This window comes from Ochotona princeps, chromosome 11 (genome assembly GCF_030435755.1).
Source record: "Ochotona princeps isolate mOchPri1 chromosome 11, mOchPri1.hap1, whole genome shotgun sequence".
In the NCBI taxonomy this organism is placed as follows: Eukaryota; Metazoa; Chordata; class Mammalia; order Lagomorpha; family Ochotonidae; genus Ochotona; species Ochotona princeps.
Genome location: NC_080842.1, coordinates 53,522,013 through 53,666,191, shown reverse-complemented (window position 1 = coordinate 53,666,191; position 144,179 = coordinate 53,522,013).

Genomic DNA, 144,179 nt, shown 5'->3' with positions numbered 1-144,179 from the left:
ACCGATCTGAAGCCAAAAGCCTCCTCCGGATCCCCCACCCAGATGCAGCATCCCAAGGCTCTGGAACACCCTCTGCTGCTTTCTCAGGCCCAAAGCAGGAAGGAAGCTAGAGAGGAAGTGGAGCAGCCAGACTTGAACCAGCATTCATATGGGATCTTGGCTCTTGTAACACAAAGATTTAGCCAGTAAGCCATAGTGCCAGGCACCCTAAAAAGCATTCTTGCTTTCATATTCTCTACAATCACTCAGCACACGTCTTTGGTTTTGTACACTGAATCCTGAAAAAGGAAAATACGTCTGCCGCTTCTTCTAAAGTGCACTGAAGTGGCATCATATTTTTTATGGAACTTATTAGAGATGAGGTTAAACAGAGACAGAAAGAGGACAGTCAGTTTCTTCAATCTGTGTCAATTTTCATTACTTTAACAGCTGTCTTTTTCAAGTTTTGAGTATCATGCTTTGGCCTGTCAGGGGCCTTTCAGAAATCTAAACCCTGTAGTTCATGGCATGAGACTTCACTCAAATCTGCAAGTGGAGAGGGCAACCTAAGGGTAGGCTCTGATGAAGGATATAAAGCAAAATTGATCTCTTGGAAGACACACACAGTTCTGCACAACATGCACATCAGCAAAGAAGCAATCTAGCACCCTGCCAAGATGTCTGGATTTCCCTGCATAATGTGTGTCACCATCTCCTAGCATACACACATACAGATTATACAGTGCTGCTAATGTTGCAACTCCTAGTGCATTCATTTTACATGTGAGAGTAAACTAGTTTTGCATTTAGTCCCAGGATTAATGTCTAAAAAATCGTAGTTGCTAAATGACTTTGTCAAATAAAGTCAAGTTTAAAATCATCTACATAAAGAGATAGAATCCAAAATTAAATTGTTAAAAAGAGTCTTCTTTAACCTTAGTTACAAAATTTTCCCTATAGTGAGGCATTTTACTGTGACAAGTCTTCTAATCAGGGAGTTAGAAGACTTGGAAAACGCTCTAATGGAAGCTTTGGGATTAGCATTTCATTAGCTATTGCATTTTAGCCAAAGCCAAAAATTGGCTGGCTTTGTCTTTAGGGCAATTTGCAACAAATTATTGAGGTTTTCTGAAAATAATCCCTTTTTAATCTAAGAGAAAGCAAAAAAAAAATTGATAAAATGAGCAATATTTTAGAGAATTTGCATTATACTTTCTTGCAATAAAATTTAGTTGCTTGGTACAGTAACCTGGCAAATGGAGTCCTCGCCTTGCAGACTCTGAGATCCCATATATGGATGTTGGTTCTAATCCCAGAGGCTCCACTTCCCATCCAGCTCCCTGCTTGTGAAGGAAAGCAGTCAAGCACGGCTCAAAGCCTTGAGAACCTGCACTCATGCAGGAGATGCAGAGGAAGCGCCTGGCTCCTGGCTTTATATTACTTTAGCTACAGCCATTGTGGTGTGAATCATCAGACAGAGGATGTTCCTCTCTGTCTCTCCTCCTCTCTGTATGTCTGAGTTTCCAATAAAAATAAATGAATTAAAAAAAGAAATTTTAGAATCTTGCCTTCAATGTAGGAGTTAAAATACTTATGTTTCAAGTTGAGATAGCAGGATTCAATACTCATTGGGGCTCCATGCTCCCAGGAGACAGTAGTCACACTTTCGTCTGATCCCTGTCACTTGGCAGGGGGATCTAGATTAAATTTCTGCTTATAGATTTCGGCCTCATCTTGAAACTCTTACAAGTTCTTGGCAAATAAATATCAAAAAGATAGAGAAAACTCCCTACCTTTCCCTTTGTTTTATGTGAAAGCAAAGTTTAAAAATTCAGAAACTAGAGCCCACCGTGCTAGCTTACTGGATGAAGTCCTTGCATAGTGGTTAAATTCCTTGCCTTGGACACTCTGGGATCCCATATGGGCACCAGTTCTTGTCCCAGTGACCCTGCTCCAAATCCACCTCTCTGCTTGTGGCATGGGAAAACTGTTGAGGATGGAACAAAGCCTTGGGACTCTGCACCCATGTGGGAGACGCAGAGGAGTCTCCTGACTCCTGGTTTTGGATCAGCTCAGCTCTAGCCATTGCAGCCAGTTGGGGATTGAATCAACAGATGGATAGAGTACCTCCCTCTTTGTCTCTTCTCTTTTCTGAATACCCGACTTTCCAATAAAATAAAATAATTTCTTTTTTTAATTCAGAAAATAATTTCAAAAAACTCATGCATTATTTCCTTGTAGTACACATTTTCCATTATTTCCCTGACATGGATGCTGGGAAATCAATCATTTGAACCATTATTGCTGCCTCCCGTGGCCTTTGTTTGGAGAGCTGTGGTCAGAAGCTGGAGGTGTGGTCTGGTGCACTGGCTCAACTAGCTAACCCTCCATCTGAAAGCACCAGGATCTCAAGTGGGCACCAGCTTGTAACCCAGTTGCTCCATTTCCAACCATGCTTCTTGCTTATGGCCTGAGAAAACAGCAGAAGATCAGTCAATGCCTTGGGTACCTGCACCCACATGAAAAAGCTATAAAAAGCTTCTGGCTCCTGGCTTCACATTGCTCAGCTTTGGATGGCGTGACCCTTTAGAGAGTGAAATAGATGATGAAATATATTTTTTATTTGTTTCTTGTTCTCTCCGTAAAATCTGCCCTTGCAATAAAAATAAATATTTAAAAAGTAAAAGGTAAAAAAATGGAAGGAAGGAAGGAAGGAAGGAAGGAAGGAAGGAAGGAAGGAAGGAAGGAAGGAAGGAAAAGAAAAAGAAAAAGAAAAAAAGAAAAAGAAAAGAAAAGAAAAGAAAAGGAAAGGAAAGAAAAGGAAACTACCTGGAGGTGAGTGTAAAAACCATAAAATGTCAAAAAAAAAAAAAAAGATGTCATAACTCTTAGGCTAAATATCTGCTTCTCTAATAATCCCATCCTTAAGGTAGCTACCAAAGCTTTTGTGTTTTGCCATCCAATAAACTTTCACTTCCATTTTGTTTCCTTCCTGTCTCTTTCTTTTCCTGGCAGATTTTTAGTAAATTAAATCATATTTCATTATCTTCTTGTTAAAAGATATTCAGGGCCTTTTTTCCCCATTTGGAATACAATGAAGAATATTTTCAAGACTAAAATACTTACATCTCTGGGGGGCCCTGACAAGCATGCTCTCATGACCACCAAGGGATGAGACGATGGTGTGCCTCAGCAAGAACAACTGGACATGGTCTGGTTAGACATGTCCATTTATTGAAAAAGAAACAGAATCTTATATAGACCAAGACAAGGGGAAAGTACAAGGATGTCTCCCCATAATTCCCCCAACCAACAATGGCACTTCAATTAGCTAGAAGGCAGCTCTGTTTCTTCAGGTCCCATGTATCACCTATACCTGGTGGGTATGCTACAGGTCATATACAACAAGAATGGCTGCCAGGTAACATGAACTACACTGACTTCTCAGAGCTCATTCTCAAGAAAGTCCCAGCACAACTCATCCAAGGACAGAGAAGGAAGATGTGCTGCAGCCCACTGCTCTAGACTGTATGGCCAGTGATCAAGTCAGGTTGAGGTCTTGGTGTACCAAGGGGCTCCCTTGGTGACAGAGTGCCGTGTCGTCAAACCCTCCCACATGTCAGGTAGTCAGAGATCCTGGATTGATCTCCCACATTCATAATCTTTCCATTTATTTGAAGGGTCTTATGCTTTGCCACTTGTGCTTTTAAGATAGCTCCTTTGAAATTATCTCAGGTGGGGAACTAGCCAGTTGAACCATTGTACTGGACACACAATCAGAGGATTTTTGTTTTGTTTTGTTTTGTAACAATCCCATTGTATCATATCATTTGACTAGTAAATATAGAATGTTGTTATAATTTTTACAATTATCTCAATTTTTAGTATATTTGTTTTACAATATCTGTTTTCTCTCTTTTAATTTAGGGCGTAGTAGCCTAGTGGCTTAAGACCTTAATCTGCATCACTGGGATTCCATAAAGGTGCCAGTTCATGTCAAGACTTCTCCATTTTCCATCCAGCTCCCTGTTTGTGGCCTGGAAATCAGTCCAGGATGGTTCAAAGCCTTGGGACCCCCCACCCACTTGGGTGACTCAGAAAAAACTTCTGGGTCCTGACCCCTGGCTTCAGATCAGCTCAACACCAGCCATTGTAGCCACTTGTGGAGTGGATGGAAATTTTTTCTCTCTGTCTCTCCTTCTCTGTGTAAATTTGCCTTTCCAATAAAATAAATAAATCTTAAAAATGTGTATTTAGTTATATTATTTGAAAGGTGAAGTAATGGTGATGATGAGAGCTAGGGGAAGTTTCTGCATCCAGTGTTCACTTTCCAAGAGGTTACAACAGTCAAAGCTTGGCCAGACTAAATGGAGGATCCTTGAGTTCCTTCTAGGTCTCCTGTATTGATGACATGGCCCAATAAATGCCATCTTCTGTTGCATTACAGAGCATCAGCGAACTGGATGTGAGTAGCCAGGACTGTAATGAGATGGCTTACTCCTTATTATGCCTGTGAGAGCCACACCATCCTATTTTAGTCATGTCATACCACATTGGATATAACATAAAAATCAGACACTACTGCATTTCAAATTATTTTTGTATGGCTTTTGTATTATTTCCAAAGCAAATGCTTTAACACAAAGGAGAATATATCCAGATAAAATCTGCATCTCCACCATAAAAGGAGCTGGATGTGGTAATTAAAATATATGCATTAAAGCAATTTTTTGAAACTATGGTAAGAAATATTTTGTTTTGAAATAGTTTAATAAATATTTCTATTGTTTAAAAGTTTAAAGGCAGTTATGTGTTTAATAAAAAATCAATAAGCTTGTGCTACCGTTCTTGTTGCAATGTATAACTATAGTGACCTACATTCAGTTATGTGGCAAATGCCATGAATGCTCTACTGCAGATCTAATGAGTCAGTTCTTCCTGCTTTGAATTCTCACATCCACACCCACACCTCATAGACAACTGTTGATACAGTCTTCTTCCTCTTCTTCTTTTATTAGGGCATCTCCAGCCAACATCCTTTCTTTCACATTTTCCCCAGACTTCTCTTTCATAATGTGAACCCTACAACTGAGTTGACACTTTAAGAACTCTTTCAGTTCTCAAAGTTGTCTAAAAGTAAGAGATCTTGTTTTATATTTTAGTTACTGATGGAATTTTAAAATGTCAATGATTATTAAATATTTCATTGTCTATTAAGAAATCTTATCTAATTTTTAAAATATCCTAGAAAGGAGTATTTTTTACCTGCTCTGTGTAATATAATGTGTTGTGTGAGGTATTAAGATTTTCTACCCCTCTTTTTTTTCTGTCTGCTTAGTGAAAAAATCATTGGATACAACAATATGTTTTTGTTTGTTTTAAGTATGTTTTTCAAGCCTAGAAGAAAAGTTACCATATTATTTTTTAAAAAGTCCTTTGAGGTTCTTTAAAGTGACCCTGTCAGCACCCCTCAGTGTTTTAGTACTTAAAGTTGTTTCTTGGTGTGTTGCCACAAGGAGCACCACAGGGATTTATACTGGGAACTTCTTTAAATATATATATATTAAAATATATATTAAAATATATTAAAATATATATTTAATATGTATTATATATATATACAGAACATTAAAAACATATAGTGTGCCTGGAAGCAGTTCAAGTAACTGAATCTCTTGAAATGGGAAGGGTACATGCTGTTAAATCATCATATTTATTTTTAGAGCTAATAATGGTAGACTGACAATCAACTGACTAGTTAGCTTCCATAAGTATTTCCATCGACATCACAGCCAGACAGATGTATGTCAACACAGTTTTCACTCAGTGAATGCGGATACTCACACACAGATGACTGACCCATATTAAAGTTAGAGATGAACAAAATATGTAGCAAGAAACACAGTGAGAGAAAATTCACATTTTCTCTTGCAGTGTTCCCATAAAGATTATTTTTTTGCAATTCTCTATTTTAGAAATAGACTTTTACAAAACAATATGTATACATATTCATAACTCACGTATGTTTCATAAAACAATTACTTTGTTATTTTATATGATTCATGGAGGTTAGATTCATCAGTTAAGCATCCATATAAAGATATATAGAGACATATTTCAGATGAAGCCAAAGTCCAAATCAGAAAATTCAGGAATTTGGAATCATTTTTATATGCTCAGTACTTGGTATTACATTATCTTAACAAGTTTGAAGTACATCTATGGCTTTGCCAACTGAAATGCTGTCATTTCTACTTGAGAATAATATTTTTCATCATCCAGATAATTTCTGTGAGAATGAATGTGCCAAATGGAATTTAATCTAAGGCAAAATGCAAATTTGTACTCTGGTAAACATTTTATTCTGAAAAATACATTATGAATTAAAGAGTGATTGACCTGACTTATTAGTGAGATTGGAATGTGCTAGCATGCTGTGATCAGAAATTAAACATCAGCGAGGACGAGGCAGCCAAGGTCATAGCTCTCATGAATTCCACCTCTTGGTGATATAGGCCGTTATTTATAAGTCTTGCAACTGTATTAGAAATGCATTCAAAATGTACAAGTCATTAATACAGGTTTAACTTTATAGAGAATTTGAGAATAGATCTACTTGACCCAAAAAAAAGAGCAAAGAGCAGTATTTTTCTGGCATAAGTAAAAAAAAAAATTCAGATAGGAAACGCAAATCTGGTTATATTTACTGAATATTAATTGATCAGTGGCATCATACTCCAATGGTATCATCAGTTACTCAGGGAACTGGTAAAGAGAAAACCTGACCCGATCTAGCTTGTTTTGGAGCACATGATGTTTTTGTGAGTAATTTTCTTTTTATATGAAATATGTCTTAATAATATGTTTCTGAAACACAGCTTCTAAATATCAAAGATCTCAAAGGAGTTAGTCAGCAAAAACAAACAAACATTCCCTACCCAGGTGATTTTTCTTCTGGGGTGTTTTTTTTTTTCCTATTGCTGAAGTAAATTTTAATCTGTGAAAATGATCATATGCAGTTGATTCGCATAGTCTTTTTAAATGTATATGAATCGTTCTAGTTCCTCGAACTCTGTGATTGTTTTTAGTAGTACAGAAAGACCAAATATATTATTTTCATTGCTGTGGAGCACTACCCACACCTTAAAGATGTTAAATTTCACATTTATAGGCAAAATATTTCATTTTTAATGCCTTTCCATTTCATGCTTTATAATTCATTCCATTTTTGAGATATGCACATTTGCATGAGTTAATATTTTGATATTTTCCTGAACAAGCCCCATGTCTGACTGTATTCTCCATCTTTCACTGTGATGATTACATCAGCAGTATCTTGGCTTTGTCCTTTCCTTGACTTCGAAATTTAAGCAAAATGCATTGGCATGGATGCTACTTGAAGAGATGTACATTTCTGAACTTTTCCTAATCCATTAGATGAGATTGACAATGTTGCTCACAATGAGAATTTATGAATCATCAATTAATATTTCCAGTTTCGAATTAGTTCTTAAATATACCAATTTTTTCTTTTATAATTATTATAACAAAAATAATTATAAAATTATGTATAACTTGTGGCCTGGGAAAGCAGTTGAGGACGGCCCAATGCATTGGGACCCTGCACCCATGTGGGAGACCCGGAAGAGGTTCCTGGTTCCCGGCTTCGGATCGGTGCGCACCGGCCGTTGCGGCTCACTTGGGGAGTGAATCATAGGACGGAAGATCTTCCTCTCTCTCTCTCCTCCTCTCTGTATATCTGACTTTGTAATAAAATAAACAAATCTTTAAAAAAAAATTTCTAATATAACATTATAACATACTAATTAATAAATAAGATCTCATAACTATATGTATATTACATTATAACATATCCACATGTAGTTGTATGTTGTAAATAGTATATGTGCACACATTTTCTATGTATATATACACATCTATTAAATGCATATGCATGCACATATATAATATACATATACATTTATTGTATATTATATGCACATTTCTATATTTCTATTTATGCTTTATATATTATTACTATATGTAACAAATAGCATTATATATTATGGAAATTATTGTAACATTATTATAAAATATTAACCTTAAATTCCCATCTATCTATAGCATATGCCTTGTGCACTATATGTGAATTCTTAGTGATTTGCCTCTTTCTTGCATTTTAGTGCAAGGCCTGCCACCAGGAACTACCCTCTTAGAGTATGGAGAAGATAATTTCTCCTCCTTTTTATTTTTTCCCTGGGGCTACAGTTTGTGTTGTGCTTACACACAGAAAGCATCTCAGAGAATTCAAGTACAACTATTTAGGTCCAGGCAGGTTGGCATAGCTGGTGCAGAAGATAAGAGCAGCCTGTTTGGGAAAAGGACGCAGTTATAGGTAGTTCAGGCCACTGGGGAAGCTGCACAAGACAGCAGTGACAGCAAAATCTGGAAAGCAATGATAAAAAATATCTAGTCATTTACATCGGATGCTATAACAAACAAATAAGATGACATTTCAGGCTGAAAGTCAGAAACCCACCATCTTGGGTTGCAGGGAATCCACAGTCCTTTCACCTCTGAATTATCCCAAAACTGCCCGTGTAGCAAGGGCAAGTCTGTGTCCTGGCTATGATCTGTGAATTTTCAGGCTGGCAGGGGGAATTTGAAATGCCAGCAGGGACTGATGCGTAGGGAACAAACGAGCATCCTGGATGTGATATGGAGTTCAAGACAGGAGTATCGGAGGAGGAAGCTAGCAGAGCGACAATCAGTTGCTCTGTGAGATGTGAAAGCAGCACTCAATTTGTAAGTTGTGGAGTCAGAGCAGGTGAGGAATGCCCCTTGGGCAAATGAGGGAGAAGTCTGGGACAGAAAACTGATGGAGCTTGCTTGTGCTTGGGAGGGGGACTGAGGTTTTGCAATGGGAGGGATAAAGGAAAGAAGGTGGGGTGGAGAAGGAGAACGGGACAAGAGGAAGGAATACTAGGAAGCATTTAACTTCATGGCATTATAACTTTCTATTTTTCTATTTTTCTTTCTATTGTTGATTTTGTATTATGACTTTTCATTTGAGGCGATGTACAGTAGCTGTGAAATGGAGACTAACATCCAGATGTGAGGATACAATGTAGTATGCATTTCTACTCCCAAAGATGGACTTACAATGAAACTGTTCACTCTGTCTTGACAATAGGGTGCTGGACTCTCTGCCATTGTCCAAGCCCGCAATGATGGACATATGACTGTGTATGAAGAAGTATATGTTAGTAATGATATAGAGGAACTAGGTGGAGGGAGGAAATTGGGGAGGGGATAAGGGAAATGCCAGGAATCTATGGAATTGTATCATTAAATGATAATAATAATAATAATAATAAATGTAAAAAAAAATTTAAAAAAAGATCCTGGAGAACAGTGGAGCTGTTTGACATGTGAACATGGAGACAGATTTCTTGCCATTTTTTTTGAAAGACACTTCCAGTTATTCAACTGGCCACATCGGTATCCAGGGCAATGCCCAGGCCTGCTCCCTTTTTTATCTCACACAGCCAAGCCCAAGTATCACTGTTAATGCATGATGACATGCACATCTTTGACACACAAAGACCTCTTCCACAAGGGACCTGATCCTCGTGTTAGGAAAAGCTTGTGCAATAGAGCAAAGAGAAGAAATGAAGATGCAGTACCAGTCCCTGTTGCGATATGATAGATTCTTGCCGCTCAGTAACAAGGGATATATGAAAGGATTAGACTGAGGAATGACTGGACAGCAGGGATTGAGAAAACAGTCCATGTCCTGGTCCTTCGCACTTACATTTGCAAAGCTGTGTTACAGCTGTGTCAGTAAATGAATATGAAGAAATCAGAAGAGAGGTTGTGGCAACTTTAGCAGTGAGAACACAAGACTTTCAAAGAAGAAACGGCTGTTGGCAGGCTGTGGATGACAAGGCAGTGTCCCAGCTAGATCTTGGGACATGGGATGGAGCAAATGATATAAAGCACAAAGTGATATAGGGCACTGAGCAGCAGCAAGGTCCCTCTTATGCTCCTGGACAAACCTCACGGAGCAAATTAACAGCAGCGTTCTCGTTGGGTCGCTCACCTCTGGTTCCCTGGATCACCTTGGCTTGTGTCCTAACTCAGTTTAAGAAGGAAGTACTGTTCCAAAGCTGGGGGGATGACTACTCACTTCTGCGTGCCTAGGGAGTGGGTTTGGATTGTGGGACTTCATTAAGTTCTTATATTTTAAAAAAATGTTATCCATATAAGAAGAAACACATTGACTAGATAAAATATTCTTGAGCCATATGATTTTTCCCCACTGTGATCTTGACAAAGGATTATTCCATCATATTCTCTATTCTGTCACTAAATTATTCTCTAAGAAAGGCATACAAAGTGTTTCCTTTTCAGGAGCTCTTACTTTGCATTCTCCAAAGAAGATGTAATGGCATACTCTCATTAAATTTTGAAATAATAAAAATCATTCTCGGGTATGCATTATTCCACGTTATTAGTTTTGAATTTGTATTAAATAACCTTTGGTTTGTTAAATTCTTTGCACTATACAATTATACATTTTGAAATATTATGCTTGTGTTAATGCACATTGCATTTCTATGCATTTGCCATCAATCAACAGCCCAATATCATGGATTATCAGTGTTACACTTTTAGAAAAGAGGAAATGTATGACACCATTCACAAGACAATAAAACATTAGAGTGTATCTAACACAAAACTGTGCTAAAGAGTTTTTAAAAGGAAAAAATGCAATATGCTGACTCTAATGTATTTTGTGTTTGACCTGAAAGAATCAAAATCAAAGATAATTTGAAAGAATATTTTGACAGCTTACTTAGTGATAACTATTTGTTGTGATGATGTAAAAGGCAAAATAAAGAGCGAACAAATATATTATCAGCAATTAAAACAGGCAACAGAGGAATACTTTAATGCAGAACTAGCAACAGTGTTTAATATTTAGCATAAAATATTTCTCAATAAATCTTAGATTTATACATATATACATGCAAAAATATAAAAAAATTATATTAAAGTTAAAAGCAAAGTTACTGTAATTATATCTGAAAATGTAATGCGTATAAAATGGTAGATAGGTGGAAGATAACCATTTTAGATAGCAAAATTGTGGCTATTTAAACTTGATAGTGCATGGCCTAAACAATTGTGGGGGGACTTCTATTGAGTATCCGGGACATGAACTGGTGGCCATATGGAATGTGGGTGCTTGGTGGTAGAGAATTTGCCAGTTGAGTTATGCCTGGCTTGATATCTTACTTTTTATAGACATTTATTATATCAGAAATATAGAGCTAATATGTTTAAAAATGCATAGAGATTATTTCTTGATTTATTTAAGTATCAACATTCTTAAAAAAGAATGAAACATATGCACTTGGACTGCATGGGCGACAGCGAGTTAAAAGTTTGGTTTATTTATTTGAATACCAGATTAACGGAGTGGGAGGGCAAAGACAATGAAGTCTGCCATTTGCTGGTTCACTCCCGGGATGGTTTCTACATCTCATAGTTGGGCGAAGCTGAAGCCAGAATTCATGAGCCAAGAGCAGTCTTCAGATCTCTAACATGGATAGCAGGGGCCCAAACACTTGGATAATTTCTTCTGCTTCACCCATGTCATTAGCAGGGAGCTGATTTGGAAGTGTAAGATCTAAGACAAAAATTGGTGCCCAAATAGGTACTGTCATTGATGGCAGCTTTACTTACTATACCACAACATCAGTTCCAGCATTATGTAATTCTTTTGTTTTTAAGATTTATTTATTTTTATTGCAAAGTCAGATATACAGAGAAGAGGAGAGATAGAGAGGAAGATCTTCTGTCCAATGTGAGTGCAATGGTTTGTGCTGTGCCGATCTGAAGCCAGGAGCCAGGAACCTCCTCCAGGTCTCCCACATGGGCGCAGGATCCCAAAGCATTGGGCCGTCCTCGACTGCTTTCCCAGGCCACAAGCAGGGAGCTGGATGGGAAGTGGAGCCACTGGGATTAGAACTGGTGCCCATATGGGATCCTGGTGCGTTCAAGGTGAGGACTTTGGCCATTAGACCATGCTGCCGGGCCCCTACATTATGCAATTCTTAAATTTCATTTTTGTTCAGATATATTTTTGTTGAAATGAAGGAACATCAGAAAGAAAGACATGGAAAAACATGAAAACAGTGATTGTCCATTTACTGGTCCACTCCCCAAATGTCCCTAATATGAGGGCTGAGCCAGGCTTAAGTCTGGAGCCTAGAACTACATATGAGTTTCCAACAGGGCAGGAAGGGACAATGCTTCGACTACCCTTCTGTTGCTTTGCCAGCAGCAGTAGGAAGAAGCTGGAACAGAAATGGAGCTGCTATGACTCAAACAAGTGTGTAATGCCGTGGTCACAGGCAGCTGCTTTATTATTGCCTTCAAGAATGACAGAGCAAATAGGAAATAATGAGTTTCCAAGTTTTGCCTTGAAATAAATTGCATCGGATACTTAGGCAAGTGATTTCTAATGAAGCTACAAGAGCCTCACCTGTGACATGAGAATGACAGTTCCTCATGATGTCACCATACAGATAAAACTAATTAAGCCTGAATGAAGCTTACAACAGAATTTAGCCTCCAGTAAGGTCCCATAGTTTATCAGTGATTGAGAGTATTGTTGCCATGCAGAAGTACTTCAATAATCACCTAAAACCCCAAAAATGACTGCCAGCCCCAAGAAAATTTCTTGATATAGTTAAAAAATATTTCTACAGCTAAAATGAAGACAAACCGATTTGGTTGCGTGCTATGGTGAGGCTGTTGTTTATACTGATGATTATAAAGCTTTGAGATTACTTGTGAGAGGCAGAGCAGTGTGAGCCTTGAACTGTGAATCAAAGCAAAAAGACAGCCTGCTTATTCAGTCTTTTGTCTCAATGCTGTGAGAGGATTAATCAGGTTGAGGAATGATTAAAGCTGAGTTTCTTTCTGTAAATGTACCTAGAGGCAAAATCAATGAGCATCCCCAGATAATAATAAGAAGTGATACATGAATAATATCCATATTTTTAGAAGAGGTCTTGTAAGTCAGCTTACAGGTAGCTATTATTCAGGTATTGATAAATTGACTCTTGCAATTGAGATTTTTAACGCATATTTTTCAATGCTCAATATGTAATTCAACCTGTTTCATATAAATTTGGATTATAAAATAATTGTGTTTGTTAACATTATTGCTGTTAAAAAAAAAAAGTCCTAAGCAAGGAACCCAGGGCAAGGAACCCAGACCTTACAGACTTTAGCAAACAAGATGGTCTGAAATATTACCATGCAGAAACCTTCCTTATCATGGCAACCGTGTGCAGAGATGAATTGTGCTAAGGCCTGTTCCCACTGCCAAAGGACTCTTCTCTGAAGTGTACATCAATGTGTATATACGCCTCTGCACATTTTTAAGCAGCAAAAACATGCAATTCTGCTGTGCAGAAAAACAGGGCACAGTGTGGGACAAGAGTAGCAGTAGGTGGTCAATGTCTTTCAGCATTTTTTTTTTTTCTCATATCCATATTCACCAACTAAAGGGAGGTATTTAGCCTAGTGGGAAAGACACATCCTGCCTGCCAATGAAAGAGTCTGGGATTGATTTCTCAGCTCCAGCCCCTGACCTGAGTTTTCTGTTAGTGCAGACCCTGAAAAAAAACAAAGAGGCTCCCCATGCCTGGGATCCTGACACCCAAATAGGAGTTCTGTATGGGTTCCTGATTCCTGACATGATTAGTTCACTACATGTAGATTACTATGCACATACATATTAAGAATTGAACCATAATGCTATTAGTATTTTTACATTAAACAATCAATTGTATTCCGAGAGTGAACCAGTTGGTGGAAGTTTCAGTTTATGTATCTCTCCACCTCCCATATAAGTAATTTTTCAAATTAAAACATTAATGTACTTTCTGTTTATTTTCCTCATGTATAATGAGTTATATTTACTCACATATATATGCATATGTATAACATCCCACATGTTGCATGTGAAATATAATTAATTAAATTACTGAACTTAAGCCATATTCCAAGAGAATTAATTGAGATCTTGATTTCATTAACAACTTCAAATTGAACTAATATTAACACACATCTACTTTTGGGTTTCAATCAGTAGAGGATTCTACTGACACTATCCAAAGCCTCATGATTCTAAACAATAGTTGTATAGTATAAATTTCATTGATTTACGTGTAACAGGATTCTGTGGATGTCAGTAATGTAGCAAAAATAAATAGGAAATCTCTACTTCAGGAAATTTACTGCATGTTAGTAATGGCATGGAATAATACTGGAAACTAATTGATGCTGGAAGAAAAGAAGTTTTTGGCATCTGAAAATTTCTTTTTTTTTAATTTGTTTTTATTAGGCAGATTTTATTGAGAGGAGAGACAGAGAAAAAGGTCTTCCATGAACTGGTTTTCTTCCCAAATGGGTGCATATGCCAAAGTTGATCTGATCCGAAGCCAGCAGCCAGGAGTCAGGCGTTTCTTCTGGTTATCCCATACAGGTGTAGGGTCCCAACCTTGGGCCAAGGCCACAAGCAGGAGCTCAATGGGAAGTGGAGCAACTGGAACACAAACTGGTGCCCATTTGGGCTCTTGGTGTATTTAAGATGAAGACTTCAGTTACCAAGCTATTGCCCCGGGGCCCTGAACATTTCTAACAGTCTTATTGGTAATGGATGAGAGTAAAACTTAAATAATATATAATTTGCCATTAGAAATTATGATAAGATTTTATTTAACAGAGTTTTTCTGATTTATTGTAAATATTTCTAAAGGAAAATTATACTTAACAAATAAGACTACAAAAACATGTGTATACAATTTTAAAACGCTTAACCTGATAGTCATCCATTCAATAAGAAGTAACTGGTCAAGATTTTAAACTGTGCCTGTGTAGTACGTCATTGAGGTGAAAAAAAAATTTGCATTGAGAAATTTATGCCCATGGACATTAACCTTAACTATAGATATAAATGTTACATGACCCCAGAAAATAAGGAAACAGAAAATGAAGGTACTAAGAGAATCATATAGTATCCAGAAAGGGTAAAGAAGAATATGAAGTGTGCTACTTTGAAAATACAAATAGATGATAGCATTACTCCTATAGAAAGAAACCAAAGATAAAAATAAAAGACTTTTAATTCTGAGTTGGGGAATGAAATGTATGTAACAAGAAATGGATGTATGGCATTTAGTAGTACAGATATAGAAGCAGGATGGACTGAGGATAAACATTGGACTTGACAGTGAAGTGATTGTGATTTAGGCAGACAGGTGGTATCACAGAAGTTGATTAAATGAGGACTGACTGATGAAAATGGAAGCCTTACCTAACACTTCTTTCAGGGCGCTTAGTGAAGAGAAGGGAGCAGGATGGAAGGTGTATTCAAGAAGAAAGAAGACTCAATCATGCTTTTAGAACCTTTGAAAATGTAGACTGAAAGATGTCAAACAATAAGCTTTCCAGGCATGGAAGGAATCAACAGATTAGCAATGTGAGGTCTGGCAAGAGGGAGGACAGAGAAGGAACAGAGCTTAAAGCGATGCCTGGCTTCCACACAAGAATCAGTACGTGGAACAAAAGAGCAACTAAGGGACAATGTTTATTTGGTAATTATTTTAAAGATACTTCCATTGGATACTTAATTCCAAGTTCAATTAAATACATATTTACTTTATTATTCTGTTGGAATTTCAAAAATGCATTTGAAAGTAAGGGAAGATGTCACGGAATTGAGTAGTTAGTGGGCAATGAAAGATTTGGACAGGTAGGTCAAATGTTGCATAATTATAGTGACAGAGGAGGAATAAATGTCAAGAGGTGCCTATATGGAAAGGTCACTATAGCTGTATGCTCTCACCACAAAAATGAAAATTCTTCACAGTAATGCTTTTGCTATTTGTTCCAGTATCACCATGCCATAAAACACTTGGTTTTTTTTATAATACACTGTACATGCAACACTTTGAAATATTGTAAGCAAAAATATCGTGGAATAATTACCATACCAACACAATTCACTGACATTGCATGAATATCAATGTGTGGCCTTTAATCATATGACTATCTCAAAGTTAGAAGCCACATCTTATAAAAGTTGATGAAATAAAGTATATAAGCATATTGACATAGTTTTCTAAGGAAAGTTATTTGAAATTCCAAAGTGCATCAGTGGCTGAAATGGTGGAACGGAGTTCATGATCCTGAGGCACCTTGATGTTTTTCTCAATATCCACTGAGAAGCAATCATTGCATTCCAGAAAGATTTACCTCTTTCTGGGGCTAGAGGAAGATTCAACCACATTCACAAAGGCAAACTTATGCAACTTAAGGCATACTGGGTACATGCCAATCAATGAACTAGTAATTTATTGAGTCCTGTTAACCTTGAACCACTAGATGTAGTGTTTCTTACCCCCAGGAAACATCTCATTTGTTGCTAAAAAGGAGACCTAGCCCAGGAATAAAGTCAACAACAATGTGGATGGTAGCTAGCATAAGGGTGAAGACAAATCAGGTTTTGATGATGAAGTTGTGGGACTTTCCTGGTAACATGAATCAGATAATCCCCTTGATATTGAAATTAGAGCAACTCCCAGTTTCTCTAAATTCCTCTCAAAGATAATTTTACCTTGTGTGCTTTCTTCACCGAGTTGATACTTACGGACTAAGAAATTGATCAATAAAGATAACAAAATAATGATAATAAAGGTAACATTTAAAAAATAATAAAGGTAGTAAAAATGCTGAGTAAAAAATATATATATAACATACCATACACTTAATAACTTAAAATACAGTATACATTGATTTAAAAAATAGGAAATACAGGTGCCTGGAGTTTTAGCATAGTGCCTAAAGTCCTTGTCTTGCTTGTGCCTTAATCCCATTTTGGCAGGTGCCAGTTCATGTCCAAGTTGCTCTAATTCCCTTCCAGCTCCCTACTTGTGACCTGGGAAAGCAGTCAAGGAAAGCCCAAAGTGTTGGGACCCTGCACCCATGTGGGAGACCCAAAAAAGGCTCCTGGATCCTGGCTTTAGACTGGTTCAGCTCCAGCCATCATGGCCTTTTGAGAAGCGAACCAGAAGGCTCAAATTTTTTCTCTGTCTCCTTCTCGCTGTAAAACTGCCTTTCCACATATTTGGTAACTATTTAAATAAAATTAGTAAATTTACATGTATAGGATACTTTAATTATAATAATTAAATGCACATCCTAATTTAAACTATGCTTTATGGATGTGTCTATTTGAAATGCAATAAGTCTTTAAAGTCAATGTTTGCTTCTCTCTATATTTGAAATTGATTAAGTTCAGTTGTGACTATGAAGTAGGTTCATTAATTATTTCCATTGTTTTTAGGGACCATGAGCCTCATCTGTATCTTCCCAATGTGTGACAGGGGTCAGAATACTTGTGTCATTTTCCACTACTTTTCCTTTTATATCATTTGATATTGGCTTTCTATGTATCATAACAAGTTTTTAGAAAAAAGATCATCTACCTAGATAATGCCATACCCCTTTAATTTTCTCACTTGACACATGTTAACTAGTTGAATCTTGCAAATTCAGATTTATGAAGACTGTTCCATTTTTATTTTCTTTAGATTTCCCAATTGCAGCAATTGAACATCAAATGTCATTGAATGATTTTTAATTCTGTGTTCTATGTGTAACAATGCTTGTCTACTCCACTGCCACCTGCCTGTATATCTAACATGATTTGTTTTTATTTTTGGATATTTTACTATGTGCACCATTATATTTATGCATATCTATGCATCATCATTGTGGCTCTATATTGCAAAGAAAATTATTAAATTAATTGCAAATATATATATATCTTATACTTGCTTATGCAATGATGCCAATTTCCTAAATATGCTGTACATTCACATACAACCATACATAGCCTATATATTCTACTATTATAATCAATTTGGAAACTAGTAAATGAGGTCATTATAGAGATAATTATAATCTAATTAAATTTATTTAAACTTATTTTACAATAATGAAAATAACCCTTAAATTTGCATTATCATTTCTGGTTATAGAAATTTTTTTTAAATAATGAGAATTTCAGCAAAATTAAAAGAGATAATTAAAAATGTGAATATAGGGCCCGGCGGCGTGGCCTAGTGGCTAAAGTCCTCGCCTTGAAAGCCCCGGGATCCCATATGGGCGCCGGTTCTAGTCCCGGCAGCTCCACTTCCCATCCAGCTCCCTGCTTGTGGCCTGGGAAAGCAGTCGAGGATGGCCCAAAGCTTTGGGACCCTGCACCTGCGTGGGAGACCCGGAAGAGGTTCCTGGTTGCAGCTCACTTGGGGAGTGAAACATCGGATGGAAGATCTTCCTCTCTGTCTCTCCTCCTCTCTGTATATCTGGCTTTCCAATAATAATAAAATCTTTTAAAAAATGTGAATATAGTTGACTGAAGACTTATTTTTAGCAAGCAAATAAGGTTGTAAGGATGTCTCTTTAGGATTTTTTGAAATTGATATATTTGCAAGGCAGGATTTGGGAGAAAGCGAGTAAGAGACAGTGGGAGAGCTCTTCCAACTGCTGGTCCCAGTAGAGAGATGGATTAGAACTTGAGCAGCCAAGGCTCCAATCAGTGTTCTAGTGCTGACCCATAACTTTAGTTTTTTAATTAACTAATTAATTAATTTGAAAGGCAACGTTACAGAGAGGGACAAAGAGAAGGATTTCTTAGATAAGGAGATGGGAACTCTGCACAAATCAAGAGAAAGAACTTGTAATTTATACTATGCCTCAGTGTGGATATTTGTGGCCTGGAAAGACTCATTGTGGATTTGTACACCAGTTTCTTGTGTTATTGTCATTGATTTTGTTAAACAGATACAAAATGATGATCTATTTCAAACTCCTATGCCACAAATATAATATTTTGTAGGAAGCTCAATTAGTCATGTGTGAGATTCTTAGCTTGCCTAAAATGACAAATTAATTTTCCCAGAGGATAAGCATCTTCTGAATACATGGGATTTTAATATAAATACAGAAATTAAGAAGTAACTCAAACCCATGCAATATTATTTATTAAATTTATGTGTGTATATTTATTAATGAAAATTATCTCAATATTTAAGAAAACATGACATTAGCTAATTAAATAAGTTGACATTAGAATTTAATTTAAATGTTCATTAGGTATCATTAGTGGTGAAAGGAAGTTAGTCTTATTAAAGTAGTTTTATATATGGTAACTATTAGTTTCAGACTGAAAACCGAATTGATCTCACTGAAGAAAAAATAAAAGTAAGAAAAATAAAGGAGATTTGATTCTTTTCTTTTTAAGATTTATCTTTTGAAAGATAGTGTTACTTAGAGAAGGAGAGCAAGAGACATATTCCATCCATCGGTTCTTTATCAAAATGGTCGCAAAAGACAAGTCGAAGGCAGTCCACAGTCGGCGGTTAGAAACTTGCACTATTTTTGGTTGATTCATTAATACATTAGCAGGAAGGTCAACAGCATAGCAGCTGGATCTTGAAACAGCAGTGTAGAACAGGTTCAGCCATTTCAAGTGATGGCTCACAGCGTGCCTGGGAAAGCAGCAGAGGGTACCAATATCTGGGTGCACGTCTGTGTTGTTATTTTAAGGTTTGGGAGACATTTTAGTGCTTAGAAAAAAAATTAAGAATTTCAAAGATATAGAAAACTCACTTTACAAATTTTACAAGTGCAAGTAATGACTGAAATACTTGACTTGATGTAACTATGATCAGAGTCTCATTAGAAAACATTGTATTTTGGAAAATTAAAATTATTAGATTCGTAAATTAAAAGATTTGAGCAAACTCAAAAATCTAAGTATAGATAATTTTTATTCTCTTAACAAACATTATTTTTAATTTCTACTGTTTGAAAAGTGTGACAACCAGACCCTGATCTTCAATTATCTATGCGTTAATAAGTCTGGGGCCTTGGTTTATGGGAGTGGGGACATTGGCATTAGTTGGCCATTAGGCCTGCAAGCTCACGCAGTTTGCTAGCCAAGCAATAAAGCAGGAGTTATAAAGGCGAAAAAAATTGCAGTTAGCAATGAGCCATGTTTACTCCATTTTGATTTCAACTCTACAATGGACAAGTGGGTGGTTCCAAAGATAATTCTGCAAATTGTGTCACCTTAAGGCAGGGTATTATCTAGTCTAACATTGCAGCCAGGAATTCCTTAGTAGACAACACATATTAATCAATAACACATTTCTACTACAATTCTCATTCTAAAACTTATCAGTTAGAGAAGAAAATATATCACAGAGGGGAAAAGATAAAAATCAAAAATAAAAAAAAAAAAACTACAAGCATAAATTCCCACTACAACTACTTACTCAATAACCCTAAGTTAGTTTGAAAGCCTGTATTATGATGTTAGGACAGACATTGTTGAGCTCTTCCAGCCAAAGGGCTATAAGAGCAACTGAGACAGCATACATTGTTAAAGGCCCTTCACCAAGACGTTGTCAGCAACATTAACTCCCAAGCTCACATTGGTTGTAAAAACCATCTCGCAGGGGCAAACAGCAATGCCTCAATAGATTGCAGAATTCTTGCCGGGGTCGATGGGTGTCCTTGCAAAGGGAGGTGGAACTGTGTTCAGGTGGTTGCAGAAACATCTGCAGGGCCCTGCTGTGCAGCGGGAAGCTCCCCCGGGCCCTGTCAAACAGGGAAACTGTTCTCTTCACATCTTCGTGTCATCCACATCTACTGCAGGACCCCAGCAGAAAAGTAAAAGCATACAAGAGAGTTTTGGGTGCGTTCAGGTCATTGTACTTCAATTCACAATAGCCAAGTTATGGAATCAAACCAGGTGTCCAACAATGGACTATTAGATAAAGAAAATCACACACACACACACACACACACACACACACACACCTGACTACTATTCAGGCATTAAAAAGAAATGAAATACTGTATTTTGCAGTGAAATGAATGCCCCTGAAAATCAACATGCTTATCACAGTAAGCCAGTCTCAAAACAACAACCGTCTTATGTTTTCTCTGATTTTTTTTTTGTTTTTTGCAGCTAACATAGAAGAGACTAAAACGTGCAAGAATAAAATGTTCACTTTGGGAGACCACTGTTTACAGCCCATGCTTATAATGCATTGGAAATATTTTCTTATTTATTGAATATCATGATCAATGGAAAATTAAGCCAGGGACTTTAGAGTGAATTAATATTACGTGTGTAAATACTGGTGAAAAGAGATCAGAGAGAGCCAGTGATGGGTGACGTGTGATTGTCCTCTTGGAAATCATGCCTATGATATGCATAATATCTGTTCTTTACAGTAGTAAGAAGAAAAATAAAAATGAGTTATATTGCAAGACGTTCGAGAAGAGAATGGAACAATCTGAAACAGATCATTTAAAATATGAGTAGGAACACAGCAAGAACTGCAGGAGTATGCTCCAATAGTGTAAACAGTACATCTTCTGTGTAAAAACAAGAACCATACTTTGACCCAACAACCTAAGTCCCTTCAGGGAGCTTAATCTTGCTTTGATCTAAAGTTTGTTACCGTAATTTTGACACATTCTTTGTTTGATCATACTTAACAATTAAAGACAGGATACCCTGACCTTGAATTCTTAAGGAAGTTCTATAAAGAGACACTTGTGTTTGTTTTGGTTGAAGGAAAAATTTATCTTGATTGCTGATTTGCCTTTTATATCATTTGATGTTTTAGAAACTTGACATATCTGTGAATTCAAGTCAAAGAAATGTGCTGATGTGGAGAAATACGTAAATACAAGGAGTTTTTTTAAGTTTCATTCTACATGCAAGAAAAGAAAGGACAAAAGTTTTGAGGAATAAGCTTACACCCTTCAGCTGTGCACATTGAAAAAAAAGAGTTAATATTGTATTGGAACTATTTCTAACTAATTCTGAGAAGACATTGATTGATACATTTTTTTAATCTGAAAAACAAATAACAAAAAAGATAACTTTATACGTTCAGGAACTGAAATTTTTATCTCTTTAAGAAACTAAAATCTGTCATTTACCCATTTATACACATATCTAATTAATTTTTAGTGTTTGTAGGGATAGAGGAACATTGAAAGGAAGAGAACTCAGGAATCCAGTTCACTCTATCTTGCCTATTTTCACAACTTACATTATTAAAGTGCTCAAGTTCATGTGCAAATATTAATACATTATTATTAATTAAAAACCAAAACGAGTTTACTCCAGTTAATTTATTATTTATCTTTTCTCTTTTAGAACTCATTTAGGATACCATATTACTTTTAATTGTGAGGTTCACTTAGACTACTTTTGACTCTGACAAATTCTCAGACTGCTCCTTCTGCATTGTTTTTATCAGTACTTTTCAAACGTGTAAAGATGGGAGTGATGATTCATAAGCTCTTCATTTGTCCAAACTGAGAAAGGATGCCTACAGAAGATTTGTGATCTATCACTGGCTCTTGCCTTCTGTGTCACGTTTCCTTATACTCTTGGAAAAGCAAATCGTGACTAAGAATATTTTCTTAGCCTCAATATTTAGGTTAAATTTTTTCCCAAAGTTTCACAATTCCCATGGAATTTCAGAACATTTGCAATCAGTTGAAAGCATTCTCACACTTTAAATATGATACTAACAAAAATGAGATGTTTGTGTAATATGTATATATGTGGACATGTTCTACATTTGTTATTGTATTGACTGCTCAGGAATACATTGAAAACTAACTTTGGGGCTTCTCTGGTTCCTGGCATTTACTATAATCCTAATGATAAAGAAATAGCAATTAGCCACCAATAATAAAAATTTCAACTTACGGACCCGCCATAATGGCTCAGTGATTAAAATTCTCGCCTTGCATATGCTGAACCCAATATTGGTACTAGTTCATGTCCCAGCTTCTCCACTTCCCATTAAGCTCCCTGCTTGTGTCCTGGAGAAGCAGTCGAAGGTAGCCTCAAATCTTAGGCCCTTGAACCCACATGGACACCTGCGGGAACCTCCAGGTATCTGGATTCAGATTGGCTCAACTCTAGACATTGGGGCCACTTGGGCAGTGAACCAGGAGATGTAAAATATTTCTCTTTGTCTCTCGTTTCTGTAAATCTGTCTTTCCAATAAAAGTAAAATAAATATTTAAAGAAGTCCAGCTCATTCAGAAAAATATCAATTACCTAAAGTTAACAGTAAACTCCTAATGAAGCAACCTTTATTTTCTTTCTTGAAGTAAATGAGAACTGTTTTATCTGAGACGAAACATCACGAATGGAAATATTTACTTCTTACATTAAAATAAATTGAAAAGAAGTAACTGCAAGTTGGAAAAGCAGAATAAAAATACTTGAAATCTTAAATGATCTCAGGAAAATGACTGCTATAAAAAAACTGATCTAAGTTATGAGCATTTTCTCCAAATGAAACACAATTAAAATCATAAAAGAATGATGTCCAGTTCATGCCAAAATATTGGTGACATTTATTATTCAATTCATTCATTACCAGATATTAATTAACCACTGATTATATAGTCAATACAACTACAGAATAAACAAAGAATGTTTGGAGTCTCCTTCCTAGGAAGGCAATGATCAATGTGAAGTACAGCAGCTTCTGCTGGGGATGAATTGATGCAACAATGCAACAGTCACACTTAGAGAACAAGAAACAAGAGAGATTTATGTGACGTCCATTTAATTCTACAAATCGAATGTCAGATCTATGCAAATGCTTTTTATGAAAAGTATCACCAAAACTATAATACAAAGAATAAAGTAGTTTATATCAATAAAATATATCATTAAATCAGATTTATAAAAATGCATCACTTCAAATAACACAAAGATCACTTGGTGTTTATTTTTATTTTTATTTTTTTCCATGATGGCACTTTTGTTATAAATCATATAATATCATTGTAATAACAATTTCATAATTTCTTTTATCCTCATCACACTGAATGTTACTTATTGAATGACTTAATTTTTTAAAAATATAGCATAAGTGATAATTCACCATTTCTTTTTTTTTTTAGATTTATTTATTTTTGTTGGAAAGTCAGATATACAGAGAGGAGGAGAGACAGAAAGGAAGATCTTCCATCTGATGATTCACTTCCCAAGTGACTGCAATGGCCAGAGCTGAGCCAATCTGAAGTCAAGAGCCAGGAGCTTCTTCTGGGTCTCCCACACGGATGCTGTGTCCAAAGGCTTTGGGCCGTCCTCGATTGCTTTCCCAGGCCATAAGCAGGGAGCTGGATGGCAAGCAGGCTGCCAGGATTAGAACCAGTGGACATATGGGATCCTGATGCTAGCAGAGCGAGGACTTTAGCCGCTAGGCCACCGTGCTAGGACCATACCTTAATTTTTATAAAGCACTTTATATATACATACATACATGTGTATATAGTGTATGTGCATAAATATGTATATATGTTGGAAAAATAAAAATTGCAGTGTGGCTATCCATTTCATCAGTAATATCTAAGTTGTTGTGTCAAAAAGCTATGTAATCCAAATAACATCATTTTTGTATTGTTATTTTTTTCCGTGATGCCGTTTGTAGGTATAGGGATTCCCCCCTCCAAATTTATTTCCTCCCTCCCCATTAGCCCTTCTACCATTTCCCCTCATTTTATTACAATGGTATAGTCCTTCAGAAATAATCGCAGGTCCATCATTCTGCTATCTAAGTGTAACATGGCATTGCAGATAGTACAGATAAATGTAGAAAACCTAGGAACACAATAGTGAACTGTATTTAACAGTTTCACTAGGAGATCTCCTTTTCTTTGGGAGTAGCAACTCATGCTGCAATGTGTATTCACTTCTCATTACTAATCTCCATTGTACAGTTCATTTTGTGAGAACATATGCACATATATCTTTACTTATATATCTAATTGATTTGTAGTTTGCATGAATATTGCCTTATAATACAGGAAACATGTGATATTGCTCTTTGGGTATTGTTTTATTTCACTGAGCATAATGATCCACAGTTGATACCATTTTGTTGCAAACTGTAGAATTTCACTCTTGTAATGGCTGAGAAATATTCCATAGAATAGAAGCACCAGTTTTTTTTTAATCCATTTCTGTTAATGAGCATCTTTGTTGTTTCCATGTCTTCATTATTATGAATTGGATTTCTCTAAATATAGTGTTGCAAGTCACTTTCTTATATGCAGATTCATTTGGGTGTATTCCCAGAAGAACAGCTGGATCATACAAAGTTCATTTTTAGAACAAATTCAAATGGCTACTAGACATAGAAAAAAATGCTTGTGCTCCCTAGTAATTAGAGAAACACAAATAAAATCCACACTGAGACTCTACCTAATCCCAGGGATATTGGCCTACACTTGGAAATCTAGAAAGAACAGCTGCTGGAGTGGATGTGTGGAAAAGAGTACCCTACTCCACTGTTGGTGGGAGTGTAGGCTAGTACAAGTACTATGGAAGTCAATGTACAGAACGCTGAGACAAAGATCATTTTGAAAAGTAAATTGAAATCACCATCTCAGTGTGTGAAGTGCTACTCTCCAAGCTACCAAAATCAAGACACTTGCCAAGTTTCAAATATATTAAGATGATCTACCTGTATAAAGAAAACCATTGATTTGTTACATAACCTACCACCACTAAAAAATATTCTGGTATCTGTTTATATAGTTTTTGCTTTGCACACAGCTCCTATCAAAATATTTCACATTGTTGCAAAAATTTTGGATCAGTATCTCATACCTGTCCTGCATGCTTCTGTCCAAATAAGCACTAGTAACACTTATCAAATATTTAGCAAACAATATGCTAAAAAATGGCACCGTTAGTGATCATCTGTTTCAAATAATATGGTCCCAAAATAGCAGTTAGAAAACATGTATAATTTTGCTACAAGTGTGTTGGCAGCCATACTAAAGGCAACATTTGGTGATAAAAACATTCCTGGCAGTATGTCATATTTTTTCTTGTCTTGTCTTTTTTTTTTTTGCTAAATAAATGTATTTGTTACCTTCACATTAGTATTTGAAGAAATTTGCATACACAACACACACATACCTGAACACATACATATCAGTACAGAAAATGTGCAGAACAATTTGTGCAAGTTACCTGTTTGTGCGACACCCTATAATGCCCATGCTGACACAATCAGTCCTGTTGACATTGGCTAGGTCTGATGAAATTTCTTCTTTTCATCAGTTACTTTAGGCAAATGCAATAGAACATGCCTTCCATGATTAGTCTCCGAATGACCAGCACATGTCTGTGCACGCTGCCCTGTGTCACTGATGAGACGGTCACTTGCTTCCTCAGAAACTTCCATCTTATAAATTACTCTAGGTAAAGGCTCATGAACCTAGGAACCGAGAGGAACCTCAAGTTAACAGTTTGTAAAGAATTGGAGCTCTCATTTGGAGAGAATGAGAGAAGCTAATCCTTCCAATAACTGAATGATAGTTAGGGTTTGATCTAACTACAGTGGACTGACAGGCACATATATGTTTTTAATCTACAGAAAGTGTGAGCTATTGTATGTTATATTATGCTTAAAATTTTGGAATAATCCATTTCACAAAAATAAATAATGAATCCATTGTTCAAATCAAAAACACGTACCATTAATCAGGCATATTCATCGTAATGTGCAATGATGTTGCTCTTCTCTTTCCTTATGTGTTGCCACTGGGCAACTTGCCTTGCCCTATGTCACGTGTTGGGGAGAAGGAAAGTGATGATGTGTAAAAAGAAAAACAGAGTTCACAAACACCTTGCTACCATGGGATATTTCCATTTAAAAAGAGGTGACTGTTGGGAAAAACATTTGAAGTTCAATAAATATCACTGCAATTATATCAAATTGTAAGTCATTCTTTTTAAGAATCCTGATTATGAGCACAAACATACCCTAAACTTTTACTTGGAACTGAAGTGATTGTTAGCAAATGGCGTAAAGTTTCCCTTCATGGTAACAATGGACATCTGCAGATTAGTTCAAGGTTCTAAATTCTCATCTCAGTGGAAAATTAATTATAAGAATATCTCAGCATTTAATAGATTTTAAATGATCTAAAATCTTGCCTGTATTTTAATGTACAATTCTTCTGCATTAGTAGCAGACCAGATATGAGAAATAAGCTTTATGAAGCATACAGAACATCAATAACTCTCCATGTATTTGAAGTTCTTATGCTTATGTTTTTTTAATGTATTCTCTACATAATATAAATTTTTCATAAGGAGCACTTGCAATGTAGCTGAACATACTTAATAGAAATTTGCATTATTTCTTTAGAATTAATTCTGACTAATTGTCTCTTTTTTGCTTGTTTAGCAGAACCCTTTTTCAAAATTGTTGAATCATTTTCATAACTGTAACATTTTTAAACATATGAAAATACTTTGTGTTTTGATATAAGTGGCAACATTAATCTTATTAGAATAGCATTATATTCAAAAGTTCTAAATAAGTTGTGGAAGCTAAGGAAACAATGCAGAGTGGTTTAAACAGTCTGCATTTAGGAAGAAATAAACAGTTTACATTAGATGTTGAAAATTCTATTTACCAAAATTAAAGGTTTTATCAAAAATTATATCAATGTATCTCTAAAAGAACTGCTCAGCTATATGATTAACATTGCTATTTCATCCTCAATTTTCCTACCTATAACAATATTAAAATGGTCTTGAAAATTTTCTTTATAATAATGTTTAAAGAACGTGTTATTCTCATTTTGGATTTGCATTCCAGTGAATAAACGGAGAAGAGAAATAAGTAAATATTTGTGCAGTGTGTCAGATGCTAGTAAATGTTAGCTTATGTCGGAAGGCAGTCTGCACAAGGAAGGGGTCAGCACTAAGAGAGACAGGAAAGACGCAGCAGTTCCATACATGGTTGGGGTGAAAGGCCTTTGGAAGGAGCAACATGATGGACAAAGGGACCAAAGCAACGTCCTTGGAAGAACTCTTATACTGTATTTCAAAATACCAGTTTAACCTATCCCCACCCCAGTCTCTGCATTTCCTTATGCCCAGGGAACTAGACCCATCAAGGTTGAAATGCCCAAGGAAAGCTGGCTTTGCTGCCCACCCACTCCATCTTCTTGGAATTTCCCTATACCTAGACACCAAGGTGATAACTATAAAAATCACAGCCTGCTGAAAGACTTAGTCCCAACTCCATCCATATTGGTAGTCAATCATCCTTTTTGCACTTTTTAAAAAATTTTTTGATAATAAACTGCATTGAGTATGAATTTCAATCCCAGCACTAATTGTGTCCACTCTGTGTCTGTTTCCTGACAATAATGGATCGCTTCTTGAGTAGCTCAGTTCTAGCTATCGCCCAACGCAGCCCACAGGGAAATAAACCAACATGGAAAATCTCACTCTCTTCTCTTTCTCTCTCTCTCCTCTTTCTCTCTCTCCCTGTAGCTCCAACTTTCAAGAAAATCAATCTCAAAACAAAACAATTCGTGCTGTGGTCAGTATGAACTATTGGCACAAAACCTTTATCAGAAGCATAGTGTGTCACACATTTTCTAACATTGTGATGAAGAAAACATCAGTGAATATGGTTTTGCAATTTCTGAATTGCAGTAACTACGTTTTTAACAATAATTCTTTTGAAAATAATTTTTTTCAATTAAGATGTGCTAATATAAAGCATATGTGTCTCTTTTTATTCTAAGTACATATTTTTATTCTATGCACAGGATAGTTTTTTACATGAATGTACAAAATTGAATATCAACAGAGTCCCAGAAATAATTCCAGATTTATTATAGCCAGAAATCCTGATTTTTAGATCAACTCTGTACCACTTAGCAGCTGTGTAACCTTGGGAAAGTAGATACAGATGTTTCAATTTATTTCCTTATTCATAATGAACTGCTATTGTAGTTTAATTAAACAGATAAATCACTTAAAAGCATTAAAAACTATTACTCCATCATCAATAGATATTCCACTATGAGCTTTTGTTGAGCAATTCTTAAATAATTATCTGTGGGCTTTGTATAGTGTTTTACTATTACTTTTCTCCCTTTTTCTCAAATAAAACCCTTCTGTTTTTTTCTCTTGTTTCATAATCTGAAAAATATTTGTATATTCCAATTTCCGAGAATAAGTGCCAGTCATGACAGCAAAGCTGAGAATCCAGAGAAAACATGTTGGCAAATTTTTGCCCCAAGAAATAATCAAGCTTTCTGAGTAAGTGACAATTTTCTCGTTGAGTGACATCAATGGGCACCATGTATCATGTTGGCTTGTTTATCACTGGATTTTCCCTGGTAGACAAAATTTCCTTAAGGGCATGGTGGTTGTGACATCAGCAATGACAGTGTAAATATTTGGTGTCAAGATACAAGGATGAAATATTTCTTAATTCCCAAGATGATCATCGAAAAATTCATCCAGGCTACTGAAGCCAATTGGGGTACTTGTGATCCTAAAACAAGAGTAGAAATGTATTTGTATTCATTTATTTAATGGGTCTTTTCTCTGTGACATGAGCAGGCCACATTAACATCAAGCTCGGCGTCTTTCTTTCCTTCTCTTTTCCCCTCCTTCTCACCAGTTTCTAAGAAAGAGAACATAACACCCTTGCTGATGTATTACCAACAGGATGTGTTCTTTTCTTTTCTTGCATGCTATGTGTTGTTAAAGGCTTCTGTAATATTCATCTGAATAATGGGAGTATCACTTCAAAACCATGAATTGCCCAAATTATCCAAGTAAAACCAATGCCATGTTCTATTGAAAAGACTCTTGGTGGATTCCAGGATGAGACAGTGATGGGCTGGATATTATGCTGATCCTACATGGACAATCGTTTCATTAATGATTCCTATGCAGGAAAACTAAGAGGATAGGTTTGAAAAAATTTCTAGAAGTCTGAAAAATTAGAGTTTTCTGAAGGGAGCACTCCTACCAGAATTACCTTTTTAACATCTATTAGGATGATTGAAAAAAAAAAAGTAATGTGTTTTGAGATTTTAAACTACTATAGCAAATTAATTCAATCTTAAGAGAAGCAATCAAGAGAATCCTTACTTTATATCTGGTTAAAATTTAAAACCTACCTTTTTAATTGTCTATGAGGTGAGAACTAGACTTGTAACAACTACTTCTCATTTTTTGGTATTTTTTGAGGTTTCTAGGAAAATCATGTAAGAATTGACTTAATTGAGTGCCCTCGGAGTCCAAGAACTCTGAGGTCATCCACTCCCACTTGAATCTACCACATGGGCTGGAAGAAGTACAAATCCTCCCTCACAGGATCAAAGAGCATCAGAACAACAGCCAAGAGCCCTGAGAAGTCCACAGAAACAGAAGAACAGTAAACTTCCTTCGGGACTAGGGAGGGGAGCTCTCTCTGGGTCTCGCTTGTTTCCAACTTTGGGGCCACATCCTCTCTGGCAATGACCACCAGGATCACTCCGGAAACCCCTCAAAACAAACAACAAACAAACAAACAAACAAAATCGAAAATAGATAGAGAACAACAAGGAAAGCCTAGAATAAGACAGGAGGTGGTCAGCGTGGACTCAGTTATATCTTACTAGGTGGGACACAAAGATTAGTTGCTCATCACTAGGGCATTGAAGATTTCTCTGCACACCTCTCCATAAAACTGTTCTGCACCTAAACTGTTGACATATGTCTTGCTAATTATAAGCCAGTCTAGACTTCCCCCCCAAAAAAAAACCAGGTTCAGCAAAATTATGCTTCAACACTATAAAAAGCTAAATACTACACTGAAAATAGACACGAGACAACTGAATAGTAATCTATAGCCATTTTAAGGTGTATAGAACTCAGTTGTATATAAACTAAAATCAAAATGTCAATGAAGAAATCACAGGATGTGGTTAAGAACTTGGATTTTTTTTTAACATATTGGTTACTCAATACTATGTCCACTAATTCCATAACATTATAAATCATTGCTGACGTTCTGTTGGGGCTTTTAATTGATCGGGATGATACTCTGCTGGCTCTACCTTCATACCAGAGATGATCCCCCCAAGAAGCCGTTGAACTTCTCTGGACAATAAGATACTGGACTCTATGCTTGGTGTATACTTGCAATGCAAGAATCTCAACTGAACTAGAACTGTGGCAATGCACCAAGGTGGAGGAATCCACCATGGGGGGAGGGTTTGAGGAGGGGTGGGGGAGAATCCCAGTACCTATAAAACTGTGTCACATAATACAATGTAATAAAAAAAATTGAGTTAATTTATGGAGCATTGAGTTGGTATCTACCAAACAATTGAGGCTCATAGGCATAAATTCCCACACATTTCGTTCTCTTGATACGGCATGAAATGTTTGAATTTGTATGGATCAAGAACTGGTAAAAACTGGGGCTGGCACAGTGTCACCATTGGCTAATCTTCCACCCTGTGGCAACAGCATTCCATACAGGTGCCAAGCAGTGTCCTGGAGACTCCACTGCCAATCCAGTTCCCTGCTTATGGTCAGGAAAAGTGGTGGAGGATGACCCAGCAACCTGGGAGATGGGGAGCAAACTGTTTAATTCCTGAATATGAATCAACTGTCTCCAGTTTTTGTGGACATTTAGAGAGATAAGCAGGACATGGAACTCTCCTCTCTCTCTTTCTCTCTCTCTCTCTTTCTCTCTTTCTCACCATAACTCTGTCTTTAAAATTAAAAAAAAAAATTAAGAATTGAAAAAGGTTACAGGGTAATCATTAAAGAACTATTCTGGGGTTGTGGGTATCCATCATAAGTAACAGACTACCATGAATGGGGGTGTTCCTTTTTTATTTCTATTCTTTTTTCTTTAAAGATGCATTTCTTTTTATTGCAAAGTCAGATGTATATAGAGACAAGGAGAAACAGAGAGGAAAATCTGCCATTCAATGTTTCCCTCTCTATGTGACCACAACAGCCAGAGCTGCAGCATTCTGAAACCAGGAGTCAGGAGTTCTTCCTGGTCTCCCATGCGGGTACAGGATCCCAAGGCTTTCCCAGCCCACAAGCAGGAAGCTGGGTGGAAAGTGGGGCTGCCAGGATTAGGACCAGTGCACATATGGGATCCTGATGCATTGAAGGTGAGGACTGTAGCCTCTAGGCCACCATGCAGGGTCCTTATTTCTATTCTTGCTTTTCTGTAACACAAGGCAGAATTTGCCTGTAGTCAGGGGGTGAGGTTGATGAAGTTCGCAACCCCAATAATCTATTCATTCTAATGCAGTAGAGGCCAGTAAGTGCATTTTTGCCATGAACTTATGTCCTGTCTTCAATCTAGTTTTAATCAATACTAGCAGTTTAATCTTCATTAATCCAATTACTTATTCAATTGCTTATACATTGAGAGACAAGTTTTATACATTAATCACATAAATCTAACTAAGATAGGAAAAAAAATGACAAAGGTAGTTCATGGAGAAGGGTGGGTACCAGATAGTGTCATGTGGAAGACACAAGAATTGTGTATGTGTATGTGTGTTTTCCTTCTGATAGGAAAACACTCAAGACATTGACATTGTTGCCAATTAATGAAAGATATTTGGATTCTATGGGCATAACATTTGTGTTGAGTTTTCAACATCAAAGGTGACATAGGGCTTAATTGGCACCCAAATAGGCCAACATGTTAAGACACAACTCTTTAGAGATCCAAAGGACAAGGTACATGAAGAAAACCAGAGATGAGAGTCCAGGTTACCATCATAGTTCCAAGAGTGAAATTGAATTAGTGAGCATGCCATGAAATAGCTTTCATTAGTATTTTTGATGTTTGATTATCCTTGGCTCTCAACACTCAAGCGATCACTAACGAGTAATTAAAAATATGTCGTTTGAGGTGAGCAGAGGAGTTTGTGATTTGAGGCACATATTGAAACAAGTGTATTTCAGGGAAAAAAAGCAGCCAACATCTATAAAGATGTACACATGTTAGCACGATAGAGTCAAGTTTTCACAAACATGTCTTACATTTAGTACTTCTGAAAAACTCCAAAGGAGTAGATGGAGGAAAATACATTGGAATTACATAATTAATGTAAAACAGCATCACAACAACTTGTCTTTAAAAAAATCAATGGTATTTTGGAATTTATTTCTTATTATTTGGATATTTTACTATGGGCAAAATAATTTGGAAATAGTTGTTTTGGAGTAATTCAAGGACATAGTGGAATTTAGACAAGGTATAAAGTTAGCAGGATTGTATGATATTCAAGCTTCAGTATTCAGATAATGGTATTGACATTCTCTGATACTTTGGCCCAGAAACTCTGGCTAATTTTCTCTGGAATATGGTACAGTTACTAACATTGAAATAATCTCTGTGCAGTTCAAAGCTGGTTTTAGGATACATACTAATGATGCTGCAAGAGTCTAAGCTAGAACTGATAAGGACTTGAGAATTTAGGAAGCATATGGAAACACAAAGAAGGAGAGTGAGAGAGAGACAGAAAGAGAAAGAGATATTTGGGGTATTTTATTTCTGAAGTTAAAAAAATTATATAAACTAAATGTGCTTACTGGATGCAAGACGCCTTGGGCATAGTTGCAACAATTCAAGTTTCTGTGATGATATTGGGGGAATTTCAAACCTGGATGCTACATTTCAGAATATAGAGACAGATTGTGTTACAAGACAACCTAGAATTTGAAAGGATGAAAGTCAAATGGAGATATCTTCCAAGTACTTGATTTAGGATAAGGGACAATAAAGGAAGTAGCAATTGAGATTACATAATCAGCTGTTCATAGATCTTTGAGTCTGTAAGTGTGAAGAAATGGCATGCCAAGGCCTGAATGCATAATTAGAAGTAGGGAGATGTAGAGATAAGCATTAAGCAAATGTTTCTGTTGAGACTGATGGAATTATAAATTGTTATGAAGGACTATACTATTGTAACAAAATGGGGAAAATCAGTGAGGGGGTGGGAATTTGGGCCATGGGGGAGATTCCAGACCATATATAATTGTCATACAATTCAAAATTTAAAGAAAAATACAGTTAGTACATAGATATCATTTAATGTGGAAAAGAAAGAAACAACAGCGGTGCAGAGCCAAGAGCTGGGTGGAGAAAACAAATGCTTGGGTAGCAACGTGAAGGATTTGGAAGCCACCAGAGTTTATAAAAACAACGAATGGTGGATGTTTACAGAACAGAGGACTAAACGCATGCCACGAGATGTTTTCATAATTTCAGGTTAGTTGTAAAAGTGCCATTTGAGTTAACCTGCCATTACTTTCTAAAATGTATCCTACAAACAAGTAAATGTCGTATTATTTGTTTATATTTGCTAAGTGCCAATCCTAAATCCATGCTCATCCATTGTTTTATAATTGCATATATATAATTCCATATATTACATCTAATATATGTGTAACATATATATAAGTTCTTATACATAGCATATATAAGTTATATATAAAGATATAAATGTTAAACATACGTTATATATATGCACATACATATAAAAAGACTTTTCAATTTTGTTTTCATAGTAGAACTATCTAGGGGTAGGGATGAAAAAAAAACTGTCTATAAAGATTTATAAAAACATTAGGATCTTATCCTTTTGCTCAGAGGTTCAAAAATTAAGCACTAAGGCTATTTAAGAGTATTTCCAGAAACGTATCATGTCACTGAAACAGAGAACCATTGTCACCAAATGCCTTAGTTTAATCAACTAGAAAATAGCCTGAGATCAATAAGTGTCTAAAAATTGAGGATGTTGTGTAAAAAGATGTTGTTTGAAAGCACTGACCATAGACAAACCATATACTAATAATAACCATAGTCATTCTACCCATTCTGCGGATTATGTTCAGCACTATTCTATCAAAATCACCCACAAGAAGAGCTTTTGGGCTTAAGATGCTAGCAACTAATGATTCTTTTCCTTTGACCATTGTTGAAGGCCTTTGTTTCCATTGTGAAATGTTCTTGATGTCCTCCTATAGATGGACTCAAATGTGTTTTTTCTCATTTGTGGCACTCAAAAATTATTGTTCTTACTCATTTCTTCTTAAATACATATTCTTTTTCTCTCCACCCTTCTACTCCTCAATCAGTAGCCCTTTCTAATTTTCACAGAATTCTAGATAAAACAAGGGGCATCCTCTGCCTGCAGAACATCCTATATGGGCACTGGTTTCCCCAGCTGCTCCAATGCCTATCCAGCTCCTTGCTTACGCCTGAGAAAAGCAATGGAGGAAGGCTCAAGTCCTTGGGCCTCTGAACCCAAGTCGGGGGTCCTGGCTTCTAGCTTTGAATCAAGTGTTGGTTTGTTGTGGTAACTTGGGTAGTGAACCAATAGATGGAAGGCTTCTTTCTCCACTTCTCCTTCTCCCTCTGCAAACCTGCCTTTCAAATAAAAATGAATATTTGTAAAGATATAACAAACCAAAAGGGAAGGAAGGAAGGAAGGAAGGAAGGAAGGAAGGAAGGAAGGAAGGAAGGAAGGAAGGAAGGAAAGAAGGAAGGAAGGGAGAGAGAGAGAGAGAGAGAGAGAGAGAGAGAAGAAAGAAATGGAGGGAGGGAGGGAGAGAAGGAAGGGAAGGGAAGGGAAGGGAAGGAAGGGGAAGGAAGGGGAAGGAAGGAAGAAAAAAGGCAAACACTAACAGCATTAAGAATCAACTATTCTTTATTTGGCTCTAAATGTAAACATATTTGCCAACTTAAAACACAGAAAAACATAAATCAGTCATTGTCTCCCTTTAAAACAAAAAATTATTTGTGCAATGCAGAAAAAATTTCGAGCCAATTTTTTTTAAAGATTTATTTTATTTTTATTGTAAAGTCAGATATATAGAGAGGAAGATCTTCTATCAATTGATTCACTCCCCAAGCAGCTGCAATAGCTGAAGCTGCACCGATCCAAAGCCAGGAGACAGGAGGCTTTTCCGGGTCTCCCACATGTGTGCAGGGTCCCAAGGCTTTGGGTTGTCCTCGACTACTTTCCCAGGCCACAAGCAGCAAGCCGGATGGGAAGCAGGGTGGACAGGATTAGAACTTGTGCCCATATGGGATCCCAGGGCATGCAATGACAGGATTTAGCCACTGGGTTGTTGCACTGAGCCCTCAAGTTGAAATTTTAATTGATGCCACTAATTTTATATGAGTCTCCATATATAAGAAACAACTTTTAACTTGGTGAGCTGAGCAAAATGTGCATGATGGCAGGCTGCATCTTCCTGCCTAATTGCCTTTGCTGTATCACTTTCAAGGGTTTATAGAACTCAAGTCACTTGGTTTTTTCATTACTACTTGTTATCGAGAATGATTCATCATCCCCTCAATATTGGATAACTATGTTTTGTGTTACTTTAAGCTTCCTCAAATGGTCCCCACTTGAATCATATGTGTCTCCTGACAATTTTTAAAAAATCAGATTCATGTTTCTAGGTTGGCCTGGAGTTAATGGAAATGTTCCGCATAGAAGCAGAATTTAAAAGAGCACAAAAGACTTACATACACTCTGTTATTCCATTATAGAAACGTCTTGCTTTTTTCTTTAGCAATGTTGACACACGTCTTCTCAAATGAATGGACCATAGCAGCATGACACAAGTGAAATTGACCATATGCTGACCAGAGTTTTGCTTTGGTTCCACACCATTTTTACTCACCTCAGCCACAAGAATATGCTAAATTATGTTCTTTTTGGCATCATTCCTAGCCACCAACTGGCACAGATAGTCACTGATTTGTCATAGGAAAGCTAAGTTAAAAGCAAAATTTTAATCATTGGATTTCCTTAGTTAAAGAAGGATAAAAGACCCTTGCTGTAGAATCCTATATAGGATAGGTCAGAAATCCTAGCAGCAGCAGTTTTCAATTCATCAACATATAAACACTAACACTTCAATAAAGTTACAGAAATTTTTTTTTAAATGTAATGATTGTTTTTCCACTCTACCTGGCCAGGGCAAAACATGCTGCAGTTTTCCAATAACGTCTCCTAACAGGAGCAGCTGAGGAATTCACTTGTAGCTCCCAAATCTGGCTGTGGCAGCCATTTGGGGAGTGAGTTACTGGACGAAAAACACCTCTCTGTTTTTTCTCTTTTTTTCATTCTACATTTCACATTAATTAATGGCTTCAAAATATTACTTGGGCTCAGTGTAAGCTAATAGAAAATAATCAACATGCAACAAATAGTTTGAATACTTATCTTTTAGCTTTATGTCAAATTAAGGAACAATACACAAATTAAACATAGTTATTTTCATTTTTTAAAGATTAATTTATTTTTATTGGAGAAGCAGATCTACACACAGAAGGAGAGACAGAGAGAAACAAGAAGATCTTCCATTAGCTGGTTCACTTCCCAAATGGCCACAATGGCCGGAGCTGAGCTGATCTGAAGTCAGGAGCAAGGAGGTTCTTCTGGATCTCCCATATAAGTGGTCCCATCTGCTGATCCACTCCCCAAATCACTTGTCCAGGGGCCCAAGGACTTGAATCGTCCCATGCTGCTTTTGCAGGTCATAAGCAGTGAGGTGTATCAAAAATGGAACAGCAGGTCCCAAACTGGTACCATATGGGATTCCAGTGCTGCAGACATAAGATTAGGATGCTGTGCCACTGCGTGTTCTCCCATTCCCCCCAAAACTTTCTCTAGGCACTTTGTTCATGACAAAATATACTTCCCCCAACTGTCATCATTATATTATCAACATTTATAAATGTTAATAACTTCCCAAACTCAACATGTCAAACTTTTGTTCTAGCCTTTTTCTCATGCTTTGAAGCAAAAGCTAAAACAAGCGTTCACTGTTATTTCTGGGACAGTACTACATCCAGAAATAAGAACACAGAGTTCCAGAATGGTGAAGATGACAGAGATGGTGGAATTGATTTTATCTAAAACTTAAAACTTGTCAGACTTCAAATTGGCCCACATGTAAGTTTTGCTCCAGTCACACTTTGCTCAAATCAACCAGAATTAAAATGTGAATCTCCAGGTAGGTACCTACGTCATTGTTTGCAGCCATCCATGACCTTACCAATAATCCTGAAATTGAATGGCCATTTTACTTGTCCTTTGTATTTCTATATTAGTTTAGATATCTGATCAATGTAAGTAAGTTATAACACTCTTTAAATATTGAAGTTTGATTTTTTTTAACTTGAGAAGTTAAGTAGAAGGATGAATTCAGCTTCGTAGACATATAGCCTTCACAATTAATTTGGCACAATTGCTCCAGTAGTTCTATTGTTTTTAACAAAGCTGAAAACACAACTAGTTTTTTTCAATCAATTGGTATTTAATTATTGCCACTTGATATATCAATCTAATTGGCCAAAAGAGCTCAGATGCAGGTAAAGTACACTCAACTACTTGGATTAAGACCATTCTGCCACAAAACAGGAAAGTAAATTTAAAATTACTCTCCACTGAAGCTAATTCAGTACTGTGCAAGATTGTTTTTTCTTATTCATCGAAACACATTCACCTAACAATATTTTTGTCCCCTTAATGTGAAATTGATTTTTATTCTTTTTCCCTGTGGTTACCAAATTACATTTGAGAAAGCAAACATTCTCACCATACAAAACTGAAAATTGCTAATTTCTCACTTTCATGGATATTGTAGAATATATGTTACGTTTTTCTTCTTTCTGGGAGCAATAGCATTGTAAATTGAGCTGTTAAACTGATTCATGCTTAGACCAGCAAAAAAGGGCAGTAAATGGCACTGAATCTTTCATAAATGCTGCAGGAAAGATTTTAGCCTGTGCTTGCCCCCTACCCCTGCTATTCTGTGTCATAATGCATCATTACATACTGATGTTTGCTCTTGTGCAAGTCAGCAAAAAAGGGATTACATAGTGTGTGTTGGCCCCTTTCCTCAAATTAACTATGTCACTTTTGATTTGTTATGTTATTGGACCACACTTCAGGACTCTTAACACTGGCAGCTGTGGCACAAATATACACTCATCCCCAGAGGTTTCCTATTTTACCATCTGCACCCTGAACATAGCAAGCATATTTATTCAGACAAGATCATTTTTAAATGATAGAATCTTATACTCAAAAAGGAAAGAAATAAATGGTGTGCAATCTCCTGAGTGTGTTTTATGTATTCACTTTACTCTCAGATATTATGATAGAGTGCAAGGTTTCTTTCTTAACTTTAGTCATGTAACAGTGTTTTACAAATTAAATATGACTAGTTAGTGTTGTGACATTGCCTGAGACGTTGGCATCATGCGTGAATGCAGGATTCATCCCTGACTGCTCTGTTTCCCATCTACTCCCTGCTAGTATGTGTGCTAAAGTGTCAGAGACTGGCCCAAGGGTTTGGGTGCCTTCACACATTTGAAACACCCAGCTGAAATTCCTGCCTTTGAATTGACCCAATAGTGCCATTTGGGAAGTGAACCAGTGGATATAAGTCTCTCTCTCTCTCTCTCTCTGTTTCTTTTTCTCTCTCTCGGTTTCAGAAGTCTATATTCTAGTAACACTTCTTATTCACTATTTTGTTCTCTACTAGCTAGGTCAAGTGGTCAGTTCATATTTTGCTCATATACTTTCTCCAATGAAGAATCCACTTTCGTCATGGCCCATTCTGACAGGCATCCTGTCTGGATTTCCAGCAGCTTTCACACATTCTTCATGCAGTTTTATTCATTTATTCCAAAATCTCATTTGGCAATGCTAAATCAATTAGTACTCTGAACCAAATATGTAAGTGTACTCTGATTCTATAGTGTGATTAACACAACATGCCAGGAAAAACAAATGTGACTGCTTTACTTAAATGGATTAATTTATTAAATACTTATTGAGTTATAACTCTGCTTTAGACTTTAGGCTAAGTCTTGGGCATTTGATGGATATAGTGTTTTGCTTAGTAGAAGAGGTTGATTGGGAAACAAAGATTTGAATTCCAACTTCAACCACAAGTTGTTAAAGGAGCTCTCATAAATATGCTTTTGTATATATAAGCATATTTGTGCATGTATGTGTTTGAATGGATAATGTACATGAAATGTTTATTATAGTGGAATCCAGAAGACATTAATGATAAGGAGACCGGTTAAAGAATTTTTAAATGGTACTTGAGGTTCTGTGACACATGGGCTGAAATGAAATCTTCAAATATATAAATTAACCAGTAATGCATGTACTAAATATAACAAAAATTGGGATGAATCAAATAATTGCAGTATGATTCTCATCTATGCCTCATTTATCAAAATATATAATAAAAATTACATGGGGAATAATTGTTCAGATGATATGAGTGGTAGAGTGACAAAGAGAGAAGTTAGAGTTGAAAAATAGAAGCTATGACTGCAATGAACTCTCCATCTTCAAATATTGGCATCTCGAGAGTTGACTTAACCGCTAGCCCATAACACTGATTACAAGAATTAGTGCTAAAGTGCTGCTATCAGAAGTGTTAGAATAAATGGCCTTAGAAATACCAACACTTCAGGCTACCCAGGTACCAATTCTGAATTGCTGATATAGAGAGTGCAACTTATTTTTGCAATCATATCATAGTTGTTTAAAAAATACACGTTTTAGATTAAACATTAATATATATTTATTTTTTCTCATTAACTCAACTGTTTTCTAAGTAAGAGTCATTTATATTCTGATGGTGACATAGTATCTATTGAGAACAAAGAAAGTGATTGCAGCAGATAACCTCCTGAGGTCAAAGCTAAGATTCAATAACTGAATGTCTAAATGGCCAGTAATTATTAAAGTAGGGTACATCACAGTCTCAACCCCCACCCTCCTCTGTCTCTCTTGCTCTCACTCTCTAACTCAATTTAGTTCCCTTGTGTGAAGCTGACATTGGTTGTTGTCTAATTCAGGATGCTGTGGTTCATCCATCACCTGGGGAAGTGAAGCTGTGCCTCACTTGACCCCTAAGCAGTCTTTGAGTTTGCTGAAATTACTTGTATGGGATAACGACATGGGCTTTCTATCTTGCTCATGAAGAACGCCTGCTAATGGGAAATTAGAAGTGAAGATAAAATTCAGAAATGTCAAATCGTTTATATTCCTAAAAGCTTAAGTTATTTGAGCTTACACGCCAAGACGAAGGTACAGGAATGTTTTCTGATGTGCCTTTCTGTCTTGGTAGAATTCACAGCCTATTGCAGTTACAAGATGTTAAATCACAGAAGATTTTTGTTTTGGTTTGGTTTGTTTTGGTTTTTGCTTGTAAAATATTATTGGAATGGGGAGTAATTTTCTCACGTTTGAATTTATATCTAGGACTAATGTAGAATCTCCTCAGAACCTCTGTTATTTCAATTCAGTTATTAATGGGGGCTCACAGGTCATCATTCAAGTTACTTGATTACTGACTATGCTAGCTATGTTGGTGAATCAGTGATTTAGGAAGAGGTTTTTTTCTGAAAATTCTATTATTTATTTATTTGAGAGAGAGACACAAATGCAGAAACACAGAGAGAAGTGGTCCCATCTGCTGATCCACTCCCCAAATCACTAGGGTGTGGCAAGAGCTAAAGGAACTCACTCAGTATAGGGCCCACATGGGTGTGACATGAATTTGATTATCTGAATTACTGCTACTGCCTCTCAGAATCTACACTGGCAGGAAGCCAGAATCAGGAGTTGGAGCCAAGTATTCAAATACAGGTCAGGGGCATCTTTAATTCCTGATTAGTAACTTCAATGTCCACCTGCTGTTTATGATTGTTGACTTATGTTACTCTGTCTTTAATCACAGTCAGGGGTATATATTTTCTCTTTCATAACAGCAATAGTTCCTGTCTAAGAATGCTAATTGAAGTATCCTTCTTCCTAGAGGAAACACAATACCTGGTCTTATGAATAAAAACAAGAGAGTTCAAAAAAGATGATTTTATAATTGAATCAATGTGTAAAGGAACTGATGACTAAGTCACAATGTTAATCTTTATACATGGATACATCTCTATTAAGCAAACATTTTCATTTATAAATACTCACATTTGCGACACTAACATATAAAGAATATTAATGTGAAATTGAAATTAAAATATGTTAAATTTTATCTCAAATATTTCCTTTTTAATAATATGGAATTTGTGATATTTGAACATTACATTTCATTGTAGTTAAGAGAGCACATTTATGGCACTGTCTTGATCACAAGTTATATTCTCAATAACCGATGAGTCCTACACTAGATGAGGTTCATGAGACAAGCAATAGGTAGACTGCCTGATCTCTCCATCTGTCTAACTTCCACAATCCACTTATCTACCTTTTGATAAACACATTACATTTTCCCTGAAGAAAAACAAGTTACCTCATGAAAATGTCCTTTGTGGTCATCTAAATTAGAATATGTAATTTTAGATTCATGTTTTCTCAACACGGAACACCACGGAAGATGGATAATGAATTGAGAAGACATGTACTTTAGGGATCAAGACATAACTAAGCTGGATTTCATGTCTCTAGAGAGTGCTTTGATTACACAATTTGATTACCTTTCAACTTGAATCTCCCAATCCACATGCAATCTAAATTAATCTTATCTGAAAGGGGGCAGCTCATTTGGCCTTAATCTTACTGTTTGCACTGCCAAAGCCACATACTTAAAACACTGAAGTGTTTTCTTAATGTTATTACTTTTTAAAAATATCATGAAACTCCATTCCTTTTCTACAAACTGCATCCATTATTTGAAATTACTGCATTTTAAAGTTTATTAGGATATTTTTATCAATTAAAATATTTAGCAATTAGTAGCCATGTAATATCTTTAATAGTTTCAGGCTAGATTAATTTAAAACCCATAGATTATTCTGTCAACACTTATTATTGAACAGTAGTTCCATTTCAAGCACTGTTAGCTCCTGGCTATTTCTTAATGTTTTAAATATATTATGGGATAGTTGTTTATTAAATTTACTAAATTTAATTTCAGAGTATCTTAATCCTTTTATTGTTGTTGGTTCTTAAAGTCATTTGAAATAAAATCTTTTGGCATATGAATGTTGGCAATAATAGCTGTATTCTCTCCCTAGGTTGTTAAAGACGTTTTAGATGAAATAAGGTATCAGTTGAAATCCTCTCTCAGCTAGGTGCTTGAAATGCTTTGCATAGAAGTGTTTTCTTAAATTCCACCTTGGAGTGTTATAATGTTATAGAAACCAGTTGCATTTAAAAAAAAAAAGATTTATTGGAAAGGTAGATTTACAAAGCCAGGAGTCTGGAGCTTCGTCAGGGTCTCCTACATGGGTGCAGGATCCCAAGGTTTTGGACTGTCCTGTACTGCTTTCCCAGGCCATAAGCAGGGAGCTGGAAGGAAGTGCAGCAGCTGGGACATGAACAGGCTTGCTTTCATGGGAACTAACACTAAGCTCCAATGTTAAATATCTCACTTAAAATAGAACCCAGTTTAATATCTCAAGACTAAAAATGTATCTTCTCAGCGTTCCTTACAATTCATATAATCTTTTTTTTTAAAGATTTTATTATTATTGGAAAGCTGGATATACAGAGAGGAGGAGGGACAGAGAGGAAGATCTTCCATCTGATGTTTCACTCCCCAAGTGAGCCACAACAGGCCGGTGGGCGCCAATCCGATGCCGGGAACCAGGAACCTCTTCCGGGTCTCCCACGCGGGTGCAGGGTCCCAATGCATTGGACCGTCCTTAACTGCTTTCCCAGGCCACAAGCAGGGAGCTGGATGGGAAGTGGAGCTGCCGGGATTAGAACCGGCGCCCATATGGGATCCCGGGGCTTTCAAGGCGAGGACTTTAGCCGCTAGGCCATGTCGCCGGGCCCAAATTCATATAATCTTGTTTCTGCTTTTTATTTGCTAGTGACGAAGCTGTTATTAATGCATGTACAGAGTGTCTCACTGAGATATATAGATATATATAACTTTATAGAATATTTAGTGCTGAATTTAGAAGGGCTTAGGACACAACAGCTTCCAGTCTTTTCCTGTTACAATTGAAGATATCCATTTTGAAGATAATTTTGCTTAAGTGACACATTTATCTTCAACATTCTGAGTACCATATGCAAATATTGTTGAAATAATATATTTATAAAGCTGAATCAATGAGAGTTTACATTATCAAATAAATACAACAATAGTATCATTAGGGAAAGCTTTTTAAAAACATTTTCTTTATTATTTATTTGGAGGTTAATGTTACAGAGAGACAAAGAGAGAGGGATATTTCATCCACTGCTTCATTGTCGAAATGGCCATAATCCTGGGCAAAATGGGATGGGCTGAGCTTGTTCTGGGTCTCCTACATGGGTGACAAGGGTCCAGACACTGGGGCTGTCCTCTATTGTTTTCCACGGTCATTACAGGAAACAGTTGGAACAGCAACTGATGCTCCGTGGGATGCCATAGTACAGATGGCAGCTTTACCTGCTCCACCACAATGTCAATTCCCCTTTCTAGAAGAGTTTCAATTCTAACAATCTTTAAGTATACATTTTGATTTATCATTTAACACATAAGTAGATGTACAGAATTTCTGATGTACAAGTCATCCTAGCCATCCACAAAGATGTTTTCTTTGTCATTTACAAACATATTTACATTAATCCATTTATTTATTTATCTTACCTCATTTTATTTGAAAGATACACAGAGATGAAGACAGCAGGATCTTCCATGCATTGCTTCACTTTCCAAATAGCTTCAGTAACAAGTTGGGCCACATCTAGGGAAGAAATACTGCAGCTCAATCTACATCTTTCACCTGGGAGACAGGGAACCAACTACTTGAGCCATCATCTGCTGCCTCCCAGGGTGTGTGTGTGTGTGTGTGTGTGTGTGTGTGTGTGTGTGTTAGCAGAAACTGACCAGAACCAACGGAAATTCCCATTCAGGCATTTCTATATGGAAATGGATGTCACAGAGACATCTTAACTAGTGCACCATCAAAATGTGATAATTTGCATGGACAATAATTTAAGAAGTATGACTTTGGGACTTAACAAAAAGCAGTATTTTTACACATCAATTCATATTTGGCAGTTTAACATTACCTTTTTTATTTGTATAATGATTAATTAAAATAACTACCATATATTGTATTAAAAAGTTGTTCTAGCCAGGGCGCTAGTATCAACTCACCATGCTCTCTGTCTTCAAGTGCTGTTCTGGTATTTGGGGGAAAGCGCCCCTGCAAGCCTGGATTAGCTGACCTGGCTAATTTCAAGTAGGTTGTCAGAGACACACTGTACTTCCTGTGTTTGGGAATGATCACTTACAAACTATACTGTGCACATGATACAGCGAGATAGAGTTTGGAAAAATTGATTTTCCAATCTTGAATCACGTAGCAGAGTACAGATACAGACACACATATTATGAACACAAGCATGCTAGTTACTGCCGAAGGCCGAAAACAAGTGAATCTCTGGGAGGAACATGAAGAGAATATGTACTGAGGAAATTAATGAACAGGGATAAGTGGAAAACATTTTTTCATAAATGTATGCATTTGTGTGCTGACTTAATTCTTAACCTTTCACACAAAATGGTCATTTTTAGTATTACTAATTCAGTGAAGCATACCTTCGTGAAAACCAGGACTATTTATATAATGTATAGAAACTTACTTTTCTCTCTTCTAATAGCAAATTGGTAATATTCTTCATTTATTTACCGATCTCTTATTTAATTTATATGTGAATCTGTCAGAATATATCTTATAAGCAACACATGCTATAGTTGGTTCCCTAATTTGGCAATGTGTTTTAAACATTTTACCAATGGAATAAATTCTAAGTAATTTTTGAAATGTTGTCTTATGTATCCAAACGTATGATTTGGAAATAATGATATTTCTTAGATGAACACATTAAGAATTTCTATACCTTAAGCAAAAAGGGTGATTCTGCAGTCTATTTTAAAAGGATAACTTAATTTTCAATTTTGAAAACACTTCTTGATACATCATGATATTGGAAGAACCGAAAAAGAACAATGTAAGGACCATCTATTTTCTCAAATATCTATTCTAATGCATAATTTATTGAAAATCTTAGCATTTGTGCAGCATTGTGATTCCATGAATGAAGAACAGAGACGTGAAATATGTCAGAGAGTATAGTTATTAATTTTGGAGAGCAGGACATTTATTTGTGAAGATATTAAAAAACATCATCTTGTTCTTACTAATTATCAAAAAAGTGACAAATTGGACAGTTTGTGAAGAATATATATTTATTTCTCACAGTTGTTATGTCTGGGAAGTTCACTGCCACAGGGCCAGTATTTGATGAGGGAGCTGTTGCTGCGTTAATACATGGTGGGGTGCATCCGACAGGAAGGCAGCCGCTGTGAATGAGAGGGTTGTAGTAAGAGAGAACCTGAGAAGCTGACCTCACTTTTCTAGCAACCAACCCCTGAGATGACTCCCTCCCAGGGCGAAACTTCACCCATCATGCCCACACACCTCTTAAATGCCCCCCTTCCAATCCTATCACGGTGGCCATTCAATTTCAGTATGAATTTTGAAAGAGGCACTCACCATAGCAACTACCAGCAACATGTTACATTATTCCATGACATTTTACAAGTAGTTGTATTGATCAGTCTCTGTATTTATTTATTTACTTACTTATTTTTATACACAATGATACTACAAACTTTATTTAAAATAATAACCATGCATGACATCACACTCTGCGCTTCCGAAATACGGGAGCAGCTTAGCTGCATGACTCAGTTTCCTAGTGTCTAACGATTTTGTAGTCAAGCTGTCAGACTGCTCTGAGTCAACTACAGTTGGGTGAAAGCACACACTCCACACTAACATGATGGTTGGGTTTGATTCTTCTCCATCTGTTTAGAAAAAAACGCAAACAGAAAGGGCACAGTCGAAATCCGTTGTAGAGTTGATGTATAATAATCAGACATGGTGGTGTAATCAGACATGGTGTTGTAAATTTCTATGTTTCTTTCGATTGTTGATTTTTTACTGTGGCTGTTCATTTAAGGGGATGTACAGAAACTGTGTCATGGAAATTATCATATCAAGATGTGAGGTTGCAATGCAGTTTGAATCTCTACTTCCTTCCAAAGATGGATTCCCAATGAAACTGTTTACTATATCTTGAAAATAGGATGCTGGGATCTCTGCTATTGTACATGCCAGCAATAATGGACCCATGACTGTGTATGAAGAATTATAGCAATGATATTTAAGGTAACTCAGTGGGTGGCAGGAGGGAAGTGGGGAGAGGATAAGGGAAATCCAAAGGCCTATGCAATTGCATTATAAAATGATAATAATAAGAAAAGAAATAAAATTTTGAAAAATCAGATATGGCAATTTAGTTTCAAAATTTGAATTAGATGAAATATAAGAATTTGGTTAGCTGTGCTAGTTATGATTCAAGGATAAAATGGGGCAGAAAGCAGAAATATTACATTCATCACAGAATAAATTATAGAATGTGTCACAGCTGTGAGGACCTTAGACACAGGCAAAAATAAAATGCTGTGTTTTTGTTAAACCTTTCATTTACATGCATTGTAAATAAGAAGATGCTTTAAGAAAATGCCATCTTTGCATTTTATTTCACAAAATAGAATCTGATATGGAAACAATCCTGGCCATAAACATGAGATAAATACATTCATTAGGAAGGTTACATATTCAAGAGAAAATAAGCACTCCCTTGATCATGTCGGTCAAGATCCACATGAAAATTTAAATTTAAATCACAGAGTTGTTGTGTATTACATAAACATGTGACAAATGGGGATAAATTTGCTCATCCCCTCTTGGAGTTACACACATGGATAACTTAAAAACTTTATGTCCAAAATAATGCAACCTATTTCTATTTCTAATATTTCCTGATTAACAAAACTCATTTTTCTCATTTACTAAGATCTCTTGGTAATAAAGAGATAAAATGTGACTATAGTATTCACTGATAGAAAGTGTATTTTATTTATTTATCTATTTATTTTTGTATTGAAAATGAGATTTGCAGAGAAAAGGACAGACACAGAAAAAAATCTTCCACCCAATGGCTCGCTCCACAAAAAGCCATTACAGGTAGAGCTGAGCTGATCCAAAGCCAGAGTTGCTTGTAGTTCCCATGTGGGTACAGGGTCCCAAGGCTTTGATACATGTTTCACTGCTTTCCCAGGTCACAGGTAGAGAACTAGAAAAGAAGTATAGAAAATAGAAAAGCTGACACAGTAACTGATTTCCAAATGGGATCCTGGCAATTGGAGGTGGAGGATTAGCCAATTGAGTGACAGTGCTGGCCCAAAAGAACATTTTCAATGTGCCCTTCTATCAAGGCAAGTGTTTCATTATCTTAACCCCATTAAAAATGCTTTGTTGTGAAAATATCTTATTACTTTTTGAGGTAAATTGATTACTTTTAATTTTAATTGCTTTGAAATTGCTTATAATCTAAGAAAAGGAGATTACATCTAATGTTAATCAGGTAGAAGTACACTAATACTGAGGTCAATTCTCTGCCACTTTTCCATCTCAAAATGGTCAGTAGTTGCTGGAAACATAAGTGCTTCAGATGCAACTGAGGGCATACGATTTAGGTTAAGAGAGCATCTCATTTTCTTCTTTTATGTCTGGAGTGAAGTCTATAGCTGTAAAGAAACCAACAGATCCAAATTAGAAGAGATAGGAGAAGTTTTCAAACCTAGTTCCTCTGCTTCCTAAGATAACTAAAGCCTCATGCCACATTGAAATCTTATAGACTCACCAAACTCACCATATGATAAAGCCTCAAAGCCGTTTTTAAAATAATGGCAAATTAAATTCTGCTATCTTTGTAACAATAACAAATACAAGTCCTAGTTTTGCTATTTCAGACAGAAAAGATATGTTTATACTCACTGGCTTTGGAAATGAAATTTTAATTGGCACATACGTGGTAGCTGTCAAGTAGTTGTAATTAGTAAGTTCAGTTTTCTGTGGTTGCTTTTCAAGCATAATTTTTGAGGATGGAACTGATTTTTTTTTTCTAAGAACAATACTAGACTTCAATAAGTTGAGGACAGTGATTTGTTGCTCAGAGACTTCATATTTAACTTAATAAAGTTCTGGACTCATAAGGATGAGGCAAGGTTTCCAAATAATGTCAATAAGTGCCGTGTCTGCTCACGTCAAAGCCGAAACCTCTGAATAAATATGAAGAGAACTTAAGAAACTCAATTTTTTAAATCCTTCCCCCTCCAAAAACCTAAAGATTTCTCAGCTTTATGTTCCATGGTACTTTAGGCTTGACTCTATTTCTTTTTCCACATTACACAATACTGTGACATTGAAAAATTCATTTATGTGTATGTGCGTATGTTTCTAAAATAAGAAATAAACTTACATATTGGTCACAAATGTTCTACATAAATTAAATCATTTGTATTTGACCTGTCTTTAACATATTAAATACTCATTTAATTATTAGAATAATTATCATTTCACCATAAAACCTTCCTTACAAAATGTAACCTTGAAAAACAATTACTGTCTTTGATTAGTGAACTTACCTTCAGCACACACTTAAAGACAACTATTTTCAAACTTGGGTTTAAGTGACAGAATGCCTCACAATCTCTGCCAGTTAATCACGGATATTGGTTAATTATCATTACTTTTGTGTTGTTCATTTTTTTTATGTTAGTAATGTAGTTCCCAAATGGCTCTATTAAGCTTGGGACAAATAAATATTTAATATCACAGAATAAATTAATTGTTATAACATGTAACAACTTTTGACTGTTGTGATCTTTCATATTTGAGATTTTATTTATATTGTTATACATAATCCTAGGAACTATGTTTTGCATTCATTTCCTGTTAGAAACTGGGCATTATTCCATGTCTGCCTGTAAATAAAAGCTGTGTTTTCTCCATGACAGTAAATTCAACAATAAGTCATTTTTACTATGGCAGAAAATCATTGAAGAAAAATATTCCATACCTGAGAGCCAAGAAGATGAGCAACTATCATTTTCCTGAAGTGAAAATTTCTTTCTGTAAATTGATATACTAGATTCCAATATATTTAATTAAGACTCAGTTACAATGTGCAAATGCATATGATCGGGCCCGGCGGCGTGGGCTAGCGGCTAAAGTTCTCGCCTTGAAAGCCCCGGGATCCCATATGGGCGCCGGTTCTAATCCCGGCAGCTCCACTTCCCATCCAGCTCCCTGTTTGTGGCCTGGGAAAGCAGTTGACGACGGCCCATTGCATTGGGACACTGTACCCGCGTGGGAGACCCGGAGGAAGTTCCTGGTTCCCGGCTTTGGATCGGCGCGCATCGGCCCATTGCGGCTCACTTGGGGAGTGAATCATCGGACGGAAGATCTTCCTCTCTGTCTCTCCTCCTCTGTGTATATCTGGCTGTAATAAAATGAATAAATCTTTAAAAAAAAATGCATATGATCAAGGAGCATTTAGGTTTTTTGCCTACTGGGAAGTTCAGTACCAATTTTCACTTCAAATCATTTGTTCAACATTGGTGATGGGGTCTGAAGATGAAGATATTGAATTGGGAATAATTTCCTGAGGTACTAGCGCTGCTCTTTGTTGACATGGTGTATACCCCCTTCGTTACAGCTTTCTACTCCCATGGCACATAGAAAATAAAAACACGCCCAATAAATGTGCATATTATCCAGCACCTAAATTGAATTACTGAAATCTTCTCCTTTCTACTTCATGCTGCTATTCTTTATTATCATTATTCTAGAATAATATTGCAGTGTAATAATTATGAAAGTGTTAGCTAGACAATTGTCCAAGCCAAAGTTGCTTTTTCAATGAGTTTGTTATACCAACAAAAGTTTTTTCCTAATCTTTCTGATTAGGAAAAATCTTTCTGATTTCCTAATCTTTCTGATCTTTTGTTCTTTAAAAAAATTGAGAGTCAGGGCCGAGTGTGATAGCATAGTGGTTAAGGTCTTTGCATATTGAACGCGCCGGGATCCCATATGGTTGCCGGTTCTAATCCTGGCAGATCCACTTCCTATCCAGCTTCCTGCTTGTGGCCTGGGAAAGCAGTCAAAGACTGTGCAAAACCTTGGGATCTTGTGCTTGTTTGGGAGTCACACAGGAGGATCTGGGCTCCTGCCTTTGGCTGGGCTCAGCTCCAGCCATTGCAGCCACCTGGGGAGTGAACCATCAGGGAAGATCTTCCTCTCTTTCTCTCCTCCTCTCTGTGTATCTAACTTCACAATAAAAATCAATCTTAAAAAAAAATTGAGAATCAAGCTATTCTAAAAATAGAAACAGTTTTGATGTATACATGTTAACTGGCCTCCCCATATTAGATCTTATTGGGAAAAGAAGCTTGTTTTATTGAAACATGAATAATGAATATGAGAAATGCAGAAACACAATCTAAGAAGTGTAAACACAAACACTTTAATTATATTCTTAATCTAAATCAATATCACAGGAACTACACCTGGACATGAGATTTAATCATCTGATGTGCTCTTGTGGAAATTAATGTATCATGAAATAGACATATGAAAAGCAAGAACCCACCTACCTGAGTAATCGCTTATGCTGCTCCCCACAGTGCATATTAAAAGGAGAATGTCATGGGGAACAGAGGTAGAGCATTTTGAAATGAAATGTGGCTGTTTAAGTAGATTCCTTTTTTAAACAATTTTTTTGTTTTATGATTTTATGATACAGTTCCATAGGTTCTGAGAATGTCCTTCCTCATCCCCAAATGCCCACTCCCAATGATTTCCCCTTTATTATTACAGTAATATAGTCATTCATAAACAGTCATAAGAACATGATTCAGCTACTTAAGTGTATCCTGACGTCGTAGGTATGGACAATGGCAGAGTGTTCAGCATCCAATTGTCAAGATATGTTTAACAGTTTCATTGAGATCCCATCTTTGATTTGGAAGTTGAGATGCATTGCATCTTTAAGTCTGCATATGATAGCCTGTATTACACAGGTCTCTGGGCTCATACCTGCCAGAAATCTTCAAGGCTGTGGAGGGGTTTGGTAAACGTGTTCTTCAGCTACAAGAACCACCAGGAACAACCTGGTGGGGGCATCTCAGTTTATTGTGAAGAAATTACAAGCTTATAAAGAGTAAGGAAGGGGAGAACAGGAGGGCTTCTCCTGCAGACCCCCACCCCCACCAACCATCACATTGTAATTTACTAGAAGGCATGTCTATCCCTTTAGACCCTCCTGTCATGTCACAGGTCACGTCTCTCTTGCAGGGCTGGAAGCTGTGACTCAGGTCAGGGGCAAGTAAATTGTAAGCCACGCCCACCATGTATGTAGCAGGCAGAAATCCAAGGGTGATCTCCCACACACAGCTACTACACATGAAAAGCCATGAGGCAAAATCAACAACAGAAAGAAAAACAGAAAACTTACAGTATCGTGAAGGCAAATAACCTGCTACTAAATGATCAGTTTCTGAAGAAATTCAAAGAAAAAAAAAAGCTTTTGAAGGAAACAATGCGACTCTATAACATATGAATCAGTGAAGAAAGTAATAAGAGAAATAAAACGTTTTCAAAGAAATAAGCATAAAAACAAAAATACTAAAATCCATGGATTGCATCTAATATAGTTTTGAAAGGGCTATTAAACTTGTATTTTGAATGAAGTTTGCCTTGTAACAAAGAAAGCATAAGCTATTTGTCATTTGGGGATTGACTTATTTCACCCAGCATAACGGTCTGTAGTTGGAAATATTTAGTTGCAAAAGGCAAAATTTTATTCTTTTTAATGGTTGAGTAGTATTCCATGGAGTAGATGTACCACAGTTTGTTTATCCACCCCTCTTTTGACGGACATCTGGGTGGTTTTCATGCCTTTCATATTGTAGACTGTGCTGCTGTAAATATTGGAATAGAAATCCCTTTCTTGTATCTTGTTTATTTGTATATATTTCCAGAAGTGGAGTAGCTGGGTCATATGGCAGGTCATTTTTCATTTCTCTTAGCACTCTCTATGCTGACTTCCATAGTGATTGGACTAGCCTACACTCACCAAAAGTGAAGGAAGATACCTTACTTCCAATATCCACACCAACAGGTATTGTTAGTAGAATTCTGAATGCAGGCCAGTCTTACTGTATTTAGGTGGACCCTCAATGTGAATTTCCTCTGTATTTTCATGGCAACTAGGAGCCTGAACATTTTTTCATATGTCTATTAGCCATGAGAATTTGTGCCTTTGAAAAATCTCTGTTCATTTCCTTTTCCTATTTCTTCACATGGTTTTATTTGTTTGTTACTGAGTTTCTGAAACTGTAAGTTCTGGATATTGGTCCTATATCTATTGTGTAGTGTACAAAGATTTCCTTTCATTCTGTTGGTTGATGTTTCACTTTGTTGACAAAGAAAGCAAAGAAGCTGTAAAGCAGCTTGTAAAGAAGCTGTCTAGTTTGATGTCCGATTTGTTTATTTTGGCTTTGGCTGCTTATGTTTTTCATACCGTTACTAAGAAGTCTTCCCCAATTCCTACATCTGGAGAGTTATTTCTATGTTTTCCTCTAATAGTTTGAAGGTTTCTTGGTCAGATTTAGGTCCTTGTTCCATTTGGAACTGATTTTTGTATAAAGTGACAGATGGGGGTCTTGTGTCTTATGCAGGCTGATTGTTCCAATAGTATTTGTTCAAGAGACCAGACTTTTTCCCTGAATTATTTTCAGTTCTCTTGTGGAAGATAAGTTAGCAATACATGCATGGCATCCTTTTGGGATATCCCTGGTGTTGCATCGACCCTCTTTGTTTCCGGACCAGTACCAGACTGTTTCGATGACCGCTTTCCTCCCTGTTGTATGCCTTGAGGTCTGGAACTGTAATTCCTGTGGCTTGATTTTTATTCTTCAATATAGCTAATATGCAGGCAATTGTCTATTTGTGGTCACTTGTGTTTCCAGATAAACTTTTGTATCACCTTATCTTTCTGAGAAGAGTACTGTTGGGAATTTGGTTGACATTGCATTGAATGCATTACTTTTGGTAATATGGGCATTTTGATGATATTGATTCTGCCAATCCAGCAACATGGTATGGAGGAATGGCATGATCTACCTTGCCTTGAAATGCCTCCTGATTTATTTTCTGAGTCTGATTCTTCCATAACCCTCATCATTATAAGTGAATCTTCTTTAACCTCAACAATGAGTTATTCTAATCTTCCTTGCAGATTTCTAATTATTTACTTATGCTGCTAATGTTGCGCAATTGTGACCAACAAAGCACTTGTGACATTTGGGAAGGATCTGGAGGGAAATACTAAAGGGATTTCAAAGAACAGGCTCTGCCACCTCTTTATTTATCTATTTATCTATTTTTTCTTTTCCCCTGAGCAGTATTGCTCATGGATATGCAGTTAAACATGCTCCAGCCATCAAGGAGCAACTGGGTTCATCAGATAAGAGTTTGGGAGGAGAATGGATATTTTGTGATATTATTAGAATATAAATTCACAGGGTCTTGTCATCATCTGAGATAATAAATATCCACATAGATCCTTTATCTATGTTGGATTGTTATCCATTTGCAAGAAAAAAAACACTTAACTGGTTTACACAATTTTAGAATAGTAAATTATCACAGAGATTAGCTATAAAATGAAACACCATTCCCCAATGAGAATGCCTGCATTCTATAACCTTGTACTTCATTTTTCATCCTATTCTGTTGTTTTGCTTTTTTCAATCTTCTAGAACTTTATCTACATTTTTAGAAACTGAGAACTTAATAATAATAGAAGTAAAATTTCACTTTGCTCTCTGTTCAATGCAACTTTCATAATATAAACTAAGTACTTACTGGAAATAATCAGTATTCAGCAATCATATTTGATTCATTTAAAATTTGTGCTAAAGAGATATTCTACTTGTTGTTCCCACATTAAACTATGAACTCATTAGAGATAATTTTAAATCTATTTTCAAAAAATATATTAAACTGTAAATGAGACAACTCTAAAGTATCATTGCTTTCTCTAGGGATAAAGCATTGTCAGAAATTTGTTATAAAGAAGTGTCAAGAGATGTGATTTTGTGGTAATTTACCAAATGAATACATAGATATAAAATATATTAAAATGCCTAGCTCACAAATATAACATAAATTTTAGGCATGGGGTAGAAAATTAGTACACAACATGTTCTTGATCACACCCTCAACTGACTCAAAAGAGATCAATGTGAAAATCCTACTGTGTTTGAAGACATACAAAATCAATCTTCTTAGTGATAACAAAAACTCAATTCTAATATGCAGGTAATTGACATTGAGGGGTTAGAAATGAATTACAATATTTATTGTAAAAATCCATTTTGATAAAGCCAACACGTCATTTTATGTAATCTTGAATTGAAAGATAAGGACAATAGTAAAAGTAATGCTTGTAGTTTCCGTATTTTTAAAGAATGATCCTCTAGTCACCATGAAGTTTATAAATATAGAAGTGAAGTTAATCTCGTGTTATACTTAGGTGCTTTTAATTATAGGAAACTACTACGTGAGTATTTATTATAATCACATATTTAAGTATAATTTTTACAAATAATATTTTAAGAATGGAAATGTTCCTTTTAAGTATCTTCTAAAATATTTATTGGATTTCACAGTGCAAATTCCATGAGGATTTAATGTTGCCATACTCACTGTTACCAAAATATCAATATTTTTCCCCAAATTTGAAGCATAAACCTTATTTTTGGTTTCTTATGGCTTATACTACAAACAAAATCACTCCAGCTGTTTGGGAACAATAAAAAGCTTGCATTTGAAATACTAATACAACATGTTATTATAGCAAATTTATTAAATATTTGGTTAAATCTTTATTTATGACATGATACAGATAGGGGAGGTTGACAACATAATTGCTGCACTAATCTCTCTTATGCTCAAATAGGAGCCTGCCCACCGCTGTGCATATAAAAGAAATAAATATATGCGGAGAATTAACATAACCTTTAAAACGATGATGTATTTAAAGGAACTTACTAATGTATTAGATTTTCAGGGTCACAACAAATGGATGATAAAGATGATAGCACTGTTTTCGTGTTGATATGATATTTATACAAAGTAAACAGAATCAATCCTACACACAATTGTCTTTCAAAAGACAAAGCCATAGAGAGGAGGAAAGACAGAAGAGTGAAAAGAGATAAAGAGAGAATCTTCCATCCCTTTGCTCACTCCCCAAATAGCTGCAAAGTTCAAGGCTGAGGCAGCAAACGGATTTCAGCAAGTAGGAGGAAAGCCAGTGGGATGTGTCTATCTCTCCTTATCGGATGGCCATGATCTTCCCTCAGACTGGCATGTTAGCAGAAAATCAACAAAATTTTGCAGTGCTGTCATTGAAACACATCTATAATTACTTCTTGGTATAATATACATTTACAGTTGTGTTGAGGATAAATTTAGATAATATTGCATTCTGAGTTGATAAATTCATTAATACATGAAGTGCCCATTAGTCCAGAAAGATTCTTCTGGTTGGAGGACATAATTAGGAACATATGCCGATTTGGAAGTTGTTTCTGGTCTTTTTATGGAAGATCCCATGGGAAGGGATGTTTAGCCATGTGAAAACCATTGAAGGCATAAAATGCCTTTACTATTTCTTAGGAAACAGTTACAGGACAGGCAAGTACGGTGCAGAAGAAAAGTGGTTTGCTGCTGAATCTTATTAGAAGAATAACTTGGTGATACTGTAAACAATATACTGCCTCATACAACACTAATAGATTTTCAGAAGGCATGCAATGACTTTTTATTAGCCCTAGAACATTGAAGATGCAGACGAGAGATCCTAGAGTTCAGTTAAAAAATTTATGAATGATAAATGGTAAAGAAAGTAATTAATTAGTGCCAGGATAGGTAGAAATTTATATAACAATCAGGCATAGATATGTTGTAGGTATGGCTAATATCTGCATCACAACAAACGGGCAATTTAAATTTGGGACTCAGAGGCCCATATGTAGAAGTGCAAATGAAATGTTCTTAACAAAGAATGTTTGCATGAAAGAAAAAGAAATAAAAAAGCATATAGGGATGTTTCTTGGAGTAGTTAACGTTTTAAAGTCTACTAAAGATGAGAGACTAACAAGTATGGAGAAGTGACATCATTAAGGTTTTTCAAGTATTTTTTTCTCCAGGAGATCAAACACTGTATTAAACACCGGCAAACCCTTTTTTAGGATGAAGACAAAAACGTCTTTTATTGATTTTAAACAGTAAAATGCTCTGCGTAACTTTGGCAGGATTTTAAAGGTTATGTGAGAAACTGGATGAAGTACATTAAAACCTCACAGGCAGTGGAGGCAGTGTGGGCACATTTTCAAATGCTCTCTTTGGAAGGAGTGAGCAGTCGATGGGAGAAAAGGAATGAGGTAGGTGGGTGTGCTAGCATGCGTCTTGGACCATTTGAAGTATCGTTCCTGAGTGATCACAGAGAATGAATTCCAGAACAAATGTGAAAATAGCGGCATTAGATAACACCGATAATAGAGAACGATTTTACATTCTAATATAGATATAGCATATGGGGCTACGCGTAACTGGCTCTTCAGTTAGTGAAGGAATACTGACAAAAGTTGTCTTATGATAAAAGCCAATTTCAAAAAGAATTTTGAAGCAATATTACTGACTCTTACTGCTGCCAGTAGTAACAAAAGGTGACTTAAGGAAGAAAAATTGAAGGTACGAAACTTACTTGAGATGGAAAGAAAGTCCCCCAAATAAAGCTGAAATGCTTTGTATTAAGTCTGAGCTTATTTTCCTGAATGTAAAAATGAATCCCATCATCTAGCTGAATTTTTTATACAGAAACTTTAGAAACGTAAATAGTTAGATTCAACATTTCTTAATAATCAAGGCAAGGAGGGGGGAGAAAAGCAAAAGTGTTAAGTGTTCTTGTAAAAACTCATGCTGTTAGGAGTTTGAAAAATTTAATCTATAAAGAAATGGTTATCATGTGTGTTCAGATAAGTAACTAAGAATATTAGAAGAGATGGCAAGGTTTCAGAATATAGAAACCAAGGTTTTGTAGGAAAATATTATTGGGAGTATATTCCAGGTTCTTACATAGAGAGTAGAGGAATGAAAATTGAGAGAGAGAGAGAGAGAGAGAGAGAGAGAGAGAGATTTTCCATCAAGAGATTCACTCCGCAAATGGCTGGTTGAAATTTCATCTGGATGGCCAGAGCTCAAATTCTTCAGGCATTTTTTCAACAGCTTTCCTAAGTGTGTTAGTAGGGACACCTGATTCAGAACTGGGACGGCTTGGCCCTAAGCTGGTACTCAAACGGGATGCCAGCATCACATTTAATGGTCTATATTTTCACTTGAATACCTGGAATTTTCTTTATGTGAATTATTAATGCTCACAGTTACATTGGTGAGCAATACAAAGTGAATTGGCTTGTCCTTCAAAAAAACCTTAAACGTAACAGAACAAAACAGAAATTAAAAATTCTGAGTCCAGTTTTCAAATATAGAAACATGAAATATATTCAAGTTGTAGAATTAAGACTAAAACGGAGCCGATGTTTTGCAAACAGAATATTTGAATAAAATATAAAGAATTTATGAACTCTGTTTTATCCATGTATTGGTAAATAAATACATACAGGACAAGTATTTGAAAACTTTAACAGAGCTGACATCAAGGTGGAGGAATCCACTTTGGGAGGGGAGGTTGAGGAAGAGGTGGGGGAGAACCCCAGTGCCTATAAATCTGTGTCACATAATGCAATGTAATCAATAAAAAAAAAATGAGCTTCAAAAAATTATTTTAAAGTAAAGGGAAAGAATAGGTACATGATTTCATATATTTATTTAAAATAAATGTTCATCAGCATATTTATACTGCTAGTCATTTAAGCCAAATCAAACACAACTTATCTACAGTCTTCAAAAGTTTTATTTGCAATGAGGAAAAGCAAGTTTTTAAACAGGAGATGAAAACGTAAAGAAGTTTACATACTTAAGTATAAATTTTGTCAATTCCGCTATCTCAGGAATGGTTTATAATACCTGAACATATTTTTAAAGTAAAATTCAAGAATCAGATGGAAGGTATGACCTAACCATAACATGCTTTTTTGGATTGGCAGAAGCATTTGCCAGAGAAAATTCAGTTGCCCCAGGTATTTGATTCAAATAAGCAGCAGGCAATTGTTGAGTATAAGTTTGTTGCATTTGTATCTTAGCAATATTTGTTGTTTTTCTGACATTAAAAATTATCTCAGCATCCTATGTTTTTTATTTGCACCATTTAACAATTTTATGTATGCTAGAAGACTAGACCTCAGTTATATTACCTTCTTTTACTTTTATGTTAGCATGAGATTTAAATTCTTAAAGTTCTTCAATTTGATTATCTAAAATGTAGAGCTAAGCGGTTGCTATTAATGAGCAAGGTGCGATGTGCTTTTGAATATATTAATAAAACTAACCACTGAGATTTAGTGGGATTAGTTCTATTCTCCATATATTCACACACATACTAAAAAGTAAAAAAAAAATCATAGTTAACACTAAAGGAATAACATTTTGATAAAGATTTTATTGCACAAATATTGAAATAAAATTACTTGTAAGTGTACACATATGTTTAACTCCTTGCTACATTTTTTTAAGTTGCTGAAATTATTTTTTCTAATTTTTAGCTTTTAGTCATTCTCTTCATTTGATTCTCACTGTTAATTTGAACAGAAAATTTAGCAAGATTGATGAAACACAAAATGTGTTTGTCTTGTTAATTTTGATAACAGTTGAATCTACAAGGAAAGTATGTTTTCATGAATAGCTATGACAACCAACATCAGGAATTCAGGAGCAGGCATTTAGCCTGGTGAGAGGCCCACCTGTCACATTAGACTGCCAGGGTTTGAATCTTGACTCAACTCCTGGCTCGAGCTTTCTTCTAATGTACACCGCATGGGGCAGCGGTGATGCTTCAGGCAACTAGATTCCCACTTCTTCCATAGGCGACTTGAACTGCATTCCTGCTGCACAGCTCTAGGCTACAGCTCCAGACACGTCCAACTGTTGTGAAAGTTTATGGAACCCAAGTATCTATGTAACCGTGTCACATAATACAATGTAATTACTGAAATTAAATAATAAATAATTAAAAAAAAAAGAAAGTTTATGGAATCTATCATTGGTTCAGATTAACTCTCATTCTCTCCTTTCTTAACTGAATAATGCATTTTTTAAAAAAAAGCATGGATATTTTACATAGTAAGTGCACCCCAAAATGAATCATAGTCCATTCTTCCTATGTTTGTAAATGTGCTAAATAAGCACCACCAGCCGGAATGTAACAGTGAAGACTAGTGCATAGCTATGTGGCTAAAATTTGTCCACATTTGTTATTAGTTTCTTTCAAAAATACTGTAAGCCTAGAGTCTTCATTTCTGTGAATGTGTCACCCAAAGGCCTATCCTGAAAACATGAAGCCAGTGTAAACGTTGGGATCCCCGATTAAGCAGCAAATTCTGCCACGATGAATGGACTAGTGCTGATTTTACAAAAAGGGTGTTTTGTTTTCAAAGTCCGCCCTCACTCTTGCACCTTTCCCTCATTGGAAGACAGCAGGCCTTCCCTCCAGAAGAGATGAACTGAGGAGCCTTTGTGATAGCCAAGACACAAACTCAGCCAGTGCCTTGATTTTCAAATTTCCTGCCCCCAGAATCGTGATAAATGAGCTTGTTTTCTCCACGAATGATTCACTCAAATACTCTGTTGCTGCAGTAAACTCAGGTTGAGATAACTATATTTGAAAAGCTTTCTTTAGCAACATTGTATCATTGTTACTGTCAGTTCTAGCAATAAAAAAAGTAAATCCCATGCTGTAGTCCTCACCTTGCATGCTCAGGAATCCTATGTGGACGCTGGTTCTAATCCCGGCAGCCCTGCTTCCCATCCAGCTCCCTATTTGTGGTCTAGCAAAGCAGTAGAGGAGAGCACAAAACCTTGGGTTCCGGCACCCACATGGGAGACCTGAAAAAAGCTCCTGACTCCTGGCTTCGCATCAGCTCAGCTCTGGCCATTGTGGCTACTTGGGGAGTGAATAAATGATGGAAGTTATTTCCTCTCTGTCTCTTCTCCTGCCTGTATATCTGACTTTTCAATAAAAATAAAATACATCTTTTTAAAAAGTAGATCACAACACTGATTTATTAGTAATAACGGATAACAGGCCATTAATTAAATATTATTAAAAAAACCTTTTAGTATTTTGAAGATTCCACAGCCTCAATTCTTTTTCATGTCATGAATTAAATTAAAAGCTTATTATTCGAAAAAAAACACAAACTGTGCTTTTTAGGTAGATGAACATAGTGTTGTTGAAAGTACTAAACAAAATTGATTTTGTGAAATTTCACAATCAAAAATTCCCTAATCAAGTTTCTTTTAAATAAGTTATACTTTACTAATTGTTTTAATAATGACACATTTTCCAAATGAAAGTATTGTAAAAGGAAGAAGTTTAAAACAAAAATTGTATCTTCTTATTGCTGATCAGTTTGATTTCCCTTTAAAAAGGTAAAGATAATTTAGAACTCATATAAAAATTCTCATGTGGATTTATTTGCATGTTTTAGGAACAGTTTATGTTGGTTGTTTTCTGCGTCTATCACCGTCATATTCTACAATCATTTATTGGTCCACAGGCCTCGCACTTGTTTAGGATAACATTTCAAATTTATTCCTATTACATGTACATATATTCCTGCTTAACTCCTCAAATTACTGTATAGTTTTATTAACATCTTCAATTGGATCATCCCTCTTTTTCAAAATCTTATTTTACTTAGTATATTCTCAACTATACCTGAATATAACAATGACCCACATTTTCAGAAAAGTAGGTTTCATCGAATGTTTGGAATGCTGTTAATATCATCTTTCTTTTGCCTTTATTGCAAAGGCCGATCAGGGTGGAGGGAGACTCATTTATTTACTGATGAACTCTCCAGTTAGTCACCACAGCCAGGTCTGAGTCAGCCAGAATCCAAGAGCTCAGAATTCCATCTTGCTCTCCAAGAAGGGTAGGAGATACTAAAACATTTAGTCTTTTCCCAACCAACTCTTCCTAAAGTAGACATTAGCATAAAATTGGATCAGAAACAGGGTGAGAACTTCAAACCAGGTACTCTAATAGGCATGTGGGCATGTGGACCAATGAGCCAAGAACCTACCTGTCTGCATGAACCTTGTCGTCTGTTAGTAAATCTTTCAATTTCATGGTTCAATAACTTCTTCATATCCAGTAATTTTTAATGCATCTTTACTATCTATTCAATTGAGAACTAGCTAAAACTAAACAACTACAACAGCAAACAAGCAAGTAAAAACCAGTATATCTTCCTACCAGAAAATGCTTACTAATTTTGTGTGTAGAGTTACACAATTATAAGATTTCTAGCAATCATTTAGCCAAAATACATTATTTTTTGAGGCAAATTTTAAGATTTCTTGAATACTCTTGTATGCACAAATTATATCTAGTTCTGTAATATTATCTTTAAAATCTCTTCTCCCAAGAAGTTTAAAAAAAAATCAAAGCTCTTGCCTCCAATTCCTTTCTAATAGAGGCTATTTCTTCTTTTCTGTCAACATCTTGTGAGTGAAAGATAAGTCTGATGTCTGCTTTCCACTCAACCTTGTAAACCATAAACAGCTGCAGTTACTCTGAAGGGCACAAAACGTCATTTGTCCAAATTTTTCTAAGCCCTTTGAAACTGGTTCACACTGGAAAAAAAATTCTACTTTATTGACTAAGGTTTTGTAACCAAGATGTATAGCTGCCTTGATAAGCATTTGTATTCAAAATATGGTAAGTTCCTCATTTCTGAAACTGAACACTGAGAAATAGTAAGTTATTTGCCAAGCAACACAACAGAAGTACATGAACCAGACCAAGTTTGGTCCTAATTCAGCCTGATTGCAAATTCTTTCCTCTTAAAAATTGCTCCAAGTTTATATCTCTCCCAAATCCTCTGATATCTCTAGAAGCTGACATCTGCAAACAGCTTTGGAGCTTCCCAAAATAGGCTTTCTCATTGAGCAACAAACCAGTGCCACATAAGGTCCCCTTTTTATGTGCTCCTATGGATAGCATTATAACGCTTTTCCTCTCTAAACTTTCTTGTAAGCTCAAGGACTTGATCGATAGTCCCTTCTGTGTGTTTATATTTGCTATTTGAAATGTCCAAGTTACAGCAGTTGTATGCAGACTTCTGGAACCTTGACAAACTTATGTCACAATGTCATTTTCTGATTAATGTAGTTAAATGAAAAAAAGTAATTTATGCACATTTGAATGAGGAAAGGATTCAGTGATGTCCATTCCATCCATTTGTTAGTTACCAGAAAACACTGTCAGCTATAACGCTATGAAGCAAACTTACATAAGATTGTCTTAGAACTGTCAAAATTAAAAACTTAGTACTCAGGGAGACAGGAGTAGAAAGCCTAACCACAACACCCAGAACAACCTGTCCCTTGGCTGACTTTCTGATGTGCACTTCAAATCCTCACATATCTGTCACCTAAAATCCCAGGAGCTATATTTTTGCACTGTCAGGAAATAATTTAAAATGTTTTCTGCCTGCATGGACACGGTACTTCCACTCTTGTAAGCCTGCAATTTGCATCTTTCAAGATTTAAATACATGACCTGTTGCGCAGGAGAAGTGACGTGAACCTCCCAGCATTCTGGAAACTGCTGCTCTGAGACTAAAAGGATGGTAGAAGATCCAGCCGCTATGCACTCCATCGTAGGATTTTGCTATGTTAATGAAAAACAATGTGTTATGGGGCAGGGTGCTCAACAGACTTTCAGCCAGGAAACTGATTGTATATACTGTGATTTGCTATCTGGGGGAAGAAATGTGTGTGAAACACAGAGTAGAACACTTTTTAAGTTTGGGGGGAAGCAAATTCATGATACGTGAGAATTTACTCATTTTTGTATTTTATTTAAAAATGGTCCCCGACTATAACTATCCATTGTGTTTGTATGCGTTTAAGCTTTGGTATATTCTACCATTCATATCTTTGCGCATTTCTGCCTGCAACTTTATGTTTCAGTAGATATCACATTTGATATGGTTTATATATAAATATAACATTAAGGAAGATAGAGTTTAAAGGAGCAGTTTGAACAATAATGGCCCTTTACAGGAATATGGCATAGGTCTGAGTAAGCTCAGTCAGTTAATAGCAGGTGGAACTGCTAGAACCACTTCCAGTTTTTCTCACTTGAGATCATTCATTAACTACTCAAGGTAGATCATATTTGAGAACAAGACAGCTTTTTGTGTGGTATTACAATAAGTATTTTATTATTACAAAAGTTGAAATTCAGTAACTGTACAAAAATGAAATACTGACATTCTAAAAATAATCAAGTATTTAACAGAGGTTATTCATCAGAAAAAAAAAAAACGAGTGATAAAAGTAGTTATTGTTTTGTTCTGTTCTCTGATTCAGTTCTCTCCTCTTTCACCTCTGACAGTAGTACTATGCATCTCACAAATTCATGGAAAAACTTCTAGAATAAAAATACATAAGGCACTTAGGACAAATAACTGTGCCCATCATAAATGCTTTATCAGCCTTTACTATTATTAAATCCAACTTGTTCCAGAAAAGAGTTAAAGCTTCACCAGATAAAACATGATTTTGTTATTAAAATCTTTAAATAAAATGGCTGCTATGGTTTTAGTCTAGAAGAAATGAAGAGTGTCTAAAGAGCATTGCTAGCTGTTTAGAACATGACATTTATAATAGAAACTGGCTTCAGCTTATTTTTGTTGAGAAGATGAGACGCAATGATGAAAAAAAAAGCAATTTAATTTTTTGAGTTCTACTCCCTAGTTATTAATGAATTTATGATTCTAATTACCAATATTTTTATAAGATTATTTTTAATGATTTTTAGAGGAAGAGTAGAAAAACACAAGGAAAGAATACTTATTAAACCACCAAATTATATTTTAGATATTTTCATGCAATATTGCATCCTGAAAGCAATGCTTAAATAATTTCCCAGCATGAAGTAATCTATGCCTACACATATTTTGCATAAGTTATTACCTTCTACCAAGGAATGAAAATTAGAATTGTTTAAAATGGGATATGCTTGATAGTGAGTCAAATTTCCCTAGTATGTAAATTATTTCCTGGGAGTGAATAAGGCACATTGGGAGCAATTTAATAAATGATACCCTGGAGGTCTGAATGGATTAATGAAGCTGATTATCCTCTTCCTGCAGAAGAAGAAAACTGTCACTCTGCAGTTAGCCTAAAATGAGCTCTCCATAGTGTCACTTCCAGGTATTTTGAAGGGAGGAGAGAGATAAATATAGGTGCCCCATTTAATTCTTCTTTGGGTAGAGCGACTTTACGTGATTACTTTCTTACTCACACAGTATGGTATCATTAGCAGAGGAGCACACAGTCTTATTGGTGCAAGAGAGTGAGCTTATCTGTTAAAAGCAAAGACACTGGTGCAGTGGAGGCGGACTGCAGATGAATGCCAGCGACTCTCCTAAATGTTGATGCTGAACGCCACAATGGCCTTCTTTTCCACAGGCTGCATTTTTCTATAAAGGATCCTACAGACGGCTTACTGTTTTTTGCCCAGAAATCTACATGGTGAGGTGAATATAAGTCCCAATAATAAACACGTCTCTTATCCTTTTATTAAAAAAAAAAAAACTATGCTATATACCTAGTGTTTTGTCACTAGGGAAAAACAAATAGAAGCAGCTAAAACCCCAAAAGCATATTATCTTACTGAGTTAGTTCTATATTCTACAACAAAAATGGATAGAGTAGGTGGCTTAAAAAGAGGAATATATGTCTCAGAATTTTCAAGACTAGAAAGGCCAATATTAACATGTTGAGCAATTTGGTTCCTGTTGAGTCTCCTGTTCCTTGTTTGCAAATGGCTACCTTCTGTGTTCTTAAATGGCAAGCTTGGAACTGAGCGCCTGGTAAGGGCTCCATGAACCCTTATAAAGCCATCATGAATCATTTTATTCTCACGACTTAATTTATGCATCATTATGTCCCCAAAGCCCATCTCCTAAAAGTATAAAAATGATGGTAAGAAACTGTACTCTTCCCCAAAGCTTGGATTTCTTTTCCAAATGACTTCAACATCTTGGCCAAATTATTGTCCTTGAATATGTAAAACTGAATGTACTATTTTATGCAAAGTTGTCAATGCAAGAGTTCCTAGTTCCTACAGAGTATCTTCAGTTCTTAACCATGTGGCCCATAACATTTGGCTGCATCAAATCAAGAAACCCCTTATTGAGGGGCTCACTAATGAGGTTCAGTACCCCTAGAAGGATTGTTTATTTGATTTTATTAAGGTCAATGAAATTTATGCAAATCCAGATTCAACATATAAGGGCTGTGATCACAAGATTTTTCAATGTTTTATAGAGGATCTTTGTATACTCAAAGAATTAGAACTAAATAGAGCATGAGCACCAGAGAGTTGCATTTGAATTCTGTGGAACTTAAAATATATTTTCTTCTTTTTATGTATACATGAAGAGATAAGTACATGTGTGTATTCAAGCACACATACACATACATACTCTCTCTCTCACACACACACACATTTCCCAGTTTTATCTACTTTTTAAGTCAATACACCTGTATGTATATGTCTGCTCAAAGAAGGAAAATTGTGTGATACTACCCAAACTCAGTAGATTTAGATCTGCAGTTACACATTGTATTACTTACCTGCTTATTCAGTTCTGCAGTGAGGGAAACAACTATTTTATAGCAAAAGCAATGATCAATTTCAAAAGATTTGCAGAAGTAAGTGGGAAAGTTTGAGACTATCTGGTTAGATAGGAGTCAGATTTTTAACATCCAGTGTGATTTTCTAAGAGGCAGAAAAAAATAAGATGTAGAAGTAGAACAAAAGAAAGACGAAGAATGTGAGAAAGAGGGAGACTGAGTGAAAGGACCGGGTTGATAGTTCATTCTACAAATTCTGCAATAGCCAAAGATAGAATCTGAAACAAGAAACCAGGAACTTGATTCAGATTGTGACGTGTGTGCAAAGCTTCAATTGTTTTAGACATTACCATTTCCTCCCTTCTTCCACATGTGGAGGAAATTTGAGTCAGATGAGAATCTAAGGATTTGTGGTTCAAGCATCTTCAATTTCGTTTTTCTCACTAATCTAAAATGTAGCCCATTTGTTAACTGACAGGCAGGCATAAAGTGGAGATTTCTAAAATATTGCATTGCTTATTCAACTAACCACTGTCTATTTCCTCAATATTTTGAACACAGAAAGAGATACTAACTGCTGAATATACACCCCCAATATGTGCAGGTTATCTGTATTACTTGTATCCTATTAAAAACAACTCAACAATGGTAACAGTGAGTTACCATTGCAAACAAAGAAGGCATGGGCAAGACAAAGAGAAAATCTAAAAGCCTTCGTTAAAAAATAGTCACTGACCTGGATTTTAAAGACTATGAGGGAAGTACTAAGCTACTGAATATGAAACAAAGAAATGATTTGCACATGTGTGGATCTCCGGATAGCATATATAGAAACAAAGTTGTGAATACTAGGGCCATTGGTTTATGTTCATTGATTTTATGCTCTGACATCTTGCTAAACTATGAATTCCAATAGTCTTTTGATGGAATCATTTGGTTCTTGTATGTATAGAGTCCTGTCATCTGTGAACAGAGATAATTTTAATCCCTCATTTTCAATTTCATTTCCTTTAATTTTATTTTCTTGCCTAATAGCTATAGCAAGGACTTTTATTAAATATTAAATATCAACGTTGAAACTGGGCATCCTTGTCTAGTTCTAGATCTTAGTTAAAAATCTTTTAGTTTTTTTTTCCCATTCTGCATGATACTAACATTCATTTTTTTATGCATTGCTTTTGTTGCATTGTAGAATGTTGTTTCTATGACTATTTTGCTTAGGATTTTTAGCTTGAATTAGTGTTGCTTTCTCTGTATCTATTGAGAGAGAATTACATGGTTTTAATTCCTTGATTAGTTGATGTGGTATACCCCATTTATTGATTTGTGAGTGTTAATCCATCCCATCATACCAGGGATGAATCTCAGCTGGTACAGATGAATGATCTGTTGGCTATTCATTTGTTGAGAATTTTTGGTCTGTAGTTGTCTTTTACTGCTGTGTCTTCATCTGGTTTGATATTAAGTTAATGTTGACTTCATAGAAAAATCTGGAAGAATTGATCTCTTTTCTATTGTTTTGAATAACTTGTGGAGGATTAGAGTAAGATCTTCTTGGAACATTTGTTAGAATTCTGCAATGAAGTCACCTAGTCCTGGAATTTTCTTTGTTGGGAGGGATTTAAGTATTAATTCAATCTCCATCCTGGTTATAGGTGTAAATATTCAGTACTTCAATTGTCTCATGATTCAATTTTGATAACTTGTATGTACCCCAAAATATATAAATTTCTTTCAGGTCCTCTAAATGATTGTCCATGGAAGTCATTAAAGAGAATGTTAAGACAAATGAAAATGGATCTATTGTATGACCCAGCTATACCACTCCTGGAAATATATCCAGAGTATGCAAAATATGAATATGAGAAAGTGACCTGCAGACTGATGTATATAGCAGCACAAACCACAAAAGCAGTGATAATGAAACAATCCAGATGCCTGTCAAAAGATGAATGGAGAAAGATACTGTGGTATATCCACTCCATGAAATACTACTCAAACATTAAATATAAGAAATTCTACCTTTGGCATAAAGTGTTCCCACCTGAGACCATTATGCTCAGTAAAATAAGACAAACCCCACAGGACAGATACCATGTTCTCTCCAGTAAAAAGCATCATTCATACAAAATACAATATATGCACACAGACACACACACACACACACACACATATTCTCATGAATGAACTGTAAAATTGAAAGTAGCACATCATGAAGTGAAGACACATTGCAGTATGCATCTCTATTAATCAATAGCAGGACACACAATAAAACTGTTGAACATATGTTTAAAATATGATGCTAGACTCTCTGCCATTGTCTATACCTGTAACACCATGCTACACTTAAATAGTAGAATGATAGATAACTGATGAACTATCGAAACCACTTGAGCAAGTATCTCAGAGCATGTTCCACATCTGGGACCTGGGGTGGGTGGGTAACTGGGTGGGGCTTCTCCCTCAATATCCCTCTTTACCTCAGATACATGAAGGAAATAATATGGAAATAATGGTCTTACCCACTTTCCTACAGCCCTTGAACTTTTTACCCTAATTAGCTATGTAAAGATTGTCAAAAATATAATAAAGAATAAGAAAGAACTATACTATTGTAATAATTTGGGAAAAAAAACAGGGATGAGGGAAGGTGTGGTGGAGGGAGGAATACCTGTAACTATGGCTCTGTTCATGGAAAATAATTTTTAAAAATTCATCAAGATTAAATGATGTACTGTTAGTTTTGACAGCCAAAGTGAGAGTTTTGTATTATGTTACACATTAGCATCTCACTTTACCTGTGGGAGATCCTGTCTAAGAAGAAGATAGGCCTGCTAAGCAAACATTCGGCAGGGACGCAGGCCCCTGACCGACATCCTGACATAAAGTCGAACAAATGTTGAGACCCAGCTGTGCATTGTCAGACCACTCAGAAGATGAGTATCTAGGCTCTGGTCTGTTCCTATAGGTAATTTCTCACATGACCTAATTTTTATAAAATGAACAAAGATTAAGGGCTGGCCTACGTAGGACATAGTGGGAGAAGAATTTGCATCTAGAATAGCTGGATCTCAAACTAGGGTAAGATGGAAAGGAAATTTATTAGATCACTCCATTCTAAATAGGGTTAATACACAGACCATATCAATAAAGTCCTTAAGAGGGGTTACATTCTGCAAGGATGTGCCTGCTACCATGTCAAATACAGAGAGAAAGTGTGCATGCAAATGTGTTTACCTGTGCTTGTGTGTGTGTGTGTGCCTGCTCTTAGGATGGGAATGATTAATGAGTTAAGCAACTGCATAAAAAAAATTGCAAACACACACACACACACAATCACACACAAATAAAGTTGTCTACTTTACCAGAACTTGGCTATGAGTTCTACCAACATACAAGACAATTTTGTGTGAAGTAAATAGGAAACTTCTTCAAAGTGTGCAAATCACTAAAAGCATTGACCTTCTTCTAGGGTTCCCTTAGCCATGAGCAATACCTTAGGAAGTTGACTGTAGTTTAAACTCCCAGTCCTATTTGTCCTCATCATCAGGATGGCCAGAACATCTGACATCAGACCTGAGGGACGTAATGGAATTCAGAAATAGAGTTAACAGGAATCCAAGTCATTAAAAATTGATGATGTTCTCTATAAGCACTATAATGTTAAACTTCATTCTAAAGAGAGAAAAAAGTACTAAAATATTTAATAAATGCATGGATCTGAGAGTAAATAGACCAACACCTTGCTTCTCAGTTAAGTTTGGAGGTTGAATCAACCCTCTTTTCAGGAGACCTGAGCTACCTTAACACAAAGGAAAAATACTAGAAAAATTAGTGGTTTGTATAGTATAATTCTACCAGACTAAATCCACCTCCAGAGTCTCAGCAGTACACACTTCAAAGGTTCTGTGTTTAAAAGTGTTTAAAAGATATGCACTTGACCTTAGAATTAGCAATGGACTTACAGTTAAGAGAGAAATTCAAATGGACGAGCAAGCCCCTTGGTGTCATCCTGGATAGACGGCTCAGCAGCAGCAAACCTGAAACCTCTTTGCTTTGCCATACCATGAAGCAATATAAACCTGAGGACGCTGGATTCCTCTGAAAAGGTGGAAGCAATAATCTCAAATTTTATTTATTTTAGCAGCTTAGTTTCATTATAGAAACATGAATACAAACACACATACGAACACAATGAAATAAATGGAAAACAAAAATGAATTTAGGTAACGGAATAAACTTGCATGAATATAAATGGAAGGCTATAAATAGAATCTATATTCCATATACAAAAATAATTCATGAAACATTTCTCCAAGATACAAGTTTTATTGTGTTAGATTTTAGCAGAGGTAAGATAATTCACGTGATAAACAATTTTTGGCTTGCTAGATAATTTTTAAATGTTGTGTACAATTTTAAGGTATTTGTACTTTATTTGGAGTCCAATAATATCATGAATAGTGTTAACAATAATGAAAATATGATCATAATGCATATATACTATATTTGGTAATTATTTTCCCTGTAATTGACAGAATGTATTAAAGAATTTTGAACTGATAATAACTTCTATTAATTATTTTTTGTTCATGCTTTTTCAGGTGAATCAGAATAAGATTAAAACTACAGTATTACCAATTGGTACCTTTTTTTTTAAAGATTTTTTTTTATAGGAAAGTCAGATATACAGAGAGGAGAAGAGATAGAGAGGAAGATCTTCCGTGACCGCAACGGCTGATGCTGTGCCAATCTGAAGCCAGGAACTAGGAACCTCTTCCAGGTCTCCCATGCGGGTGCAGGATCCCAAGGCTTTGGGCCATCCTGACTGCTTTTCCAGGCAACAAGCAGGGAGCTGGATGGGAAGTGGAGCTGCCAGGATTAGAACCGGTGTCCATATGGGATCCCAGCGCATTCAAGGCTAGGACTTTCACTGCTAGGCTACCGCGCTGGGTCCTGGTTTTAGCTTCTTGCAAAATAATAAAGAGTTAGGAGGACTGAGAGAGAGAGAGAGAGAGCACAATTCAGAAGGTGATTTATTTTGCATATTCAAAATATGTTTGATTCGATTTTATTTTGACTTAAAGGTTAGAAAATTTAAAATTTTATATACAAATTTTCTCCCTACTTTTTAAAAACCTTTCCATCTGTTAAAACATTTTACCACCTTCACTTTAAATGTTGACATGTACATATAAATACTATTTTTATTATATCAGAGATTAATGTCAGAGAGAAATTCATGACAATGATCAAAACATGAGAAAATATTTTAATTTTACAAATCATGGTTCAGTGAAGCAACATTTATAACTACCAAATGATATAAATACATACAGTTTTTGAAAATTCTCTCTGTATTATTTTCCACAACTAAGAAAAAAATGCTGTTTGCCTTTTTGCAAATTATTTCAGTAGCTTAATAATATCCAATTCCATGCTTTTTTTTGTAAATGCCATGATTTCATTATTTTTAGCACTGTGAAATATTTTCTTATGTTTCCATAGCACGTTTTCGTTCTCCAGGGATCAGTTGATGGAAATCTAGTTTGATTTGCTATTTTTGCTGCTGTCCATTGAGCTACTATATACATGGGAGTTGAAATAGCTCTGTCAAGCATTGCTTTCACTCCCTGGAATATATACAACGGAAATGAAATCAAAAGAGAACGCAGATTCTCGGGACATATCAGTTTGAAAATTGTGTCACCTGTCAAATGGAAAATAGCTCAGATTGGAATTCCAAGTCTGAATTATTTGTGGATCATGAAGTCAAGGCAGCCAAAGTTCTTGGAGCTACATGGATAAATCAAAAAGCTAAAAGTAAGTCATCAGCAAAGAGGTTTGAATTGATGGCAAGGGAAGAAAGAACTTACAAAGTGCAGAAAAAGAAATTAAATCTGAAACACTGAGAAATAGGTGCAGAAAAGAAAGTGTCAGAGGAAGATTCAACCAATGTCAGAGCAAAATCTGCTTTGCTTGTAGACAAGGAAGTAGAGTTTCCAGAAGAAAAGACAAGATCAGCAGTGTAAAATGTCAAAAAGTTCAAATACGATAAGGACTAAAATGTGTCTATTAGATTAAGCAAAGGATAAGACAGTGATGACCTTTGTGAAAAATTCAATAATATGGTAAGGGTAAAGCTGAGTTAGAGGGATTTGAGAACAGGAGGAGAAGTATCTTAGTCTTGCAAAAAATTCCATTATGAAGAGAGTTAGAAATGGGAATGTGCTATAGTACAGAGCACTTGTGTTTAGTGTGAAAATATCATCTCAAAGGCACATTTTTTTTCCAGGAAGAAAAAAAGCAGTAAATTGAAAACGTATTTGTTCTAAATATAAGGAACTAGAACATGTAGAGTATATTCATTGACAAGGAGTATGCCTGTGATATTACTGCTTTGTTGGAGAAAGTCAGGAAAGTTAATGACCAAAATGTCTTTCCTCTAAGAGGTAATAATAGTAATTGTTCTCACAATACTTTTAAAAAGCTTCAAATATTTATGTGAAGCAGTAATGGTTTCAGGAAAGAAAGGACACATTATAGAGGTATCAAAGACAAAGAACTTGTTATTGAACACTAAAAAAAATTAAAATTTGAGAGTTTAAAGCGTTCAGGTTAAGGAAATAAGACTATACTTGAACAGGCTCATTGAGAATACACTTTTAAAGTTTTTTTCTGTATTTTTTATTGGAATATCAGATATATAGAGAGGAGGAGAGACAGAAAAATTTCTATTTGTGGTTCACTCCCTAAGTGGCCAACATGGCCAGAGAGGCACCAACCCAAAGCCAGGAGCCCAGAGCCTCCCTCCTGGTTTCCCACATGAGAGCAGGGTTCTAAGGCCTTGGGCTGTCCTCAACTGCTTTCCCAGACCACAAGCAGGAACCGGGATGGGAAGTGAGGCTGCTGGGATTAGAACTGACACCCATTTGGGATCCCTGGCACTGGTAAGGCAAGGACTTTAGCCACTAACTAGGCCACTGTGCTGGACCCAAAATTTTTTACATAGAAGGAGGAAATAGGAAGAAAGGAGATTAGACACCTAAAAGTGAGACAGTACTGTTTGGGGCCTTTAACTCTTCTAAGAAAGATAATCTTTTGCTGAGAGTGAAGAAGAGGTCTACTAGGAAGGATTGACACAGTAAGGATTGAGAATAATCAAACGGGAGCATCAACCAACCTGTGAGATCTTGGAAGGATTTGATCATTCTTGAAGAACTATTCAACATGTGATCTTATTTTGGCAGGACTAGTGGGGAGAAAACAGAAGTTCTGTGAACTACTTTTGGTAGCAGTTCACATGCCAAGAACCCAACAGTGGCCTCTAAGGGTTGATAGTCACTGGCAGATATTTAGCAGTGATTCCAGAACTCATGAATACCGCTTCCGGTTGGTAGGTGTCTAGAAGCAGCTCCTCCCCTTGTGACACTGCAGGTGTCCTGAACCACATTCCAAGAATCTGCTTTCTGACACCTGCTTGATGCTATCTTGGCTCATCCAATCAAAAGAGAAGCTGCAAACTAATAACATCTTGTCAAAGATCCCAGAACAATCAGCCACATTGATTTAGCCTTTATTTGCTACCTATCCAACAAGGAACTATGAACCACAGAAACTTCTCTTTTCAAATTTAATTTTGGGGCCCGGCGGCCTGGCCTAGCGGCTAAAGTCCTCACCTTGAACGCCCTGGGATCCCATATGGACGCTGGTTCTAATCCCGGCAGCTCCACTTCCCATCCAGCTCTCTGCTTGTGGCCTGGGAAAGCAGTCAGGACGGCCCAAAGCTTTGGGACACTGCACCTGCGTGGGAGACCCGGAAGAGGTTCCTGGTTCCCGGCTTTGGATAGGCGCACGCCGGCCCGTTGCGGCTCACTTGGGGAGTGAATCATCGGATGGAAGATCTTCCTCTCTGTCTCTCCTCTCTGTATATCTAAATGTAATAAAATGAATAAATCTTCAAAAAAATTTAATTTTGGTCTTAAGTTTTGAAATGCTAGTGAGAAAATTAGACAAATTAGAAATTACAGAAAGTAACACTACAGTTTGATTATACATGTCATGAGAATCACCTCTGTAATAAAACTCATGTTGAAGCTAAGGACCATAACATGTTGAATGATTGATTTTATAGCCTAATTCCAGAATTAAAAGAAAATGAACCTGTATTTTATATACATATATATATGTGTGTGTGTGTGTGTGTGTGTGTAGTAACTCATTTTATTCTAGTAGAAACATTGTAATAATAAAATTAAAGAGGTATTAAGCTATATTTTTTGACTGGGGTTTCACTCATAGGCATCTATATTAAGTCAGAATTGGTTTGTAAAATTCGTTCCAATGCAGAAATGTTATTATTTCATACATGCTTTCTCAGTGTAACAATATCGTTAATCTTAACACCATCTAGAAAGCTAGATGCTATGATGGCTGGATGTTTGAAGGTGAAAGTCTTTGGAAGAAAACGAAACAAAAGTATCAAAAGGCATTTCTAGGGCCAGCATTTTGTTTCAATGTTGAAGCCACTGCCTGTGGTGCTGACCCCATACAGGTACTGACACATGTTCGTCTCTGAAAGCAGTAGAGAAGGTCCAAAGCCTTGGGGCGTTGCCACCTGTTTTGGAGATCCAGAAGAAGCTCCTGGCTCCTGGTTTTGGATTGGCTCAGTTTCTGCCATTACGGACTTTGGGCAGTGAATCAGTTGATGGAAGATCTTTCTGTATTTCTTCTCTGTAAATCTGCCTTCCCAACAAAAACAAATAAATCTTAAAAAAAATTCCTTATTTGTTTCTTATAGTTTGCCAAGGATCAATTCTGTGTGCCTGGTACTGTCTACTTCAGTTTATTTTGGGTAAGTATAGACCAGTCACAAAAGCTGCATTGTGATTCTCAGTGAGTAACAGGATACTAAGGAAAATAGCAGAAACTAGTTTGCAATAAAATGCTTACTCATATTCTCTGTGCAATGAACATCAGAGAAGCTAAGGAAAGAGCAAGAGCATGACAGCATCAGGGAAATGACAACAGGAAATGCACATTCAAGGAATCATGTGAAATGAAAGGAGGGAGAAGGGGTTGGAGATGGAGAGAGAGGAAGAAAAGGCTCCCATTCGCTTGTTCACTCCCAGATGCCTACACAGTCACAAACATTTGACCAACGACCTAAATCTGCCATGTGGATAGCAGAAAACCAGCTGACAAAGTCACCCTGTGACTTCAGAGGGTCTGCATAGACAGAATGCTGAAGTCACATAGGAGATTGCAAGTTTCTAATTATTCAAATTTATGTAATGGAAACAAGTTTCGCACGTCTCATACATTTAGTTTTAAGATTTGCTACCCTATGATAACTGCCTCATTCACTCCAAACCTTTCTGCCTCCTCCCTTTTTGATTGTTTTAATGTTTACATTGACATACTTCAATTTATAATCATAAGCTTAGCCTGCCACTAAATAGACATAAAGTGACTGATCCTTAGAATTACAGAAGGACTATAAACAATAATCAAATCTCAAAATACAATTTTGTCAATATATATTCCATTTTTATACTCCATGCATTAGTTACCACAAATCAGGATAAAAAAATATTTTGTTTGGGGACTGGCTTATTTCATTTAATACAGTATTATCCAATTGCAACATTACTTTTGCTGACATAAACAGGATCTTATTCCTTCTTATTCCTTCTTATTGAAATTGAGCTCAGGCACTGTGATGTGGGACATTTGTGTTCACTGCTAAGTCAAATGCCCATGCCAAGGGACAGTGGGAAGAATAAAAATGAACTGGTGTTTGAAATTGGCCTTAAAGGATAATGAGATAGCATACTAAATTTGATTTCCAGTGATCATCTATTCAACAAGTATGCAATGCCAGCGGGTAATACAGTTTTAGAGTTCTTCATTACAAAGCTGTTCAATTTATTCATTTATTATCTCAAATTTAAACTCATAGTGGTCTTATTAGATACATGCCCATATTACCCTATTTTGTGAGCTATGGAATCTGGAAAAGAAGATGATTAAAATTTGCATAACACTGAAGAGCTAAGAAAGAGCAGACTCAGCAATAAATTCCATTAAATGAGACCCTGTGTCCCACATAGTTCATTAGAATATCACAGAAATGTTAAAGTCACTGAAACAAGTTTTGGCAACGACATTGAATGTAGCATTTCCAATTGGAACTCTAAAGATTACTGTACAGTGAAAATAAGAAGAAAGGCATAAGCTAAATATAATTGAAAAGGCAGTTAGATAAATTTTTAAATTCATATACAAACCAAATGCTGTGGGACCACAGTAGCGTGTGAAATTGGTTTAGCTTATGAGACTGGGGAAAACTTTACGAAAGAAGTTATATTTAATTTGGTTTTGAAGAAGATTTATAATTGTAAATGTTTTTATCACTCCGATACTTTGGGGGAGACAGATGATGTTTTGTTGTTATGGATCAAAAAATTTCCAGTGGGAATGGAAGAAAGTATATTTTTTTTCTGTGCTTCAAAAGACAAAATATACTCTGCCACCAGGAATGAAAAATTGTGTGCATAATCTCTGGCTTCCTGTGGATCATTTTTGCTAGGTGAACATTCTGCCTCATCCATGCTGCGCTATCTCTAAGTGTATTTCACATACAACTTTCTTGTGAAAGCATATGTTTTTTGTAAAATGTTGTGCTGCCTGGTGAATTAATCAAGTTAATGTTGTAAGAATACAGTCATATGCTTCATCAAATTATTTAAAAGAATATGTAGAAGAAATTAAACTAACATAAAGCTCCCTTTTAAGCTAAGGGAACATTGCAATGAGGGTAGAAAAGTTAGGAAAAGATACTTTTAAAAAATCAATCTGTTAAACTCCTTTTTTGATTCATCTTTCACTTTTCAACTGAGGATCTGAATTCCTTACCTCAGAGTTAGTTAATAGAACAAACCCTCAATTCAGTCTCAAACCAGACAACTGCTACATCTTCCCCAGCATGGGCAATTTATTTAAGGTTTTATTAGAAGACTACATTGCTGGAAGGAGCTTCTGATCTGGTAGTTTAGCCTCTCATGAAGGTTTTAGGGACATGCGGGTCAGCAGCTTTATGTGTCACTGGCCTAACGCATATCCCTGATGTGTGACACACCGTCCATATTATTAACGTCTCTGAAAGAAAGGCTCATGCTTAGCAATGCCTCCCTTGCAGAAATAGCCCTTTGGACAAAGATCTAAAGATGGATAGTATAGCAGAGGTGAAAATAATATATAAACCTAGAAAAATAATATAATTCATCCTTGAAATGTAATAAAAATCTCTACTGAAGATATCCTCTTTTATGTGAATAATTTGAGTTCATTGACGTTGGATCTCAGTATTGTGATATGGAAATAGCTATATCATGTTGTCACAAGTACAAATGTAATGAAGAGAATGGAAGAATACAGGAGCAATAATAGAGATAGTTCTATTGGTACAAATATGTAGCACCACTCATCATCAGCAAGTAAAGAAAGCAGGATTTAACCAAGGGAAGTTGAGAAGGAAGTTACAGAACAGCATAGATAGCAAATGGAACCAGTGGGACAAGCACAATGGCTTCATTAGCTAATCCTTAACCTGCAGGCACCAACACTCCATGAGGGTGGCAATTTGATTTCTGGATGCTTCACTTTCCAACCAGCTCCTTCCTTCCAGCCTGGGAATAGTGTATGGTAGCTCAAAGTGTTATAGCCCTGTACCCATATTGTGTGTTCCTGGTTCTTGGGTTCAGATCAGCTCAGCTCCAGGCTTTTCATCCATCTGGAGAATGAACCAGTAGATACAAAATCTTAGTCTCTGTCTCTTCTCCCTGAAAATCTGCTATTCTAATAAAAACAGAATAGATCTTTAATGACAAAATATTTAAAAAGAGAAAATGAGACAATTTCTAAGCATGGGCTTAAACAGAGAGTGATTTTAAAATTACAAATCTGGCAATTTGATGAATTTATTTCACAAAAGCAGACCTTGCTGAATTCCTAAAATATGCTTGTCTCAAAAGAAGCAATCAACGACCCTGATAGTCATTGCAAGAGAGGATGGGGATCCGAAGCTGGAGCTAAGTAATGACCACAGAAAGCTCCTCTGCCGAGTTCCAAAGGAATTTTACCGTTCTTCTGTTTCTGAGGACCTCTAAGGGCTCATGGCTGTTCTGATGACATTAGATCCTGTGAGGAGGGTTCTGAGCTTCTTTGATCTCGTGTGGGATATCCAAATGGAAGTGGATGACCTCAGAGATCTCGGCCTCCGAAGGCATTCCAATTCCTCATGGTCTCCTTGGCAGTTGGGATGCAGTCCTCTGTGCCCATACTGATAGTCCTTGGTGAGGATCCCGGAGTCTCCAGGGTTGGGATCCAAGCCTCCTCCTGTCCTCCTGCTCCACTCTAGGTTCCCTCTGCTACTCCATGCATATGACCTCCTGTTAAGAGGCTGTCAGGTTCACTCTTGGATCCCACTGTGTGTCTTTACAGTTTTTTGCTAATGTCTAATGCAGATTTGAGCCTGCTGTCTCTAATTTACCTGTTACAATTTTGTTAGGTTATACTTAACATCTTCCTCCCACACTCTAAGAAGGTGGAAGACTTCTCTGCTCTCCCGACCCATTACGAAGTAGCATAGGGAATTAAAGGCATATCAGAGTTTTCAGTTCTTTGATGAAGATCATAAGCAGTCTGTCTCTCATTGATTGTTGGTTCATTGGTTACATCACAATATTTTACTGTATGTGATACAGGCTGTTTGAGGTTTCAATAATGTTACAATTTACAGCTACTATTTTTGGGGTTGACATCATTTTCTCTGGTCCTTACTTAATTCCAACTTTGGATCCCCACCCTCTCTTGCAATGACCATCAGGGGCACTCCGGAGGATCCCCCCACCCCAAAATTAGATCAAATAGAAAGAGGCTGATAAGGAAAGCTTAGCACAGACAGGAAACAGTCAGCTTGGACTCCCATATACCTTACTAGTCAGGGCACAAGGATTAGTTACTCCTCACTATGGTATTGAAGATTTCTCTGCATGCCCTCTCCTAAAACTGTTCTGCTCCTCAATTGTTAATATTTGGCATGTTTGAGTTATAAGCCTGTTTGCACTAGCCTAAAATTCGTGTGAAGTTCAGTGGAAATAGTGCTTGGATACCATAAGCTGCTAAATATAAAAATGAAAATGGACACAAGATAGCTGAATAGTACCCTGTAACTATTTTAAGGTGTATAGCAGCCAGCTGTGTATAAACTAAAACTAAAATGTCAATGAAGGAGTCACAGGATGTGGTTAGGAACTTGAATTTTCTAACATATTGGTCACTCAATACCATGTCAGTTAACTTCATGATGTTGTAAATTGTTGTTGAACAACAATAACAACAAAAGCAGTCAGAATAAAAACAAAAGCAAAACAAACAAAAACAACCCTCACCTTTGGGAAACTAACAGATTGTCATGGAAGATCAATACTTAAATTGATATCAGAGAATGTCAGTTACAAAATGTGCAGTTTTACTGGTTTTTATATTTATCTTCTGAATGGCAGAATTTCAGAGAGAGGTGGGATGAAAGAGAGAGAGAGAAAGAGAGAGAGATTTTCTCTTTTGGCTCACTCACTAGTTGGTCACAAAGAATGGGGCTGAGTGCTATTGAAACCAGGAGCTTCATCCTGCAGCTCATCAGCATCCCTGATAGATATAACGAACATAAGTGCTGGGTTGTTGTTTTAATGCTTTCTTTTCATGATACAATTGCTCTGAGATTTCCCTTATCCTCTCCTGTAATTCCCCCTCCATCTATTGATTTCCTCTGTATTATTACAATAGTATAGTTTTTTCGTAAGTAGTGATAAGTTCATCATTCTAGTATTTAAGTGTATCCTCACATTATTGGTACAGACAAGAGCAGAAAGTCCAGCATCTTACTGTCAAGATATATTTAACATTTTCATTGGGAGTCCATCTTTTATCTGGAAGTAGAGATGTGTACTGCAGTGTGTCTTCACATCTGTATATGGTAGTCTCCATTACATGGTTCCTACACACCCCTTTAAATAAAAAGCCATAAAACAAAGTCAGCAGATAGATAGATATATCTAGAGAGAGAGAATGCTGGACTCTCCACCATGGTCTGTACCTACAACACCATGATACGCTTATATAGAAGAATGATGGACTTGTGACTGGTTTTGAAAAACTATACTAAGGTAATATATGGGAGGAAACAGTAGGGAAAAGAGGGTGTGGCAGGGGTGGGGTGATGGTGGAAGGGGAAATCCCTGAGCCTTTGGAACCATGTCATGAAAATACAAATGCCTATCAAAATTTTTGGTTGAAATCTGTACCATGATGCATTAAACACACTAATTTGGAACTGGTTTTGTGGAGCAGTGAATTAAGTGGCTGCTCAAACACACGTAACCCACCCATATTGCAAAGACTTATGTGAGTCTTGGCTATTCTTAAGTTTAATTCTGCTCCTACTGTTATTTAACCTGGGAGCAGCTAATAATGTCTCACTTTCACCCTTGCTACCCACATGAAGTTCCCTAATGGAAATCCTGCTCCTGGTTTTGGTTCAAAGCAGCCAACAGAAATCTCTTTGTCTCTCTCTCTCTCTCCTCTACCATTCAAATAACAGAATCATTGAATAATTAATTCATTACAAAAGTTTCCACCTTTATCTTTAAAAGACTGTCCAGTATTATTACATTTAAATAACATATGCATGGTATTCACAAAAAAACAATCAAATTATGTAAGTTAAAGACCATTTATCTTTTTAAAACTTCACATAAATATTTTCAAAAAAGCTGCATAGTTTATCTTCAATTTTCTGTTCACTGAACATAAAATTTTGTCCGAAACTCCATTTCTTTGCAAGAATCAGACTCTTCTTTCTTCGGAATTAAGAATATTCTTTTATCATTTTCATCTACATGAAACACCATCTGCAATAGTTTCAAGTAAATGATTGTGTAATTACTTTTTAATTTTCATTTATGCTTTTCTTTCTATAGGTAAAGCTACATCCCAATTTTTCGAACTTCTGTCCAGGTCTTTTTGTGCCTTTAACAAATAATTGTTTTCCTTACAGTTTTCTGTATAAAATATTATTTTTCTCTTTTGATTCTTGATATGTACTAACATTTCTACCTTGCAAATATTTCTCTACATTCTCTACATTTTTCTTTCTTGTTTTCTGTCTAATATCATTCTCTTCACCTATTTGAGACTATCAGTGAAGACATCATATCTTTTTGGATAACATTTTATTTTCCATTCAATTCACATATCATTTTCCTTTCTTTCTTTGAATTAAATTTTACATAAACAATAACCCAAGACAGCTGTATTTGCATGTTTCACATAGGTCTTGTACAAAGTAGTTCATAATATTTCTCATGTGAATAGGCATCCCCCTTATTGTTTGATGCATAGATCTTTTGGATGTATGTTACCTCAAGAAGAATGAAGGGAGTGGTGGGTTGCATTGGACAGAGATATCCAGTTTTTAAATTTTAAATAGTGTATATGCTCAATACAACTACTCTTAATGGATTAAGTTTAAGCTTATGTGCTAAGGCCATATATGTGTTCTTTTACATAGCCTCATCTTGACCTAATGGAAATGAAGAGAACTATGGGTGAATTAAGAGTTGATTTCCTAGACACTGGGTTCTTTCACTATTCTGTAATTTGTGCTGCTTTTTCAATAATCTGCACATTACTTTCCTTTTCCCCAAAGGGAAAGGAAAGGCTCACTTCTTCATCTGTAATTTGGGAATGTGATTTCACAACTATGATGAGTAAATGATCCTCGAGCTGTGGGAACAGAATGTTCAATTGCATTGTTGAGATGTCATTTTTCAAAACAAAAATGAGGAACACATGTGTTCGTTGATTTTTGTTTGAGAAAGATTTTTTTTTTAATTTCTTGAAGAGGTTACTCTGAATTTCAAAAAGAAATATTTATCTTTAATTCTTATTTTTTCTCTTTTCTGTTTTTTTTTTTTAAACAAATGCTTCAGTGTGTACTGTTCAATCAAAATAAAGAGTGTTATTTGGTGAAGTCAGGTTGAGCTCCATGATTGTGCTAGGAAAGGTATCTAAGGGATTTAGCATATGCCACACCGTATATCTCTTATTTTTCAGTGTAAGCACACTGGGATAAATCAAATATTATGAAGAGTGCAGTATTTCCTGTTACTGTAATATTCTGTGTGTTTGGCAGAGGGTGTTAGGTATGCCAGGTTTTAAGTAAAAGATAATTTGACAATAACTTGATTTTCAAGTTGAAATGTTTTTCCTGTTTTTAATTCTTACTAACACAAATCTATTTACAGTGATACTGTGATATGTATACGTGTATATACATCATATATGTGAAAATGAATCCAAACAGTAAGACTATTGCATGTAGACCATGTTCATTATCTAAAACTAATGTGTTTCTTGTATTAAGTTTTCTGTGAGAAGGTTGGCTGAAAGATCAAAAATAAATGAGAACGATTTATTTATAATTATGATCATATATATAAATTACTACAATATAATTGAAATATAAGTATATTTTTATAAAAAGTAACTTTCAAAAATAAAATTTTAATGCTTTTGTTCAAAATTGCTGATAGAGTGATCAAAATTGCTATAGAATGTAAAGATAATCATACTTCATTAAATAAGGGCTGCATGTCTATTATTCTGCCAACAAGAGTTATTGATAAGAGCTGAGAAATTTACTCAGCTATTAATAAGTGCCATTTTACACAAAAAATACTTTTTAAAGTTAAGAAAGTGTGTTGGGGGTGAACGTTTTCTGTGTTACTGCTGTGTATAGACGCTGAGTCTAAACCTACGACATCGAATTAGAAGCTCTTCCTTCCCTTTGTTACAGCGATTTCCTATCCGTGGAAAATGTACTCTAAAGGACTAAAGTAAAAACGTAAAACAAAGAAAGCAAGAAAAAAAAAAGAAAGAAGGACAGATGAAAAGAGAAGCAGGTATAGCTTGAAGTATATTGCTTGGAACTACTAATACAACAAAAGTTAGAATAATACAACAGGAGAAAAAATGTTGCAACCCTAATAGTATTTATTGTTCAGCCTCCCCTCTTTAATCTTGTGCTAACCTCCTTCAATTTTTTAATCTCCAATTTATGATTTTTGTACAGAAACAATGTTTTTAATACCCTGTAATTAAAATATCCTCCAGTGCACTGTTCAAGTACACTTTGGAAAGGACCGAAATCACGTTAGATTTATTTTATTTAAGCTTTAATAGAATTCATAATAACAAAAAACATATCTTGTGCTTAGGACAAGTTGTATATAAGTGTGGATTGTTCAGGAAGTTTGTGGTGTGCATATCTTTCTGAAATATCCTTTATTAGTTTCTTATGTTTTAATTTCTGAGCTAAATAAAAATTAATTTGGTTTTGATTTACTGCTTAGGATGAAGTTGGTAGAGATGCTCATTTAATGATTATACATATATATAAATATGATGTTCAAGATTAAGCTTAAATATGAAGAAGACACTAAAATAAATTTAGTGACTGGTGCTGTTTTTTTTTTTTCAAGGATATTTCACAATTATTTTTATTGTAGGAAAGAATTCTATCTTCTTCTTTAACTGGCATGCCGAAAAAACCAAACAATAACAAAAGCAAACAGACAAACTAACATTACGAGTGAAGAAAAAGTGATCCTAGTGATTATGGAAGAAACCAACCAAAAGAATACTGTAGAAAGCCAGACACACGGTGATGTGAGCTGGTACTGCTAAGGGAACTGGTTGAAACTTACGGAAAGGGTGGTTTGGGTCTCTCTGGACCCTCAGCTCCAGGAACAAAAAACATCATAGCTCTGCAGTCTCATCCATTTTTCAAATACTTTTATTGTTCCTGATATATGAGACATCACATTTCATGAAACATCACATACCATGACTGTTAAGCCTTTCTCTCTCTCTCTCTCTTTCTTTTTGTTAATTGCCATATGAACTAACTTGCAGCAGATGACTTACTACCCTGTTGGATTCTCACACCTGCCTGAATGAGTCCACAAACTAGGCAGTGAGAGTGCTGCTTCTAGGTCTCACATCTTGTATTGATGTCACCATGTAAGCATTTTATGTCTGCATATTCTTCCTATCATTTGGAGACTAACAAGTAAGCAAATCAATTACATAAGCAGTGTGCTATAAACAACACTATAAATAAAGAACATAATTGCCCTGGAATATGAGGAATTTTTTTCATTTAGATTTTATACTTAATATTTAATCTTCAATTTTGTTTGTTTTTGGAGTAGATTTATTTGCTAAGTGCAATCAGAGAGACAAACATCAAAAAAGGGCACCTTTTTTATGTTAAAAAAATCAGCAAGTCACGTATCAACCTAAAAGTAATATCTATCTATCTATCTATCTATCTATCTATCTATCTATCTATCTATCTAAATTACATTGGGGATGGTTTTGATTGCAGAAAATTAGTTAAATTAAGTTAAATATGTTATTGTTCTTTAACATGAAAATTATGATTCTAATTTTGAGAGCTAAAATGCAACGAAAGTTCTTATAAGGAATATTATCAAATTGTGCATCACAATGCTTTTGATTTAAATTCAACTGTCGTAAAGATTTCTCTCAATCCTCTGTTGACTTTATTAATTGCTTCTGTGAAATGTAAGCAAAGGTTTAAAAGGTTATTAACAGCGAAGTCTTTTTCATAGTAACCCTGAGCTCGTTCATCTCAATTCATCTTGAGTCTGTGTTTATTATTTTGGAGTGCACTGTGTTTCTTAGTCTCTGATTAGATTGGAATGTGTTTTGTATTTAAATTGCTCTAAATGATAATTGACCTTATCAAGACAACACCTACACATAAAATCAGAGAATCAAATAAATATCAAAATCATTATTCTAAGCAAAATGATTTATTTTTAAAGCAGAAGCAGCTAAAGCAGTACCATTCTTTATCTTCTGTCATTTTATAGTCACACTTTCAAAATAGTCTATCAGTTGTCTCTGATTTTTCTTTAAGTGTTTCTGTTTAGAGCCATTCCCAATGACTCTGTATCTCATGTGCTGGGATTTACCATTTTTCATTTTAATTGAACATTTTGTAATGAATGAAATTTTTCCTAGGAGTGAATATATTTTGTGTTTTTAAAACCATGGGCTATTGCTCAAGCATGAATGAGAATTTCTCATTTTCCTCTTTTATGAAGGTTCAAAATCAGTCATGTATCTGGTATTGGCAATGTCACAATGTTCTGAAGTAGACTCGTGACATGTATGTGGAAAAAAACACTATGTAACATTCAATACAACACTATTATGAAGAACTCTTTAAAGTGTCTAGTATATTTTGCCTGGACCTAAAGCTTTCCTTTGCAGGAATCCGTACTGTGTCTAAGATTGCAGTCCTTTAGCACTCACAAATTTAGATTCATATTCTCAAATATTTATTATTTGCCCTTTAGTAAGTAACCATGATGTCTCACTTATCTTTTTCATTTTTAACTTCTAAACGAATTAATAGAGAGGAAAAGGAAACTGTAAATAAATAAACATGAGTAGATTATTTTGTAGACTTCATACAGTAATGTGCAGGAATCAGAACATCCTCACAGAACAAGGAACATCAAATCTCAGTGGTCAAAGTCTACATGTCTCACTGCATAATGAACTTTGCATGTAGTACCCAGAGTGCACTGAAAATCTTCCTCGTCCAAATATTCCAGTAAGTTTCTGGTTAATTTGAGATTTGAATAAACACTTCCATCCGTAACTCATATTTGAAGAAACTAACATTTTTAGTGAGCTGCAGCATTTGTGTAGCAGCATGCTACAATATCAACTAGCATCATATACACACAGTTTCAGATGTAGAATGTTCAGTTGTTACTGTATCTTTCCATTGAAGCAGTATTTATTGAATGCTTTTCACATAGCTAGATTATAAAAGAATTAAATTCCTTTCTGGAAGTTGATGTTGCTTTCTGACTTCAGAATATTTTGTATAGATTTTCTAGTCATTTGTAACAGTGCAAAAGACAAGCATGGTAGATTTTATTAGTTACCTCAGTTCTGCACCTTTTCTCTTTTATGTCCTGCATAGTTTGTTCATTGGGTTTGGATTAGGTGCTGTGTCAGGTTTTGATCATTGTGAGTCTAGTGTATGTTACAAACAGCGAGGTTTAAATTGCTCTCGTTTGCTGTACTAACAGGAAACACACACCTGTGAATTCTAGGCCAAGAAAAATTAAAGTAGCATGGAGTATGTTTGAACCTGAACTTCAGCTTAAAACCCAATCAAGCTTATCCTGTGAAATCTGTAAATAAGACCAATAACTTTTCATTTGAAGCATTCCGTTCTATCATACTTTGTTAATATGAGTATGGTAATAACTGATTGATGCAGAGAAAAGAAATATTAAAATGTGAATTATTAATTGCACTAATAAAAATAAATGTTTTGGATCAAAAAGAAGAGCAACCCAACTCAGTGTGATACACTTCGATCAAACGGAGCTTTGCGTTTGACTTAAAGGCACAAAAACTGGGGCAGCAAAATATGTAGATGAGCACCTCCTGAACAGGAACAATACTGTACAACATTGTGGAAGATCTGAAATGAAACACAAATTCCCTAGAATGGGCTTTGCAGAGAATGAAGTGATATATGATAAAATGTAAAATATAAAGAGTTGCATTTGAGGTACTTACTAAATCTATGCATTTTACAAGAGTGCACTCATTCAGATAAATCTCTCCTTCACAAATGTCTAAGCAATGATAATACAATCATGAATATAGCAGAGGAGAAAAAAAGAAAATTTAGAAAGAGAAGTACATTATAAAGAATATGATGTTTTCCCAATGATAGATACTAATAAAAATCCATGGCTAGGAGTTGGTAGGACAGTTAAGACGCTAACTGAAGTGACCACATGCCATAACATAATTCTGGGGTTTGGAGTCCCAGCTCCACCTCTATTGCAGCTTCCTGTTAATGTATACCCCAGGAGGAAGAAGGGGATGGCTCAAGTACTCTGGTCATGGCAATAATGTAAGAGATTTAAATTGAAATTCTGCTTCCTGACTAAGGACTTTGGCTTCACATAGCACTACCTGTGTAGGCATTTGCAGAGTGAACCATAGGTGGGATCACTCTCTCTTTCTCTCTCTCTCTCACTCTCTCTCTCTCTCTTTCTCTCTCCTTGACTCCCCAAAAATATAAAATAATAAATACCTTTGATAATTATATGGGCATGTTTTATCTTCTACTGCTATTGAAATAATCACCTAAAACTGTGAATTTTAAAGCAACCAATTTAATTTTTTTCTTTTTTTTTATTTAAGGGAATAAATAGATTTAACGTTCATGTTAATAACAGAAGTGGATAAATGCTAGTGGCTCATTTTTTCATGAGATCAAATGAAGGCAAGGAAATAGAATGATAATACTAATATATCTCTACATAAAGTTACCAGTACCTGCTAAATTATTTACATTAGATGTTAGGGTTAGAGAGATCATGGCACTCAACTGGGTTGTTAGCTGGGTCATGAAACGTACTGTGGAACCCTTTAGCTAGCAACCTATAGCTGCATTTGTCACTTGACAATTGTATTTTAATCCTTTCCTGAGGATGGAATGCAATGTGCCTAAAGAGTATGTTATACATGCTGTCCATTGAAGCAAAACAAACCTGTCAGCCCATGTCACAAAACGTGTAAAAACATGTCCTATGATAGCTTAAACAGGCACATACATGTACCTGACCATTGTTTCTTAAATCCAGTCAGTTAGACAGCAACCTACTTGGAGAACAGGTATAAGTATTCAGTAACCATATCCATATTATGAGAAAACAATGATTTCATGAAAGCATAGAATGTTAGTTGCAAGTCTAATTGGCTCTGTAAGTGGCATATTTTATTTCCAGCAGAGATAGCAAAAATGATTTTAAGAGACAATTTTGTGGAATGATCTGGGTTATTGTGTCTGAGTGAACTTTAAATCCTGTGTTTTGCGCTTTTCTTAATTGCATGGGAGGCATTTTCATAAAGTAGGCTTATACAGAACAGACTAAGTCCCATGATCATGTCAGGACCTTTAGTAATGTTTCTGAGAGCAGAAGGAAAGTGTGCATTTTAGTATAAACTACAAGGAGAAGAAGAATTTGCCATAATTCCATCTATGCACTGCTAAGGAGGAGACACAATGGTTCATTGTTCTTGGAAAGCAATCTTTACACATAGCTTGTTGCCTCATTTCCTTCTTCAGGTAAGCCAACACCTTTGAATTTAGATAGTGAAATGAAAGCTCACTGGTTTACAACCACAGTAAAGTGACTCAACCTGTTAGACATTGTAATCCTGTTAATAAAATTATGAGACGTCCAGCCACCGTTGAAGATGCATGAGTTCTGGTAAATTCTTACTAGAGTATTTGTTGGTTAAAAATAGCTACCACATCTCTAAAATGTGCTGCCCACTATAAACATAGTGTTTCAAAATCCAAAAAAAAAAAAAAAAAAAAGAGTAAGTAAATGAATTGATGTGTTTACCCTATTCAGTAGAAGTTTATGCAGGAGGAACCCAAGCAGTTACTCAAGGTATCGATGAATAGCCTGAACAGATGGCTCATAATCATTGATGCCTGCTACTCTCATTGGACCACCTGTTTCTTATCCTGCACCTATAGTTTTATGCAGAATTCTCTGTGGCCAGTTGACAAAGTATGGATCTTAGAAATGCTTTGATGTGATACATTTTTTACCCAGTAAGATAGAATTTCAGGTTCATATATAATATTAAAAGAATATTGACTGGAGAAAATAAGTGTTTGCAGAGAACTGTAACTGTGGCAGTACATAAAGATGTATGTTATAATTGGAATGGGAGATGACTCAAGTTATCTTCTTGAAGGAGAGTACTATAAAGCTTAACAGTCATGGACATAGTGAAGGAAGTATAAAGAAATATCTCATTGAGTGTTTGGAAGGAGAACTCACGGTTAATTGGATTTTGATCCTAAGCAAAAGATGGGTAAGTTTTTAAAAGATGTACTTATTTTTTACTGGAAAATACATGCAGAGAGGAGAAGAGACAGAGAAGAAAGATCATGCATCCATTCATTCATTCCCCTAGCAGCCACAATGGTCAGATCCTAGCTGAACTGAAGCCAGGAGCCAGGTGTTTCTAATGGGTTTCCAACATGGGTGCAGGATCCCAAGTCCTTGGGCCACCCTCTAAAAATTTCTCAGGCCACAAGCAAGGAGCTGTATGGGAACCAGGGTCGCTGGGATTAGAACCACTGTCCATATGGGATCCCAGTGCATGCAAGGGAAGGACTTTAGCCACTAGGTTAACATGCTGGGCCCCCAAAATGGATAATTTTAAGATGAGGAATCCTACTTCAAACATATAAAAATGTGACCAAATTTGAAAATGAAGTTTTTGGAAATCATCAACTTTTGATGAAGCCAGTATGATGCATCCTATTGCAATGGAAATTTGGACACAGAAATGAATAGACACAAACCACACAAAGAATGGCATATAGAATTGAGGGCAGACATTGGTGACATATATTCACAGGCCAAAGAATGCAAAATAATGTCAAAAAATTGACATCAAAAAGCCTTCTGAATCAATTTTACCTGTCATCCTTTTTGTACTAAACTTCTAGCTCTGGGACAAGATGACAGATTTTTGTTGTCATATAAAGTGCTGTTACACAGTGAATTAAACCAGCTCCCGCGATGCCACATCCAGTATCAGAGTGCCACTTTGAGTCTTTCTACACTGCACTTCCAATCCAGGTTCCTGATAATGATTCTTGGATGCAACACCTAATGGCTCCAATATTTGAATTCCTGATATCCTTATGAGATAGCTGGATGGAACTCCTGGCTCTTGGTAGCCAATTATAAGTAAATTAGTGGGTAGAAATATTCTTCATCTCTTTTTTCTGCTTTCTCTTTTTCTGTATTTCTTATTCTATGTTTCAAATAAATGCATCTTTAAAATATAATAAATTCTGTTCTTTATGTTACTTTGTGGCAATTTGCTACAATAACCCTAGGAATTCAATACAGATTATATGCACATACCTCACAAAAATCAATCCTTTCTGTGTGAATTGGTTTGTATCCAGTAAAGTGCTCATCACGTCTCTTACATTGTAGAAGAAGTTATAATCAATTAAACAGCCAACTTGGTATGCATTGTAGAAAATTAAGACAAAATGTTTTTTGTTTTTCCTCCAATTTTTAGTTACTGGAATAAAAAAAAAATGTGCCCAGATGGTGCAAGAACTTCTACTTACAAAAAACTACATTGGTAACAGTTACATGCCCTGTATGACTACAAAAATCAGCAGAGATTCTTCATAATGTCATCATAATGACAACATAAAAGCCAATTTCTTGGTGGTAGGTTTATTGCACCGAAATGCTTCTGTCATGCATGGGGGCATCACTGTATTTTCATCCAAGTATTAATTCTGGCAACAAATTCACATCCTCTACCAGCTCTGCTTTAGCAGTCCTATGTCTGTAGGCATGCTGAATGTTTTGTTCATCATCGTAAAGCCAGAATAATATTGTAGTGTAAGACATAAGGTTGCAGGCTGAGGCTCATACCGTTATCTGGACTTGCCATATGCCCTTAGATTCAAAGTGGTAGCTGACAGAATTTCTTACAGAAAATTGAAGACCACACAGTTCTATTTGGAACCACCTTGCGGATTTGGATTAAGAACCTGTGATCCTCCTAAAATTTGAACAAGAATTTTACTCGATAAGCCAATCTTGGTAACTTCCCTGTAAAAGTTCCATCCAAGTGCTGTGCATATAACTGTAGATCCACCAGTGATATCTACTTATCTTCAATTTTGAGTGATAGTTTACTGATCCCAATAAATATAAATAAGTGAAGTGAGATCTGTTTAATGGTGAGAATTGAGAAAACAGTGAAAACAATTGTGGTTCCTAGATTGCACTGTACATGTTTGCCGTGTGGACGTAGTGGCTCTGCGGTTGTAGAATGAGCCGTGTTAATGGTTTCTAGAGGAAAGCTTGGTCCTGTTGATGGTGTAGAACCTTTGACCTCTTCTTCCACATTATCATATATTCTGTATTTCAGATGGTCACTACTTAAACATTTGAGTTTGTCACACATTTTACGTGTTGAAATTCTAACCACACAAAGATGGCTATAGAAGGTATGTACTTTGCATGAAAATTAGGATGAGATCATGAAGTCCAAGATCCCATGCTGACATCAGTGTCCTTCTATGAATAGCGGCAGATACTTCAATTTCATCATAGGAGGATAACAGAAGGAAGAATCTGCAAACCATACAGAATTATCTCGCTGAAATCAGAATCAGCCACTAAAATTTGTGTTGGATTTTCCAGCCTGAAGAAATGGAGAATATGATTATATTAGCTCACCCTGCCTTATATAAGAAAATATTTTTTAGAGGTGAATGTATGTTCCCTGTTCCAAATATTTATTTTGTAGACATTAACCCAAACTAAAAATTGCCCATTAAAATGAATTTCAATAAACAATTAAGTAAATAACATAATGGATATAATAAACATTAGCTTGTGTCCAACAAAAATATTCTTAGCATCCTGTTGGCTAAGTAATTGATAAAATATTTTAAAAGAGTTTTAGAAAACACAAGACTTTCCAACCAGTGCTGGCAAGAAAAGAAGCGATAGAGAATGCTGTCTAAAATAGATTTTGGAACAAATCTACTGGGTTTAAGCTTGTGCCCCATTGCCTACATATTGTACAACTCTGCCATGTTTGCTGTGCTTTGGTATTAGCATTTTTATTTATTTATTTATTTATTTTTATTTATTTATTTTTCTTTTTATTGTATTGTTGTTGACAATCTTTACATAGTTAATTACAGTTAAAGGAAAAAGAAGGAAAAAAAAAGGTTTAGGGGGATAGGAAAGTGGGTAATGCTATTATGTCCATATTGTTTCCATCATGTATCTGAGGTAAAGGGGGATATTGAGGGAGAAGCCCCACCCAGTTTCCCGCCCACCCTAAGTCCCGGATGTGGGGCATGCTCTGAGATATGTGCTCGAGTGGTGTTAATAGTTCTGCAGTTATGAATCGCTGCCAGTTTCGCTCGATGAGGTCGTCCACCGATTGATATGGTCCATCATAAAGTCTCCGTTTGCCCCATAATTTGCTGCCAACATATAGCTGAGATGAATGATTGTCCTGTTCTGTCTTCTGTCTTTTCTTGGTTAGAGTTCTGAGTCCAGCAGTTCGATTGGGGAGATCTCCAAAGATACTTTGAGGTATTCCCAGACTAGATTCTTATATGTTCTAGCAAGCACAGGGCCCGGCACAGTCCATCACCCCGATCAGCTGGTGGTTGCAATTGCTGGGTTGGTTCTGTTTTCAGTCCCGAGTTGCACTGGAACCAATGGGTGTTGCAGTCCAGTCTGGTTCGGCCCTTACATCAACCAGTGGGAGCTGCAGCCTAGTAGGGGCGACCCACAATAACCCCCACCAAGCCCGCCCCCTACCCTGGTTTGCCAGTATGTGTAGCAGAAGACCAGTCTGTCCCCCATCCCATTTGGCTCTGGTACTTGTCAATGGGTATTAAACGTGTCTACATTATTGAGGTGTTACTAGAACTCTTAACCTTATCAGGTGTCTAGTCAATTTTAGGTGTTCTATGTTATCTTCATACTCAATGTAAAAGTATGCATTAAATTCACTTACAGAAAAAAGATAGCAAAAGTGCATCTTACATGTTAGAAAGTTAATCATTATCTATCTATCTATATATATATATATATACATAGAGATAGATAATCATTATATCTCTGTTATTTGAGAAGCAGAGCAGGAGAAAGAGAAATAGAGGAGAGAGAGCAAGAGAGAGAGAGAAAACCTGTTTTATGCTGCTTCACCTCTCAGACAGTTACAATGGCCTGAGATGGATTGATGCTTGAGTCATGAACTTGAACCATGATTTAGGGTCCATGTGGGTGGCAGGAACCCAATAATCTGAGGCATCACTGTTGACTCTTCATCTGTTTTGGTGGGAGACTGAAATTGGGAACAAAAGATAGATTAAACTAAAACATTTTGACTAAGGGTATAGCAACTGAACACTAGGGTAAACTTTCACTCCTTTAACAGAGCAGTTATAAACTTAATCATTTGGTTTCAACTACAACAAAAAATTTGAAAGACTTCACTCTTACCTTATAATGAGAAAACATATTGATGTGAGCAGACTGTCTCGATGGTAGGTAGGGTTAACTCCCTTATTCCATCACCAATAAAAAAAGACAAACGGAAAAACCTCCATCTGTCCATATGACAAGTCCAAAATCAGACACCTGCGTGGCAAATATGCGTAGCAATGAGTATCACAGATGCTCTAAATTTAGTACAAACCATATGCTTGATGATTTACTTAAATTGGATTGGGATGATGATAGAAAAAGTCCACAGAGCAATTAAGGAACATCATGTACTGCATCTCTCATCTCATCTTCCCTCCTTCAGTCCCAGATGTTACAGCCACTACAGACACATGAGTCAATTTGTTAATTTATTGTGAGATTGTTAAAGGTTTATGAAGATTTTGACCCATTTTGCTACAATTGTTTTGGCAGCAAGAATAATTTAATTATAACTGTCCCAATCACAAAAGAGCACAGTAGGATATCATATGTTGCATTAAAACGGCTTCACGCTTTCCCCAGAAACACCAGCAATCATGCATGTATAATTATCTTGAAGGAACAAAAGTCATTCATAGCCTTCTACACATTCTTGCTTGATTGCTCAACTCTTTGCCTCAAAGGTGAAGTCCATGAAGGTTTTAGAATTCTAATGCCCTGGAATTATTTTATTCAAGAATTATCAGTACATATTGTGATACTATTTTTAGGAGGCTAAAATAAACTATAAAATCCTCATTCAAGTATTCAGTAGAATCGTGACCTGACAATAATAATTTAGGGTTTGTGTATATATATATATTTTTTTTTTCGATTTTATATATGAATTTAATCACAGATTTGTTTTAAGAAACGTCAGTACTATGAGAAATTGATTATTTCACAATTAAATCAATCAACGGACAAGAAATCAATCAACACAATGACTCAGAATTTCATAAATTATTATCTTGTTGGAAATTTTCCAGAATATGCAGAATTCTTCCTTTCTCCCTACTCCCAACCTTTGCCTAATGCAAAAGGGAGAAGAAATGTAGTCCCAACTGAAATAATTGATTATGCACCTATTTTACGTTAATCAATGCCATATTTTCAAAAGCACAGTGACAGCAAGCATTTTCAAAATCTAAATTAATTAATTCAAATCTCAGGTGACGTATTATTTTTAGCATACAACTGTTTCATATATATATATATATATATATATATATATGAAGCAAAACTCACACTACAGATTTTGCTTTTATGTGTTCCAATAGTACCTAAAACTTCTCAATGTGTTTAGGACATGCACTAACTAAGGCTAGATTTTTTCTTTTGTTAATAGTGATATTCCTTCACCTTAGGTTATTGCACAGGCAGGGCACACAGTAAGATGTAATAAAGCAGGCAAAATTAACGTTCTTTTAGTTATATTTCGGTTTAAGCAGACAATTCCTTGAGTATCTGTTGTATATTCAACATTTTTAATATATAACTTACTGATATTTGTAAAAACATGGTTTAATTTCATGAAAAACACAATATATTTTAACAAGCTACTTGCTACAAGCTATTTTAACACAATATATTTTAACAAGTGTTTACCAAACTTTTATCAGTAAATGCACGTGTTGTCACAAGTATATTTGAAACATTCATTAATTTAAAGGTGATTACTTTGAGAAAACTCATTTTAAAATTACTCTATGCAAGTGATAAGTATGATTGTGTTGATTATGTGTCAATTAGGTCAATTTGTAATATTTAGTGATAATATTACAAAATTCACAAACCTTGAAGATTGTACTGATTTAAACATCTTTCTCTGATTTAGCATACTCATAAAATACTGGATTCTGAGAAAAAGCTATATGAACTTTTTAATCTTGGGGTCATTGAAAACGGCATGCCAGATGAATTTAACCATCTCTATAATTTAGCACCAAAGTACTTTTCACCTGAAGTAGCCAGATAATTTATCAAAGGGAATTGGTCCTTTGGCTTGTATGCCCATGGGAGTCAGGCCAGTAAACCCTGTTGGGAGACGGGGTGGGTTCCAGCAGGGCCCTGATCACCTGGACTGAGTCCTTTGGCCCATGTGCATGGTGGAAGCTGAGTCAGTTAGCCATGGAAGGAGTTCACCAGAACCTGGGACACTTGTTCTGGGTCCCTTTCCCCATGTGCGCACGGGGAGCTGGGTGCTGAGGACTAGTGAAAGTCCAGCAGGGCCCTGGTCACCTGAAATGAATTCTTTGGCTCATGTATGTGGTGAGAACCCTGGAGGTTGTCTGTAACAGCCCTGGTCAGGCAGCCCAGGGCACTGATGATGCTGGAAAAAACCCATGGGGATTTCGGGGTATGGGCTTGCAGGGAGCCTAAGAGGTGGCACAGCTTGAGGAGCGAGGACTCACATCTAGGTGAGGGATGACCTCAGAGAGACTAGCATTGATAATGATAATGTTCCTGAAGATCTGAGCCTCTGCATTGGCTTATATGGGACAGAGATGGAATTCCCAGGCGCATATGAAATATATGACACTCCATTGGGGCCTGCAGATGGCATTTGCTATCATAGCAGAGGAGGGAGGGAGGATTGCCAGGAGAGGAGATGTGTGGGAGGGAGGATCACTGAGGGAGTGTTACAGGTGAGGGATGACTACTCAGTGATTTTTATCGACAAGGTGTCTGAACTTGAAGGTTAATGAGAGGGCTGAGATAGAGCAGTTTGGAGAGGGGACAAGAGGAATTTTAAGATGCACCAGCCCATGTGGGAGACCAGAAAGGGGAATACCACTCACCGATGTACACTAAAGCCAGGGCTGGTAGTTTATCTGGCAGGGCTAGAACATAGTACCTGTTAGAGTTGGAACAGGCTGGACTGGACCATGACATTAGGTAGCTGGCTAAGGGGAGATCCCTGAACTGGATTGCCTGAGGGCCAGTTGAGCAAGGCCACTGTTCCTGCTAGGAGAGGAAGTAGACTAAGCCAGCATGGGTCAAGGACCCAGCAGTGTGCATGAGATCTGCCACTTGGAATAGAAGTGACAATGAAGCTTGGGGAACTCCTCTGTCACAATGCAGTCCAGTCCCTGTAGGTGAGCACAAGAACTAAGGCAAGGAGCAGCCTGGACCAAGTCAGGTTACAATACCTGGTGGCTTATGTGTAGGTTAGGTCTGGAGGCAAGACAGCTTGAGCCAGTTCATAACACCCACTGGAAGTTCTGAAAACCACGGTGGGGTGCAGGACAGGCAGGGTCATGCCACAGCAGCAAATAGTTCATATTAGGGCTGGGACTGCGGGCTGACTGAGTTGGTTAAGCCTCAGCATGTTGGCCTCCCTGTGAACTGGGTTAGGGGGAGAGCCAGGCTGGGCTAAGCAACTGTATCTATTGGTGCACATATGAGCCAAAGTAAGTGCAGATTAGCTGAGTTTTGTTGCAGTACAAACTGCCCAGTGCTGGGACTGGGGTCAAATCCTGTCAAGACACACTGCAGAATCACCAGTAGAGTGTAAGATCGGTCTCTGGGAATGAGCTCAGCAGGGAAACTGTGGGAATCTCTCTGAGTGGCTGCAATTCCCACTGGTGAGCACTGGCCTGCACAGATAGGTGGTGGCACCCGCCGACATGAGTGTGGGCTGGGTAGTGGCGTCAGTTGGGCTGAACTAGGCTCCAACATCCATTAATGTGTATGAGAGCTGAATGGAATATGGCACAGACTGGAGCAATCTGCTGCAGATACTGGTAAATGCAGGAACCAGGGCTGGGAGCGGGTCTAGTGGGGGGGGGGCAGTTGGGGGTCACTGTAACCAGGCTGCAATTCTCAGCAGTGTATATGAGGGCTGAGTGTGTATTGAACTGAGTTGGTCTGGATTACAACATTCATTGGTTTGCTTAAAAGATGGGGCTGGATACAGAATTGACCCAGCAGTAGCAATTAATGGTGTGTGAATAGGCTGATGTTGGTAATGGACAGAGGCAGACCCCATACTGTCAAGCACAGACAAGTATCAGGTCTGGGATCACTTTAGATGAGGTCTGTTTGGCGATCCCCCCTCAGAACTCCAAACATGGGAAGAATTGCAATATCGGTGGAATGACTGTAGACTGCATGAGTCAAAAATGGGCCACTTCAGTGGAAAAGACTTAGCAGTGGGTTGCATGCCCAGATGCATACAGAGAATATAGCAGCCCTTTGAGCATGCGGAGGACATCTGGTACCACAGCAAAGGAAGGAATATAGGACAAATTGGACAACTACCAAATATATAACAGCAAATATCTGGGCAAATGGAAAATAGAGTGGACATTGTGAGCCAGCGGACCTTGAAAGGATTTGTTCATCTTTGGATTGGCAAGATTGACAGTATTTCAGGACCATCCAAACCACTTAAGCAGAATCTTTGGAGCAGACTCCACATTAGGGATTCTGGGTTGATATCCGGTGACCATTCCATATCTCCAGGTACTGGGGCGATTGGAAGGCTGGATATGGCTCCTCCACTTGTCTCCCACTTTCTCCAGATACAGGAGTAAGAAAAAATAATTTGAAAATAATGGTCTCACCTACTTTCCCCTAACCCTCCATCCTTCTCACCCTGAACAATTATGTAAAGATGATAAAGATATACATTTTTAAAAAGTATTTTTTAAAAAGGGAATTGAGTGTTAAACTCCTGAAATGATTTTGCCAATTGATGCATTGCTGCATGGTGGGCCAACGTCTCCATTGACAGCTTTTGAAGTAAAGATTCTTTGTTGCTCTTGTAATTAATATTGCCCTTTATTAGGAGATGCCATTGTGTGTAATATAATTATGCACCTAACTGAATGAGAACAGGACTCCAAAACAATAACAGGAACTCAATTCCAGGCATATCTGTCATATAATTAAAATATATTATAGGGTCAGGTGTTAAGCTCAGTGCTTATAGAGCTGTTTGTTATATCTGAATTTCACAGTAAGTGCCTGAGCTCATGCACAGCTCTACTTCCCTTCAAGTTTGTTAAGATTTATTTTATTTTTACTGGAAAGACAGATATACAGAGAGGAGGAGAAACAGAGAGGAAGCTCTTTCTTAAGCTGATTCACTCCTCAAGCGGCTCCAATGGCCAGAGCTGAGCTGATCCAAAGCCAGAATCCAGGAGCCTCTTCCAAGTTTCCCATGTGGGTACAAGGTCCCAAGACTTCAGGCCGCAAGCTGGGATTTGGATGGGAATGGGGACACCTGGATTAGAATCCGTGCCCATAGCGTGCAGGGATCCAATCCAATCCCAACGTGTGCAAGGCAAGGATTTTAGCCACTAGGCTAAAATGCCAGGCCGTCAGTGCAAACTTAGAATGTCAGTAGGTGATAGCCCAAGTATTCAATTCTATGCCATTCCTCAGGGAATTCCAGTCCCCTGTTTGTGCTGCTTACCTAATTGTTCTGGTCATTTGGAAATTGAGTAATTTAGAAGGAGTCTATACCTGTGTCTCTCTTGTTCTCTCCTTGTAACTTTCTGTATCCCTGCTTTTAGATAAAGCCAACTTAATAAATAACTAAAATATTTTAGATGGGTATAAAGAAAGAGTTACTTTCTTATATTGATATATCTTGTGCCAGTTATATGGTCAAGAATTATAATGAATGAGTGGCCCAGCATGGTAGCCTAGTGGCTAATGTCCTTGCCTTGTATGTGATGGGATCCCATATGGACGCCGGTTCTAACCCAGGTGTCCCCACTTCCCATCCAGCTCCCTGCTTGTGGGGATGAGAATTGGGCAGCCGGGATTAGAACCAACGCCCACCTTGTAGTATCTTTAAACACCACGTGACTGGGCATGCCATTCAACTTTAAAAACAGTGAAATACGAAGACTTTATATCCAGAAACAATTCCAAGTCAATAAGTGACAGATATTAAGCAAAGTGGGAGTCATATCTCCCCTCTTGGGAGGGAACAGTGAAATAATACACTCAGGTTATGCTATGTGATTACTTTAATATATATAGCAAAGTTAGAATTACAGAAAGAAGAGACAGAAAAATCTTTTATCCACTGGTTCGCTCCCAAAACTGCTGCAATGGCTGGAGCTGAGCCCATCTGACACCAGGAGCCAGGATCTTCTTCCGGGTCTCCCATAAGCAGGCAGTTGGCAGAGAAGTGGAGCAGCCAAAAGGGATACAAAGCAGTGCTTATATGGGATCCCGGCGTTTAGAAGGCGAGGACTTTAGACACTAGGCTACTACACCAGGCCAGTGATCACATTTTGAAACATGGATATTCATCTGACTTCATTTTGCAAGTGATGGATTTTACTCCAGCCTGTTTAAAGGACTTCTGCTAATGTGCAACTTTTAGTTTATGAAACAACCTGGCTCAAAAAATGCTCCTCCCTTTACCTGATATAATTGATGAAGAGGAAAATACTAGTTTTCACTGCAGAATTCTAAGCATGAACAATTTCTCTGGCCCCAGAGTGTGTTAAATACTGCTATCTTCATAATGAAATCTATTACTATTTGCATATGGCTTATGCATCATGGAGGTTGAGCAATTGGAAATCTACAGGAAAATAATTTATACACTAAAAATTCACATTTCCTAGTTAAATATTTATAAAATCTTAAAGATTTCTAGGCTTTTCTTTCATTTTTAATTTTAATAAAAATGTGAAATCATTACCTTTTAAAAGTGACTTCTTTCTTCTTTATTTGAAATTCAAAATTACAGAAAGAAAAGGAGAGGGAGAGAGAGAGAGAGAGAGAGAGAGAGATGAATATAACATCCAGGATTAAGTCAAGATGTTCGAGAACGAAAAGCTTCATCCAGATTTCATTCGTCGCTGAATGGATCCAAACATCCTACTTCCTTTCCCAGGCCATTAACAAGGAGATGGATCAGAAATGGAGCACCCGGGGTAGGACTCAGTGCCCATAATGCATGCTGATATTGCTGCCGGCCACCATTTCCTTCTGTGCCACTACACATTTCCTATTATTTCTTAACACAATTGTATGGCTATTTTATGCAATTAGCAGCTCAAGTTTAAAAGTTGGGATAAATACTTTATTCATATTATAATAGCAATAGAGTTATGCAGAAAAAAATTTTATAAATCTTGTATGTCGCAAATCATCAACTTGGCTATGTCCTAATGGACTATTATTGTTATTATCATTATTATTATTATTAATTTTTTTGGCCAAGAATATTTTTTCTTTTTACTTTTAAAACTGTTTGGTCCTATGAACTAGAAAATTGTTCTATTTCTTTATTTTTCTGCAGATATACACACAATCATTTTATAGTACATATCTTTCTTTTATAATCACCTTCCCATTTACCTACTCCTTGAAAAATTGTAGAAATTTCCATATCTCAAAATAAGGCTAACATTGTATGATAATATTGGCCCATTCATTTAATCCCTAACTTTTGAATCATTTTTTAAAGTCAGTAGCGTGAGCTAAGCTCAAATAAAACCAAATGCATGCATGTGACTTTTTAAATGAGTTGCAAAATTGTTGTGTTTAAGCTATGAATTTAGTTTTGAATATCTTGGCATGAACATTTTGTCTAATGATTAAGCTCATGATTAGGATGTCCTCATCCCATATCTTAATGTTTGTGCTTGATGCCCGTCTCTGGTCTCTGGTTCCCAAATCCAGGCTGCTGCTAATGTGGTCCCAAGATGGTAGTTGTAGTGACACAGTTCACTTCTCCACCTCCGGCTTCTGGCTCAGCCTTAGGCCATTGCAGGTTTAGTGGAGTTAGTCAACATATGAGAGCACATTGGCTCCCTTCCACTCTCTCCCACCATCCCTCTCTCATTCTGTTTCTAAGATGTAATAAAAATTATTGAAATTATCACAACTGTTACTTGTTGTACACAATTTTTTGCATCATAGAATATTTCCTTTATATGTATGATAAATGATGAAGTACAACTGAATGTTCTGCTATTGCTTGTTTTGTGTTTTCTTCTTGGGACTTCTGACACTCTATTCTCACAAAATATGAATCTCACCAAATTCTGAAGTAACAGCCGAAATTCTAAGATTCCAATTTCTGGTGAACATAAATGATGCTGTAATAAATCCAAAAGGAATGTTACAGTCCAAAGCCTGCCCAGTACTGAAAAAACATTCTTGAAGTCACTGAGATGTGAGAGTACAGTAAAGACCTACCATCTGCCATGCTGTGCTCAGAAAGGTATGGTAATTGTTGGAAATCAAAACCATTTTATTAAGTCAGGTAACAGAATGGTTAACTGTTTCTGACAAGATTTTTTTTAATTGGAAAGTCTCTTGAAATAGTGAGAAAACAAAGGACTCTATTTTAAAGATCAACTATGAGAGAAAGCAGGAAACACAGGGAGTACATTGGTTATGAAGGGGGAATCTGTTGACTGTTCCCAGTAAAGGTTTGATCAACAGAGCTTAATGCTAGGGTGGATTTAAACACACTGGGGTGAGACTTCTCTTTTATAGCAGAGACATTATCGCTGTATGTGTTATAAATAAATGTATGTATCTGTTTCTCAGGTCAATTTTCAATGATTTTTGTGTTCAAGCATAATACCTGTGACACATATTTGTGAAATACATGGAGATGCCTATATAAAGAACAGAACTGGTAATAACAGAATTGAAAAATAAATCACCTTAGAATTGTTAAGAAAATTTAAATCATATATCTTTAAAAGAAGCACACATTAATTGGATTTATCTTAGAAAATATATTGTAGAAATTTCTTGAAATATATACCAAAACAAATGGGAGAAAAGAAATACCAGATACTTATTTTAGAACTCAAGGGTCCTACCAAACAAGAATTTGCTTCACTGGAAAAATATTCAGATAAATTCTTCATCTCAACTTATCTTTGGCTGCTTCTGTTGCTACTTTAACCTGTATTTATTTCTAATGTACTTCAAAAGCAACCTGGAGAAATGGATTCTGTCCTTTCCTCTTCTACACATAGGCCCTACTCCTGAAAACGGAATTGCATTTCATATCTGTTTTGGAACTCAGTTCTTGAGAGCTGAGCATAATAACCCTTAATCCATTTGGCTGCTTGCTTATTACTTTGAAGAGTGAGAGGAAAGGTGGCTCTATTGGGCTTGCTCTCCGATCCTCACTTCTTTAAAGAAAGCAGTTGAATAATCTATATTTCAAAGAAAGATGACCTTTACTTGATTTAACGGAATCTCTCTTTCAATACTTGAAATGAGAAAGTGATTAAAGCTTTCATTGATAGGCAAGATGTATTTTAGGAATAGATAAGCATAAAGGTCAGACACTGTCAGGAAGGATTTTCACACTCTTTAATATTTAAGAACTTTATGTGAATTGTGGTGTATGCATTAATAGTATATTTTTAAGGTGGATTAAAAGTTCTGTATGTTTTGTTTAATTCAAAGTTGGTTCCTGACATAAAGCAAAGATATAGACAAAGCAGATATATCTTGTTTTGCTTCACATTTCCAGTCTGCTCTTCAAAAACTAGGACAATCAACAAATGCTGAATAACTCCATGAAAATGGAAATAAAGACACTGAAACTAGTTTATGTATATTGGAAAAATTTTCAGGTGAGTAGTTGCGTACTGAATTTCATTATTTTATCATGTCAGTTACATGTGTGTATTTGAGTATATGAATACACATATAAATGCATTAATACAGTGTCTAATATATGCACATATTTATGTGTACACTTACTCTATTCATCGAAAGGGCTCAGGAGCAATGGTGTACCCGTAGAACAAGTACATCTTGTGTCACTGCCTCTTGATTTCTGTTATAATCAACATCTAAGATTGACTCCAGCGATCCTTGCTTGCCGGTGTCGTTACCCTGATGTAGTTCACTCTCACCCACAGCAGCAACTCATCTCTCTGATGAAGAGATATTGGAAGTGACAGTGTGGATCTCCCAGAGCTAAAGCTGTAAAAAAGACATTGACACTTCTATCTTGTTATTTTATATTGTCCCTTCTGGGAAAAGTCAGAAACACTATCCTGAGAACACTCAAGCCACTGGAGGGAAAAGCCCATTTTGGAGAGAATGAAAATCTCCCTCAAACAATCGATACCAACGTGCTAGCCAGGTATGTGAGCCGTGTGGACCCTTCAAGAAAAACACTGAATAGCCACAGATTCAGTATACACTGACTTAGAAAAATCATGAGATAATCCTAACCAAAACCACCCGGTCAAACACTCTGAAATTCTTTATTCATGGTAACAGGAATATATAATATTGTTTAGTATTTTGAGACACTGACTGTTCAATAAATTGTACAATTGACCTCTGATGTAGTTTCTGTGTATAGCTAACCATAGAAGGCTGCAAGGCTATTTGAAAAATATCCTGAGCGCACGTGCAAGTTTGAGAAACTGAAATGTAAGACTAAAACAGGTTTTTGCCCTAGGAGAGTTATGGGGAGTGTATCACAGTTTTTTAAGGACAACTACAAAGGTAATATCCTTATCAAATAAAGTAATAATCTATGAGTCTGCCATGGAAAATAGATATGGGCAGATATGTACCTCTGTGGATAAATAAGTTTTAAAAAAAGGAACAAAGAGTGGAGAAAAGAAATAGCTTATTTACAACCATTGGTTTACAAACATAACCTAAAAATGTATTCAGAAAATAAGTTTTTCATAAAAAAGATTTATTTATTTTTATTGCCAAGTCAGATAGACAGAGAGGAAGATCTTCTGTCCGATGATTCACTCCCCAAGTGATCTCGACAGCTGATATTGCACCGATCCAAAGCCAGGAGCCAGGAACTTCCTCGAAGTTTCCCATGTGGGTGCAGGGTCCCAAAACATTGGGCCATCCTTGACTGCTTTCCCAGGCCACAAGCAGGGAGCTGGATGAGAAGTGGAGCTGCTGGGATTAGAACCGGCGCCCAATTGGGATCGTGCTGCATTCAAGGCGAGGACTTTAGCCGATAGACCACCATGCTGGGCCCCAGAAAATAAGCTTTTATAGACAATATTAAACTGATTCTGGAAAGAATCCTGAATGCAATCACCAGGGAAAGGGCGTTTCATGAGGTGTAGAATATTTAAATAATATCAAAAGATTTCTACACAAATTAATCACAAATGGCAAAGTAGTTAGAAATTGAAAGAAATGAGTAACATATTAATGGTTCAAATTTAAAATCACCAATGCAACTATCTTAAGCCTCTGCTTTTATGTCCCAAGAAGGACACAGAAGCATTTAAGAAGTGTGCTCATCCAAAGTGCATAACCTGTTTCTAATCAAGAGGAAACTTCAGACAAATCTAAACTGAAGGATAGTCTATGAAATAACTGACTTGTGTTCCTCAAGATATGTCAGTGTCATGAAAGTCACAGCAAGGTTGAAAAACTCCAGATCAAAGAAAACTAGAAAGACACGCCAGCTTTATTCGCCACATAATAGAGTGGATCCTGTCTTGGAAAAATAACCCTTGGAGGACACTTGTTGGTATCAGTGAAAAAGTAAGGTATATAAATTAGGAAAGAAAAAAAATATTATATTTGTGCTAAATTTCCTGTACTTATTGATTTTAGTCTTTACTTAAGAAAATATTTTAGTAAGTGCAAAATGAATTGTTAACATTAGGTGAAGTATGATTCTTGCTGTCTACTTGCATATGCTGAACAAACCATAGGCAGATCACACATATAGAGAGGTACTCCAACATATTTGTGGAAAAATATAATTTAATATGTTTATTTTGCTGTAACTGTTCTCTAAAATCAAAAAGGCTTATTGATTTATTTTGAAAATCAGGTTTGCATAGGGAGAGAGAGAGAGAGAGAGAGAGAGAGAAGTCAGAGTTACGGAGTCAGATAGCAGGGTGTTGGGAGAGAGAAGGAGAGAGAATCTTCCATTCTCTGGTTCAGTCCCCAAGCAACAGCCACTACTTAAAGTGGGCCAGGTAAAAAAGCCCACAGCCAGGACTTGCATCTGTTTCACATGAGTGACAGGGTCCCACACAGTTGGGTCATCTTTTAGTGCTTCCACAGGCCACGAGCAGGGAGCTGGACAGGAAGTAAAACAACTGAGACCAAACACAGCACTCCTGGTATGCCAGTATCACAGGGTAGCTTGACCCATTACGCTACGAAGCCCACCCCATATAAATTCTTCTTAAATTCATGTATCATTTTTCAGAGCACACATTTTCTGTGATTCCAGAGTTCTATACATGCATTTAGAAAAAGTTTAAAGATTTATTTATATATTTAGTTAGTTAGTTAGTTAGTTATTGAAAGGTCTATTTACAGAATGAAGGAGAGACAGAAAGTTCTTCTGTCCACTGGTTCAATCCTATCAGCTGGATCCTGGTTCATGCAAGGTGAGGACTTTGTTGTTAGACCGTCACACAGGGCCTTATACATTCATTTCTAAATTTTACTTTTGCTCCAAGTAATCTATACATTTCTATTTCATATTCCATCAAATTCTTGAAATATCTCCCTATGTAAATGAGAGATCACAAAGTAGATGATATAAAAATGAGTACAATTCTACCAGGAAGTAACACAGTTTGCAACATATTGAAAGTGTGAAATAATTTCAAAAGGAAAATGTAAACTATTACTGAGTTTCTAGATGATTTTCATATTTTCAACATTTTATTTCAGATTAGAGTCTGAGAGTACAGAAAATGATGAAAATGTTAGAAATAAACATCTCATTTTCCTAGTTAGGAGGTAGGAAGAATACTCCTGTATTACAGAAGAAACCAGCAAACGATGACCAAACAACGGGTGTGGTGCGGCTGAAAGACGCAGCAAGAGCTTTGGGTCAGATGATAGTAAAGAAATTCATCACCCAGCACAAAGGATTAGCTGAGAGCCTGAGAATTAGTGTAGACCATATATAAGTAGTTATAACTTAGTCTTGATATTCTTTTGGCTTCTCTCCTAGAGTTGGATGTGATTGTAATGCCATGAATATAATTATCCCAGTTACGTAGGAGAAGGTAAAACAATATTCTCTGACTCCGTTTTATTACGTACTTTGTCTTTAACATCTGCACTTCAGAAATCTCAGCCCAGGTTCTCTCCATACATTTAAGTGTCACGGTTTTCCTGTGTTCTTTTCTCTGGTTTGATCTGGGAGCCAAGCAGGTGAAGGTGGGGTGGGAAGCGAGGAAAGCAGTCATGCAGGCAAGGTCCAGAGTGGAGTTCTGGGAAACTATAGAGCAACATCCGTCCCCAGCTCCTCAGGTCTTGTCTCTGTGTCCCCCACCACTGAGTTGTCAGTGTCGTTCAAACAGCCCTAAACTTTCAGAACATTGACAGTTGCTTGAGAATGCCAGCCAGTGGAGCCGGCCACCTGCTACAATGTCTATGCCCCATATGGACACCAGCACAGTTCAAGCCTCCACTTGGTGGATAATAGTTTCTGTCTATTTGAAACCTGAGGAAAATATGTTCATGTAAACACAGAATAGATCTTAATCACAGCTGGGGAGTACTGATGGGGATCAGTGCAGAATGAATTCCAAAGAAATTCTGATATCCTGACTGTAGGCAAAACTGTACTGGAGCAGGCACATCTGTACAAAGAGGGTTTGTACATGCTGAAAGTTTCTCATAATCTGCAAGACATGTGGCTTCAGAGTTTGTTTCATCAGCCTATCTCTGAGCGCTATTGAATGGCAGTGATAGAATCACAGCCACGAAATGCAGTCCTTCAATACAGCTGGACTGGAGACACTAAAACAATATTCATCATAGCACAATTCTACTGAGCTGCACATGTGCAGAAAATACAGGACAGCAGGATATCCTACTGCTGCTGTAAAGTGAGCTGAAAGGGGAGTAATCCAAAGCAGAGAGGGCAACAGAAAGATGCTAAAGATTTGTAGACACACAGCCTCAAGCAATGCCAAGTAACTGAATACATCAGAAGGCACATGCTCCTGATGAAATAACTCATTTTAAAAAGTCGATTTTTGATGACACAGGACACAACATTAGTGACTTGCATGTAGCTTTATTCATTTCTGGTTTTAAATAACAAAGATTCTCAAGAATGACAAGACCTGTCAGAAAGTACATGTGCATTTATCTAGTTCAGTTGCAATAGGGTCATTTTACTTACTACTTTCCTTCTGAAATGAACAATTATTATTATTCCTACACCCCCAAAGATATAATGATTTTAATCTCTTAATTAGTTTTCAATTAGGAACGTAGCTTTATAGAAAGAAGGAGAGACAGAGAGAAAGATTGTCCATCTGCTGGTTCATCCTTTTAAGGGCCACAACAGCCAAAGCTGAACAAATTCTGAGTCAGGAGTTTTGAACTTCTTCTGGATCTCCCACATGGGTGCAGGGTCCCAAGACTTCCCATAATCCTTCAATGTTTTCCTAGGCCGCAAGCAGGGAGCTAGATCAACACTTATTTATGATACCAGCATTGGCAGACAGAGAGTTAGTCAGTTGAGCTATCACTTTTAATTTCTTCATTGATAAAATTAAAGCTTACTTGGAGGAGTCAATGACATATTTACAGAAATATACAAATGCACGCACACATAACAAGTCTGACTTGGAATATTATTGTTGTAAAATGCATGAATAAATCTAAGAATAAAATTGGAAAGAATATCATTTTTTTATATACTCACAGCATAACCACAAAGTAATATACCTGCTTGTATGAAGGTGACTTATAATAAAAATCATTTTCCTAATGCAGACATATATAGTTATTCATTCATTTAATTCAAGAAGTATTTACCCAGTGTTGTATGTATACATCACGCTAGTCACCTGAAGAACAGGGATATGGACAGACTGTTGGCATGCCGGGTAACAATTCTTTCTATTTCTTACAGATTTACGTTGCAGGTCGATTAAGAAAACACACTTATTTTTATTCAGGCACAGTTGCTCACTCCATATAACAAGAACTGCTTAGCTCTCAAAGACTAAAAATCTGGCAAACATCCATTGAGCCTTAGAACAACTTTCAGAATTACAATGAGTTTAGATACAAAATCAACAGTTCCTCCTTATGATGAACTTTCTACTTTATTTTTACTTGACTGTTGAAAATTTTGTAACAAAGGTGAGCTGAAAGGTTGATAATGAAATAAAATGTAAGGACATCAAGCAGCAAGTAAATAATTAGAAAGGATGATTTAATTTAAGAGGATTACAGTGGCACATGGAAGATTTCAAGGTCAATTCTTTAGATAGTTCAATTTCAGTATATTTTTTTTTAACTGATTCAATTCAGGTCATTTAAAATTTTGCAAGTTGGCTTTCTTTATTCTCAGTAGAATTAATGAGATACAATTTAATTGAACTACCTGGAAAGTAAGTGGATTTGATTATACGTGCATGCAGAAAGTCATTCAGTTTATATTAGCGCTATGCCATTCATTTTGGTATGGATTGGTTTTATGCATATTCCCAGTTCCTTAATAGATGTGCAGTTGTTGCTTCAGCAGAATCATTTACCAGTTTTTATTGAAGAGAAACAATTGAGCAAAAATGGGTAACAAGTGAAGGCTTAGCTTTCTCAGTTCTGGTGGAAACCCTAGGGACATTGTTTGCAGCAGCTTCGGGTAACAAAGTTTAACATGTCCGAGTTCATTTTTAATAAAACGGATTATTTTCATTTCCTAACACAGCTTCCATCCATCTCACTAAAGCGCATTTTTTTTAGATTTTGCAATGATCAAAGCTCTTTATTTTAAGTCATTCTTTTATCACAATCATTTTCTGTAGTCTGTGGGTTTTATTATTAATCCTAGAGTTGTTACGCTTCAAAACTTAACGGATCCAAAGGAATAAGACTGATTTTTTATCTCATGAAAATTGTTGTTTTCTTCATACAGGCTTATTTTGGATTTGCTTTAAATGTCTGAAGTTCTCAATTTTTAAAGAAATAACCCTCTACTTTCAGCCTTTCCTGTTTCCAACATTCTTCCTAAGTCTTTGCTCACATGCAAGTTAAACAGGAGCATATTACTCCAAAAATTCTGAACAAATGAGAACACATCGTAGAATATTCATGTTCTTTTTTTTTTTTTTCAACATTAGTTCTTAGGGAAATGTTCGTTTTTAATTGAAATGTGTTCACACTATTTACTGTGGTCTAGGTTTCATCATCCATCACAATAAGCACTTCTATGATATGCTACCTGCACCTCACCTCTGTCACCATGGCCTTTTTTTTTAAAAAAAATTATTTTATTTTTATTACAAAGTCAGATATACTGAAGGGAGGAGAGACAGAGAGGAAGATCTTCCGTCTGATGATTCACTCCCCAAGTGAGCCGCAATGGCCGTTGCTGTGCTGATCTGACGCCAGGAGCCAGGAACTTCCTCCAGGTCTCCCACATGGGAGCAGAGTCCGAAAGCATTGGTCCGTCCTTGACTGCTTTCCCAGGCCACAAGCAGGGAGCTGGATGAGAAGTGGAGCTGCTGGGATTAGAACCGGCACCCATATGGGATCCCAACGTATTCAAGGCAAGGACTTTAGCCACTAGGCCATGCCACTGGGCCCATGTCACCCAAGGCCTTTTGTAATACCGTCCTTTCAGCCATGGCTACTGGCAGAGCTCAACTTTGTCCATGAAGTCTGTTAACATTGTTTTGGGTGGACATTAAAGTTAGCCTCAAACTGCAAATCCTCCCTTTCAATCTTGACGTTCTGCTTCTTTTTGCGTAACTTAATATGCGCAAAGAGATATCATATATCATGTTAGTGGTACCTGTTCTGCTTGCCTTTGGGCTTGTGATTTTTCTTTATATGGAAAACACTATTAATTATTGCAATTATAACTCTACTCTTTTAAAGATGCAATCTGCATGTTCATCTTTCCCTCCCACGAAGAAATTACATTTTTTGCATGCCACTGTTGTGTTTGTATGTGACATGAAATATGGTTTACTCTAGTTTTCATAGTTTATTATACATTCCAGTTCTCTATCCATTGAATATGTTATAGTAGCAGAAATAATGATAATTATCTATTGTTCAGTAGCTTTCCATTTGATTCTTTCCATAACACTTGGAACATAATACGCTACTTAGAATATTCAGTTAATCTTTATTTATTTAATTTATGTAGTAAATATAGTGGAGGACTGACTGGATTATTATGAGAATCAAGCAAAACAATAATAACATCACTAAGGTAAGGACAGATCTTATGCTACAGGAGGCCAATTTGCCACTTGGGACATCATCATCCTATATTGTGGTTCCAGTGGGAGTCCTGGCTGTTCTGTTTCTGACCATGATTTATGCCTGAGAAAGCAGAGGTTGACCTAAGTGCCCAGGACTGGCACCAATGAAGGAGATCAAGTGCCCTTCAAGCCTGCTGGCTTTTGCTTCTCTATCTCCCTCTTGCTCTGTTTCTGTTACATTGTCTTTCAAATAAATAATATTAGCAACAATAGAAATAGTATACATACTATAATAGTAGTTTATGCACTTTGAACTACTGTCAGAAAATGTTTTTAATGCTTAATATGTATCATCTCAATGTTATTTCAAACAAGCAAATAATAATAATAGTAATAATAATAATAATAATAATAATAATAACATGATCTGAGAAACACTATTCTTAAAATAATCTCTAGTGGGGCATCACCTTAATTAAGAAAATGGAACTCATTGTATTTGGTACCTAAGATAATGTTGTTAACTATTATACAGAAAATATATTAGTATTAGGTCAATTCATTAAAAAGTGCTTAGTGAGAAAGAACATATTAAATCACAGATAAAATTGGTCAAGTGTTATTCATGCAAATGCATGGAGATCCTGAGGGGAAAATCAAGGTAAGTGGATGTGCTCCAATGTGCTCACAGATCATAAAGGGACTTGAAAGGGCTTTGAAAGCATGTAATTTTGAAATGGACGAGCATGTGATAAACAATGAGAAAGATGCTTTGGTATCTTCAATGACAGAGGTAGAAACACAGATGACCAATGGTAAACCTGTACTGAACCCATTGATGATTCATAATTAGTTCCCTAAGAACATGAAAAGCCTCGTTAAACTTTAAAACAGCATAAGCATGTTCTATCCACTTCCAATGTCATTGTGATGTGAACACTTGGTTCAGATACATCCATTATTAAGATTTGGTTTTGGGCCCGGCGGCGTGGCCTAGCGGCTGGAGTCCTCGCCTTGAGGGCCCCGGGATCCCATATGGGCGCCGGTTCTAATCCCGGCAGCTCCACTTCCCATCCGGCTCCCTGCTTGTGGCCTGGGAAGGCAGTTGAGGACGGCCCAATGCATTGGGACACTGCACCCGCGTGGGAGACCCGGAAGAGGTTCCAGGTTCCCGGCATCGGATCGGCGCGCATCGGCCCGTTGCGGCTCACTTGGGGAGTGAATCATCGGATGGAAGATCTTCCTCTCTGTCTCTCCTCTGTGTATATCTGGCTGTAATAAAATCAATAAATCTTTAAAAAAAAAAAAAAAAAAAAAAGATTTGGTTTTGACTATAGGAAGATTTGATAATACTAGTAGTGGATTAGCTTTATAATTATTCTGAAATCAACTGGATATTTCATGTGTTGGTCTGTTCTGACTTTGTTAATGAACTACTCATGATAAGATGATTTCAATAAGAGATAGTCATTTTTTTTCATAATTTTGATACTCTACATCTAGAATTAAAGTGCTAGATATATTATTGTAGATGAGATGTCACTTTGGTTATTGTTTGAGTGTTCATAGGATATTTTTCTGTGCGCTTAAGTGGAGAAAATGTGAGTTTTGGTATTTTCTTTCTTCTTATAAAGACACCATTATTATATAATTTACTCATTGTTTTCATGTACATATTTAACCTGAATTAATTCCTTAGTGACACTATCTCCACATCAGACATGAAAATAATGTTTACTAGTATAATAACCACAGAGTCCATGTTTTTCATAGACATAACTCTAAAGCACGTAACTATACTTCCACTTGCCCCTTCCACTTCCTCAGGTCCCTTCTTTACTTCCTGTCTTTGTTTTATAAAAAAAATAAAATTTACTTCATAATCACAGGTTTAAAGCATCACTGGCCACGATAATCCACAAATCCACGATAATAGAGAGCACAGTTCTACAGGAGTTTAGTCAAGGCCTACAACGATAATGAAATCACTTAATTCTTACAAGTTTTGCTTTGGTATTCTTCATTAACTACCTCATTACAGAGAAAACCTTTGACTTTTTGGATAGAGTTGTATCGCTAGGCTTATCACAGCTCAATTCATAAGTTGTGGAACAAAAAATTCAGATGTTTCTCAACTGCTGATTAGATAAAGAAAATGTTATATGTAGTTGCAATATATCCGTTAGATATATTCAAACACACACATATAAATATATGTATAGACATATATACATATACATATGCATATATATCCATTACATATTTGCAATATTGAATTTTAGAAATGCAATATTAATTTTGAGATGGCACAATTGAATCTATATAACTTCAGCTTTCGGATGCTGACTATGTTGTAGATCCACAACTTGGAATGTACTAGTCTTTGATAAGTGTTTTCTCCATGCAGTAAAAGCAAGAATAGAAACATACATGCTAAAATGCTAAATCTCATGCGTCTACAGTTGATTCCCAACAATTTATAATGCAAATCACAAGCATTAAAATGGGAAAATTCCTTTATATGTCAGTTGCTTTTTTTCTCATGCACATTTAAGGATCGTTTCCTTATGTTCAATTAAATTGAGCTTGGTTATCATGTGTTGTGGTGAAGATCAATTTTGTTCAACCTTGTTTGAAGTTCTGTGCCCCTCCTGGATGTCGTTTCCTAATTCTTTCTCTAGGTTAGGGAAATTTTCCCTTACTATTTCATTAAATACATTTGTCAACACAGTTTCTCTTTCTGCACCTTCTGGGACTCCTATGATTCTTATATTAGACCATTTAATAATGTCTTTCGATTCTTGAATAATTTTTTAATCTGATCCAGCTCTGCTTCCAGCTTTTTGTTTGTTTCCCTGTGGTGACAGGAAATATCTTCTAATTTTGAGATTTCTTTTTCTTCTGCCTCCTTCATTCTATTTTGGAGACTCTGCACTGTACTTTTAATTTGCTCCACTGTATTCTTCATTTCTGATATATCAACTTTCATTTGATTCATTTCCACTGTGACATATTCCTTGAATTCCTTGAATGCCTGCTTTATGTGCTTCTCATTGTTGATAAGAAGTTTTATAATAAGTGTTTTGAGGGCTGTGTCCCCCATTTTCTCAATGTATTTCTCAGTTAACTTTGAGGTTGGCAAAGGGTTTTGCTGCTTTGCAAGGGAGTATTCACTAATATTCATTGTGCCTCTGTTTCTTCTTTTGCTCTTGGCCATTGTATTTCTGGTTATCAGGTTCTTCTCTTTAGGGCAGGTTCCTAAGCTCTGTCACCCTCAGGTCTATAGTGTCTTTTTTCTTCTGATTAAATTATTCAATGACTCATCAATCATACAGTAGCATTTTTTTCAAGAGGGTTCTTGATTTTCTTTTTCATTTCTTCAGCAACACATTAGTCATTCAGTGGCATGTTATTTAACTTCAAGGTGTTATTAGTTTCCCTTTTTTTCCTCCTGTTGTTGATTTTGTGTTGTGGCTTTTCATTTAAGGAGATTTATAGTAACTGTGTAATACAGACTATCGTATTTAGCAACATGTTATTTAACTTCATGGCATTGTAAATTTCTATTTTTCTTCCTAATGTTGATTTTGTATTGTGACTTTTCATCTAAGGGGATGCATAGCAACTGTGTAATGGAGACTGTCATATCCAGAGGTGAGGATACAATGCAGTATGCATCTCTACTTCCAGACAAAGATGGACTCCCAATGAAACTGCTTACTATATCTTGACAACAGGATGCTGGACTCTCTGCCATTGTCCATGCCTGCAATGATGGACATATGACTGTGTATGAAGAACTATATTATAGTAATGATATAGGGGAACTCAATGGGTGGGGAGAGGGAATTGGGGAGGGAATAAGGGAAATCCCAGGGCCTATGGAACTGTATCATAAAATGAAAATAATAAAAGGAAATAAAATTTTAAAAAGGGGAAAATTCCAATGAAACTAATGAATAACTGCTTAGCATAAAATACTTAAAATATATATTTAAGTCCCTTTCAAATTAGCATTGAAGACTGAAATATCACCACATCGTATCAATAAGTAATGGCTATGTTGGATGAAGTTTTGAAAAAAATATATGCACATAAATCTACTCATATTTTTCTTTCTCATGTTGAAAAGTTGGTGTTACATCAGTAATTGTGGTTGTTCTTGCTGCCAGTACAGATAACTGAAAGATCTGCTGAGAACTAAAGAGGGTGAACCATCGACTTTCTGGTTCAAGGTAAAGTTTCTCATATTGCTTCCTTACAATATACATTCTCAGAGGCAACAAATGCTGGTTTAACTACCCATGTAGAAGACCAAGATTATGTTCTGAATTTCTGCCTGCAAGCAGGCCAAGATTTTGCATTTCCATGCATTTGAGGAATAAATGAGTAGGCAGATGAGCTCTACTTATCCTGTCTCAGACTGCCTCATTCTCACCCTCCCTATTGGTATTTCTCCCCATTTGGAATAAAGTGAAAATACATATTAGAAATATAAGTCCCAGGGCATGGCACAGCATCCTAACGGCTAAAGTCCTTGCCTTACATGCCTCAGGATCCCATATGGGTGCCAGTTAGAATCCTAACAACCCCACTTCCCATCCACCTCCATGCTTGTGGCCTGGGAAATCAGCCGAGGATGATCCAAAGTCTAGGGAACCTGCACCTGCATGGGAGAGCTAGAAGAAATGCCTGGATCCAGGCTTTGGATTGGTACAGCTCCAGATGTTGTACTACTTGGGGAGTGGATCCGCGGATAGATGCTCTTCCACTCTGTCTTTCCTCTCCTCTGTATATCTGACTTTCCAATAAAAAATAAATAAATCTTAAACAAAAAAAGCAAAAAGAAATATCAGTTTCTATACATCAGTAAAACCTAAAAACGTGTGCTACATTGTAATTTTGGATACTACAGCAATTTGTATTTCATTTCCATTTCCACTGACCATCAATCATTATCAATAAAATGCAAATAAAATGCTTACACTAATGTATTTCTATTCTCATTTAACTACTAAAAACATATTTATATTTTAACAAAACCTTAAAGCTATTTTGCTAAGTTGTTATTGAAAAATTAATTTACACTAACATTGTTTCTGTTTTAAGAGACACAGATTAATTTTGTTTCCAATATAAATGGAATTAACAGAAAATCAAGAGTTCAAGTTAAACTGCTTAGTTTGTTTCTGTTTCAGTGCTTAATTCAATCTTAATTCAATCCACTGAAACAAAAGATAAAAGAACTATAACATCTGAGGATGCTAATTTGATGTTGATTTCTAATCACATTTTATTGTTAGATTATATTTTGCTTCATGATTAATTGCAATCACTATTTTTAAGAGTAGTTCTATTCAAGCAAAATTTAAGAATGTAGTATTGAAAATATGAACTCTACCAATCTTAGCTTTGATATAAATCAGGCTATTGTGAAGAAATTGTCATCTTGGCTTAACAAATTCCCATTGAATTAAAATAAATAATAAATAATAATATAAACGCAGTTAACCATATAGTTTATAGGAGAATAAGCTGCTTGGAAACATATTCAAGTTCTTTTTCCTACTCAATTCTTATACAACATAGAAAGGATTTCATGTATTTGTGTGTAAAATTGTGCGTGCATATTTGCAGTACATTGTGGTGATGGTATGAGCAAAAATAACAGCTCCATCATGCCAAGTACATTTACATCTGAATGGATGAAATTTGTCATCATTTCATTGGTTAGAATGTAACCCCATGTGCCAGGCTGTTGTCTCGAGAATGTTTTTATCTGGCTCCATTTTCTGAACTGTTTTACTAGCCGGAGTGGTCATGGGGTTACATTGCACCTTCTCCCCGGTTAATAACATCATTGAATTCAGTTTGATCTTCCCATAGTGGTTTAAAAATGAATTTGATTATGTTACCACTTCCTCTTTATGAGATATTGGTAAATATTTTATGGACTGAAGCAGAGATCTCTGAAGATAGCTACAGAATATGCACATTTATGATTAAAGCGTGGAGCTAGTGCCTGATGTTGTATGCCCCCATGAATGAAATTTTGGAGTTCTTGAAAAATCACTTTGACTAACTGTTGTATCTGAACTACAGCATATAGATACTGTTCATATGAGAAAATTTCTTTAGTCACCAAAGTTTAACTTTTTAAAAAAAGATTATTTTATTGGAATGCCAGACTATATTTTATGCAAAAGAGAGACAGAGAAAGATCTCCCATCTACTGGCTCAGTGCCAAAAAAGCCACAGTGACTGAAACTGGGTTGATGATATATCTCCATATATTGCCTAAATTAGTCCCAACAATTCTTCATTTAAGTGAAGTGTAGTCAATATGAAATAGTATTTTCCTCTGAGGATCAGTTTCAAAAATATTTATGTTGAAATTAAGAAATAATACATGACAGTTTTTATCTGTCATTTATTTTCATTATTTTTATCATTATCTGCACCAACAGGTTAGATTTTATGCATCCCATAGGTACACTTCCAAGTAGACATCCATACATTTTCCCTTCTCCTTTCCTTTGCTCACCTCTCCTCCTTTCCCCAATTTTTGGAAAAACAGAATTGTAATCTGTCATATAGTCACAGGCTAAGAGCAGGAAGTATATAACTAAAATGACAAAATTATTCCCAGCATTTAAATATGATTTATGGAAATAGAAAAAATGTCACTGCTTAGCTGAGGTTCCACGATATTTTTCCTCTCTCTTTTTAAAAAATATTTATTTACTTTTTAATTGAAAGGCAGTGTAACAGAAAGAAGGAGTTCACTCCCCAAGCAGTCATAATGGGCAGAGCTGAGCTGATCTGAAGCCAGAATCCAGGAACCTTTCTCAGGTATCCCACCAACCCGAAGGGTCCCAAGACTTTGGGCCATCCTCTACTAGTTTCCCAGGCCACAAGCAGGGAGTAGGATGGAAAGTGGATAGCTGGGACATGAGCTGGCAACCATAACAGATCTTGGAGCGTACAGGGCAAGGGCTTAGCCAGACTTTTTTACTTGTCGATTCATTCATCTTGAGTTGGTCTACTGACTCTAATTACCAAGAGTAAAACTCATCTATTTATTCAATTCATGGAATATAGTAGCGGGTCAAGTGAGGTAAAACATTTTACAATCTTTAAAGCAGTATGTAACTATTTCATGTTCTTGTCAATTTAATGGAAGTCACAGTAATCACATTCCATTCTAAATTGTGCCTAGATGAAAAAAATTCAAAAACTCTAGAATTTTTGTGAGTCCATTTAGTTCATAGTTATCCTGTGAGTGTACTTCCCAATTAATGTTTCCATAGTTGAAATTGTCAGCATGAATGTAATCAGATTGATATCTCCTTTTATTGTCAGAATGATCACGATCATCTTGAAGAAAACAGGACATCTGTTCACATAAATTTGATAATGTACAGGCATGTGGGTTCAGCCAGAATGCAATGTGTCCCTGTGTTATCACTGCCAGTGAGATATCCTGGGAGTATTTATCTAGTGTGTTTTAATATCTCAGAAGTGTTTTAGAGAAATAACAGATCAGTTTACCTCATGTGCCAATTTTCATGCAAAAGATGCTTGCACATGTAATGCTGAGGCTTAATGCGTGAAAACACAAACCAAATTTTAGGCAGGAAGTCTTAAATCAAAAATAAATAAGGAATAAAAAGGGTATTTTACAGTTTTCTCTTACATTCATGGTGTTGGCGTATGGTCTCCTGTGGACTAAACACCTCACAGAAGTCTACGATGGAAAAATCTCTCCTCATACTTCTTTACATAGAAAGTGGAAAAGAATATGCGTAGAAGGACATTTTCTAGTAAAGCTTCATAGTCAGAGAAAACCCATGCATATAAAGAACTTTCTTTTTCCAGTGTTCAAACTAGCCAATGTAGATGCAAATATTGGAACCACTGTAAGTAGGTGTTGTTCATTGCATGGACAGTGAGGAGTAACCAAATCAACAGAACTTCCCCACGTGGATGTTTTGGAAACACATTTAATATCCCAGCATTTAAAGTCTTTCAGAAGTCCCTTCCATGCAATGACTGTAAGGATGTGCTCCAAAAGAGGTTATACAAAAGATGGGCCTACATTTTTCTACACAGTACAAATTAACCTACCCTAATAAAGGTATTTTCCCATTTAGCGTTCCATGTAATGGGAAAAACCCATTTCCAGTGATCCCAATGTTGTCCATAAGACAGTCAAAATATTCTTGCCATTTTTAATTTGTGAATTTCACAGTTAATAGAACTCTATTTCTCTGAAATGTTGTATATGAATACCCACCAGCTAAGGTGGTGGGTATTACTATTTAGGCTATGTAGTCCCTTCTTCCATGAACCTACTGCAATGGTCAATCATTCAATATCCTCATTTTTCTAGAGGTCTCCTCATGATATTGAGACATTTTAATACATTTTTAAGTGGCAGAAGAGTATCTAGTTTGAGGACACGGCATGTTTTGGGAGTTATATCACTTGAAACTAAATGAGATCTTGATAGTTTGTAAGAATTTTTACTACTAACTAATTAGTCATCTTCAATCTCTAGAGCCCTTTGTCCCTGATGTTGTATTTGAAATTCACGAGTAGACTAAATTAAATTGTATAGTTTCCTCTACCAAAATGCAGGAACAATAATATCTATAAATTATCTTTGTCATCTTGTGGCCTTGAGTAGGCTTCATAAACTGATTTGATCACAGATCTAAAAAGATCATACAGTGTTCTGCCAATACCAGGTGCCTTTAGCTGATGATTTGTCTGTGACAATCCTACATCCAGCATGGCTTCCTATTGCTAAAGTGAGAGCTCATTACTTCTCAATGTCTCAGAATTACTGTTGAAAGACCTATTTTTATTTGGTAAATATTATGTCATTATTCCCCCCAGAAATAATACTTTATTGGTCTTTATATAAGCTCCCCTAGAGCATTGGAAATAGATTAATTAATTAATTAATTAATTAATTAAAGTGTGAAGGTCTCTGCCTAAATTCCTAATGGAGAACTTTTTAGGACTATTTAAGTTATAATGAGGGTGTTCCTTAGTAGTCAAAAGATACTGAAATTCTTGTTATGCAGAAAGATCAATCTTTACTGTCTAAGAATTTTATTTATTTTTTTATTTATTATTTTTAATTCATAAATTACATTGTATTATGTGACACAGTTTCATAGGTACTTGGATTCTCCCCACCCCTCCCCAAACCCTCCCACCATGGTGGATTTCTCCACCTTGTTGCATAACCACAGTTCAAGTTCAGTTGAGATTCCCTCATTGTAAGCATATACCAAACATAGAGTCCAGCATCTTATTGTCCAGTCAAGTTCAACGGCTTCTTAGGTATACCCTCTCTGGTTTGAAGACAGAGCCAGCAGAGTATCATCCCGATCAATTAAAAGCTCCAACATAACATCAGCAAAAATTTACATCATTATGAAATTAATTGACATACTAATGAGTAACCAATATGTTAAAAATAAATGCTAGTTCTTAACCACCTTCTGTGATCACCTCATTGACATTTCAATTTTAGTTTATACACAACATATAACATACATAACATAACGTTATACATAACATCATATCATCTTAAATTAAGGCAAATATGTGGTTCTTAACCACATCCTATGATTAGCTCATTGACATTTCAATTTTAGTTTATATACAGAACCGGCTGCTATACACCTTAAAATGGGTATAGGGTACTATTCAGCTGTCTCATGTCTATTTTCATTTTAGTATTTAGCCACTTGTTGTGTTGAAGTATAATTTTGCTGATCTTGGCAGATTTTAGGATAATCTAGACTGGCTTATAACTCTAACAAGACATTTGTTGACAATTAAGGTGCAAAAAACAAAAACAAAAACAAACAAACAAACAAACAAAAACTAGGATTTAGTGAAGTGACAGTGATGGCCAGAGAGGATATCAGTTTCATACGCAGGAAAGGAATACAACTTTCAGTATCACCAAAAACTCTGGAAAGACAAGGGCAACTTCCATCTGGTGAAGCAAATGTACATTAAGTACCTAGGCCTGGGATTTGCATTCTGCTTCCAGGACAACTTGAGTCTGTGAGGTCAGGGCTGCACATAGTGATACACAATAGACTAAACCTCTCTGTCAGAAAATCAAGATCGTATTTTGTGACATCCAGGGTCACCTGGAGTTGCATGAGTAAAATGCTTGTAGTGGTTGTGGTAGTTATCTAAAGTCCTGTTCCCTTTCAGTTACTGGACGAGGACATATAAGAACTGGGTATAATATGCTCCCTTTGAAACTGCACACAACTTCCACCCCAACATCCCTCTTTTTTTTTTTTTTTATCACAATGGGAGCAAGGGTCAGGTTCACTTTTCAGGCAGGTACATGCCTTGAAGCAATGCCTTGTTTTCTCGTAGCAGAAACATTTTGTCTTGAGCATCCCTACCTTGGCTGACACCAAAGTCACAGTTCATTGTTTATATCCCAAATGTTTACAATCTGAGCATAGATTAAGTTCTTGTTTCCCACAGTAGAGTTATCATTTTATTCATCTATTAAAAATCCCAAATATTGTATGTAGAATGTGTTTGAAAGTAGCTTTGAGGTATTATTAACAATGTATGCAATTTCCTATGAATGTGCAGTATTAACTGATCAGAGAAATGTGTACCAAGTAAAATCTGCCCTTCAGGGGTGGCAGGGCTTTTGTCACTATACATGTTTAAAGCCTTTCTCAACCATTTTTGCAGTAAGACTGATCTATGCTCATTATGCAGAGTTTTCTCCCTGACATTGTCACAATTCACAGGTTTTACAATGTGTTTTTCTCTCCAGCCACTAGACTATTCACCATATGGTGTCAGTGAATCTCCACAGCCATGCTGTTAATTCCATTCATTGGGCTGCCAAGGCTTCCATATCATACTGATCTGGCTTCTGAGATGCCAAGGGCTTAGCGTGTGCCTGGGCCTCAGCCAGAGTAATTTTTTCCCTATAGGATGCAACAAGTGGACATAACAATTTATGCATAAACCTGTATCAGGTGAAATACCCAAGATAGGGCTTGAAACTGGTCGCAAGAAAGTGACATAGATATGCCAACCGGTTTCAGAGTGGCACTTCCTTTAGGATGACTTATGCTAAAGATGAAGAATAAACTGGTAAAATTTAAAAAGGAGAAAGTGAATGCTTTTGATAACTTTATTCATCATCTTTGAGATATTTTTAATTAAAATATTTTAATTAAACCTGACTTTTTAAATATTACCAATATTATGCATATGGGATTGATTTATGTGATATATATTATTGTAGTTTGACTTCTTTGCCATGCACTAGTCTATTGCTATAATGTGTCTAGTTGGGCCTTTGTGTTGTTTCTAAGCTAGAATTTCTACAGATACCACTGTCACAGTGATATTTCACATTCAAAATTTTCTTGACATGCTCAAATTGTGTCACAACTGACAAACTATTTGATTACATTTTCATTTTCATTTTGCTAGGCCATTTTTCTTTATTCTTTTCAAACACAACCTTATTTGCTAGAAACTGGTGGGCAGAAGTGCATATTGGCTGGTCACAAGATAAAAGGATCACTATACCAGGAGTCAACAGGTAAACATTTCACAGACAAAGGCAGCATGTGCTCTCCAAGAAAAACACACATGTGTTGATACAGGGTGTGGGCATTTAAAGGCTAGTCTACATAACTGTGCCTTGGGCAGCTGACTCTAATAAACACATGATGGGTTGTTTGGTCATGTTGATATCCTCTTGTCAGAACCCCATGTTTTGTATTTTGTCTTTATTCAACTAGAGTGTATTTTCTTATATTTTGGGTGAATTCATTATTATATTGTATATGAATATTGAATCTGATATATAAAATGGCAAAACATCTTGTTGCATAAAGTGATTTTTCCTTTTTGTTAGTTTCCTGTTAGCGTCTGAATATCAGCCATTATCAACAATGTTGTCATTTTTGTGTTATGACATGTGTTCCTAGTAATTTCTAAATGTTCTCTTTTTAACTGAGAGTTCACATTTGGAAAAGAACACACATATAATCTAAGGAGTATATGAGGTGTTGATTTTATGTTGTAGTGTGTTATCACTTGCAATAGCAGCACCATTTGCTGTTTGGGTGCTTTCTGATATGCCTGGAAAGATGGCCCAAGTACATGGGTCCCCAGTACTCCCACAGGTCCCCAGTACTCCCACGGGTCCCCAGTACTCCCATGGGACACAGGCAGCCTTCATACCTGTTGGTTTCAGTTGCAGGGCTTCTGGGAATGAAACAGTGACTAGAAATGTTTCTCTCTTTGCTCTCTCTCTTTCCCCTTCTTTTCCCTTCTCTTTTCCTCTCCCCTTTTCCCCGTTTCTCCTTCTCTCCCTATCTCCATCTCTTCCACTTTTTAAACAGCTAAAAAGAATAAATATATTTCTTTTAGAAATACATCAAGTTTTAAGAAAGAATGCAGATTATTGATGAAAGTGTAGTTCCAAGTGTGACACAATCATCAAGAACAAGTTGACAGCATACATACTAAACTGAGAACTATTTGTTGTTTATTTGAAGCTGTGATTAGACATAAGGAATGCTTGAGGATAATGATTGCTTGTATTTGTGTGTGCACTTGTCTGAATTTTTTTGGACAAATAAATGTGATGAAAATGATATGACTATCTAAAGTAATCATTTCTATTTAGGGTATTTTAAGTGTTATTAGTAATACCAAATAGGTCACTTCTAGACAACCCTGAGATAGAAAAAATGGTAGATTCAGAAATAGAATTTGCAAGTTATATCGTTTAAATGTGATGGCGAAAACAAATTACTAGAATCTTGATTGAAGGAAGAAATAGGTACACAGACGGAGAAGTGTTCATTGAGTAAATGATTAAGCTGGGGATCATACTGGTACTAAAGGTTAGAGGAAATATGTCTCAAAAAAATCAAGTGATTGATGCATAGATTGCTCTCAATGTAGTGTTAATTAATTAGTGGGAACTGGCAGTGTATTAAGGCAAAAAGAAGTTTCACAGAACTGAAGTATGACAATAACAGGATTTTTTTTATAAAACTTTCCTACTTATTTTATTTTAAGAAGTAGGTTATAGTATTGTAATTATACCAACAAAGAATATGGATAAAATTTGCTCTTTGAAATAAAGTTTAAAAAATTAAGTAAGCACATTTTTTCCATATAAGAGTGAACAAATTGAGAGAGATTAATAATAACTAAAGCAGAGCTGAGGTAGGGTTCTTGGGAAAGAAAGCAGGTTAGAATACAAAGCAGAAAATAACGATCAGTCTTTGAGGGGAACAAGGACCCCACTTTCATTCTCACAGGAAGGATAGCAGGTAATCTAGTGATTGATTCAAGTTTCTATATAGAGTCAGAGATGTGAGGGTGAGGAATTTCATGTCTATTTTCTTTCTTTCACTAAGACTAATTCAAGGTGATTACCTTCAATTGAGTTAAAAGAGAGATTGCAGAGTTTTAACTGATCGTTGAGACAGCTATTTTTTTTAAGAGAATGATTGAATGAATACATGGAATACTGATAGATGTTCCCATAATTTTGGTAGATTACTTTTTAATCATTTATTTTATTAGAATGGCAGATTTACAGAGAGAAGGTAAAGCAGGTAAAGATCTTGTGTTACTGGTTCACACACCCAAAGACCACAAGGGCCACAGCTGTGTCCATCCTAAGCCAGAAGTTAAGAGCTCTCCCATGGGTACAGCAGCCCATTGACTTGATCCACCTTCCACAGTTTCCCCTGTCCATAAACGGGACACAAACCAGCACTCATATAGGATCCCAGCGCTGCAGCCTAAGGATTAGCCTTGTTGGGCCACCTTACAGGCTCCATTGGTAAACTACAAATGAGTAAGAAACTCAGGCTTTTTTTTTTTATTTGGTGAAAACTGTTATAAGATCTCACAGTGTATATATGTACACAGAGAATGCGGCTGTCTTTGACAGTGAAATGTGGCAAAAACTTGATGAGGAGATTTGCTAAGAAATTAAAATTACGACATGACATCTACTATTAAGTAACTATATAGTTATGTCACAATGTTATGAAAATGCATACACATATATTAAAACTTCTAACACAGAAATACAGAAAATGTTTTTGAAACATCCTATACATTACTTCTGAAATTGAAATGGGTGTGCATGTAGTCATGTGAGTACCATAGTCATGAAAGTGAGATCCCCATTGACTACTTATGAGACTTTCCTTCATTTTTATTAATGTAAAGAAAATGGATTTTGTGCTATCCAAAGAAACTTTCTGGATGCAAGTCATGATCTATTACTATTAGAGAATATGTGAGAACCGAGATCAGTTTGGAAGGATTTGCTACTAAAGTATGTGAATGTCTGCTTCTTTCTTTTCTGTTTCTTCCAAATATATATAAAGCTCTCTCAGAGGAAGAATTTTTGTGTGATTTTAAGTGAGGGGAAATGTGGATCATGAACTGATGCCCTTTGACAAAGATAGAAAGCAAGCTTGGAGACACAAAGTGCTTTGTTGGAAGCAGAATGGATCTAACTTTGGGCTGCCAGTCTTCCTCTGCTCACAAACATGAGGAAAGTGCTGGTTGATGGTATCACCAAGTAGCTGCGTCAAAAAGGGGCTGCACAGAGAAGCTTGATTCAATTGAGGCGAGTGAAGGAGGCAGTGGAAAGGTTTAGTTTTCAAAAGAAACTGCCTACCCTAGAAGCAGCTATTCAGGGACTTTATTGCATGGTTTAGAGGGATGTTTGGGTTTTAGAAAAAGGAGAAGATGAAGGGCACACCTTGAGCAAGTACATTAGTCTTCATACAATGTATGTTCAAAATTCTGAGGGGAAAAATTCAGAACTTTCCACTTCCAATTACAATGTGTGCTGTGTATTCTCTTATTCCCATAAGGAATTAATACTACATGCCCTCGTCTAAATCACTACCAGAAAACAACTCAGCGCTGGAGTCCTTCATTTTTACAAAACACTATAAACAATGCAACTGTTGATATAATAGTTGGATGGGGGGAAATAAATAAAAGATTAACAATGAGGACTATTTTAAACATGTGTGCACTGCTTGCTATAATCTGATCAAGTAAAGGGCTGCCACATCATTTTTATTTCATTTCTCCTCCAAATCCTTTGGGTGTTGGATTTTCTTGTTATGATGGTTACATGCTAATGGGCAAGTGCACTTCATTATCTTAAGTCAGCTTTTAGAGTGACTTTTCTCAAAATGCCCCTGTGGGATTCAATTTCTCTGTCTCAAAATATCTCTAGAGCTTAAAACCAGTTTAAAGGATTATGGCTAAGAAAAACATTATTATATTTAAATTGACCAAATTCTTATGAATTATTTTTCATTACAGACAAAATCTTGTTCTAGTAGGAAAACAAATTAAATTATCTTCATAAAGATGTGTCTCTGGGAGCACCATTTCATTTTTTGCTTTGTTCATTTTAATAAGCAGGGGTTTTAAAAACATTTCAATTCTGCCATGTATATGCCAGCTTATATATTCACTGAAAATGGAAACTAATAAAATTACCTGTTAGGATAAACATTTATTAAATATATTTTTTGTTTCTAGCTGAACACTCTCTTGCATGAATATTCACTTGCAAAAAATTAGCTTGAAAAGCCAGCAATGATAGAACTGCACTAATGGAACATTGTCCAACAATTGGTTGATAGTTTCAAGTCTAATTTAATGTCTAGGCTTGTTTGATTTGTTCCCTTGGTGATGGAGATAGCCATACTCTATGATCTGACTCCCTTTCTAAACAAAACAAAACCTCTGATACCACAAATATTTCAGACTGGTACCTGTAAAATCAGAGCCTGAATTCAGAGCCTTAAAACATACTTCAAAGATTATTAATGAGCTGATGTCCACAAAAATGACAGTAAGCACCTTATTTGCAGCAAAATTATAAGGTCACAGGGCAAGCTGATTACTCCACTTTTGAAATCTCAGGAAAGTCTTTTGAGTAGAATTATGTTCAAATGCATATTCACCCCATAAAACAAAATATTGTTTTAGGAATGTTCCTGTTTCAGGGTTTTTGTAATTGAGAGCACAGTTATAAAGTCTGAAATTACTTTCAGAAATGGCTTTATTTTCATTGTGCTCTTGAAATTTCCTGTTGCAAAATGGCTCAATCTTTCCTTAGCTTACACAATTACTCCAAAATGGATTTGATTCCTATAACCTTTCTACTTAAAACACCACTCCAGCTTGCACAACCGGGGCAGAATGTACTTTTCCTTGGGTACATATTACTTACATGCTTATTTTATGCTTCTTAATTGAGAAAAATTGCTAGTGACTGACCTGAATGTTTCTATGAATGAAATCCCAACTTGGGATTTTAGTGACATCACCTCACTTTCTCAATGTCCTTCAAAAGTTGCAGCAGAAAATCTACTAAAGCTTCAATCATCATGGAGTCAAGTGGTGACTTCTATGTTATATATTCAAATAACATATAGATTGCACACATTCAAGTAGCATACACAGGTTAAACGTTACCTACTTTTTTTAAAATACGAGTATGCTTTGACTAGCTCTAAAGCTTAAATTTGAGGTGAACTTAGTATTCTCTATTATCAAGGGTTTTTTTTCTAACTTCGTTTTTTTTTTCTGTTTTTTGAAAGCTTTAAGTTCCATATGGCAATCAAATAGAACTAAGGGTTTGTGTTTTTTGTAATAAATAGAGTTCTATTTATTGTTCGGTGAACAGTAGAAGTGTACCAGAGACTGATATGTTCAGATATGGAGACAAAGAGCATTTAGATGAAAGATGGACTCCTGGTGAAACAGTTGAAAATGTCCTAAAAGCAGGATGCTGGAATCTTCGATACTGTCCATGCCCACAGTGTTGGGAAACACCTCATTAACAGCATGATGGATGTATGACGGTTTGAGAAGCACCACCCATTATAATACTAGAGGAGAAGTCAATGCTTGTGTGGTGGGAGGTGTAGAAACCTGGGGAGAGGGATGAGAAATCCCAGGAACTATGAACTGTATTATAAACTAATAGTAAAAAATAAGTAAAAAAATATTGTTCAAAAAAAGTGTGTTGTTTCTTAGCAAAATTATGATATTCATGTAATGCATGAATGGAAGTTTTGTTTATTTTTCAATCCATATTTCAATTTCTTTAACGAATGAGTAGGCAAATTCTAGAATTCAAACAAAAAATGTTTAACCTCTGTAGAAAACTTCAGTGGAAATCATATCAAGTTTAAGAAATTCATCACTATCATATGTATCTTAAAGTGAAACAGCATTCTTCAACATTTCAAAATATTAGAAAACTATGTTCCTTAGTAAAATCAGGAAAATTTAAGAATTTCTTAATTTTTTGATTATATATTTGCTAAGAAATATCACATAAGAAATAGATCTTTTGCTGTAAGTTTGTGAGAAGTAATCCTAAAACTAGAACAAATGGCAGTCACAATTTTGGAGGACCCTACAAATAATGGCTGATAAGTGTTTAAGCACACTACAGAAATGTTTTTATGTGCATCTAACTTTGCAAGTATTTCTAAATAGTATGTCAGAAAAGCTGAGAACCTGCATAATTAATAAAAATAAATAAACTGTTTTATTCACTGCAAAACATTTGTGTTTTATCATAGGACTAAAGTAATGAGAATGAAATTCTTCCTTCAGTTAAAAGGTTTTGATGAAAAATATAATAAAATTTTCAAAAAAATTGATTTAAGCTATTAAAAGTGCTCATAAGCAGCAGTGCAAAGATACAAAGGAAAGAATAGATCATCAATGAAATTTTTACCTTTGTAGGATATAAATGGGAACCAAGAAATGAAGGAAATATGGTTTCTGAAGATCATTTTGTACTTCTCAAAATTCATGTTTTTTTCAAAAGTATGATTTTGGAAAGCAAGCTAGTGTTTATATGTGCAAAAAACAGGGAAAAAGTGGCATATATATGTTTTAGATAGGATTCTGAATTTGAGTAAAAATTAGAAAAATCCATTCAAACAATATTGGTAAATCAATGATTTTGGAGGAGAAGAAACTAGCTCACTAATACTTTGAACACAAAGCTTGTATTACTTCAGGCTAAAAAAGAAATTGAACTTTTCCTGGATATACATAGAGTCCCATTTGTAAATCTATTTTTCATACATTTCAGGATGAAATAATTAGCTATATTATGCATCAGAGGACCTAATTTGATCACCATCAGAGAAAGAAGCCACAGTATGGGAAAGGGATAAGACAGAAAAGCCTTGTGGTATTGGGTTGGGGATGAAGTTATCACTCTAAAGTTGGCTTAGCATCCATACTCGCTGAAGTAGTCATAGCTGGGTGCACACATGCATGTGTGTATATGAATGTGTTCTCAGAATTTGTATATGGCTTGTGAGGTTCTATAAGAGGGCTTAGAAGCAAAATAAGCACTAAAAACCAAAAAGCAATGAGAATACACAAGCTAGGTCTTGATTGCCAAACATTCTCGACAGAACAGAAAATATAAAGATATTGTTTTTACTTTCATGATTTTAAGTAGTTTCTTTTCTCTTATTTAATTTTGATTGACTCATAGCTCATACATTAGCACCATTTTTTAGAAGGTTTTTTTGTTTTCTGATTTATTTCTTCATCAACACATAGGGTATTCAGCAGTATGTTATTTAGCTCCATGGTGTTGTAAATTTTTAAAACTTTATTCCTGTTGTTGATTTTGTTTTATGGATTTTCATTTAAAGGAATATATAGTAATTGCATAATAGAGACTTTCATAGGACTTTCAAAGGACTCCCAGTTTGATTGTTGGACTCCAGTTGGACTCTTGGATCATATCTTAACAATAGGATGCTGGACTGTCTGCCATTGCTCTACCAACAACTTCAGGGCACACTTAAATAGTGGAAGGATGGACTTATGACTACTTATGAAGGACTATACTATCGTAATAATATGGGGAGATCAGTTAGGGGAGGGAGTAAAGGAAATCAAAAAGCCTATGGAATTGTACCACAAAATTAAAAATAAAATAGAAGGGGGAAAAGTGATGACTGAATCCAAAGGCAGTGCTGAAATATAACGTAATCTTGGAATATGCAGATATATCAAGAAAGACATCTTTATAATGATGGAGATGGGAATAAAGAATAAAAGTCCACTTGAACAAGTCTAACTTGGTGATTCTTGGACATTTTTGAACTGAAAATAAATAACAATAAAAAATAGTTTATTTGGGCCCGGTGTGGTGACCTAGTGGCTAAAGTCCTTGCCTTAAAAGCCCAGGGTCCCATATGGGCACTGGGTCTAATCCTGGCAACTGCACTTCCCATCCAGCTCCTTGCTTGTGGCCTGAGAAAGCCGTCAAGGATGGTCCAAAGCCTTGGGACCCTGCACCCACATGTGGGAGACCCGGAAGAGCTCCTGGCTCCTGGTTTTGGATCAGCACAACACCGGCCGTTGCACTCACTTGGGGAGTGAATCATCACACAGAAGATCCTCTCTGTCTCTCCTCCTCTCTGTACATCTGGCTTTGCAATAAAAAAAAATTAAATATGCAGTATATTTACTATAATACTTCCAAAATGCAAATACTAATTGTCGGGGAATCTCCAAACCCGCGGAAGAAAACCCGATGCTGAGTGAACGTGTAGGAACTCTTTATTCCACCAGGCAGCATACAAACAGGAAAGCCGTCTTCTCCCTCCTTCTCTCCCCTCTTTCTCTCGCCTCTCCAGGACCCAACCTGCTTATATAGAACACCTAGTCAATCAACTAAAAGGTCACATCCGCACGCGGGAAGTGCAGGTCACCCCTGCACGTGGGAAGTGACCAATCAGCTAAAAGGCCACCCCTGCACATGGGAAGCGACCAATCAGCTAAAAGGTCACTCCAGCCCGCGGGACAAGCAGCCCTGCACAATGGGAGAACACCTCCTGAACTGTTTACCGCTGCCCTCACCAGGGCGTTGGTTCGCGGCACTGTCCTGGACAGCCCCATAGATTGTTAGGCGCTCTCAACACTAATCACAAATTGATAATTAACAACTGTTCCTTTCAATAAAATACCAAGTATTAGATGTAAAACGTATATGATTTAAAAATAAATCGTGCCTTATTAATGATCACAGTCTTTGAATCAGCATCTATCAACAGATGCTCAAAGTAAAGTGAAATGTTGAGAATATCCAAATACTTCTATAAATTATATTAGCCCTCTAATAAATATTTTTAAATATGAAAAGACAAAATAACTTTACAGTGGAAAAACATGGCAGGTATTAAATTAAGTAAGTATTTAAAATTAATCAAATAATTAATTAACCAATTATAGAGACTATGTTTTCCAATATTTCAATACACTAATGTTTTGAGCCAACTGATGTGAATTAAGAAAGATATAACTTCATTTCTAACATATTTCTTATATAAAAGCATTAAATCTAAATCTAACCTTGAAAATGTCTGATAAATTTGAATTGAAGTCTTCTGCAGTAACCTCTACTTTAAAAAAAAACTCATTGCTAACAAAGCAAATGAACGAGCAATTACAGAAAGCATTTTATGTGAAACAACAAAACACATGGTAAATGCATGTAATATAGAGCATTGGGTAGATTTTTTTCTAAGCCCTGTAATACTTTTTGAATTGAAAAATCTGACTGAAAAAAATTGGCATAACCAATAATTCAGTATGACTTTTTTTTTACTTTGGCAATTATATTATGGCGCGTAATGGAATCCTAGTGTTTGGACATGCAAGTAAGTAGAAGTCTTATGGGTAAAGGACAGTCACGTTATAGAGGCTATTGTGAGCGGTGGAGAAAAACAGTCGCACACACGTGAAAGTGCATCAACTGTTGCACAAATACAAAACACAGAAAGAACAAATTAAATGTGTGTGTAATTAAAATGTTAGGAAAACCATTTGAAGGATATATGGGACTAACAGGGAGTAGTATTCTTGTCCAGGCAAGTCTTTAGAGGTGAAAGCTGATTTCATGAGTTAAGATTACTGGCTAAGGAATGCCCAGAAAGATTAAAAAATATTACAACTACACGTAACTATGAGGAAGATTCTGGAAAACATTAGCACATAATTCGGCAGAGTCAATAGAGATTTGCCATAACCCAGGGGAGGAATTAAAACTAATATATGCAAGCACTGAATAACGAAAGGAGGAGGAGAAGACATTCATTCAACTCGTGAGTTAGAACAGTCAATTTCTGCTCTACTATGTCAGAGTTCCTGCTTCTCAGCCATTGGACCCAGAGTCGTACAACATCAGTTTGGTTCTCAGGCCTTCAGTTTTAACCTGAACTTCATCATTGGCCTTTTTGATTCAACAGCTCAAAGGTAGCCTTTCACCGAAGCCTAACTCACAGAGTGAGCAGACACATTTTGTATTAGCAACCATCAGCTTCAGGTTTCTGACCTTGAAAATAAGTGATACTGTCAATAATCACTATAGGTATAGCAATGCCTGCTGTACTTAAATGTTAAAAAGAAACTTCCTTGGTAGTAAATTTCACAGCAATCATAACTGATAACAATTGAATTCCAAGGTTTTTGTTAGTTAGATCAACCATGAAAGCGTAAAATATTTGAATTTAGAAAACTACTTTGTCATAAGTAAAACATATTTGTTTAGTGTCAAATGTTTGCTATAGTACTGAAAATAATGAAAGTCATTATAACTGTGCTTATTCAATGCAAGTGATATGTTTGAAGATATCTCTGTGTGCGTCTTCAAGGAAACCTTTACCTGGTCCACACAAATACTATTTATATACTCAAAATTTTTTCCAGAGTCCTCAGTGTGCATGTGCAGTTGTAATATCCTGTTGGGTATTCTAAGATTTGCTTTATGGATTCAGGATTTTGAAATGCTTCGAACACAAAACTCATTATTCCCTCAATATTTCTGTCCAAGCTGGGTTGACTTTACATGAAATTACAATTGTTGACATTAATTGGTAATTTTCAAAGAGAAATTATCTAGTCAGTTTCTAATCCTTGAGGGGAAAATTAGATAAATGAAAACATCAACTGAGTAATAATTGATACACTTGTATAGTGCTGAATGTGCTGGTCCAGAATTAATTAAAATAATAGACAACAAATGAATACATGCCCCTGTGTGGTGCTTGCTTCTAACCACATGCAATTCTTTTCATTTATGCAGTTTAAAGAAATTTCCAACTTTCAATGGCCTCATTTTGGAGGTGGGATAAAATACTTTATATTGAGATTTTAGAAAGCTAAATGGTTATATGCCATAAATAAATTAAAACTTTTATTTTTGTGTTTCAACATTCCATATTTTTTACTTATTTTATTTTGTTCTGCTTGGAAAGGGTCAATTGATATGAGAATATCATACTGGGTGGTTTTCAGAAGACAAATGGAAATATGTATAAAAATTCAGGTTAAGGATTGAAAGAGCAAACAAGGTTATAGAAAATAATTTATCTGTTCTCAAGTATAACAAACGCATGGAATGCTCCATATATTGCCCATATCTTTCCAACTTCATTTTGATTGCTTTCAGAATCTAATATAAAATTGTTTTGCATGGCACACTTGCTTTAAAACCTAACGTTTTGTAAAAATTTTTAGGAGCAGAATGTTGGCTGATATCCAGTGGGCTGAAAAATAGAAAAGGGCATTTCTGGAGCATTAGTAGTACCAGTGAGCAAAGGAAAGAATTAGCCAGTGGCCAAAATTTACAAAGTAAACAAGCAAAAATTTACAAAGTAAACAAACAAATCAAAATTTGGAAAGAATCTAAAGCAAGTCAGTACTGCATTGGTAAGATCTCCCTCTCCTTCTCAACTGTTTAAATTGTTATTTGAGGGGCAGGGACACACACAAACACACACACACACACACACACACACACGGAGAGCAAGAACGAATGAGCAAGGGAGATACTGTGTACTGCTACATTCTGCACTGCTTGCCATGGCTGGGGCGGGAGATGGCCCAACCCAGCAACTAGTACTTAATCCAAGTCTGTTAGATGAGTGGCAGTAATACAGTCGTTTGAGCTATCACCTGCTGCCTCCAAGAATGTCAAATCACATAATAAGAATAAGGAGCATAATCACAATTTGAACCCAATTATTCTGAAATGCATTTTGATTGCCTCATGCAATGGGGTAATCAATAAACCAGATATTCCCTACACACCTCCTCCTCAGCATTAGACATTCACTTTATTATCACAAATACAAAGTTGAATTGAAATTTCTATGAAGGATTTATCATGCTCAGTAATTCTTAATACCTCTTATGTTGCCAACAGGATATTACACAATATCTTATCTATTCTGTTGCATTACTTACACTCATTCTTTTTTTAAAGATTTATTTATTTTATTACAAAGTCAGATATACAGAGAGGAGGAGAGACAGAGAGGAAGATCTTCCATCCAATGTTTCACTCCCCAAGCAGCCGCAACGGCCAGTGCTGTGCGCGCCGATCCAAACCCGGGAACCAGGAACCTCTTCCAGGTCTCCCACGCGGGTGCAGGGTCCCAAGGCCTTGGGCCGTCCTCGACTGCTTTCCCAGGCCACAAGCAGGAAGCTGGATGGGAAGTGGATGGGAAGTGGAGCTGCTGGGATTAGAACCGGCGCCCATATGGCATCCTGGCGCGTTCAAGGCGAGGACTTTAGCCACCAGGACACGCTGCCGGGCCCTCATTACTTACACTCATTCTTATCTGCAAATATGGAGGCTGGTTCCTAACGGAGTTTTGCTCAATTTTTGAGACAATTAAGCAGGGTTGCATTAGTTAAGATTCATAAACAGAAACCAAAAGAAAATAAAATACACACACAAACACATATAGAGACTGTGTGTCACCTACTGGCAGAGCTGCATTCTGGAAAACGTTGTCTTCAGATGTAGTCATCATGTTAAAATGTTATGATGAAAAGAGATGACACTATTATACAGCAAAAAAGTGAAAGTATTGTTGAAGCATTCTGATATCATAACATGAAAAAGGTAAGAAATAGTTTTAGAAACCAAAACTGTTTACATTTATTTATCAGCAGAAAATGTGAAATGGGTAGGTATCCACATTTCTGAAATTGTCACATTTTCCTGGAATTATGTGTTTCAAATCAATCATACCTTTTTGAGCATGAAAATTGTCAATTCCTTAAAAATTAAATCTTCACACTCATTCTTCTACATGTTCATGAATTAAAACCACAATCACCTTTCCTGCTCCCATTAGAGAACACCTATCATCTTGTTTCATATTTTCTGTGTGCAAGCTTATATGGTTTGAATATTTTAGTTCATCTCTTTGAGGAAATCACTACTCAACCTCACTTGAAACCCCCAAAAGCTCTCTCTGCTTCTACCTGCCATTACCTTCAACATCAGTTTAGAACAAATATTGCTTACAGTATTATTAAATGAATCTCATTATTCTATCACATTACCATTTTTGCATTTAATTTGTCATATTTTTTTAAATTGCTGAAACCACTTTCATTAAAAAAACTAAATATTTGTAGGACACAATATTCCATTGTAGTATATGTATCAAATTTTTAATGATCCAGTCTCTCTGTTATTATTTTATAATTAGAACTTTCAGCTTCCCCTTCTTTTATGTTCCAAGGAAAAGTATTCTAGCTTATTCTGAGCTAGTTGCTCCATTGTCCTATGGAACACTAGAAACTTAGGATTCCTTTCAGATTCCATGACCCGATAGCCATGACAAACCTCCCTCTAATTTTACTTCCTTCCTAAGTTTTTGTAATTGCTATTGCATGTTCACATTGAGGCTTTTTTTTTTAACTTCCACATGTTGGGATTTTTTTAGCTTATGTCTATAAGCAAAATATACCATATGTGTCCTTCTGTGTTTGTATTATTTCTTTTAGCATAATGTCCTCCAACACTGTAATATAAATTTCTGATAAGCCCGATTACATTCAGCTCCAATGTGACAGGCATTGTGGTTCATTGGATGAACCATGGTCAAATTGGAACTATTTGAAAAAAAAATTATTGGTAGTATAGATTTGGTTGTAATTCAAAGCAGTAATTAATCACCTGCAAATTAAAGCTAACATAAATGAAGCATTGGCCAAATACAGACAGGACTAAAGACAAACAGTCCTTGCAGATAGAATGAAATAATATATATTTACACTATCCACAGAGAGGAAAGCATAACCCTCCATTTGTTAAGACAGAAAACAGTAACTGTGGGTTGCAATACACAACGTTCCTTATAAAGAGTAAAGTGTGGAGGTGGGGCTCAGGGAAATGTGGAAAAAACCTACTTCAACCTGCTGATCAAAGTTAACATTAATATAAGCAAGTTACTTTACTATCATTTAACCTGATACGTTGAAAATATTGTGTTACCTGTTCTTACCTGTTCTTCAGCTTCCTGAAACTATTAAATGGAGTCATACAATAAAATTACTAAAAATATTATTTTATTATACATAAAAAGGCAAAAAGCCACCATGAGGTTTGCATTTTTTACAACGATGAACATGACAGCAAGATCAAAACATTGCTTTGGGCCAGTATTGTGGTGTAGAGTTTCAGCTCTGCCTGCAGCACCAGTATCCCATGTGGGCATTGGTTCAAATCCTGGCAGCTCCACTTTACATCCAGCATCCTGCTTATGGCATGGAAAAATAGCAGAGAATGCCACAAGTCCTTGGGTTCTTGCATTCATGTGGGAGAGCTGGAAGAAACTTTTGACTCCAGGGTTCAGACTGAATGAACTCTAGACATCGCAGCCATTTTGAGATTTAATAAGTGGATTGAAGACATCTCTCTCTCGGTCTCACTCTCTCTCAATTACTCGTTCAAGTAAAATGAATAAAAATTTATAAAGAAAAAAGAAAAGAAAAGAAGGAAAATATTCAGACTGAGAAACGAGGATTGTACTTTCTAAACATCGATGATTGTTGATAAAGTCCATCTTCTCAAGGACTGTCATTCCATGTGCATCACTTAAGCAATCAAAATTTAAGCAATCAAAATCACGTCCAAAACGTGTGAGTTTCAATGTCTTTCACACAGAGGATCTGGCCCTGAATTTTTTTATTAATCTGGAAATTAAAAAATATGCATGTATCAGATTTTCTGAAATGGTTATGTTTTCTCAATCATTAACCTGCTTTTTCCTTCAGCTTATGGAAATATGCAAAGATGACGCCAAAGCTGTTCTCATGAGAGCTGACACAGTAATTAGGATTTCTTCTTCTTGGGCCGGCGCAGTAGCCTAGGGGCTCAAGTCCTTGCCTTGCATGTGCCAGGATCACATAAGGGGAATGGTTCCTATCCTGGCAACTCCACTTCCTTTCCAGCTTCCTGCTTGTTGACTTGGACAGCAGTAGAGAACGACCTTGGGACTCTGCACCCATGCTGAAGACCTGGTGAAAGCTCCTGGCTCGTGGTTTCAGACTGACTCAGTTCTGGCAGTTGCGGCCACTTGGGAGGTGAATCACTAGACAATCTTTCTGTCTTTCCTCTCTCTGTAAGTCTGACTTTGCAATAAAAAAATAATAATAATTTTTTTTTTAAAAATATTTTTAATCTTTGAACCTGCTATTCAATCTCTATTCTCTTTTACACCCATCATTTGCTACTCTCTAGTTTGCATTCAGAACAACTTTTATTTTACATCTACATATAAGAGACTTATCTGTGTTTGACTTCACTTTACATTTTCACTTCACTTCACTTCACTTTTCAGTTGTATCCATTTTGCTGTAGATACTAGAATAATGTTCATTTGATGGCTGAATGATACTTCAGTATATATATATATATATATATAGATATAGATGAATATATATTTAGTTTTATCATAGTTTTAATCAGAATGTGTTTTATACTTTATGCAAATGTTGCAATGTGTCCCATAGAAATGCATAATTATTTTATTAGCTGAAAATTCAAAAATCATTTAGTGAAGTGGAAATTTTACTGCATTAATTAGATAATTATACTTTGCATAAATGTACTAAACTATCACATATGACAGTTACATAAGCAGAAAAAAGAATTTTTCTTATTCTTGAGGAATTCAGTTCATTAACATAGGAACCAAGAATTGAGTGATAGAAGATATTCAGATAAAATGGGCTAGTCAATAGCTAATCAAGAAAATAAGCTGTTCAATTGCAAGTGGCACATTTATTAAAAAATCGTAAGATTCTTTAAAATAGATTAATATGCTTTCTAGGCACTGGAAACACAGACAAGCAAACACTAAAAAATATTTTACAGAGGTTTTAGCCAAAAATTAATAGGCAGTAATTTAGCCACATTAGAAAGAACGCAGCAGAAGAGTGGACAGGGAGCACATTTCTTTCAAAGAGGTGTTTGATGATGTGTCTTATGAGATACTATGATTGTGCATGTTTATTTAGATGAATGAAAATATGGCAGGAAGTAGACTTCTTTAGACTTAAAACAATTCATAATTGGTAGCAAATAGCTAATAGTAAGGAAATGGTTTGTCTTGATATTTTTGGGGTCATAATTTTGTATGCAGTTGAGTTGATTGCTGTCGTGAGAGACAAACAGCAAGAGAGAGAGGAGAGCGAATAGAGAAAAATCATCCCCTGGGTCATCATTCAAACACAATACTCACCACTAAGAACAAAGATGGGAGGTTGGAACTCAATTCAGGTCTCCCAAATGGATGACCCAAGTGTGTGAGCCATCACAGCTTTCCCCCCATATCTGCACTGCTAGGAAGCTGAGGTCAGAAGCTGGATGTAGTAGCTAAAACAAAGCATTCCAGTGCAATTTCAGTATTTTAACTGCTAAGCTTAATGGCTACCACTTAGAAACTTTCAACAAAATAATAAAAATAAATTTGAAATTTTAACAAAGTATCTGTCATATGATATAACTAAACATGATTATTAATCTGTATTCACATATGCTGGGTGGCCTTGAACATATCAATAAAGACAATACTTCAATTCCCATTTTTTAGGTTGAAATAGTTCAGTTTAATTCCCATTTCCACTTTCAGTCCCAGATTTCTGGCAATGAGCACCATTTTTAAGTCGCAGATTATTAGTTGAATCCATGTCACCCACTTTGGAAATTCAGTTGCACTTCAAGGTTCTGACTTAGGTCTAACAAAGCCATGACTGTTACATACACTAGGAGAATGAACCAGCAGATTAAAAAATTCATGTTTTTGCCTCTCTCTTTCTCTCTCTCTCTCTCTGTTTCAAATAAATTTTTAAGATACATATTTGACATCACAGGAACGCACAAAAATTAAGACACATTCAGGATAGTGAATTACAGGAATGGTTAGAATTATTATTCATAAGATATGCTAATCTCCAAATGGCAAAGATATTTGTAGCACACTGTCTATATTGATAATACATATACATGATCTTCAACTTTATCTATATTTTTTGTCCCATGAATTTTAAATACTTAAGAAAAAAACATGAATATTTCTCTTTAAGTTGTCATGGAAGAGCCATAAGCAAATTCAGAACATTGAAGGCAGGAAACTACATTACTATCATTAAGGGAAGGTCAGAACTACTTGAAGAAAAGATACAACTGGAATATAAAGAGTCAGAAGAAAAGTTTAAGAAAAACTAACAGTAATTCCCATTTTGTGCTTCAGTGAATTCGATTAAATAAAGAACGCAATTTGATTCTCAGATTAATGCTAAAGAGCAAATGATGGGGAAAAAAAAAACTATGGTTAAGAATATGTGGTATTGAAAGTGTAGAATTATATCCTCAGGTGCTGATGTCTGTGTAGTACACAGCATGCCTAGATGCACATGGGTAATATGACAGCCAGCTCATTTAGACCAACAGGGCCAGTCTTGTCAGATAATGGAAAGCAGAACAGTTGGACAGCTCTGCTGCTAAGCTTTACAGCATGTTCCTAGGACTGTGAATGCACTAAGGTGGACTTTGTCAACTAACAGACTATGAAAAGATTCTTCTCATCTCTGGAGTAATGAAACCAACAATTCTCAGGACTATCAAAACCACTCAAGCAGCACCCTTGAACACTCTTCCCTACATCAGAGTTAAACGACTATTCTCCATCCCTTGGTGCTGATGTAGTTTGACAGCAAGAAGCCAGTCCCTTCCATTCCTCCCCTGATACACCTGAGGTTTCTGGGCACCTGACCCAGCCCACCCTAGCAGGGGACCCATATGGTATGCATTCCTCTCAAATGTGTTGCCTATATAAAAAGATACATTTTTAAGTAAAACTGCATTATCCAGTAAATCACCAAGCCATTATCTGCAAAGTTATCTTAAAACTGCAAAAATCATTCATTATAAAGTAATTAATTGCTAATATGGTCTTAGATAGGTATTACAATTGTTCCTTTTCTTTTTATTTTTAACATTTATTTACTTTTTTTTTATTGGGAAGGTGGATATACAGAGAGGAGAGACAGAGAGGAAGATCTTCCATCCCGTGGTTCACTCCTCAAGCGGCCGCAAAGGCTGGAGCTGAGCCAATCCAAAGCCAGGAGCCAGGAGATGTTCCGGGTCTCTCACGTGGGTGCAGGGTCCAAAGGCCTTGGGCCGTCCTCGACTGTTTTCCCAGGCCACAAGCAAGGAGCTGGATGGGAAGCAGGGCTGCCGGGATTAGAACTGGCGCCCATATGGGATCCCGGGCTTCAGTTGAGAGAAACCTAAAAGAATCATGCATGGGTGTGACCTTAGTAACAGCCTATCCAGGAAGATTTCACTGGGCCCTTCTGGCTAGGCCGGAGAACTTTACTATGTTCCATCACTGCATTTGTTGAAATTTGCCTGCTTTAGTCCATCTGCCTGGCTGAAATTACACTCTAACCAACTGGAGGGGACACGCAATACATTATTCATCTACATAATTCCTAAAAGATTCTAGAAGTTAAAGAAATATAATTGGCTGAGTTAAACAGGCATTCAGTCATTCTACAGTTATTTAAGGTCAAAATCAGTTGTGCAGAATCCAATCAGGCATTCAGGCTTACTCGGTGACCTCGCCCCTTCCTTGGGGACGGTCTCACTATATGAGTAGTAAGAAATCTGTATTCACTGCCACACTTTGTATCTATATCTAGTTCCTGAATTCCATTTATATTTTGATTTAAATTAATATTGTCTGTAAAAGACGGCAGCAGTTAAGGTCTGCTGCTATACATTGAAGAGAATATTAAAAATAACAACCGGGCCCGGGACCGTAGCCTAGCAGCTAAAGTCCTTGTCTTATACGCACCTGGGTAACATACAGGTACCAGTTCTAATCCTGTCAGCCATGTCTTCCATCCAGCTCCCTGCTTGTGTTCTAGGAAAGCAGTTGAGGACACTCCAAAGCCCTGGGGCCCTGCACCTGCATGGGAGACCCAGAGGAGGCTTCTGGCTCTTGGCTTCGGATCATTGCAGCTCTGGCTGTTGCGGGTGCTTGGGTGGTGAATCAGTGGATGGAAGACCTTCCTCTCTGTGTTTCCTTCTCTCTGTATATCTGACTTTGCAACAAAAATAAAATAAATATTTTAACATGGATAAGTACATAAAAATGAAAAACAAAATTGGTAGAATATTAGGAAGTAATGCAGAAAACACAGTAAGCATGACATATTTTTCTAGTTTGTACAAATATTTAATAAAATAAAAGGCAAACAAGAACAAAAGGCAAAACCATTTACATTGCTACAGAAATGAGCAAGTCTGACCTCTTCCAATACAGAAAGTTTGTAATGTAAGACCCATGCTAGCAAATTAGGTCTCATACAAATCTCATTGTGAATACTATTTGATTACTTGGTTCAACCCAATCGAGGTACTAGAATCTTGGACATAACGTAACTTAGTTGCTTAGTAATGGATTTCTTAAATAACACGGAGGGGTTGTGACTTTTGGCAAGCACAGAGCTAATTCCAGCATAATCGTGGCATGAACTTTCTTCAGAGCATAGGACACACCCACCTTGCTGGTTCCCATGGCACAGTTTTTGTCATTGATTCTGAGTGTGAAATCTAGTATTAGTTTACTGTCTAACAGCATTCATCCACTGTGAATAGTCCCAACACTATTTTCATTTTACCTTTTCTGCAGGATTCCAACCCTCAGATCTTTGAATCCACATTAGACATTGACTGAAACAAACCCAGGTAACTGATTTTCAGCCTTCACAGAGTAGAACCAACTGCTTGGTCTCAGCACCCATGTAGGAGATCTAGAAGCTTTTGTCTTTAGTTTGGCTCAATCTTGGTGATTGTAACCATTTGGGGAACAAATGAGCAGGCGGGGCTTCCTCCCACTCTCTCTCTCTTGCTCCCTCCACTTCCTGCTCTCAAATAAATAGATCTGCTTTGTTTTGTTTTGTTTTAAGAATTCAGGGCCCGGTGGCATGGCCTAGTGGCTGAAGTCCTTGCTTTAAACACACCGGGATCCAATACGGGTGCCAATTCTAATCCCAGTTGCTCCACTTCCCATCCAGATCCTTGCTTGTGGCCTGGGAAAGCAGTTGAAGCTGGCCCAAAACCTTGGGGCTCTGCACCCACTTGGGAAACCTGGAGAAAGTTTCTGGCTCCTGGCTTCGGAATGGCACAGCAACGGCTGTTGTGGTCATTTGGGGAATCAATCATTGGATGGAAGATCTTCTTCTCTGTCTCTTTTCCTCTCTGTGTATCTGACTTTTCAATAAAAATAAATAAATCTTTAAAAAAAAAAGAATTCAATGTGTACGACTTCCTAATTGCAACATTTATTTTCCCCTCTTCACAAACTCCCTAAATACAAATTAGATTGTACACAGAGACAACACAATCAATGCTTTTATTCTGATTCACTATTTTCACATCAAGATCGTGGTTTCCAAGAAAGAAAAAGTTATCACAGTGCAGCATACATCATTTGTGTGGTCTTACAATATTTGTTAAGTACAGTAGAACATTATTTATCTTAGTTGTAATTTCGAATTTTCCAAAAAGCTAGGAAAAAGAACTAAACATTTTTAAAAGGTAGTTTTACTTTCCACAAAAGAATCATGTAATCCCCAAACATGTAGCATTCCTCTTACTGTTTTTCAGCCTCTGACAAAACACAGAATGCAAGCAAGATCCACTGTTGTGAGTGGTATTACAAGAAGAATTTTATATGAAAGCTCTTTTGGATATGACATGGCCAAGGGGGTTGAGTTTTCAGCAAGGAGTGGAGGTGTTCTTGCCTGTACACAAATAATTATGACTATTTCAGATAGTTTACAACATGTTGCAAAGCGTTGCTTCAGATTTTAAGCACTGAGGAACTAACAGCTAGCACATATCACTCATGCACAGATAAACAAGACAACAAAGCAGAAAACACATAGAAATAAGTGTAACAAAGTTCCACCCACCTGCTTCATGCAGACTTTTTGAAATACAAAATACAAAGTTAGCTAATATAACTTCAGCCTCATTTGAGATATGCTATTTGCATCTACTAATTGGTTAACTTTTCTAAAATGACTAAGAAAAGATGATAATAATCTTCATCTATTTCAGAGTCTTATAAAGTGTGGGATTAAATTAAATCTAAACTTGTGTTTGACCTTTGTCTAAACTCATTTTACATTTCATCTTATACAAACTTTGCTGCTTTAAAATTTTTCACAAAACCTTTTTGGCTGGTATGTTCCACACCGTTCTACCTGCACTGCATTGATTGGCAGGATTTGGAATACTTTTGGATGACATATACTGCACTTTGGAGCCTGTGTAATACAAGATTTTAAGAACAAATGAGGAAAGGTGTCTTCATGTTTCTGAGAACTGATTGTTCTCTCAGAATTTGAGCACACATTGTATATGAAATTTTTATTACTACAAACAGCCTGATTGAATGGATATTCACGAAAATGGTGACTAGTGTGTAAATAGGCAGATTTGAAACACAGGTCCTACG